At 43.1% G+C, this 135550-nt stretch overlaps 1 protein-coding gene and 1 long non-coding RNA gene across 3 annotated transcripts; one reads left to right on the plus strand and one right to left on the minus strand.

The window, feature by feature from the left end:
- Positions 1-12955: 12955 nt before the first annotated feature.
- Positions 12956-13524, minus strand: LOC124876997. The gene is made up of 2 exons (XR_007040425.1): positions 13112-13524; positions 12956-13013 (listed from the first exon to the last, which is right to left on the minus strand). It is a non-coding gene; the product is annotated as an uncharacterized LOC124876997 (long non-coding RNA).
- Positions 13525-25404: 11880 nt separating this feature from the next.
- Positions 25405-114089, plus strand: asxl1 (ASXL transcriptional regulator 1). Of its 2 annotated transcripts, none has more exons than XM_047363810.1 (12): positions 25405-25734; positions 55028-55110; positions 60731-60733; positions 69680-69797; positions 70103-70304; positions 81457-81617; positions 89474-89558; positions 98938-99104; positions 99654-99750; positions 109715-109820; positions 110090-111047; positions 111138-114089. In XM_047363810.1, the coding sequence occupies exons 1-12, from the start codon at positions 25678-25680 to the stop codon at positions 113700-113702; spliced, it is 4602 nt and encodes a 1533-aa protein (XP_047219766.1). In that variant the 5' UTR covers positions 25405-25677; the 3' UTR covers positions 113703-114089. The 2 variants fall into 2 exon arrangements, with proteins under 2 accessions (XP_047219766.1, XP_047219773.1); XM_047363817.1 differs by having other exon boundaries at positions 81499-81617.
- Positions 114090-135550: the final 21461 nt, after the last annotated feature.

Genomic DNA, 135550 nt, shown 5'->3' on the forward strand with positions numbered 1-135550 from the left:
CTTTTACAGTTTTCTTGGAGTTTATTCCAGATTAGGGGAGCATAAGAACTAAAAGCTGCTTCTCCATGTTTGGTTCTGGTTCTGGGTATGCAGAGTAGATTTGAGCCGGAAGACCTGAGAGGTCTGGGTGGTTGATACACTGACAACAAGTCTGTAATGTATTTTGGTGCTAAGCCATTCAGTGATTTATAGACTAACAGAAATATTTTAAAGTCTATTCTCTGAGCTACAGGGAGCCAGTGTAGGGACTTTAGAACCGGGGGGATGTCCTCCACTCTCTTAATTCTAGTGAGGACGCGGGCAGCAGCGTTCTGGATCAACTGCAGCTGTCTGATCAACTTTTTAGGCAGACCTGTGAAGACACCGTTGCAGTAATCAATTCTACTAAATATGAATGCATGAATTAGTTTTTCAAGGTCCTGCTGAGACATTAGTCCTTTAATCCTGGAGATGTTCTTTAGGTGATAGAAGGCCAACCTTGTTACTGTCTTTATGTGCTTCTGAAGGTTCAGGTCTGAGTCCATCACTACACCCAGGTTTCGAGCCTGACTGGTGGTATCTAGCTGTATTAACTGAAGCTGTGTGGTAACGTTTAAATGCTCTGCCTTTGATCCAAAGATTATTACTTCAGTTTTGTTTTAATTCAGCTGAAGAAAATGTTGGCCCATCCATGCATTGATTTCTTCTAAGCATTTACCAAGCGCTTGAATGGGTTCATAGTCACCTGGTGACATCGTAACGTATAGTTGTGTGTCGTCTACATAGTTATGATAACTTACGTTGTTGTTTATTAAAATCTGAGTTAGGGGGAGCATGTAGATATTGAATAGAAGGGGCCCTACGATGGACCCTTGGGGAACGCCACATATGATTTTTGTGGTCTCTGATGCAAAGTTACCTACTGACACAAAAAAGTCCCTGTCCTTCAAGTAGGATTTAAACCAATTGAGTGCTGTACCAGAAAGGCTGACCCAGTTTTCCAGGGCAACATCAGTTACAGACACCTTGGAAATGTTTAGACCCTTAGTGATGATCAAGTCCAAAATATGTCCCTTTTTGTGCGTTTGCTCTTTAACATGTTGAGTCAAACCAAAATTTCTAAGAGTGTTACATAGATCTATTGCACCTCTGTCTTCAGGATTGTCCATGTGAATGTTGAAGTCTCCCACAATAATTAAACAGTCATAATCAACACATATCACAGTTAGAAGCTCATCAAAATCACTGGAAAAGTTTGTTTTGGACTTAGGAGGCCTGTAAATATTCAAGAACATGGTTCGGACCGGCCTCTTTACCTGGAGAGCCAAATATTCAAAAGAGTCAAATTTGCCCAGAAATACTTTTTACACTCTTGTAGTTTGGAGGCGTCAACTCTATCAGAATGGGAGCTTCATTAAATTCATGTAACCATGTTTCTGTTAAAAACATAACATCAAGATCATGGTCAGTAATGAAGTCATTGATTAAAAATTATTTTCTTGACAGAGATCTGATGTTCAATAATGCCAGTTTATATGACTTAGTTGCTGATATTAACTGATATGTGTCTGGTTGTACCTGACAGTTTATGGCTTTTTTTATGGCTTTTTTTATTGTTTATTACTGTCTCTTATCCTTTTGTCAGGATCTGGGTTTGGGTTGGTGTTTGTGTTTGTGCTTGTTACAGTTGCTACAGTTGCTCATTCTCAGGTGGTGTTGGAGCTCTCATGTGTGCTGGGTGACAGGTGCGACTTATTCCACTGATTACTCTGATGGTGCATTCACACCGAACACGGATTCTGCGATAGGAGCGGCGGATTTACATGTTATCCCTATGTAGAGGCGCATTCAGGAGCGGAGCGAGAGCGATGGACGAGTTCAAAAATCTGAACTTTTTCCTAAATTTGCTTCGCGTCAACCAATCAGGGACTGGATGTGTCTGTGACGTAGGGTGAAAGACCGCAGCGGAGAAGAAGTGGTTGTCAGTGAAGATGGAGGACCAGATCATAGTGGCAGTGTGTGGCAAGCCAGAGTTGTATGACTCAATTAATTACTTTTACTGAGACAAGTACAGAAAGGACCTGGCCTTTTTATGGTTAGGCAAAAATATCTTATATTTAGGAGATGTGGACATTAAAAATCGACTGTTTCTTTACTGAGCTGAGATTTATCTACTCACCGAAGACAGATGGACAGGCGTTCAGCACCGGGGATATAGCGCCGGTAGTTGGTGTCCCGGAGGCCGATTCCTTTCCCAACGCGGGACAGCAGATCTTCGAACTGGGTCCTGGATAGATGGAAGTACCGCTGAAATTGACCGTCATCCAGACGCAGCTCCTGGAGTAGGTGGTGGTACTCTCCGAACTGTTCCCGTCCCTGAAGAATCTGGTGAACCCAGGGACGTTGACGACGGCAGCGTTTCTTGGCTCTCCACAGGTAAAACAGCGTAATTATCCGTGAAATCCATGTCCGCCATGTTCAGTTGAAACCAGCAAGCAGCAGAAATATTCGCGGAATCCGCGTTTGGTGTGAACGCACCATGAGAAGTACTTAAGCAGGAGGCTGCCAGCACTTCGATGCCAGAGTGTTTTGCCACCAGTGGTACAAGCTCGAGCCTAACACTAAGTTAATGCTTCGTACTTCAACCTTGTGTAACTTTGTTTTTGCTACTTTGCAGATTTTGAAACCCTAAGCTTTGGATCTATGTCACTGAGTTTGACTACATTTCTGGAAGTTATTCTGGATGATCAAGCCTGCCAACATTTTGTGGATTTCTATCCTATCATTTGTCTTCGTTTGGATTTTGCATCAAGCTGGCAGTTTTCCTGCTCCTGTCGTCTTTTGGACCAAGCCGTAAGCGTAACCTGTCCACCCTCCAACATAAACCTCCGCACACCAAACTCATTACTGTCCGCTCCGAGCTCACACCAAACAGCATCCAGGAGACCTTCTATGGACTCGCCCTCACTAAGCCTGGATCCTGAATTTCTCTACCCTTGGCGACCTGACCACAGTGTGTTTTTCGACCATTACGTTCCTGATTATCACCCTCAAAATAAACTACCTTTTTTTCATTCTGTTCTCCGGAGTGCTCTCTGTATGTGGGTCAGATCAATTGCTAACATAATGACACCTTTTGGCTTTGTTGTTTCTGTCACGTATAAGCACAGAGATTTTACAACTATCTCCTTTTAAGGGCCCAAGTTTTTCCTGGACATGCTCATTTCTGATAGAGTTACCACTGGGGCCCAGACCGTATCACAAAGTGATTTGACGGTCCTGATTAGGAGATAGATTAGGAGGTGGTGGGGCTCTGCGGTATTTGGAAGATGTTGGTCCAGTAGCAGGGCCTCGGCCATGGGGGGGTGTTGAATGGAGAAGATGTCAGAGCCATTTGGGTCCTGATTTTAAGAGCTCCTTTCATGTTATCAGAATCCAGTCAAGCAAAAAGCGGGCTCAGTGGGGAGATGGGAGAGTTCTGTGCGTTCTGGGTCGGGGTCTGGGGTGAGGGGGGTTTACCGGGGGTGTCGGTCTGGGTCTGGGTTTGGGGTGGACGGGGGTATAACGGGGGGGGGGTCCACCTCTCCTGTGGATTTCGACGGGGAAACCTTTGGTGATGACCTCTCTTTCTCAGCCAACTGGCTGGTTGTTTCTGCTGGAGCTGTTGGAGGCAGCGTCATCATTGTTGTTGATACTCCATGTTCTATGCTGAAGGTCGAAGCTGCTGGTGGACTATTTACTGAATAGAAGAGATTAGATGTGAGACGTCTGGCTCCTGGATTGTTCAAACCGAAACCATCAAGAGTTGTCTTTTTTCCCAAAAAATACAAAAGTTGTCGATGAAGTTCACTGGTGTGGTACCACATGTTTTTTTCAACCACTTATTAATCATCAAAAGTCTTGAAAATATCTCATCACCACAGAAAATCGGTGCAAAGGGTCCGCTGAGAAACACCTTGATATTAAGATCTCCAACAATATTCAGCAGACGAGTGAAATCCTCCTTCAGTCCTTCTGATTTTTTTCTTAGCCACGTCATCCATGGCTCCACAGTGTATAATAATGTTTTCTAGAGACGGGCGCTTTTCTGTGATTGCAAGAATATTCTCTGAGATATCGGACACCACGTTACTGGTACCGATCATAACTTCTGTGTTTTTCTTGTTGCAAACGTTTTTAATCCTATCCACAGCTGTGTTGCCCACTATTAGGGTTCTGGGTCCGGTGCGGCGCTTTTTCTCTGGCAGCTTAGGAGAAGATTGTTTAGAATGAAGGTTGTTCTCAAACCTTTTATTGTTCTCAGAAGATAATTTTCCTGGTTTTCATTCTGTAGTGGGGCAAATCTGTTTTGGAGGGGAATTCCATTATTTTCAGCTGTCTCACTCCTATCAGTTGTTGTGACAGCAGCTTGCTGTCAAAGTCTCCTTTTCCCAGGGGAATCGGGGTATTTCTCTGTAATTCTGGCCATTCTAATTTATTTAATTGCTGAGATCTTCTAGTGAGTCGTCCACCTTGATTTTTTGGGCATGCGCCTAAAACATGCCAAGGGGGTCTGCCGGTAGGTTTATTCTCAGTGATTTGATTGCCGGCTGAGCTGTTGAGCTGGCTGTCACTGTTTGTGATCACAGGCAGAGTTGAATCATTGCTGTACCCCATATTCACCTCCACATTCACTTCTAGTCGATGGATTTTCATCTCCAAAACAGTCAATTTCTGTCAGGGTTCTGTCACGGTTAACTTGATATTGGACCTCAGAATGCAGACGAGCAGGCAGCGTGATGGTAAGTGAAGAAAAGGTTTAATTACAAAAACTCACTCAGCAGGAGGCAGGAACAAAACAAACGGGCAGGCAAGACAGGCATGGCATGATCAAAAAAAAGACAAGACTTGGTTTTAGAACAAGACATGAGCATGAGAGTGAAAGATGTTTCCGCGAAGACTAACAGAACAGGTGTGAATATATGGCGTTAAAACCAGGTGGAGTAAGGAGACAGATTAACTTGAAGCAGGTGAACAGAATAAACTTAATTAACAGAACAAAACGTGACTGGAGCAAAACAAAGACTCTTGAACACAAACTAGAAAAACATGAAGCAAAAGCATAACCAGATCCAAAAACAAAACTTGACAAAACATGAACAAGACGACAAAACAAAAGCATGACCAGGAAAATAAACAGAAACATGATTCAAAACTTGAACAGTGAAAAACATAAGGAAAAACCCCAAAACCAAAAACCAATTCAATTATAAAAACTTCAAAATCCTTTAGAAAAAAATAAAATAAAAATAATAATAATCCTTGGGAGTCGCTGGTTAGAAGTAGTTTTAGTCCAATATTTCCGTAATTTTGGCAAACAGATAAAAAGTTAGGAGTAAAAGAATGCAAGCAAGCAGGGAGCGTAGGAGAAAAGCCTCTGAGAGGTAGAGAGGCGGAAGCAGAGATGTAGTATTATGGCTCCAGAGTGGAGTATTACGGCTAACGCTATAATACTCCACTTAATATAAATGAAAAAACGTTGTTAGAAACTGCTTTGGGAATATTCAAATGCAATGGACACAGAAACAGAAACAAGAGGGAAAAAAAGAAGGAAGAAACAGAGAGGTGGGCCAAAAGGTTAAAGGGAGAAAAAAAGAAAACATAGAAAGAAGGATAACAAGAATACCAGATAACCCTAGAAGATTGCTTCTACACTAGAAATTCATATATAACAACAACAATGTTACCAAAAAAGTGCATGGTACTAATGAATGCAAGATATATTTAGTGGCAACAGCAGCTCAATATAGAGCACACCTCTTGCCAATCTCTTTTTTTGTTTTCTCTCTCCACGAGACTGGATTCCCGCGCCCTAGCCGACCAACCAAGCACACCCGCCAACCGCCCCAGTGCAGGTACAAGACGCGACCCACTCCTGTGAGCTGGAGGAGGAAGCATCGGAGGAAGGCCACCACAGCACGCCAAAGACTGGGCACACCACTAACCCCATTCCATGTTGTTGCAGAGTGCATTTCAAAAATCATTGAAAGTGATAGCCTAAATATAGCCTTTAATACAATCAATTGGCTTTGCTCAAAACATTAACAAACCTATCCACCTTTGTCTTCATTCTCTGGACCTTGTGCTGACATATGGCATTGAGTATAAAGACATAACAATGTTTTCTCATTACCCTGTCCTGTTTGACCATTTTTTAATAACCTTTGAGTTTAATTTAACCGAGTACTCCACACCTGAAAGAAAATTTCATTATAATAGATCATTATCAGAAATAGCTGTAACAACCTTTAAAGAATCTGTTCCATTTTTAATTTCCTCATTATCACAGAAAAACACAGTGGAGGGCAATCATTTGTTTATTCCCCTTCACAAATTGATTCTCTTGTTGATAGTGTTACTTCATCATTGCGTGGTGCATTAGACAATGCACCCCTCTTGAAAAAGAAGGTAATTATTCATAAGAGGCTGGCTCCCTGGTTTAATTCAGAGTTGCGTACTTTAAAGCACAATGTTAGAAAATTGGAGAGAAAATGGCACTCTACACACCTAGAGGATTCCTACTTAATCTGGAAAAATATACTACCGTTGCATAAAAAGACAATTCGCCAAGCCAGAACAGCTTATTTCTCATCATTAATAGAAGAGAATAATAATAATCCTAGGTTTCTCTTTAGTACAGTTGCTAAACTTACACAGAGTCATGGCTCTGTTGAGCCATCCATTCCCTTAGCTTTCAGCAGTCATGACTTTATGGGATTCTTCTTAAATACAATTGATTCTATTAAAAATTTAATATTTGACATACTCCCGAAGATGATTACTTCATCTACAGCAAGTGAGACAATATTGGAAGTAACTGTAGAACCTGATCTGTGTTTGGACTGTTTTGATTCTGTGGAGCTTTCTGAGTTATCAGAAATATTAGCTTCATTTAAACTTTCAACTTGTATGTTAGACCCAATCCCGACCAAATTATTTAAGGAAGTGTTCCCTCTGATTACCAGCCCCACTTTAGATATGATTAATCTATCCTTAGTAAATGGATATGTACCACAAGCTTTTAAGGTAGCTGTAATTAAACCTTTACTTGAGAAACCTTTGCTTGATCAAAATAACTTAAAAAATATCCAATCTTCCATTCTTATCTAAAATTCTTGAGAAAATAGTTGCTAATCTGAGCCTTTACACAGCAATGACCTGTTTAAAGAGTTTCAGTCAGGCTTCAGATCTCATCATAGCACTGAAACAGCTCTGCTGAAAATCACTAATAATATTCTTATGGCCTCAGATAATGGACTTGTGTCTGTACTTGTTCTGTTACATCTCAGTGCTGTCTTTGATACAGTCAATCACAATATTCTCTTAGAAAGGCTGGAATATTCTGTAGGGATCAGGGGAACAGCGCTAGGCTGGTTTAAATCTTATTTGTCTGACAGATTCCAGTTTGTTCATGTAAATGATAAATAATCTTTTTGCTGGTGCTTTCTTCCTGTTAAAAGGGAGTTTTTCCTCTCCACTGTCGCTACATTAATGCTCAGTATGAGGGATTGCTGCAAAGTCAACACCAGTGACTGTCCACTGTCTCTACATGCTCATCTAGGAGGAGTGAATGCTGCAAGTCAATGACTCGATGCAATCTGCTGGGTTTCTTTAGATAGAAAAACTTTTTATCCAGTTTGAATAAATAACTGAATCTGACTGCACTGTTCAGTGGTTAGGATTAATTCGAATGTATATACCTGACTTTTGTGAAATGCCTTGAGACAACATATGTTGTGAATTGGCGCTATATAAATAAACTGAAAAAAAAAAACAGATGGGGAAGGAGGGGGCTGCTGGTGCAACCACCCCCTCGCAGGACAGAAGCCAGCACCCCTTGATGTTTACATGCAACTTATGAGAGGAGGGTGCACTAAGCCCTGATAACCAACACCCCAACAGAGTGCCCAGTCCCCGATCCCCCCCATTCAAACACTGGATCGCAGCTACAACCAGGCCAGCAGAGCACCAAACTCAGCCAGTGTGACACAGATACATGCACCCCTCCATAGACAAATGAACCAAAACCCCCAGCGCCAGCCAGCCGTGATGCACCGCCCCGTCCACTAGGTTTTTCATTCATTAATGATAATTCTGCTCTTTGTTTGCTGCTGGTTTACTAAATCTGTCGTGGATTGTGACAAAACTTATATTTTTGGAATGTGTAAGCTCTATGCTGTATGCAGATATGCTTTGTGTGTGTACAAGCTGCCAGGAGGGCAGCTGAGACCGAGATTTGCAGTGCTTTTTGTAGAGTTTGTTTACTTATTGATTCAGCTCCTTTTAACTGTGTTTGGTGTAGTGCTGTAGTAGTTTGGTCCAAAAATAATTAATATGAGCTTTTAGCCAAGAGTGTGACGCTCTGTAAGATAACACACGTCTATGTTTAATTAAGGGAATGTAGAGCAAAAAACTGAGAAAAAAAAAGTAAGATTCCTTCTGTTTCCAGGCGATGGGTAGCATGACGTTAAAAAAACACCAAAACAAATGTTTGTGTAATTAAAAAGGTCACAACAAGGTTTTACCAAAGACTTCAGGAAAACAAAACCTACTGACACTATACACATAAAACAGAGATGGGAAAGGGAAATAGGCATAGAAAAAGATGAAACTGATTGGAAAATTTGGTGTAGAATACAATGGACAACAACTTACTTCGCAGATTGGAGAGAATTTGCATGGAAAAATGTAAAACCAATTTTCATCACTCCAACACAGAAAGCTCACCAAAATATAGCGACAGGTTGTTGGAGACTACGGCTATTTCACAATATGTGTGCTTGTGAAACATCATCAGTGGTGTCCCAAGTACTGTTCCAATCCTATGTATGCATCGAAACAAGTACACCTAAAGTGCTGGGATGTGTTCTTGCTCCGCCCATTTAATCAAGAGTGCATTGATGCATCCTTCTGCAGATTTGGGGCAGCAAGGTATCCCAAAATACATTGTGCTACCAGCAGTGGTAAATAGAGAAGGTGAGTGCAGACATTTATTGTTTTATACCACTGTTAATTTGTCACAAAAGTTGTTTTAAGATGTTTTTATGCAGGAAAGTAGACCTTAAAATTTTATCTATGCAGTCAGTTTATTAATTTACTGAAATGTGGTCCAGAGTTTTTTTTGTTGAACCAGAGCTATGTTGACAGGCCGAGGTGGCTGCAGGCTCAGCTGGCAGTTGGAGTTTTCTGTTACCACTAACCATAACCTGATCTCTGCAAGTCACTCTGTCATTTTTGTTTTAATTTTTTTATTTTAAACAGGGCAAACCATAAACAAAAAACAAAACACAGAGGGAAGAGTGCCTTTAGCAATAATAATTCACATTCACTTCACAGTAAAAAAGGGTCTATATAAAGTCTGAACTTAAGAACTTGACATATTCAGTCCATTTCTACCATATTTTGTGGAAATTGTCCAGGTTGACTTTAAGGCAAAATGAGAGTCTCTCCATCATGTAGATTTCTTGAATGATGTTTATCCATTCTTCAATGGTTGGAGGATCTGATTTTTGCCACTTCCTTTTTATGGCTTTCTTACTCGCTACCAAGAGTATTCTGAGCAAGCACTTCTCTTTATCTCTTTTCTCCAATCCGTCTGATCAATATTCCGCAGGTAAACAATATCACAATTGCAGGATATTTCACAGCCAAATATGTTATTAATATGCTCACATTTTGTGACCTGTAAGGTCTTAGAACAGAGCAGTCCCAGAAAATATGGAAATGGTTGGTCCCTGTAGTGCCACAGTCTCCAGCATAAATCTCCAATGCCTTGATGTCTTTTTTAAATAGGTGAGATAAAAACCTGACCACTTTAGAGACTGTAGTAGACCATTGCTTTTGACATATAGTTTCCCAATTTTCATTTGAGATCTGCATATTACCCTTCACTTCCCATCTTCTCTCAACATATATAGTGTTGGCTTGTTTACTTTGTTGTATAGCTTTATATAACTTGGATATTAATTTGTTGTGTGAATAAGATTTGGTCAGTGTCAGAAAAACCTGCAAAAACCCTAGGTAATTTTTCTCCCATTCTGCTTTTATGTGGTGATCAAAATAGTGTCTAAACTGCAAGTATGTATAAAAATCATCCTGACCTAAACCAAATTTATTTCGCAGCAGTTCAAAACTCATGAATGACCCTCTGTGGATAAAAGAGTAGTATGCAGTCAGTCCCTTTGATACAGAACTTTTAAATCTTTTATCCAGGTTATTTAGTTTGAACTCTGAATCATAGGCACACCACTATAGGATTCTAGACATAGACAGTGTCATGTTTTCCTTTAGAAAGTCAATTTTGATGCCCTTCACCTAATCAATGTGAAACTGTCCCAAGTAACAGATAACATGATGGTCTAAGACAGTACTGACTGGCTTGGCTAGGGGGTGTGGCTGTGGCGGCATGGCAAATTCTGATGTCATGCCACAGCCATATGTTTGGCTCTAAATTACACATGCATGGTCCGATTCTGTCCAAAATAAATATGGTTGATCTTTGTCAGTCCCCAAACAGCTCTATTGGATTATATTGGAATTTGGATCTTCAGCACCCCCTAGGACATTTCAAGTGCTCTATCTCTGTCACACATCATCAGATCCACTTCAAATGTAGTATACATCATCAGGGATTAATGCTGAACATGTTGCCACAGTCAATTGATGACATAATTTTGGCCCCGCCCACTAATAAACAAGTGAGTGCGGCTTCCATCTGTAAGGTACGATTTACAACTGAATATGGTTGATCTTGGACAGCCCCAAAACAGCTGTATTGGATTATATTGGAATTTGGATCAACAGCGCTCCTAGGACATTTCAAGTGCTCTATCTCACTCTTACATCATCGGATCCACTTCAAATGTAGTATACATCATCAAATTCAGTTTATTTTCAAATTCTGTTTATTTATATAGTGCCAATTCACAACACATGTCTCAGGGCACTTCACAAAAGTCAGGTACATGCATTCGAATTAATCCTAACCATTGAACAGTGCAGTCAGATTCAGTTATTTATTCAAATTGGATAAAAAGTTTTTCTATCAAAGGAAACCCAGCAGATTGTATCGAGTCAGAGACTTGTAGCAGTCAATCCTCCTGGATGAGCATGTAGTGACCGTGGACAGTCACTGGCGTTGACTTTGAAGCAATCCCTCACACTGAGCATGCATGTAGCAACAGTGGAGAGGAAAAACTCCCTTTTAACAGGAAGAAACTTCCAGCAGAACCAGGCTCAGTGTGAGCAGCCATCTGCCAAGACTGGGGGTTTGAGAGAACAGAGCAGAGAGATAAAGAACACAGAAGCACTGATCCAGGAGTACTTTCTATGGGAAGGAAAAGTAAATGTTAATGGATGTAGCTCCTTTAGTCGTTTCATCTAGAAAGAAAGAACAGAAACTGAGCCAGTTTTCAAGGTTAGAGTCTGAAATAGAGCAAATATAATTAGTTACAGTAGAAGCTCAGTCAGTAGCCATGTCTAGGAGAGAGAAAGAGTTAAACACTAAAAGACAGGGCCATGTGGATCATCGGTAGAGGGTGAGCATTAAGTTGTTGCAAGCAGAAGCTTGGACGATGCCCCCCTCCAGAAAGATGTTACAGGTAAACACAGAGTCAGGCCAGGTGTAGCTTCTAGGAAGAGTTTAGGCTTTATCAAAAAGGAAAAGTTTTAAGCCTAGCCTTAAAAGTAGACAGGGTGTGTGCCTCACGGACTAAAACTGGGAGCTGGTTCACAAGGAGAGGAGCCTGATAACTAAAAGATCTGCCTCCCATTCTACTTCTAGAGACTCTAGGAACCACCAGTAAACTTGCAGTCTGAGAACAGAGTGCTCTGTTAGGAACATATGGAACAATCAGATCTCTGATGTTTGATGGAGCTAGATCATTAAGGGCTTTATATATTTATATGCTGTTATTTCAGCTTTTAACCTTGTTCTCTCTATTCTCTTCCTAGAAGCTACACCTGGCCTGGCTCTGTGTCTACCTGACACCTTTCTGGAGAGTTTCTGTTCTTTCTTTCTAGGTGAAACGACTAAAGGATCTACATCCATTAACATTTACTTTTCCTTCCCAAAGAAAGTACTCCTGGATCAGTGCTTCTGTGTTCTTTTTGTGTCTCTGCTCTGTTCTCTCTATTTAACAGGGATCCAATGAAGGGAAGCCAAAACAGGAGAAATATGATCTTTTTATTTTTCATCAGAACTCTTGCTGCAGTTGAATCAGCTGAAGGCTTTTAACTGCATTTTGCGGACATCCTGATACTAACAAATTACAATAGTCCAGCCTTGAAGTAACAAATAGTTTTTCAGCGTCACTCCTGGATAGGATAGGATATTTCTAATTTTGGCAATGTTCTGGAGGTGAAAGGAAATCTTAGAAACCTATTTAATATGGGATTTAAATGACATGTCCTGGTCAAAAACAACACCAAGGTTTTTTACTTTATTACTGGAGGTCAATTTAATGCCATCCAGGTTAAGTGAATGAATAGCAGTTTCTTTTCTTTTTTTTTTTTTTTTTTTTAAAGACTCCTGATTATGATGCTGCCTGATAATTTTACCTATTGGAAGCACATACATACATACACACACACACACATTAAAGAGAATTGGCCCAAGTACTGAACTCTGTGGTACTCTACAATTAACCCTGGAGTTTGAAGATGGTTTCTTATTTACATGAACAAACTGGAATCTGACAAACATTTAAACCGGCCTAGCGCTGTTCCCCTGATCCAAACAGCATATTCCAGCCTTTCTAAGAGAATATTGTGATCGACTGTATCAAATGCAGCACTGAGATATAACAGGACTAGAACAGACACAAGTCCATTATCTGAAGTCATAAGAATATTATTAGTGACTTTCAGCAGAATTGTTTCTGTCATTGTATTTGAAATAGCTCTGACCCACATACAGAGAACACTCAGGAGGAGGAAGTAAAATAAAGACTGTTTTATTGATGATGTAATCAGGAACTAAACGGACAAAAATCTCACTGTAGGGAGAGAAGTGAAGAGAATGGATGAGCACGGGTAACAGGAGGAAAAATGAAACTAAGAACAAATAATTAAAATGATTCTGAGATCAGCTTACTGAGTAATGGTGGTCAGGTTGCCAGGGGGAATGAGATTGAGGATCCAGGTCTTAAGCAGGGATATCTGTAGTTCACTTGGTGCTGTTCTGTGTGAGCTCGGAACAAAGGAACAAGTTCGATGTGCGGTGGCTTACGTTGGAGGGTGGACAGGGTACGCTTGTGGCTTGGCTCAGGAGATGAAGAGAGCAGGAAGCTGCCAGCTTGATGTGAATCCAAATGAAGGCAGAAGACAGGATAAGAATCCACAGAACGTAGACGGGCTGGATCATCCAGAATAACTTCCAGAAACATAGTCAGAAACTCAGTGACATAGATCCTAAGCTTAGGCTATCAAAATCTGCAGAGAAGCAAAAAACAACGTTAAACGAGGTCAAAGAATGAAGCATAAACTTAGAGGGTGGCTCGAGTTTGTACCACTGGTGGCAAAACACTCTTGCATTGAAATGCTGGCAGCCTCCTACTTAAGTACTCCTCATAGTAATCAGTGGAACAAGTCGCACCTGTCACCCAGCACACCTGAGAGCTCCAGCACCGTCTGAAACAGAGCACATGTAGCAACACCAAAACACAAACACAGCCCAGATACTGACAGTTTCAGTGCTATGACGAGCTCTGAAACCTGACTGAAATTCTTCAAAAAGGTCATTGCTGTGTAAATGCTCACGCATTTGATTAGCAACTATTTTCCCAAGAATTTTAGATAAGAACGGAAGATTGGATATAGGTCTGTAATTTTTCAAGTCATCTCGATCAAGCGAAGGTTTCTTAAGTAAAGGTTTAATTACAGCTACCTTAAAAGCTTGTGGTACATATCCATTTACTAAGGATAGATTAATCATATCTAAAAGGGGGCTAGTAATCAGAGGGAACACTTCCTTAAATAATTTGGTTGGGATTGGGTCTAACATACAAGTTGAAGGTTTAGATGAAGCTCATATTTCTGATGACTCAGGAAGCTCCACAGGATCAAAACAGTCCAAACACAAATCAGGTTCAGTTACTTCCAATGTTGTCTCACTTGCTGAGGATGAAATAAACATCTTCGGGAGTATGTCAAAGATTTTATTTTTAATACAATCAAATTTATTTAAGAAGAATACCATAAAGTCATGACTGCTGAGGGCTAAGGGAATGGATGGCTCAACAGAGCCATGACTCTGTGTAAGTTGAGCAACTGTACTAAAGAGAAACCTAGGATTATTTATGTTCTCTTCTATTAATGATGAGAAATAAGCTGTTCTAGCTTGGCGAAGTGTCTTTTTATACAACAGTAAAAATTTTTCCAGATTAAGTAGGAATCCTCTAGGTGTGTAGAGCGTCATTTCCATGGCTCTGTGTTCTCGCCTGTGTTCCCTGCTATATTGCCTGTTCAGTTATATTATTAAAATACCTTTCGACTCACCATGCGGCTCCCGTCCTCCTGTCTGTGCTTTGGTCCTGCTCCACCTCACATCAGATCTAATGGCCCAAATAGGGCTTTAACCAGTAGCGCTAAATCCCTCAGAGTAACCAGTGGGCGTGACACTGGTCTGTATCTACGTAGACCTTTTAAGAACTTTTTAATCCATGGGGGGTTAACACCAGAAGTTCCAAAGTGCAGACTCTAGTTTGGAGTGAAATCCCTGTCAAATGTGTGAATAAGTCTAACATACCACCAATTGCCACCCTTTGTTGTGTAAAAACATTCTTTAATAAGCTGTGTCCCTGCCAGCAACCCCTACCCTACCCCCCACGTGCAGGATAATCAGTGTTGCAGTCCAGCAAGTTTGACCTGCTCTTCTGTAAGTTTCACTGACCATAAAAGGCACATACTGTATCTTGATGCAGTATTCGTACTCGTACTCGTACGAGTACTCATACTCGTCGTCTTCCGCTTTATCCGGGACCGGGTCGCGGGGGCAGCAGACTCAGCAGAGACGCCCAGACGTCCCTCTCCCCAGACATCTCCTCCAGCTCCTCTGGGGGGAGCCCAAGGCGTTCCCAGGCCAGCCGAGAGACATAGTCCCTCCAGCGTGTCCTGGGCCGTCCCCTGGGCCTCCTCCTGGTGGGACGTGCCTGGAACACCTCCCGAGGAAGGCGTTCAGGAGGCATCCGGTATAGATGCCCGAGCCATCTCAACTGGCTCCTCTCGATGTGGAGGAGCAGCGGCTCTACTCCGAGACCCTCCTGGATGGCCAAGCTCCTCACCCTATCTCTAAGGGAGTGCCCGGTCACCCTACGGAGGTAGCTCATTTCCGCCACTTGTATCCGGGATCTCGTTCTTTCGGTCATGACCCAAAGTTCATGGCCATAGGTGACGTTAGGAACGTAGACCGACCGGTAAATCGAGAGCTTCGCTTTTCAGCTCAGCTCTCTCTTCACCACAACAGACAGCGCCCCCATTACTGTGGCAGCCGCACCGATCCGTCTGTCGATCTCCCACTCCATTCTTCCCTCACTCGTGAACCAGACCCCGAGATACTTAAACTCCTCCACTTGAGGCAGGAACTCCCCTCCAACCTGAAGAGGAAAAGCCACCCTGTTCCGGTCGAGAACCATGGCCTCGGACTTAGAGGAGCTGATCTTCATCCCACCCGCTTCACAGTTGGCTGCGAACCGCCCCAGTGCATGCTGTAGGTCTTGGCTAGAGGGGGCCAGCAGGACCACGTCATCTGCAAAAAGAAGAGACGAAATCCTCTGGTCCCCAAACCAGACCCCCTCCAGCCCTTGGCTGCGCCTAGAAATCCTGTCCATAAAAGTTATGAACAGGACCGGTGACAAACGGCAGCCCTGCTGGAGTTCAACATGCACCGGGAACAGGTCCAACTTAGTGCTGGCAATGCGAACCAAACTCCTGCTCCGCTTGTACAGAGATCGGATGGCCCCTAGTAAAGGGCCCCCGATTCCATACTCCTGGAGCACCCCTCACAGGGCATCACGAGGACACAGTTGAATACTTTCTCCAGGTCCACAAAACACATGTGAACCGGTTGGGCAAACTCCCATGAACCCTCGAGCACCCTGTAGAGGGTATAGAGCTGGTCCAGTGTTCCACGGCTGGGACGAAAACCACACTGTTCCTCCTGAAGCCGAGGTTCGACTATCGGTTGGACTCTCCTCTCCAATACCCTGGCGTAGGCCTTACCAGGGAGGCTGAGGAGTGTGATCCCCCTGTAGTTGGAACACACCCTCCGGTCCCCCTTCTTATAAAGGGGGACCACCACCACATTCTGCCAGTCCAGAGGCACTGTCCCCGACCGCCACGCAATGTTGAAGAGGCGTGTCAACCATGACAGCCCTACAACATCCAGACACTTGAGGTACTCAGGGCGGATCTCATCCACCCCCGAAGCCTTGCCACCGCGGAGCTTTTTAACCACCTCGGTGACTTCAGCCTGGGTGATGAAAGAATCCAACCCCGAGTCCCCAGCCTCTGTTTCCACCACGGAATGCGTGATGGCAGGATTGAGGAGATCCTCGAAGTACTCCTTCCACCGCCCGATAATGTCCTCAGTCGAGGTCAGCAGTCTCCCGCCCCCACTATAAACAGTGTTGGCAAGGGCACTGCTTCCCCCTCCTGAGGCGCCGGACGGTTTGCCAGAATCGCTTCAAGGCCAACCGGTAGTCCTTCTCCATGGCCTCACCGAACTCTTCCCAGGCCCGAGTTTTTGCCTCTGCCACAGCCCGGGCCGCAGCACGCTTGGCCTCACGGTACCCGTCAGCCGCCTCAGGAGTCCCACAAGCCAACCACAGCCGATAGGACTCCTTCTTCAACTTAACAGCATCCCTTACTGCCGGTGTCCACCACCGGGTTCTGGGATTGCCGCCACGACAGGCACCGCAGACCTTACGGCCGCAGGTATGGGCAGCAGCATCGACAATAGATGCAGAGAATCAGAATCAGAATCAGAATCAGAAAAGCTTTATTGCCAAGTACGTTTTTGGACATACAAGGAATTTGTTTTGGCGTAGTCGGTGCAATACAGTACAAATTAAACAGTATAAACATATCTACAATATAATATAAATATATGTGCACAGTTTTAAGTGAGTGAGAGTAAATATAGAGCAGTATAAGATGCAAGAGCAATACAACAGTGCAGGTGATCATTGTGCAAGTAAAGCAGTGCAAGTAAAGCAGGAGTCCAAGCTGAGCGTTAATGTAACACATAGAGTTACAAGTTACAAGTGTCCTGTCAGCAAAAAAAGGGGGGGTGTGGGGGAAAGGGACAGTGTCAGGGTGGTTTCCGGGCTTTGTTAACCAGGCTGGTGGCAGTTGGGAAAAAACTGTTCTTGTGGCGTGAGGTTTTGGTCCGGATGGACCGCAGCCTCCTGACAGAGGGGAGAGTCTCAAAGAGTCTGTGACCGGGGTGGGAGGGATCAGCCAGAATCTTCCCTGCCCGCTTCAGGGTCCTGGAGGTGTACAGTTCCTGGAGCGACAGTAGACTGCAGCCAATCACCTTCTCAGCAGACCGAATGACACGCTGCAGCCTGCCCTTATCCTTGGCTGTAGCAGCGGCGTACCAGATGGTGATGGAGGAGGTGAGGATGGACTCAATGATGGCTGTGTAGAAGTGCACCATCATAGTCTTTGGCAGGTTGAATTTCTTCAGCTGCCGCAGGAAGAACATCCTCTGCTGGGCTTTCTTGATGAGGGAGCTGATGTTTGGCTCCCACTTGAGATCCTGGGAGATGATGGTTCCCAGGAAGCGGAAAGATTCCACAGTGTCAATTGTGGAGTCACAGAGGGTGATGGGGGCAGGTGGGGCTGGGTTCTGCCTGAAGTTCACAACCATCTCCACTGTCTTTAGAGCGTTGAGCTCAAGGTTGTTCTGGCTGCACCAGTCCAACAGATGGTCCACCTCCCATCTGTACGCAGACTCATCACCATCAGAGATGAGTCCGATCAGGGTGGTGTCGTCCGCAAACTTCAGAAGCTTGACAGACTGGTGACTGGAGGTGCAGCTGTTGGTGTACAGGGAGAAGAGCAGAGGAGAGAGAACACAGCCTTGGGGGGAACCGGTGCTGATGGTCAGGGAGTCAGAGACGTGCTTCCCCAGCCTCACGCGCTGCTTCCTGTCAGACAGGAAGTCAGTGATCCACCTGCAGGTGGAGTCGGGCACACTCAGCTGGGAGAGCTTCTCCTGTAGCAGAACTGGGACGATGGTGTTGAAGGCAGAGCTGAAATCCACAAACAGGATCCTGGCGTAGGTTCCTGTGGAGTCCAGGTGCCGGAGGATGAAGTGAAGGGCTAGGTTGACTGCATCATCTACAGACCTGTTGGCTCTGTAGGCAAACTGCAGGGGGTCAAGGAGGGGGTCGGTGATGTCTTTTATGTGTGAGAGCACAAGGCGCTCAAAGGACTTCATCACCACAGAGGTCAGGGCGACGGGTCTGAAGTCATTAAGCCCTGTGGTCCTTGGCTTCTTGGGAACAGGGACGATGGTGGAGGACTTGAAGCAGGCTGGCACATGACATGTCTCCAGTGAGGTGTTAAAAATGTCTGTGAAGACTGGAGACAGCTGATCAGCGCAGTGCTTCAGGCTGGCTGGTGAGACAGAATCCGGACCAGCAGCTTTCCGGGGGTTCTGTCTCCTGAAGAGTTTGTTGACGTCCCTCTCCTGGATGGAAAGAGCCGTCCTCGGCGTGGGTAGGGGGCTGGTGGGGGGGAACTTCAGGGTGGGGGTTGGAGGTGCCAAGGCCCCTCTTGAGGTTGGAGAGATGGGGGTGGTGGATTGTGGCTGCAGCTGTTGGGGGGCGTCGTGGGAGATGGTTGCAGGACTGTCCCTTTGTCTTTCAAAGCGGCAGTAGAACTCGTTCAGGTCGTTGGCGAGGCGTCGGTCGTTGATGGAGTGGGGGGCTTTCGGCTTGTAGTTGGTGATTTGCTTGAGCCCTTTCCAGACAGACGCAGAGTCGTTGGCTGAGAACTGGTTTTGGAGCTTCTCAGAGTACAGTCGTTTGGCCTCTTTCACTGCCTTGCCAAACTTGTACTTTGCCTCTCTGTATATGTCTTTGTCCCCACTCCTGAAGGCCTTTTCCTTATCCAGTCTTAACCTTCTGAGTTTAGCTGTGAACCAGGGTTTGTCGTTGTTGTAACTCACCCTGGTGTATGATGGTACACAGCTGTCCTCACAGAAGCTGATGTTGGAAGTCACAGCCTCTGTGTACTCGTCCAGACTGTTGGTAGTAGTCCTGAACACATCCCAGTCTGTACAGCCTAAACACGCCTGGAGATTCTCCACAGCCTCACTGCTCCACTTCCTTGTCGTCCTCACAACAGGTTTGCAGAGCTTTAGTTTCTGCCTGTATGCAGGAATCAGGTGGACCATGATGTGGTCGGATTGGCCCAGTGCAGCACGTGGGACGGCGTGATAAGCGTCTCTGATGGTGGTGTAACAGTGATCTAGAATGTTGTCCTCTCTGGTCGGACATTTTATAAACTGTCTGTATTTGGGGAGTTCGTGGGTGAGATTACCTTTGTTAAAGTCGCCAACGACGATAACTAAGGAGTCCGGGTTGGTCCGCTCCACACTCAGTATCTGGTCGGCGAGCATGCGCTGTGCGACCTGCACGTTAGCTTGCGGCGGGATGTAAACACCGACCAGGATGAACGAAGCGAACTCACGGGGGGAATAGAAAGGCTTACAGTTTAAGATGAAGGCTTCCAGGTCTGGAGAACAGTGCTGCTGAATCACTGTCACGTTGTTGCACCAACCACTGTTGGAGACATAGAGTCCACTCGGACTCTATGTCTCCAACATCCCCCGGGATCTGGTCGAAGCTCTCCCGGAGGTGGGAGTTGAATACATCCCTGGCCGAGGGCTCCGCCAGGCGTTCCCAGCAGAACCTCACTATGCGCTTGGGCCTGCCGAGTCTGTCCGGCTTTCTCCTCCTCCAGCGGATCCAACTCACCACCAGGTGATGATCAGTGGACAGCTCAGCCCCTCTCTTCACCCGAGTGTCCAAAACATGCGGCCGAAGGTCTGATGATACGACAACAAAGTCGATCATCGACCTCCTGCCTAGGGTGTCCTGGTGCAAAGTGCACTGATGGAAACCCTTATGTTTGAACATGGTGTTCGTTATGGACAATCCGTGACTAGCACAGAAGTCCAATAACAAAACACCACTCGGATTCAGATCGGGGAGGCCATTCCTCCCGATCACGCCTCTCCAGGTGTCACTGTCGTTCCCCACGTGGGCGTTGAAGTCCCCCAGCAGAATAATGGAGTCCCTGGGAGGGGCACTATCCAGCACCCCCGACAGGGACGCCAAGAAGGCAGGGTACTCTGCACTACCACTCGGCCCGTAGGCTGAAATGATAGTCAGAGACCTCTCCCCAACCCGAAGGCGCAGGGATACAACCCTCTCATCCACTGGGGTAAACCCCAACACGAGACGGCTGAGCTGGGGGCAACAAGCAAACCCACACCAGCCCGCCGCCTCTCCCCGTGGGCCACTCCAGAGTAGAACAGAGTCCAACCCCTCTCAAGGAGATGGGTTCCAGAGCCCACGCTGTGCGTGGAGGCGAGCCCAACTATTTCTAGTCGATATCTCTCGACCTCCCGCACAAGCTCAGGCTCCTTCCCCCCCAGCGAGGTGACATTCCACGTCCCTAGAGCCAGCCTAAGCATCCGGGGATCGGGCCGTTGAGGTCTCCACCTTCGTCCGCCACCCAATCCTCTTTGCACCGGTCCCTCACGGTTCCCCCTGCAGGTGGTGGGCCCACTGGGGGATGGCCTCGCGTCTCTCGTTCGGGCTTGGCCCGGCCGGGTCCCGCGAGGAGCAACCCGGCCACCAGGCGCTCTCCGACGAGTCCCGACCCCAGGCCTGGCTCCAGGGTGGGACCCCGGCTCCGCCGTACCGGGCGACGTCACGTGCCTCGATATTGTGTTCTTCATGAGGGGTTCTTGAACCATTCTTTGTCTGACCCATCACCTAGAACCTGTTTGCCATGGGAGACCCTACCAGGGGCATTTAGGCCCCAGACAACATAGCCTCTAGGATCATTTGAGCACTCAAACCCCTCCACCACGTTAAGGTGACGGTTCAAGGAGGGGGCCATCAGGAGTATGTGACTTAATAAGTAGTTTCTTTCACATACTCCATCAGGAGTATGTGACTTAATAAGTAGTTTCTTTTTCAAACAATCTGGTCCAAAGATGACATCTTCTGTCTTGTCTGAATGTAAAAGCAGACAATTCAACTAATCTTGGTTTTTATGTCTTTAACACATGCCTGTAGTCTACATAACTGATTGGATTCATCAGGATTTAGGTAAATAAGTAGAAGCATATACTGGTCCTTCTCAAAATATTAGCATATTGTGATAAAGTTAAATATTTTCCATAATGTCATGATGAAAATTTAACATTCATATATTTTAGATTCATTGCACACTAACTGAAATATTTCAGGTCTTTTATTGTCTTAATACGGATGATTTTGGCATACAGCTCATGAAAACCCAAAATTCCTATCTCACAAAATTAGCATATTATTAAAAGGGTCTCTAAACGAGCTATGAACCTAATCATCTGAATCAACGAGTTAACTCTAAACACCTGCAAAAGATTCCTGGGGCCTTTAAAACTCCCAGCCTGGTTCATCACTCAAAACCCCAATCATGGGTAAGACTGCCGACCTGACTGCTGTCCAGAAGGCCACTATTGACACCCTCAAGCAAGAGGGTAAGACACAGAAAGACATTTCTGAACGAATAGGCTGTTCCCAGAGTGCTGTATCAAGGCACCTCAGTGGGAAGTCTGTGGGAAGGAAAAAGTGTGGCAGAAAACGCTGCACAACGAGAAGAGGTGACCGGACCCTGAGGAAGATTGTGGAGAAGGACCAATTCCAGACTTTGAGGGACCTGCGGAAGCAGTGGACTGAGTCTGGAGTAGAAACATCCAGAGCCACCGTGCACAGGCGTGTGCAGGAAATGGGCTACAGGTGCCGCATTCCCCAGGTCAAGCCACTTTTGAACCAGAAACAGCAGCAGAAGCGCCTGACCTGGGCTACAGAGAAGCAGCACTGGACTGTTGCTCAGTGGTCCAAAGTACTTTTTTCGGATGAAAGCAAATTCTGCATGTCATTCAGAAATCAAGGTGCCAGAGTCTGGAGGAAGACTGGGGAGAAGGAAATGCCAAAATGCCAGAAGTCCAGTGTCAAGTACCCACAGTCAGTGATGGTCCGGGGTGCCGTGTCAGCTGCTGGTGTTGGTCCACTGTGTTTTATCAAGGGCAGGGTCAATGCAGCTAGCTATCAGGAGATTTTGGAGCACTTCATGCTTCCATCTGCTGAAAAGCTTTATGGAGATGAAGATTTCATTTTTCAGCACGACCTGGCACCTGCTCACAGTGCCAAAACCACTGGTAAATGGTTTACTGACCATGGTATCACTGTGCTCAATTGGCCTGCCAACTCTCCTGACCTGAACCCCATAGAGAATCTGTGGGATATTGTGAAGAGAACGTTGAGAGACTCAAGACCCAACACTCTGGATGAGCTAAAGGCCGCTATCGAAGCATCCTGGGCCTCCATAAGACCTCAGCAGTGCCACAGGCTGATTGCCTCCATGCCACGCCGCATTGAAGCAGTCATTTCTGCCAAAGGATTCCCGACCAAGTATTGAGTGCATAACTGTACATGATTATTTGAAGGTTGACGTTTTTTGTATTAAAAACACTTTTATTTTATTGGTCAGATTAAATATGCTAATTTTGTGACATAGGAATTTTGGGTTTTCATGAGCTGTATGCCAAAATCATCCGTATTAAGACCATAAAAGACCTGAAATATTTCAGTTAGTATGCAATGAATCTAAAATATATGAATGTTAAATTTTCATCATGACATTATGGAAAATAATGAACTTCATCACAATATGCTAATATTTTGAGAAGGACCTGTATAGAGTAAAAATACAACTGGCCCAAGTGGTATTAGAGGGCTGTGTGAATGTTTAACATTTACATAGACAAACTGGAATCTGTTTGACAAATCCCATTTTAAACAAGTCTAGAATTATAAATAGATAATTCTTTCTTTTCCTAAAATTCATCCTTAAAGGGGACATATCATGCATAATCAACTTATAGGCCCTTAGATACATTTTGTTGTTTACTTGGAGTCTGTATGCAGAAAAGTTGATTTAGTCTCTCCATGTACTGCATAGATATCTTGCTATTCTGCTTGGGTCATATTTTTTAATCTGTTCAGTTTTCTCTATTCTTTATTACATTTTTTGGTTTTTTTGCTATTACATAACAGTATTTGCTGCGGAAGTCATGGATTTCCGGCTAACCAATTCGCATATCCACCATTTTCATTTCTTACTGTGATTTTGTAGTCCAAGCTCAAGTATCCTGAAGCTGCAAGTAGATAAGTCTAAATGTTCAGTTGCTGGGTGTTTTAACCCACACAATTGATTACACAGTCCCTCAGCATCAGAACCTCTTCGAAGTGCATGGTTAAATTTTATCATTCGTGGAAATGTACCTGCATCAGTGGGGAAATTCCGAAAAATTGCCGAAAAACTTAATCTGATTAAGGAGTTAGTTCCTTCTGTTAATGGAAACGGCGGACGCAGCAAAGCAGTAAGCTGCAAATAATGCTGAAATGTCAACAAAGTTTATTTTAAAAATAAATTTATTTTGTTTTGATATGATGTGCTGGCCATTGTTTTGGTAATAGCATTGTGCCTTCACCTTCAGCTTATGTTAGTGCTGTGTGCTTGGTTTTGCATTGTAAGGCTGGATGGACAAGTCTTCTGTTGCTGACATCTGTTAATTAATTTGGGAACGAAAGGCTTCTACGCCGCTAGGTATATGTATCTCTGTTATCAAATTACAAACATGGCCAAACGGGGTGGAGTGTAATACGCTGTAACATTGAGAGGGGTGGGGCATGAAGTGCCTCAATAGCATTTAAAGAGACCACACCAAAACGACTTGCTCTCAGACGGAGCTTAGAACAGGGGTAAAAGAGATATCATACTTTTTTTTTACATATCATGCTTTTAAATTCTTCCTTTTCACACTTAAATTATTCAGCTGTGGTCTATTTAAAGTGGAACTGTAATGCTTTGGTCTGAACTCCTTGTTATTGCAGCTCCAGAGTCCCCTCTTCCCCCTGTTCTGAGATTTGAGACCAACTGGTTTAGGTGAAGTCTCTACATAATAGGGAAACTTAATAGGGAATACAGACAACTGAATGAATTGAAAAATATGACCCCAACAGAATATAAAGATATCTACACAGCACCTGGAGAGACTAAATTCAACTTTTCTTCATACAGACTAGAAGTACACAACAAAATTAAATGTCCCCTGTAAAACTTTAAGTATCAATTCAAAGGACCAATAAGTCAGAGACCTTAGAAAGAGGGATTCTTGCAAAGCTCTTGTTTTATAGATTGGGAAATACAAACAAAATGTCTCTTCCCTTAGTTATAGAATAGAACGTTTTTAAACAGGAAAAGATTAAAAGACATCAGAACTAGCTCAGAATAATTGCTGTTTTTTGTAGGCTTCTGTTCTGCAGAACATGCCAATTCACATATATCCAACATCACATTAGTACACTCAGAAAAACAACACAGACATACCAATTTACATTGTGAGAGAGACCGCATTACACGGCAGCCACATATTAGTGATTCCAGGAAAAAGTATCCAGCAGATGGTGCACGTGATAGATGTCTAACAGTGGATTACACTAAAAGCATAAATCGTAAGCACTTTATTGTATTAATGCCACTGGCTTTATGGTGAAGCTCATAATTAAAAAAGTGATTAGTAAATAGTATTTTCTTGTAAAGGCAGGGAATAAGGGATGATTTTTTTATACTCAAAATCACTTGAAACCTACGGTGTTTAGGTTAATGTATTTACCAATCCAAACACTTTCAGAGGCATCCTTTTTATCAGCATAGGTATGTTGAAATACTAATTGATGAATAATAAAATGTGTGAGATGTAAGGAAAACAACGCTGTATTCACTATTAGGGAAAAATATTCGTATGTATCATACATATATGCATGTTTCATAATTATTTAATATGCGATACTCGTCGTAACAATAAGTATTCTTGGTGTCCTAAAATTTTTCCTAAATTTGTTTAGGGGAAAAAAATCCTATATTTGTTTTTTATTTTGCATCTAAATGTTTTAATTTAATTTTGTTTTAAATCTTTTGCTTTGGAATGTTATTAAAGTATAACGTAGAACAGAGACCCAGCATATCTCTAAGGCTCTCTTAGTGCAACAGATGATGAAACGGCCTATTTCCTGGCGGAAGGAGGGACGGGTTCTGTTGCATTCCTGCGGAGTATTTGACCTCTGAACCTGGTTTGTCCTGCAAAACTACGGCTGCTAACCCTGCGTTCACTCTGCCTCGGCATGAAAATGTGTTTTTATTGCTGATTTAAACCGGGTAATAGACACGCAAGCAACCACTACAAGCACAATTGTATTGTCTTGGGTTGAAAAGAGACTATTCTTCGATTATATTTAGCTGCTGCTGAACAGTCCAGCTGCGATCTCATTGAGGTTAAGTAGCCACCCAGCAGAGACGAGCCTTAAAGAAATGAAGGACAAACAAAAGAGAAAGAAGGAGCGGACCTGGGCTGAAGCAGCTCGCATGGTAAGAAATAACAACTAATCTTTATGTGACTCACCAATGGTTTAGAGAGATGATTTCAATCCAAACACTTTGCTGTCTGTGGACATTCCACTCACGACCATATCCTAGCTCCTGATGTTTAGTTAGCCAGCTAGTAGCAGCTAGCTGTTTAATAATGTTAATGGAAGAATGAATCCAGCCAGGAAATAGTTTGTGTTTAGTCTGAACGCTACTCCATATGTACGTTTTAAAGTGAAACGTGTCTCGTATAATGAATTCAAAGTGACGCAATGAAGCACCTATGGCTTGCTAGCATATTAGCCACTTGGTATTGAGGTCTTTGTTTGCTAGGCAGCTGGTTAGCTAGCTAGTTAGCCAGTAGATCGACGCTTTTGAGCATCGAAACGGCCTCCGTAAGCTAATATAGGACAGGCTGGGACACAACGCTACCCAAATAGCCATGTAACCTATATGCATGTGAAGCCAGTGTTTTGTTGTTATTTTAGAAGTACATGTATGGTGGCCAAGCTACCTTACCATTAACAAGTTTAACGTCTTCAAATATTATGAGAATTTACTATTACAGTTAAGAATGCATCAGTTTTGAATAACGTAACCTCCATTAAAAAGCAACACGTAATTCAGAAAAAGTCAAGTAATTTCACAAGAGGTGCATAAACAGCTGTAATTTATTTTTTTATTTTTTTTAGTTTAAACTCATGCCACAAACGTAGTACAAAGACAGTGGATTTCTGGTCAGGTTAAGGCCCAGCCCCAGAATCAGACTACGATTAATTATTAGTAATATAGAAATATTCACACTCTCGTTGGGTTATATTTAAAGTCACAGATGTAACACATATACTTATAGAGGGTTTTTCTAAGCAATGAGCAATGATATCTCTTCAGATACATGTAAACATACAAGTGGGCTTTTTATGGTCTACAAATCACTTGTCAGAAAATTGTCATGTAATTATTTGATGACAGACTAAAATTCATACTTCATTAATAAGCTGCCTCTTGCACAATCAGCATAGGATGGGCAGTATTGTGTTGTGTATGTTATACTGGGAAAGAATAATTGCTCGTCCTATGATACTAATGATAAACTCAGATTTTTGTGTACCCCAGAAAGTGATGGAATGGTTGGGATTGTTACTTTAGAACGGGGTGTACAAAGTCAGTCCTCGAGGGCTGGTGTCCTGCATGTTTTAGATGTGCTTCAGCACAACTGATTGCCATTGATGGCTGAATAATAGCGTTTTGCTGAACTGCAATCACCTGAATCAAGTGTGTTAAAACGGGAAACTTCTAAAACATGCAGGACACCGGCCATCGATGATTGACACCCCTGCTTTAGAGGTTCAAACCAATTTCTCCCATTGTCAGTTCCAAGACAACTTAGTTCACACTGCTGGTCTGCTCCAGGGACTGATAAGTGAGCTAATTCCTACTTTCAGTTGGCCCGGTTTGCTTTCATATAGACATTTCTGGACTGGACCAAAAAAAGTAATGCAGTTGCGACAAATAGTTTCGAGGGCAGTTTTGCCTTGATTGAAAAGAAAAAAAGCAGGAAGAACGTCTGCTTCACCGAGGTTTTTTTGCTACTTTGGTTTTCAAATGTAGATGTGCCCCTGCACCTCCTCCGTACTCCACCCTTTTGTCTTCCGATTCAAGCTCTTACTTTGTTTTTCCTCTACTTCTTTTACTCAAATGTGCTGCTCTTACGTTGAATCCACTCTTCCTGCTTATGGTACACTAGCCTGGCATGCATTTACACTGCAAGCAAACCGCACCATGGTCTGGATAAACCATGCAGAGGCTGGCAGTAGTCCCCGTGCCAGGGTATGGTTCTCTAGTCTGTTTCAGGGTCCTGGATGAGTTCACTTCAGCGTGATCCGCCCCAGAAACCAGATACTGGTGTGGTACAAAGCGTTCCAAAGGTTTGGTGTGAAAGCACTGTGAAATACTGCATCTATGTTTCCATGCTAAACATGGCTGTAAATTCACTTTCTCATTTTAGATAAAGTTTGACGCCTGTGAGACAAGGTGGAGAGATTTTACGGTTCATGTTCTTAATTTATAATTTAATTTATTGTAATGCAACAAGCTCTCTGAGCAAAGTGTTGGAATCCTTTGGAGTCACAAAATTAGGTAAAGTTTGTTTTACTAAGTGCTATCCAGTTGCTGTCATTAGGTCTGGTGAAGTGTAAACTGTGACAATAAGTATCAACTTGTGCGTTTTAGGCTTGAACCCCTGAATCTAGGTTTTTGATTTTTATTTATTTTTTATAAAACATTGAAGTAGCTTTTTAGTTGTTTCCCTGTTGTGTGCTGAAGGAGTCAACAAACAAAGACTACTCTTTGCTAACATGGTCGACAGTATTGTTATAAAAACATTAAAGAAGCTTCCTTCTCTTTAAATAATTTGTATTGCAGTATTTTAAGAAACCAGTAAAAAAAAAAAAAACAGTGGCAGGATAGATAATACTGTGGCTAGCTAACTTGTAGTAAATGAGTTGGCACCTGCTTTGTAGCTCCTTAATAATTCTTAACTAAAAGACTGCTTCGGTGTCTCATGTGTTTGGTGTGGATTTAATAATCTCTTGTTCAAAATAAATTTGACCGATCAAACCTGAACTGGATAATTTTACGCCATTTACACCCAACAGTAGGGGTGTAAATATACACCCTGATCACAAGATGACCCAGTACACACTAGAGGCTGAAATTTTTTCGGGAATCCCACAGGTCACGGGATTCCCATGGGAATCCCGTGGGATGGGAGATAGCATTAGTAAAGATCATTGTGATTGGGACGGTACAGGATAAAAAATGAATGGGAGCAGATGGGAGCGGGAGCTAACCAATAGGAGGGAAAACAAACTAGGATCAATTGTCTTCGGAAATGTAAAACTGAGACTTTGTTATAAACATTAAGAAAAAAAACTTGGATCGACGTCGTCATTGTGTAGTTTTTTTCCAAGAAGCCTATACTATAATGCGAGTCAAACGAACTACATGACCCACAAGCCAACAGTGGTTCTGATCGATGCTTTCCACCTGCGTTCAGAACACATCAATGGAGGGAGCAAACGCAAGTGGAGAACTGGGCATGCTAAAATTGGATTTTCAACGTAAAGTCAGAAGTAAGAACTTATCTATTAAACTGACAGAGCTGACAGGAAAGTCGCAAATATTACCGCAGTTCAGGAGAGTTGAATGTAGAGGTGTTAACACGCAGTATGCTGCTTGTAAAACGTGTTTAGTTGTAATCAAGTACACCAGTGATTAAGGCACACTTGTAAGGCAAATTCATTTTTTTCCAAATGTTTATTTTTGGAAAAGTTATAGTCTGTAAATAATATTTAAATCCTTCTCTACTATACTGTCTCTAAATGTTTTCACTTTTTATTCTTGGTTATTCCTTATTGTTTCTATTATTTATTTATCCTTCCTAATATTACCTTACTAGAGGTTCACCTTTAATATCTTTCCTTTTTCTCGATTTTTCTGCATTTTTCTGTGCTAAAGATGCTCTTAGGATCACTAAAAGTCCTCCTCACTACTCTTGACTAGGGTTGCACCATATTGGAAAAACAGACATTGCGATTTTTTTCAACACCTGCGATATAAAAAAAATACAGAGATTTTCAACAGATGACTTTAATTATACCTTAAGTTATGCTGCCATCCTGTTGACGATTAAACTACACTGAACTTACCTTTTTTTGTTCATGTTACAAGTACAGGGGTTGGACAATGAAAGTGAAACACCTGTCATTTTAGTGTGGGAGGTTTCAGGGCTAAATTGGACCAACCTGGTTGCCAGTCTTCATTGATTGCACAATGCACCAGTAAGAGCAGAGGGTGAAGGTTCAATTAGCAGGGTAAGAGCACAGTTTTGCTCAAAATATTGAAATGCACACAGCATTATGGGTGACATACCAGAGTACAAAAGAGGACAAATTGTTGGTGCACATCTTGATGGCGCATCTGTGACCAAGACAGCAAGTCTTTGTGATGTATCAAGAGCCTTAGTATCCAGGGTAATGTCAGCATACCACCAAGAAGGATGGACCACATCCAACAGGATTAACTGTGGACGCAAGAGGAAGCTGTCTGAAAGGGATGTTCGGGTGCTAACCTGGATTGTATCCAAAAAACATAAAACCACGGCTGCCCAAATCACGGCAGAATTAAATCTGCACCTCAACTCTCCTGTTTCCACCAGAACTGTCCGTCGGGAGCTCCACAGGGTCAATATACACGGTCGGGCTGCTATAGCCAAACCTTTGGTCAATCATGCCAATGCCAAATGTCGGTTTCAGTGGTGCAAGGAGTGCAAATCTCAGGCTGTGGACAATGTGAAACATGTATTGTTCTCTGATGAGTCCACCTTTACTGTTTTCCCCACATCCGGGAGAGTTGCGGTGTGGAGAAGCCCCAAAGAAGCGTACCACCCAGACTGTTGCATGCCCAGAGTGAAGCATGGGGGTGGATCAGTGATGGTTTGGGCTGCCATATTATGGCATTCCCTTGGCCCAATATTTGTGCTAGATGGGCACGTCACTGCCAAGGACTACCGAACCATTCTTGAGGAACATGTGCATCCAATGGTTCAAACTTTATATCCTGAAGGCGGTGCCGTGTATTAGGATGACAATGCACCAATACACACAGCAAGACAGGTGAAAGATTGGTTTGATAAACATGAAAGTGAAGTTGAACATCTCTCCTGGCCTGCACAGTCAGCAAAGCTAAATATTATTGAGCCACTTTGGGGTGTTTTGGAGGAGGGAGTCAGGAAACGTTTTCCTCCACCAGTATCACGTAGGGACCTGGCCACTATCCTGCAAGAAGAATGGCTTAAAATCCCTCTGAACACTGTGCAGGACTTGTATATGTCATTCCCAAGACAAATTGACTGTGTATTGGCCGCAAAAGGAGGCCCTACACCATACTAATAAATTATTATGGTCTAAAACCAGGTGTTTCAGTTTCATTGTCCAACCCCTCTATGTGGGTCCTTCAACGTGGGTTGCTAAGTTTGGGAGCTCACGCTGGCTGATAGTACAGTGACTTGGTGCACAGATGAGTGAGTAAAAGAAGATTGCTTCTTCAAAAATATGTAAAGTGGACTATGAAAATCACACATTTAAAGATGAATGGACAGCAGCATACGGTCTCTTACAGCACAACAGACGAGTGTTCACTGTGAGTACGGTGGATTTTGGGAAATGATCAATGAGTGCATGGAAGGTGTGGCAGAAACACTTTAAGATGGAAAAGAAGGACAACAACTTAAGGAAAAGGTTAAGCAAATTGCCATGCCTGTCACAAGCACAAGGAGTTGCACAGACCCTGCTCGACTGAGCCAATCAAAGTGTGTTTAATATTGGTACCTAAATTGGATTGCTCTTTAATGTTCAGTAGATGATTGATTTCATGAGCATACGAATAATTGAAATGTTAAAAAAGATTAAAGAAGATATTTATGTCTCGTGATTTAAAATGTTTGGAACCCAGAGTGTTTGGATGAGGGAGGGAGTAGACCTCCTGCTATTTTCAATAGGGATCCCTGCTTAAAATTATTGCAGCAACACAGGTGTCTTTGAAACACAGGAAAGAGAAACATTTTTAGCAAATCTGTTTTCCTGTTTTCTTTTTTTAAAAAGTACCAAGCATTTTAATAATTCTGAACATTTCAATTACACATGTCCAACTGTAAAATTAATTTAGTTAAATATACCGTATTTTCCCGACTATAAGCCGCTTCTTTTTTCCCATGCTTTGAACCATACACCAGGGGGTGCTTTAGCAGAAAGTGAAAAAACAAGACAGGTGGGAAGTCAAAATTGGAAATCAAAGAAGAAGAAAGTGCTAATTTTCATTTGAAAATTAGCACTTACCTACCTGCTGCTTGCATGTGAAATTTTCATTTCACATGCAAGCAGCAGGTAGGACGGAGATGTTTTTTTTCATACCCGTACCTACTCATCATGGAAACCACACGAAGATGTTCATATGATGCCGCATTTAAGTTGAATTCAATTCAATTAAAAAATACTTCATTAATCCCAAAGGGAAATTAAATGTTGTAGCTCATTATGAAGGTTTCTTCAAAGAGCCGTTGTAGATGCTGATGGCTGTGGGCAGGAAGGATCTCCTGTAGCGCTCCGTCTTACAGGAGATCTGAAGAAGCCTCTGATTGAAGACACTGATGTTGTAGGACAGTCTCATGAAGAGGATGCTCAGGGTTCTCCATAATATTCTTCATTTTATGAAGAAACCGTCTTTCCACAATGATCTCCAGAGGAGTCCCCAGAACAGAGCCAGCCTTTTTTATCAGCTTGTTGAGCTTTTTTAAGTCCTGGCTCTGATGCTGCTTCCCCAGCAGATGATGACAGAAGAGATCACACTCTCCACAACAGACTTATAGAAGATATGCAGCATCTTGCTGCAAACACCAAAGGACCTAAGCTTCCTCAAGAAGTACAGTCTGCTCTGTCCCTTCTTGTAGATGTCTTCACAGTTGCATCTCCACTCTAGTCTGTTGTCCAGGTGAACACCGAGGTATTTATACCCCTCCACCACCTCCACCTCTTCTCCCATGATGGAAATAGTTTTTGACTTATTCCTGTTTCTCTTAAAATCTACAATCATCTCCTTTGTTTTAGTCACGTTCAAATGAGATGATTGTTTCCACACCATGCCACAAAGCGGTCCACCACCTTCCTGTACTCAGCTTCTTGTCCATCTCTGATCCAACCCACGACTGCAGAATCATCCGAGTATTTCTGCAGATGACAGGAGTCTGTCTTGTACTGGAAGTCTGAGGTGTACAGAGTGAAAAGGAATGGTGAGAGTACAGTCCCCTGTGGTGCTCCTGTGCTGCTGACTACCTGGTTAGACTCACAACCCTTCAGTCTCACAAACTGTGGTCTGTTTGTCAGGTAGTCTTTGATCCAGGAGATTGTTGAGGCCTCCACCGGAGTCTTCTGGAGTTTCTGACAAAGCAAATCAGGTTGGATTGTATTAAATGCACTGGAGAAATCAAAGAACATGATCCTCACAGTGCTGCTGGCTTTGTCCAGATGACAGTGGGTTTGATGAAGCAGATGTATCATGGCATCTTCAACTCCAACTCCACAGCGATAAGCAAACTGAAGGGGGTCCTGATGGTTTACTGTTTGCTTACTCAGGTGGGCCAACAGGAGTCTCTCTAGGACCTTCATGATGTGGGATGTCAGGGCAATAGGTCTATAGTCATTGAGGACTGATGGGTGAGTTTTCTTTGGTACCGGAACAAGACAGGAGGTCTTGCACAACACCGGGATCTTCTTCTGGGCCAGGCTAAGGTTGAAGAGGTGCTGCAGAATCCCACAGAGCTGCTCTGCACAGGACCTCAGGACTCTACGGCTGACATGATCTGGACCTGCAGCCTTATTCCTATTCAGTCTCTCCAGTTGTCTCTTCACCTGACTTCTTGAGACACACAGGTGGAAGGAGGAAGCAAAGGAAGTATCATCATCTTCTGATATGGTTGAAGGCAAACATGTAGAAGCAGAAGGGTGTAGGGCTGAGGTGGAAGATAAAAAATGTGAGGTGTTACTGGACAGCTGTGGGTCAAAGGAGGATGGGATGTCTGTTTGCCTGTGAGCAGGAGAGGACGATGCGAAGCTTGTTTCTGAACTGAACCTATTGAAGAATGTGTTCAGTTCATTGGCTCTGTCCAGACCTTCATCGGTCTGATCATCCTTCTGCTTGAAGCCTGTGATCTTCTTCATCCCTATCCACACATCTGATATTGCTTGCTCTCCAGCTTCTTCTTGTACACCTCCTTGCTGTCTCTTATCTTGACTTTAAGTTGCTTCTGTAAACTCCTCAATAATTCTCTGTCTCCCTCTCTGAAGGCTCCTTTTTTCTTGTTAAGCAGGTCCTTCAGGTCACTGGTGATCCAAGGTTTGTTATTGGGGAAGCATCTCACGGTTCTGGTGGGGATGATGTTATCCACACAGAAGTTTATATAGTCGGTTACACACTCAGTCGTGGCATTCATGTCCTCTCCATGTGGCGGGCACAGTGCGTCCCAGTCTGTAGCCTCAAAGCAACCTTGCAGAGCTTTTTCAGCTTCCTGTGACCAGTTTCTCACAGTCCTCTTTATTACAGGTTGCCTCTGACCAAGGGGCTTATATTTCGAGCAGAAAAAAACAAGATTGTGATCTGATTTGCCTAGAGGAGGTCTTGCTGTAGAGATGTATGAGTCCTTGACATTTGCATAAAACAAATCCAATGTTTTTTTGTTTTGTCTGGTAGAGCAGCTGACAAACTGTTGAAACGTTGGAAGTGTAGCAGAGAGTGAAGCATGGTTTAAATCACCAGAAATTGCCACAAAAGCATTGGGGTTTTGTGTCTTAGCTTAGCAACAACTGAGCTGATGGAATCACATGCAGTGTCGGCAACAGCGGAAGGTGGAACGTAAACTGTTGCCAAAATAACACTGGTGAACTCTCTGAGTAAATAATATGGATGAAAACTTACTGCCAACAGTTCAATATCTGGACTGCAGAGATGACACTTCACAGTTACATGTCCTGGATTACACCATCTGTTGTTCACAAGTACTGCCAGTCCACCTCCTTTACATTTGCCGCTCCTCTTTAAATCTCTGTCTGCTCGTATGGTTAAAAAGCCCGGCAGAGAGACGCTGGAGTCGGGGATATGATCCTGCAGCCATGTCTCAGTAAAACACATAATACTGCATGCCCGGTACTCTGGCTGGGTCCTTTGTAGGGCTTGGAGTTCATCCAACTTGTTTCCCAACAATCTCACATTGCCCATCATAATCGACGGAAGAGATGGTTTGAACTTCCTCCTTCTCTCTTTTCTCTTAGCTCCTGCTCTGCACCCACGGCGTCTCCTTTTCAATTCATCGGGGATTTGGGGTTGTAGTTGAAGTATTATTTGAGCTTTTGAGATATTAATCAGCTGCTCCCGGTTGTAAGAAACAACCCCGTTGCCATGGCAATGCATCATAACAAATGTCCAAAAATAGAAAGTATTAAGAAAAATCCTCCAAGCTGCACAGCATCCGACACCGGAGTGGACAGTCATCCAAAAAAAATCAACTGTATCCACCACAAGAGGAATAGTTCCCAAAAAAGAATAAATCAGAATCAAAAGTAACAGAGCTACTCCAACCTGCTGCCACCTTGAGCGCCGCAATTCTAGAATAGGGATTGATTGAAGGCTATCGATCTGGCAGTACAGGAAGGAAATAGAGCTGATGCACGTAAGCTTGGCGTGAATGAATCCATGGTTCGGCGCCGGAGAATCACTTCAGTTATGTTCAGTTAAACTATGTAATTAGTTCAGTTGATATCGGCGGCTTATACAGGTCCTTCTCAAAATATTAGCATATTGTGATAAAGTTCATTATTTTCCATAATGTCATGATGAAAATTTAACATTCATATGTTTTAGATTCATTGCACACTAACTGAAATATTTCAGGTCTTTTATTGTTTTAATACGGATGATTTTGGCATACAGCTCATGAAAACCCAAAATTCCTATCTCACAAAATTAGCATATTTCATCCGACCAATAAAAGAAAAGTGTATTTAATACAAAAAACGTCAACCTTCAAATAATCATGTACAGTTATGCACTCAATACTTGATCAGGAATCCTTTTGCAGAAATGACTGCTTCAATGCGGCGTGGCATGGAGGCAATCAGCCTGTGGCACTGCTGAGGTCTTATGGAGGCCCAGGATGCTTCGATAGCAGCCTTTAGCTCATCCAGAGTGTTGGGTCTTGAGTCTCTCAACGTTCTCTTCACAATATCCCACAGATTCTCTATGAGGTTCAGGTCAGGAGAGTTGGCAGGCCAATTGAGCACAGTGATACCGTGGTCAGTAAACCATTTACCGGTGGTTTTGGCACTGTGAGAAGGTGCCAGGTCGTGCTGAAAAATGAAATCTTCATCTCCATAAAGCTTTTCAGCAGATGGAAGCATGAAGTGCTCCAAAATCTCCTGATAGCTAGCTGCATTGACCCTGCCCTTGATAAAACACAGTGGACCAACACCAGCAGCTGACACGGCACCCCAGACCATCACTGACTGTGGGTACTTGACACTGGACTTCTGGCATTTTGGCATTTCCTTCTCCCCAGTCTTCCTCCAGACTCTGGCACCTTGATTTCCGAATGACATGCAGAATTTGCTTTCATCCGAAAAAAGTACTTTGGACCACTGAGCAACAGTCCAGTGCTGCTTCTCTGTAGCCCAGGTCAGGCGCTTCTACCGCTGTTTCTGGTTCAAAAGTGGCTTGACCTGGGGAATGCGGCACCTGTAGCCCATTTCCTGAACACGCCTGTGCACGGTGGCTCTGGATGTTTCTACTCCAGACTCAGTCCACTGCTTCCGCAGGTCCCCCAAGGTCTGGAATCGGCCCTTCTCCACAATCTTCCTCAGGGTCCGGTCACCTCTTCTCGTTGTGCAGCGTTTTCTGCCACACTTTTTCCTTCCCACAGACTTCCCACTGAGGTGCCTTGATACAGCACTCTGGGAACAGCCTATTCGTTCAGAAATGTCTTTCTGTGTCTTACCCTCTTGCTTGAGGGTGTCAATAGTGGCCTTCTGGACAGCAGTCAGGTCGGCAGTCTTACCCATGATTGGGGTTTTGAGTGATGAACCAGGCTGGGAGTTTTAAAGGCCTCAGGAATCTTTTGCAGGTGTTTAGAGTTAACTCGTTGATTCAGATGATTAGGTTCATAGCTCGTTTAGAGACCCTTTTAATGATATGCTAATTTTGTGAGATAGGAATTTTGGGTTTTCATGAGCTGTATGCCACAATCATCCGTATTAAGACAATAAAAGACCTGAAATATTTGAGTTAGTGTGCAATGAATCTAAAATATATGAATGTTAAAGTTTCATCATGACATTATGGAAAATAATGAACTTTATCACAATATGCTAATATTTTGAGAAGGACCTGTATATGTACATTTCCATAAATAAATAAAAACTTTGTGCGGCTTATATTGAGGTGCGCTCTATAGTTGGGAAAATACGATAATTAACATCACGTGTGTGTGCGTGTGCAAAGTTCACTCAAGTTTTTTTGCCACTTTTACTGAAAAATCTTTCTGAGAGTGAGCTTGTTACAGGAATGCAGAGAGACTTGCGATGAAGCGTGGCAAGACGTGGAACGTTCACTTGGTGTATTTTCCACCAAGTAAGTGAATCTTCCTTTCTGTCTATGGAAGGTGTTAGCAGGTAGTTGTTAAACTCTGCTTCCACAGCATCTTTGAGGGGTAGTAAGAAATTACCCTGTTCTGCACCTCTGCTCCCTTTTTCTTTAAAGAAATTGCCCATGGACCTTTTAGCCTAGCTTTCTTTCCCTGGTGTGTGACAGCCACGTTGGAATCTACCTCATAGCTGAGGTGTGGTGTCTCTGTGGTCTCAATCTTCTCTGATGTCATTCTGGTATTGACTTTGGACTAGTTGTCTACTTTGACAAAATTCTTCTCGAGTCTGGGGTCCAAACAAGATGCTGTATCAAGCAGCTCTTTAGTATCCTCATATTTCAGTTCAACATCTTACCCTTCACAGTCTTTGTTAGGTCTGTGTCTTCCTCTTGCACAGCCAGGACTGAGTTGTTTAAGAGGTGAAGAACAGGCTTCACATTGGAAACACTTCCATAGTCTTCTCCTGAAAGTGCATCAGTAAAAAGTCCAGCAGTGGGGCCAGTGACCTGCTGATTTATTCCAGGACATCTATATCTTGCCAAGGTGGAATTAAATGGCACATCTTGGCACATCTTGGCACATCTTGGCCTTCTGCTGCTAAAGTTTCCTATTGATCATCCCTTGTCTAGAGCCCCATCTTGTCTGACATTCTGATATGAGGGAATGAGTTGGTAGATTGAGGTCCTTCTGGACTTTTTCAAGAGCACTTCTGGCCTTCCAGCTGAGAGAGAAGTGACCAACCAGCATCTTGCAAACACCCACAGCACGCTCCATACTTCAGTCAAGTTTGACTATATTTTCTATGGTGTAATAAAACAGTACACAATCATTTCACATATATTTTCAATAATATTTTCTTTTTTTTTCAGGGCGGTGTTAGTTTTGTGCAATGCTCAGTTAAGTTACAGTTAAGTCACTGGTTTTGAAGACAAATAGACTAATCTATGCTAGGAAAAGGAAAAGTAGCTGACACAACCTAGCTAAGGTTGTGTCCTGTGGGCAGCCTAACAGAACAGACACCTTGGTTGTCCTAGTGGCTGTTTGTTGGGTTTCTGTTCAAATGTAAGCAGTGAGGTGAACTATAACAAGGATACTGCAAGGACTCTTTTCAGAAACAGACAGGGTATAATTAGGAGGATTTGAATGTTGTCTGGACACATGAGGAGGTGTTTAGCCCTTTAAGCCCAACCTCATACTGGTGCCGGTATGAGCAAAGTCATGTCCATTTTTCACCGTCTGTAAAAGTACGTAAAACAGTCATTTTTTTCACCCCCTAAATACCTCGGAGGAGGAGGTTTTAATGTTGATAAAACAAGTCGTCAAATTTGTTTTTCACAAAGAATTTTGGTTTTACATCACTGATCACAAATATACAGTGCTCAAATGATCCTAGAGGCTATGTTGTCTGGGGCCTAAATGCCCCTGGTAGGGTCTCCCATGGCAAAGAGGTTCTAGGTGATGGGTCAGACAAAGAATGGTTCAAGAACCCCTCATGAAGAACACAATATCGAGGCACGTGACGTCGCCCGGTACGGCGGAGCCGGGGTCCCACCCTGGAGCCAGGCCTGGGGTCGGGACTCGTCGGAGAGCGCCTGGTGGCCGGGTTGCTCCTCGCGGGACCCGGCCGGGCCAAGCCCGAACGAGAGACGCGAGGCCATCCCCCAGTGGGCCCACCACCTGCAGGGGGAACCGTGAGGGACCGGTGCAAAGAGGATTGGGTGGCGGACGAAGGTGGAGACCTGAACGGCCCAATCCCCGGATGCTTAGGTTGGCTCTAGGGACGTGGAATGTCACCTCGCTGGGGGGGAAGGAGCCTGAGCTGGTGCGGGAGGTCGAGAGATATCTACTAGAAATAGTCGGGCTCGCCTCCACGCACAGCGTGGGCTCTGGAACCCATCTCCTTGAGAGGGGTTGGACTCTGTTCTACTCTGGTGTGGCCCACGGGGAGAGGCGGCGGGCTGGTGTGGGTTTGCTTGTTGCCCCCCAGCTCAGCCGTCTCGTGTTGGGGTTTACCCCAGTGGATGAGAGGGTTGTATCCCTGCGCCTTCGGGTTGGGGAGAGGTCTCTGACTATCATCTCAGCCTACGGGCCGAGTGGTATTGCGGAGTACCTGGCCTTCTTGGCGTCCCTGTTGGGGGTGCTGGATAGTGCCTCTCCTGGGGACTCCATTATTCTGCTGGGGGACTTCAACGCCCACGTGAGAAATGACAGTGACACCTGGAGAGGCGTGATTGGGAGGAATGGCCTCCCCGATCTGAATCCGAGCAGTGTTTTGTTATTGGACTTCTGTGCTAGTCACGGATTGTCCATAATGAACACCATATTCCAACATAAGGGTGTCCATCAGTGCACTTGGCAGCAGGATACCCTAGGCAGGAGGTCAATGATCGACTTTGTTGTCGTATCATCAGACCTTCGGCCGCATGTTTTGGACACTCGGGTGAAGAGAGGGGCTGAGCTGTCCACTGATCACCACCTGGTGGTGAGTTGGATCCGCTGGGGGAGGAGAAAGCCGGACAGACTTGGCAGGCCCAAGCGCATAGTGAGGGTCTGCTGGGAACGTCTGGCAGAGCACTCGGCCAGGGATATATTCAACTCTAACCTCCGGGAGAGCTTTGACCAGATTCCGAGGGATGTTGGAGACATAGAGTCCGAGTGGACCATGTTCTCCACATCTATTGTCGATGCTGCTGCCCGTAGCTGCGGCCGTAACGTCTGCGGTGCCTGTCGCGGCGGCAATCCTCGAATCCGTGGTGGACAGCGGCAGTAAGGGACGCTGTCACGCTGAAGAAGGAGTCCTATCGGCTGTGGTTGGCTTGTGGGACTCCTGAGGCGGCTGACGGCAAAAACTCGGACCTGGGAGGAGTTCGGTGAGGCAATGGAGAAGGACTACCGGTTGTCCCCGAAGCGATTCTGGCAAACCGTCCGGCGCCTCAGGAGGGGGAAGCAGTGCTTCGAGGATGTCCTCAATCCTGCAATCACGCATTCCCTGGTGGAAACGAAGGCTTGGGACTCGGGGTTGGACTCTTTCATCACCCAGGCAGAAGTCACCGAGGTGGTTAAAAAGCTCTGCGGTGGCAAGGCTTCGGGGTTGGATGAGATCCACCCTGAGTACCTCAAGTCTTTGGATGTTGTGGGGCTGCCATGGTTGACACGCCTCTTCAACATTGCGTGGCGGACGGGGACAGTGCCTTTGGAATGGCAGACTGGGGTGGTGGTGAGAGGAGAGTCAGGCCGATAGTTAAACCCCGGCTTCAGGAGGAGCAGTGTGGTTTTCGTCCCGGCCGTGGAACACTGGACCAGCTCTATACCCTCTACAGGGTACTCGAGGGTTCATGGGAGTTTGCCCAACCGGTCCACATGTGTTTTGTGGACCTGGAGAAAGCATTCGACTGTGTCCCTCGTGATGCCCTGTGGGGGGTGCTCCAGGAGTATGGAATCGTTTGCTCTTTACTAGGGGCCATCCGGTCTCTGTACAAGCGGAGCAGGAGTTTGGTTCGCATTGGCGGCACTAAGTCGGACCTGTTCCCGGTGCATGTTGGACTCCGGCAGGGCTGCCCTTTGTCACCGGTCCTGTTCATAACTTTTATGGACAGGATTTCTAGGCGCAGCCAAGGGCCGGAGGGGGTCTGGTCTGGGGACCAGAGGATTTCGTCTCTTCTTTTTGCAGATGACGTGGTCCTGCTGGCCCCATCTAGCCAAGACCTACAGCATGCAGTGGGGCTGTTCACAGCCGAGTGCGAAGCCGCTGGGATGAAGACCAGCTCCTCTAAGTCCGAGGCCATGGTTCTCGACCGGAAAAGGGTGGCTTGTCCTCTTCAGGTTGGAGGGGAGTTCCTGCCTCAAGTGGAAGAGTTTAAGTATCTTGGGGTCTTGTTCACGAGTGAGGGAAGAATGGAGCGGGAGATCGACAGACGGATCGGTGCGGCTGCCACAGTAATGGGGGCGCTGTGCCGGTCCGTTGTGGTGAAGAGAGAGCTGAGCCGAAAAGCGAAGCTCTCGATTTACCGGTCGGTCTACGTTCCTACACTCACCTATAGCCATGAACTTTGGGTCATGACCGATAGAACGAGATCCCGGATACAAGCGGCCGAAATGAGCTTCCTCCGTAGGGTGGCCGGGCACTCCCTTATAGATAGGTTGAGGAGCTCGGCCGTCCGGGAGGGGCTCGGAGTAGAGCCGCTGCTCCTCCACATCGAGAGGAGCCAGTTGAGGTGGTTCGGGCATCTGTACTTCCTCGGGAGGTGTTCCAATCACGTCCCACCGGGAGGAGGCCCAGGGGACGGCCCAGGACACGCTGGAGGGACTACGTCTCTCGGCTGGCCTGGGAATTCCTTGGGCTCCCCCCGGAGGAGTTGGAAGAGGTGCCTGGGGAGAGGGACGTCTGGGCGTCTCTGCTGAGTCTGCTGCCCCCGCGACCCGGTCCCGGATAAAGCGGAAGACGACGAGTACGAGTACCTTAGTCAAGCATTCCCTCTGGTTGAGCACACCTAGTTTTCAAGTTTTCACACCAATTTTCCAATTCCAGGCTAACACCCTGCCTGTTGCTACGGCACCAAAGAATATGTCAGTAGCCAACAGAGATGATGGAGACAGAGAAGGAGTCCTTGTAGGGCTTGTTTTTCTTTGAGGACTCCTTAAAACACATGATAGGTACCATTCATTCGACGTCATATAATTTGTAAATTTTTAATTAAAAACTTTAGAGTGGCTTTTGACTGTGCTGTCTAAACATCATTTTAGTGTTCAGTCCAATTTTCCTTTCATTTTCTTATCTATCATTTTACCATTCATTTTTTTATCTTTTTTATCTTATTTTAATTAATTTGTCAGTCAGTCAGTCAGTCATTTTCTACCGCTTATTCCATAGTGGGTCGTGGGGGAGCTGGTGCCTATCTCCAGCAGTCTATGGGCGAGAGGCAGGGTACACCCTGGACAGATCGCCAGTCCATCACAGGGCAACACACAAACAACCATGCACACACTCATTCATACACCTACGGTCAATTTAGAGTGACCAATTAACCTAACAGGCATGTCTTTGGACTGTGGGAGGAAGCCGGAGTACCCGGTGAGAACCCACGCATGCACGGGGAGAACATGCAAACTCCATGCAGAAAGACCCCCGGCCGGGAATCGAACCCAGGACCTTCTTGCTGCAAGGCAACAGTGCTACAAAATGCGCCACCGTGCCACCATTAATTAATTTGTATTCTCTTTAATTATTTGTTTCTTTAATTACGTTTATGCCACTGTAATGTACTTTTCCTATTATGCCTCTTTCTCTTTTTTTTATGTACAGCACTTTGAATTGTCTTGCTACTGAAATGTGCTATGTAAATTTGCCTTGCCTTTATGAACCTAGATGGTTTGGTGGAATCCGGTGTATGCCAGGTGTTAGTGGATGCAGACCCTTTGCACATCAGACGCCTGGTCTGGATTCTGCCAAATTGGAGGAATAAGCCCTTCGTTTAAGGGATAGATCCATCCCATAACATATACTTTCGTGATACAGTTTTGTTTACACACTTGGGCAGCATCATGATGTGTATGTGGAGGCCCACCCTTGACCTAGATTTGCCTGCGTTGGGTTTGGACTCCATTAGTGATGAGCATTTTTTTTTTTGTATACAGAATGATCTGCAACATGTGAAGATGTCCACAACCATTTCTTTAAGAGCTAGTTGTACAAAATATATTTTTTTATAACCATTATTTGTCAAATGTAGGTCCCTTCCAAAGTGCGTACAGGAATGCAACATGTTATGAACTTAACTATACAGTCCCCTCTCCCTCCCTCCTGTAAATCCCCTTCTGCTACTAAGTGGTATCATAAATAAGTATGTGGAAAAAAATAGCTATAAAGCAAAGACATATACCGATACATATTCACACGTATACATACATAAGAACTGATTCAATTAAGCAAAAATTAGACAACTTCAACTGTAAGTTCAGTTGTTGACCCTTAAATGTACAAAGTAAAGTTAGCAGCTGCCTGCTCCTCAGTTGTCAAAGCAAGGCTGTTATGCTGTAGTCTCTTAAGATGAACAGCTGTTTGAGGGGGGCATATATTTGCGGCTGACCGAGTGGCACAGACTGGTGGGCCCAGCCATGTTCTGCTAGAGCTCAGGAGGTACCCTTGTGCGATCCGCACAAGGGTACCTCCTGAGCTGGTATCCCATCAAAATAATTAAGTAGTGGTCTGCAATGAGTATAAAACTTGTCAGATGAACCACTAAATGAAAATATTATTTCCTACAGTTTCAGAAGGCTAAGAACATCATGTAGCCATACTTTTATCAGTAGAGGTTGAGAAGACTTCCACAATAAAAGGATTCTCATTCGAGCAATGAGGGAGTTAAAGGCAATTACATTATTTTGGATGGCTGTGGTACGGGTGTCATCTGGAGATTTGCCAAAAATACCAGTATGAGGGGTTGGAATTAGAATAATGCTTAAAATGCCTAATGAGATTTTTTTGAAGAACATATGCCAGAATTCAGACAACTTGGGGCACGTCCAGAACATGTTGGTGAGGTTACTTGGAGTCTGCAACCATCTACCACAATTGTTTTCTAATTTGTCTGGATAAAGCCCTGAAAGTTTTTCTTTACTATAGTGTAGTCTGTGGAGGACTTTAAACTGTATTAGTAAGTCTAGAAAACCTGGTTGACGAGTTACCAGCCTGTACGTCTCCTTTCCAGAATGTCTCAGAGATACTAATTTGACGTTTTGACTCCCAGCTCATCTGAACTTTGTGAAAACTAGATTCACTGGCTAAAGAGAATAACTTGTATAAATATGTGAAATGGCCCTATGACAGAGTTTTGGCTTTAAGAGCTAGATCAATCCCGCTTGGTGTTGGTATTTCTGAGAATGATGTAGTATGCTGCAGATTATTCCATCTTTGTAGATCAGACTTGACTGTCCTAGTTAAGGAGGTAATGTTTTGGTCACACATTGCCTTTAAGGATTGTGTGATTGAAATATCAAGGTATTTGAATCCTGTGTTAACTAATTTAGAGGGTAGTAAATGGTGTTATGTCTATGGCAATTTGGTTGATTGGAAAATATTCACTTTTAGAAATGTTTAGTTTATATTCAGTTAAATGACCAAATGAATTTAGGTCTGTCAAAATTGGTGTGATGCTTACCAATAGTTCACTCACATATTAAAGTAAATCATCTGTATATAGAGAAACTTGATTTCTCCTGCCCCCTCTATCAGTCCCCCCAAATCCCTCCTCTATCTGGGCATTTGAAAGTGGTTCGATTGCTAGCGCAAATAAGGTTTTTCGGCAGAAAAAGATTATTATATGGAAGATAATCTGGAGTAGGACAGATTCTAAATGTGAGCTAGAGTTTATGCGTGTATTTTGACATCTACTCGTACAATTGATACTTGTTGATAAGATCAAGGAAATGGAATCTTGCATGAGTATAGGTGGCAGGGTATCTTGTCTAAATTTGTGGTTGAACATTTCAAGTAGTGGTGGGGCCAACTGATCAAAAAATATTTTATAGAACTCAGCCGGGTATCAGTCAGGACACTGTTCACTGACTGGATTGATGCCTTACAATTCTGGAAGAGTAAGAAGATGCCTTGACGTTGAACCTCACTCACACCCGACTGTAGTGCTCATTTTGTGTCAGTTAAATAAATAATATTTGTCTACATGTATTGTAATAATATTCTGGAAAGTAGTCTGCCAAGACCATGCTGATCTGTTAATTCTGAGCTGGGTGGCAGCACTCAGCACTTAGCGCTGTGACCTACTTAAGTAAGCTGCGCTTTCACGCTTTGACCAGCTATTCAAATGAATCCCCTGGAGAAACATTATGTCAGCGTTTAGGTTTTTGATGTGTGTCATAACTTTTGTGCGTTTGATGGCTGCGTTTAGCTCACCAGAGTTTGATGAAACAATTCTCACAATTCGCCTGCCAGCACCAACACCCTTGGTTGTACTAGCCGTTGTCCAGCATCCAGCCACAAAATTGTCTGATCAGTCTTGAGACACAAGCAGTGTTGACTGGATAGAGACCTCTGGGCAGAAACAACAGAATATAAAGTAAAGACACACATAACAGTCCCCAAAATGATCAAAATCAATGTCAGTGTTATTCTTCCTCCCCTCTCCCTTATCTCAATTATCAAAACCAATCCCAAATATCCTTTCTGCATCATCTTTGACCTTCTTCTCTACTCGTCTCAGCTCTTCAGCTCTAATGTACCAGTTGGAAATCCCACAACGAGTCTAAACACATTAATAACACCTCTTGAACAGTATTTACAAATATCAGTTAGAACACCAACAGTGAATCAGAAACAATTATTTGGACAAAATAAAAGCCAACACGGGGTAAATTAAATTGCAGGCTTTTTAATTTACCCCGTATTAAACCTTAAATGAACCACAATGCCAGGACTCCTTCCATTGTACTAGTAGCCATAACCATGAGTTGACTTGACACCCTTTTAACTTAAGAAATAATAAAAATATTAAATAATACACTACACTACTTAATCTTAGTTTTGACTTCAAACTAAGATTAAGTAGGGTGTAACATATGTAATCAACTGCAATGTCTGCATGGGATTGAACATGGTTCTTTTATCCAGCTGCATTAGCACAAAGGCTAGCCCAGCATAGCAGTTGAATGGCAAAGTTAAGCCCCAGTTCCACCGTCTCTAGCCAGTCCCGATCAAAACAAAGTAAAGCTTCTTCCAGGGGATTGTTAACATTTGACTGCGAAGGTGGTGGCTTTCTCAAGGGACAGAAATCTCTTCTTCATTCCCCTCTCCAGAGGAATCTGCAAAATGTGCTGGGAAAAGAAGCTCTGAACGGAGGCCAAACTTAAAGATCAGCCATCACTGCGCATTATATAGCCCGTTCTTCTGCAACTACTGGTGTATAATCCTCAAAGATCTGGATTGGTGATCCTCGGTATTGAAGTTTCCCTCGTCTTTTACCTGCTTTCAGAATTATCTGCGCTTTTGTCTGGTAGCGATAGAGATGTATTATTACCGGTCTGGTCCGTGCACCAGGTTGTGGTGAGGGTTCTATGCGCTCTGCCCAACTTCAAAACCTGGTCACCGAGAACTTCAGCCAGCAGTTTTCAGGATCAGTGGTTTAAGCTACTAGCTTAGGAATTGCAGTCTGATAATACAGCACTCTCCACCAATGCTTGGAGGAGAGGAGAATCTCATGTTGAGCTTGAAGCTCAACATGAGATTCCAATGAATCGATTTGCTGACCATGCTCTATCTTTGTCTGTATTTTGTCGAGTCTTGATTCCAGAGCAGCAAATAATGTCTTCAAGTCGGCTGCGATGCTAGCTCTGTGGTCTTCTTGCATATTAGCTATGTCGGCCAGTGCTCCGCTGCTGTTGTCAGAGAGGTGTCTGCTTTGGTGGAGTTAGATGTTTTTATTGTTTTTGGCATTTTTCTGACGTATTCAAGGTTGAAATATTAGTTTTTCCACTCTAGGTTGATTGGGGTTTTAAATAAAAAGACGAGTTTCGGAGTAATTGGTGCAGGACATTGCGACAATACTACTTTCCCATGCTCCCCAGAACTGGAAGTTGATGATCACTCTTCTTTACCTGGTACAGAATATTTTTCTGTATTTTGTTTTAATGTATTTGTCTGACGTACTTATAGACACACCTCTTTAGTGTCACTTGGAAGACTGGGACAGTGACCTCAATCTTTAAGAAACAGTTTCAGAAAGTGTGCTCTAACGTATTGCAGGACCAGCTTCTCTGGGAAAATGTACTGCAGGTTGTTGGAAAAAAGCCTCCAAACGATTGTCAAAGCTCAAATTGGCAAAGAGCAGTGTGCCTTTGGTCCTGGGGGTGGAACAGTAGACCAAGGCCTGTATTCAGTCCTCTCAGAGAGCTCCTATCTTACCCTAAAAATTTTTGCTAGCTTAAGAGTGATTCACTTCGCTACTGAGGGCGACTCTGAGCTAGGAGACGACAGAAATTCCTATCTAGGTGAGAAGGTGTGACGCTGTCTTCTAAGAGCTGTGATTGGTTGTTGAAAGAAACAACTACAACAAAAAGTGCTCCTAGTAATCAATGGAGAGAAATGAACTGATTTATAGAATTTAGACTGGATTCAGAAATGTATAAATCATGATGATAAAACTTAGGAAAATGAACTAATTGTCATTTAGCATCTACATGTTTGAACATAGCTTATTTACATGCTTATCATTAGTTTGATTTGCTTATTATGTTTACTTGCCATGCTGGTCGTTTTCATAATGCATTTATTATATATTAATTAATTTCATATTAATATTAATATTAAAATTCAGCATTTTACTGTGATCTCCTTGTATAATGAGGTTTAGGTTGGTAAAATGACCAAAACAAAACGGAGAAAAGAAGATGGAGAAAACAGAACTGAACAGAGGAGCAGAGCCTGCTGGTGGAGGATAATAGAGAAGTGTTGAAAGGTAGATTTGGTCCTGGGATCACGGTGCGACCAAACAGGCTTTCCCAAGCAGATCAGTGCATCCTTCCCTCTGCTTTGATGCACCAGCCTGGAATGCGAGCAGCGCTGGTACCTGCTGCGTTCAGAAGCTACAGAGAAGATTGCAGCACACCAGACTTCTCCACAGACGGGAGGCGTTGTACAGGACCATTAAAGCTAAGGCTACTGACATCATGTACAATTCTAGAATTGCGCCGCTCAAGGTGGCAGCAGGTTGGAGTAGCTCTGTTACTTTTGATTCTGATTTATTCTTTTTTGGGAACTATTCCTCTTGTGGTGGATACAGTTGATTTTTTTTTTTGGACGACTGTCCTCCCCGGTGTCAGATGCTGTGCAGCTTGGAAGATTTATTCTAATGCTTTCTATTTTTGGACATTTGTTATGCTGCATTGCCATGGCAACAGGGTTGTTTCTTACAACCGGGAGCAGCTGATTAATATCTCAAAAGCTCAAATACTTCAACTACAACCCCATATCCCTGATGAGTTGAAAAGGAGACGCCGTGGATGCAGAGCAAGAGCTAAGAGAAGAGGGAGAAGGAGGAAGTTCAAACCATCTCTTCCGTCGATTATGATGGGCAATGTGAGATCGTTGGGAAACAAGTTGGATGAACTCCAAGCCCTACAAAGGACCCAGCCAGAGTACCGGGCATGCAGTATTGTGTGTTTTACTGAGACATGGCTGCAGGATCATATCCCCGACTCCAGCGTCTCTCTGCCGGGCTTTTTAACCATACGAGCAGACAGAGATTTAAAGAGGAGCGGCAAATGTAAAGGAGATGGACTGGCAGTACTTGTGAACAACAGATGGTGTAATCCAGGACATGTAACTGTGAAGTGTCATCTCTGCAGTCCAGATATTGAACTGTTGGCAGTAAGTTTTCGTCCATATTATTTACCCAGAGAGTTCACCAGTGTTATTTTGGCAACAGTTTATGTTCCACCTTCCGCTGTTGCCGACACTGCATGTGATGCCATCAGCTCAGTTGTTGCTAAGCTACAGACACATAACCCCAATGCTTTTGTGGCAATTTCTGGTGATTTTAACCATGCTTCACTCTCTGCTACACTTACAATGTTTCAACAATTTGTCAGCTGCTCTACCAGAGAAAACAAAACATTGGATTTGTTTTATGCAAATGTCAAGGACTCATACATCTCTACAGCAAGACCTCCTCTAGGCAAATCAGATCACAATCTTGTTTTTCTCTGCTCAAAATATAAGCCCCTTGTTCAGAGGCAACCTGTAATAAAGAGGACTGTGAGAAAATGGTCACAGGAAGCTGAAGAAGCTCTGCAAGGTAAATGCAGAGGACAAATTTTGTTGTAATGTACATGTGCAATGACCAATAAAGATGATTATTGAAGGGCTGTGCAGAGCAGCTCTGTGGCATTCTGCAGCACCTCTTCAACCTTAGCCTGGCCCAGAAGAAGGTTCCGGTGTTGTGGAAGACCTCCTGTCTTGTTCCGGTACCAAAGAAAACCCATCAGTCCTCAATGAGTATAGATCTGTTGCCCTGACATCCCACATCATGAAGGTCCTAGAGAGACTCCTGTTGGCCCACCTGAGTAAGCAAACAGTAAACCATCAGGACCCCCTTCAGTTTGCTTATCGCTTTGGAGTTGAAGATGCCATCATCCACCTGCTTCAACAAACCCAGTGTCATCTGGACAAAGCCTTCTATGTATATAGTGCTTAGATTATTGTACTGTATCTTGTCTAGAGTTTGCATTTATGTTTATATATTTTTTCCAAGTTTTGCCAAATGTATTTTTTGAAAGCATTTTGCAGTCTGTGAATATTTAAAGAATTATGTACTATATTGTTTGTAATTTTGTTAATTTCTCATTCATGGTAATTATTGTTTCTATTATTTATTTATCCTTCATAATATTACCTTACTAGTGGTGCATCTTTAATCTGTCCTGCTGATGAAACTATTTAATTTCACCCTATGGGGATGTAAAGGTTTATCGCTATATTAATAATTGTATGATTGTTATAGAAGTGTATGTACTCAACAATTAAAGGAGTGGATCTCTGCGCGGTCTTTCTGGTAGCGTTTTATTAATTCACAGTTGTTCATTGTTCAGAGAATATCTCTTCTTTCTCTCTGTCTTTCTGCTATCTTCTCTGCTTAAAACACCCTTGGGATCACTAAAGGTCCTCCTCACTACTCTTAACATTTGTTCACTTCAGGAGCTCTTTTAAGCACCAAGGTGCTTTGTGAATAACTCTTATCTTACTGAAGGAAAATACTAAGAAAAATCATATTCTAAGATTTTTTTTGGAATGATGTCACAAGGAGCTACTTTTAGTATTAGGAATCTTAGTGAATATGGGCCCAGATCTTTACCCTTATCGAATCGCTGAGGGCGTGATGCTTTTTGTAGATATGAAGAGAATCCTTAAGATCATTATCTTCACTGCATTTTGTGGCTAGGACTGCGAAAATATGTGGTGCGGGGTTGCTTTTAAGGACTATTTGCTCATTATGTGAACAACATCAGAACTGTGCCTTTATCCTAGATGCCAAGAGAACCATGTTTCCAGTTCGGGTTGGAGTCTACCAGGGTTGGCTCCTGTCTCTGTTCCTGTCTGTGTTGTTTATAAGCAAGATTTTATGGTTTAGAAGAGAAGGACATCTGTGTTGATAACATTTGTTTTGCAAATATTTGGTTCTGTTCAGGTTTGAAATGCAGAACCTCTAAGTCTGAAGCCATGGTTTGAGAAATAGGAGGACCAGTTCTTTTCTGGTCACTTTCTGCCTCAAGCGGAGGGGTTCATGTCAGTTTTTCTCATGAGTGGATGATACGACAGAGTGAGCGACTGAAATGGATTGGGGCCTTGTCTGCTGTAATGTGCGCACAGCTTGTGTATGTCGTAAAGAAAGTGCTGCCTTCTTCGTGACATACACAGTAAGTCAGTGAGACCCCTGATTTACTGGCCTATGTTGAACCCTCGTTTACGATGATAAAATATGGATCATTACTGAAACAATGAGATTCCACATACAAGGGACTGAAATTAGCTTATTGGTTAGTGTGGCTGGACTCAGCCGCACTATCCATGGATGGAAACCTTAACAATGTGTCCCGGCTATAGTGCTTACAGTAATGACAAATAAAGGATGGCAAATAAATAGGTGCAGACAGTAGCATAATCACTTATCAAGAGATTGGAAAACAAATGGTAGCCAAAGATTCACTGATAGCAACTTGCTCTAAAGGAGCAACAACATCTACCAGTCTGCTTACTTACTTGGACAATGAAACTGAAACACCTGGTTTTAGACCACAATAATTTATTAGAATGGTGTAGGACCTCCTTTTGCAGCCAATACAGTGTCAATTTGTCTTGGGAATGACATATACAAGTCCTGCACAGTGGTCAGAGGGATTTTAAGCCATTCTTCTTGCAGGATAGTGTCCGGGTCACTACGTGATACTGGTGGCGGAAAACGTTTCCTGACTCGCTCCTCCAAAGCACCCCAAAGTGGCTCAATAATATTTAGATCTGGTGACTGTGCAGGCCATGGGAGATGTTCAACTTCACTTTCATGTTCATCAAACCAATCTTTCACCAGTCTTGCTGTGTGTATTGGTGCATTGTCATCCTGATACACGGCATTGCCTTCAGGATACAATGTTTGAACCATTGGATGCACATGGTCCTCAAGAATGGTTCGGTAGTCCTTGGCAGTGACGCGCCCATCTAGCACAAATATTGGGCCAAGGGAATGCCATGAAATGGCAGCCCAAACCATCACTGATCCACCTCCATGCTTCACTCTGGGCATGCAACAGTCTGGGTGGTACACTTCTTTGGGGTTTCTCCACACCGCAACTCTCCCGGATGTGGGGAAAACAGTAAAGGTGGACTCATCAGATAACAATACATGTTTCACATTGTCCACAGCCCAAGATTTGCGCTCCTTGCACCATTGAAACTGACATTTGGCATCGGCATGAGTGACCAAAGGTCTGGCTATAGCAGCCCGGCAGTGTATATTGACCCTGTGTATCTCCCGACGGACAGTTCTGGTGGAAACAGGAGAGTTGAGGTGCACATTTAATTCTCCTGTGATTTGGGCAGCCGTGGTTTTATGTTTTTTGGATACAATCTGGGTTAGCACCCGAACATCCCTTTCAGACAGCTTCCTCTTGCATCCACAGTTAATCCTGTTGGATGTGGTTCGTCCTTCTTGGTGGTATTCTGACATTACCCTGGATACCGTGGCTCTTGATACATCACAAAGACTTGCTGTCTTGGTCACAGATGCGCCAGCAGGACGTGCACCAACAATTTGTCCTCTTTTGAACTCTGGTATGTCTATGGGGTAAGAACGCTGTCAAAAATAATGTGTATGTAAAGACGGAAATGTGTGCATATTAGTCAATAGTTGTGCATAAGTAAAATCCAAAAGAGGTATTGTATATTTTCTCTGTAGTTATATAATGATGTACAGTAGGTGGCAGTATGCACCTCTGAATTTGTTGCGAACCGACAGCAGAAGAAGAGAAGAAGAAGCAGAACTAGCGCCAAGATGACGGACTAAGAGCATATATTAATGACATTAAGACATATATAAACTTTTTAACTTTGTACCGTGGTTTATTGGTCCGTTTATTTGGCGGTAGTTCTGCTGCTTCTTCTTCTCTTCTTCTGCTAGCGTTTTGCAACAAATTCAGAGGTGCATGCTGCCATCTACTGTACATCATTGTATAACTCCACCCACTATATTCTGAGCCTGAGATCACGTGACACCAAGTCGCTGATGTAAATTCGTATTCTCAAAGAAAAGAAATTGTATTCACAAACTGTTATAACATATTGTATTCATAAAGAATAAACCACAACTGTAAACTTGAACTTTGTGTTTGTAATTTCTTGAAGCTGTAACATTTTATTTTGTATTCTTATAGAGAAAATATACAATCCCTCTTTTGGATTTAACTTATGCACAACTATTGACTAATATGCACACATTTCCGTCTTTACATACACATTGTTTTTGACAGCGTTCTTACCCCATATACAGGTCCTTCTCAAAATATTAGCATATTGTGATAAAGTTCATTATTTTCCATAATGTAATGATGAAAATTTAACATTCATATATTTTAGATTCATTGCACACTGAAATATTTCAGGTCTTTTATTGTCTTAATACGGATGATTTTGGCATACAGCTCATGAAAACCCAAAATTCCTATCTCACAAAATTAGCATATCATTAAAAGGGTCTCTAAACGAGCTATGAACCTAATCATCTGAATCAACGAGATAACTCTAAACACCTGCAAAAGATTCCTGAGGCCTTTAAAACTCCCAGCCTGGTTCATCACTCAAAACCCCAATCATGGGTAAGACTGCCGACCTGACTGCTGTCCAGAAGGCCACTATTGACACCCTCAAGCAAGAGGGTAAGAGACAGAAAGAAATTTCTGAACGAATAGGCTGTTCCCAGAGTGCTGTATCAAGGCACCTCAGTGGGAAGTCTGTGGGAAGGAAAAAGTGTGGCAGAAAACGCTGCACAACGAGAAGAGGTGACCGGACCCTGAGGAAGATTGTGGAGAAGGGCCGATTCCAGAACTTGGGGGACCTGCGGAAGCAGTGGACTGAGACTGGAGTAGAAACATCCAGAGCCACCATGCACAGGCGTGTGCAGGAAATGGGCTACAGGTGCCGCATTCCCCAGGTCACGCCACTTTTGAACCAGAAACAGCGGCAGAAGCACCTGACCTGGGCTACAGAGAAGCAGCACTGGACTGTTGCTCAGTGGTCCAAAGTACCTTTTTCGGATGAAAGCAAATTCTGCATGTCATTCGGAAATCAAGGTGTCAGAGTCTGGAGGAAGACTGGGGAGAAGGAAATGCCAAAATGCCAGAAGTCCAGGTTCAAGTACCCACAGTCAGTGATGGTCTGGGGTGCCGTGTCAGCTGCTGGTGTTGGTCCACTGTGTTTTATCAAGGGCAGGGTCAATGCAGCTAGCTATCAGGAGATTTTGAAGCACTTCATGCTTCCATCTGCTGAAAAGCTTTATGGAGATGAAGATTTCATTTTTCAGCACGACCTGGCACCTTCTCACAGTGCCAAAACCACCGGTAAATGGTTTACTGACCACGGTATCACTGTGCTCAATTGGCCTGCCAACTCTCCTGACCTGAACCCCATAGAGAATCTGTGGGATATTGTGAAGAGAACGTTGAGAGACTCAAGACCCAACACTCTGGATGAGCTAAAGGCCGCTATCGAAGCATCCTGGGCCTCCATAAGACCTCAGCAGTGCCACAGGCTGATTGCCTCCATGCCACGCCGCATTGAAGCAGTCATTTCTGCAAAAGGATTCCTGACCAAGTATTGAGTGCATAACTGTACATGATTATTTGAAGGTTGACGTTTTTTGTATTAAAAACACTTTTCTTTTATTAGTTGGATGAAATATGCTAATTTTGTGAGATAGGAATTTTGGGTTTTTATGAGCTGTATGCCACAATCATCCGTATTAAGACAATAAAAGACCTGAAATATTTCAGTTAGTGTGCAATTCATCTAAAATATATGAATGTTAAATTTTCATCATGACATTATGGAAAATAATGAACTTTATCACAATATGCTAATATTTTGAGAAGGACCTGTATGTCACCCATAATGTTGTGTGCATTTCAATATTTTGAGCAAAACTGTGCTCTTACACTGCTAATTGAACCTTCACACTCTGCTCTTACTGGTGCAATGTGCAATCAATGAAGACTGGCTACCAGGCTGGTCCAATTTAGCCATGAAACCTCCCACACTAAAATGACAGGTGTTTCAGTTTCATTGTCCAACCCCTGTAGTTAACAAGTGATAGCATGGTAGTCTGTTAGCTTGTTAGCAAATTCATCTGACCTAGTTTTTTCGACATGGCTTAGCAATATGTTATTATCCAATAACTGGATTTCTTGCTACTATGAAAAAAACTTGATGCTTTCTACCTCATTGTTAAAATGAGAACTACAATATTACTAACAACAATGTGGATATATTGCAAACCTTTGGTACTAAATTGCATTTAAAAATGTTCAGAATCCTTTCAGTTGTTTGGGTTATGTCTCAAAGAACTTTGTAAAGTTCTTGAGACGGCATGCGTTGTGAATTGACGGTATATAGATAAAATTGAACTGAATTGACTCAATTACAAATGTATGGCATATGCACCATGAAACAGTAGCTAGTTGTTTATTTTAAGGTGTTTGTCAACATTATATGTTACTTCTTCTCTGGATTGATCTGTTCTTTTAGTTACCATACTAAAAAAATTAGATGAAGGAATTTGCTTGCTGTAGCTTTATCAAAACAACCTTATCTGAACTATGCCTAAGACCCATTTTGTATATATGTTTCTGTATGTGTTAAATCATTCATAGAGGTCTTGTAGAGTTGTATTTCATGATATTGCTCTGGAACGTACAAAGTTTTTAAATTGTTATTTATGTGAAGCTCTTATTTTACGAGTTTTCCTGGTTCAGTTTGTGTTGTTCAAAAACCATATCTTCCAGGTGCTGGAGAACTTCTCTGATGCACCAATGACTCCGAAACAAATCCTCCATGTCATCCAGAGCAAGGGGCTGAAAGAAATGAGGTCAGACACACACACACACACACACACACACACACACACAGTCAGATTTGGTGACTGCAAGCTAGATTAACTTGAGAATATACCAATAATGCCTTTATACTAGGGTTGTCCTATCCACAGTAAAGGGAACAGAGTTGGCTTCCTCAAATAATGTGCTACGTTTGGGCAAGTGCGAAAGCCCATCCAAACTCTGGTGCTGATCAAACAAGGGAACTCTTCTCCACCTGAAAACATATTTCTTGTTTCACTTGAAAGTAAAACTTGGCACAGTTTGCTTACAGTGGGATATCAAACACTAGCAAAGGGACTAGTGCCCCTTTTCCATTTACTGTTCCAGCAATGCATTGCTCAACTCTGCTCTACCTTTGCTCTGCTCAGCACAAAATCTATTGTGTTTTTATTGTATCATCTGCTGTGCAAAGTAAAATAAACACTCTCCGTCACACATCATGTCATCTTAAAACAGTAAGTTTGCGGAGTCCATAAAACCGTCCCATCAACAACTCGCTAGACAATAGCCAAAAATGCTGTCCATGATTTCGAACCCATGCCATGGCTTTCTGTTTGACCTGCTCTGGCCATTTTAGTTCATGTTTGTGTGCACAAACATGGGCAATTAAGTTGATTCTGATTATAATAAAATTTGTTGTGCTTTTCCCAGCACTACAGTTTGTGCTAAATTCTATGGTTTACTATTCTCTCCACTACCTGAGTGAGCCCTTTCTCATGCAGCTGACACATGACATCCTAAGCTCATGGCCAATCAGTGAACAGCAGTCTTAAGATTTATTAGCAAGGTTGGATCCTTAAACAAAATATTCATCCATTCCTTCTAGTAAAAACAGAAGTTTTAGATATCCAGAATAACATTCTTTCTATCCACAGTGAACATTTGAGCTATCTCAAACATCATTCTTATGCTAACATATGATCTCAAATTTTTTTTATTCTTGCATATTGGGTATGTACAGGGGTTGGACAATGAAACTGAAACACCTGGTTTTAGACCACAATAATTTCTTAGTATGTTGAAGGGCCTCCTTTGGCAGCCAATACAGTGTCAATTCGTCTTGGGAATGACATATACAAGTCCTGCACAGTGTTCAGAGGGATTTTAAGCCATTCTTCTTGCAGGATAGTGGCCAGGTCACTACGTGATACTGGTGGAGGACAACGCTTCCTGACTCGCTCCTCCAAAACATCCCAAAGGGGCTCAATAATATTTAGATCTGGTGACTGTGCAGGCCATGGGAGATGTTCATCTTCACTTTCATGTTCATCAAACCAATCTTTCACCAGTCTTGCTGTACAGGTGCTTCTCAAAATATTAGCATATTGTGATAAAGTTCATTATTTTCCATAATGTCATGATGAAAATTTAACATTCATGTATTTTAGATTCATTGCACACTAACTGAAATATTTTAGGTCTTTTATTGTCTTAATACGGATGATTTTGGCATACAGCTCATGAAAACCCAAAATTCCTATCTCACAAAATTAGCATATTTCATCCGACCAATAAAAGAAAAGTGTTTTTAATACAAAAAACGTCAACCTTCAAATAATCATGTACAGTTATGCACTCAATACTTGGTCGGGAATCCTTTGGCAGAAATGACTGCTTCAATGCGGCGTGGCATAGAGGCAATCAGCCTGTGGCACTGCTGAGGTCTTATGGAGGCCCAGAATGCTTCGATAGCAGCCTTTAGCTCATCCAGAGTGTTGGGTCTTGAGTCTCTCAACGTTCTCTTCACAATATCCCACAGATTCTCTATGGGGTTCAGGTCAGGAGAGTTGGCAGGCCAATTGAGCACAGTGATACCATGGTCAGTAAACCATTTACCAGTGGTTTTGGCACTGCGAGCAGGTGCCAGGTCGTGCTGAAAAATGAAATCTTCATCTCCATAAAGCTTTTCAGCAGATGGAAGCATGAAGTGCTCCAAAATCTCCTGATAGCTAGCTGCATTGACCCTGCCCTTGATAAAACACAGTGGACCAACACCAGCAGCTGACACGGCACCCCAGACCATCACTGACTGTGGGTACTTGACACTGGACTTCTGGCATTTTGGCATTTCCTTCTCCCCAGTCTTCCTCCAGACTCTGGCACCTTGATTTCCGAATGACATGCAGAATAGAATTTGCTTTCATCCGAAAAAAGTACTTTGGACCACTGAGCAACAGTCCAGTGCTGCTTCTCTGTAGCCCAGGTCTGGGCAATGCGGCACCTGTAGCCCATTTCCTGCACACGCCTGTGCACGGTGGCTCTGGATGTTTCTACTCCAGACTCAGTCCACTGCTTCCGCAGGTCCCCCAAGGTCTGGAATCGGCCCTTCTCCACAATCTTCCTCAGGGTCCGGTCACCTCTTCTCGTTGTGCAGCGTTTTCTGCCACACTTTTTCCTTCCCACAGACTTCCCACTGAGGTGCCTTGATACAGCACTCTGGGAACAGCCTATTCGTTCAGAAATTTCTTTCTGTGTCTTACCCTCTTGCTTGAGGGTGTCAATAGTGGCCTTCTGGACAACAGTCAGGTCGGCAGTCTTACCCATGATTGGAGTTTTGAGTGATGAACCAGGCTGGGAGTTTTAAAGGCCTCAGGAATCTTTTGCAGGTGTTTAGAGTTAACTCATTGATTCAGATGATTAGGTTCATAGCTCATTTAGAGACCCTTTTAATGATATGCTAATTTTGTGAGATAGGAATTTTGGGTTTTCATGAGCTGTATGCCAAAATCATGTGTATTAAGACAATAAAAGACCTGAAATATTTCAGTTAGTGTGCAATGAATCTAAAATATATGAATGTTAAATTTTCATCATGACATTATGGAAAATAATGAACTTTATCACAATATGCTAATATTTTGAGAAGGACCTGTATGTATTGGTGCATTGTCATCCTGATACACGGCATTGCCTTCAGGATACAATGTTTGAACCATTGGATGCACATGGTCCTCAAGAATGGTTCGGTAGTCCTTGGCAGTGACGCGCCCATCTAGCACAAGTATTGGGCCAAGGGAATGCCATGATATGGCAGCCCAAACCATCACTGATCCACTCCCATGCTTCACTCTGGGCATGCAACGGTCTGGGTGGTACGCTTCTTTGGGGCTTCTCCACACCGTAACTCTCCCGGATGTGGGGAAAACAGTAAAGGTGGACTCATCAGAGAACAATACATGCTTCACATTGTCCACAGCCCAAGATTTGCGGTCCTTGCACCATTGAAACCGACGTTTGGCATTGGCATGAGTGACCAAAGGTTTGGCTATAGCAGCCCAGCCGTGTATATTGACCATGTGGAGCTCCCGACGGACAGTTCTGGTGGAAACAGGAGATTTGAGGAGTACATTTAATTCTGCCGTGATTTGGGCAGCCGGGGTTTTATGTTTTTTGGATACAATCTGGGTTAGCACCCGAACATCCCTTTCAGACAGCTTCCTCTTGCGTCCACAGTTAATCCTTTTGGATGTGGTTCGTCCTTCTTGGTGGTATGCTGACATTACCCTGGATACCGTGGCTCTTGATACATCACAAAGACTTGCTGTCTCAGTCACAGATGCGCCAGCAAGACGTGCACCAACAATTTGTCCTCTTTTGAACTCTGGTATGTCACCCATAATGTTGTGTGCATTTCAATATTTTGAGCAAAACTATGCTCTTACCCTGCTAATTGAACCTTCACACTCCGCTCTTACTGGTGCAATGTCCAATCAATGAAGACTGTCTACCAGGCTTGTCCAATTTAGCCATGAAACCTTTCACACTAAAATGACAGGTGTTTCAGTTTCATTGTCCAACCCCTGTAGCTATATCCACAAATGCATTCTTCCCATTTGAAATAAACATTGTCAATAACTGAAACAGAATTTATTCAAAAAAAACTCTGTTTTCACATATCTAAAATTCAAATGAACATTAGATATAGACATATTTTAAGTTAAATGTTTAGTCCAGGCTATTTGATTTTAAAAGTGCTGTTTGAAGTGAACCAAACTAAATGAATGTCTGATAAAAAAATTTTCCTCACATTTCCCGGCCAATCAAAGCGTATCCCATGGACAATTTTTCAGATTGAGACAGTGGATTTGTCTGTAACTGTTTAAGTTATTGTAAACAAAACAATGTACAGTGCCACCTTGGCTTTTTACCTGTTCTGTTACATTTTAACCTGTAATTTTGTAATCCTATTTTATGTGATGGATCTGTGAAAAATAATCTAAATTGGTAAAATAAAAAAAATAAAAAATAAAAAAATAAAAAACAAATATATATATATATATCAAAAAGAATAATAAAAAAAGGCTTATGTTTATGTATCCAGTCCCTTTGCTATGAAGCCCCTATAAAATTGTGGTGCAACCAACTACCTTCAAAAGTTTCATAATTAGTGAAATGAAGTCCACCTGTGTGCAATGTGGTGATTTGTCAGCATACACACCTTTTCTTAAATGCCCCAGAGGCTACAACACCACTAAGCAAGAGGCATCACACCATGAAGACTAAGGAACTCTCCAGACAAGTCAGGGACAAAGTTGTTGAGAAGTACAAGTCAGGGTGGGGTTGTAAAAAGTATTCAAATACTTGAAGTTCCCCCAGAACACAATCAAATCCTTCATCTTCACATGGAAAACACATGGTACCACAACAGACCTGTCAAGAGAGGGCTGCCCACCAGATCTCACAGACCAAGCAAGGAGGACATTAATCTGGGGGGCAGCACAGAGACCAAAGGTCATCCTGAAGGAGTTGCAGAGTTCCACAGCAGAGACTGGAGTATCTGTCCATAGGACCACAATAAGCTGTATGCTCAGTAGAGCTGGACTTTATGGAAGAATGGCCAGAAAAAAAAAACATTAAACATTAAAAAAATCGTCTGAAATGGGGGAAAATAGGAATTTCCTCACTGATGTGGGGACATTTCCATGAAAAATAAAATTTAAAGAGGTTCTGATGCCGGGGGATGGTGTAATGAATTGTGTGGGTTAATACACCACACAACCGAACCAAACTCATCTTCTTTCATAGTAGGCATACTTGAGCTTGGACTATAAAAATCACAGCGAGAAATAAATATGGTGGATATGCAAAATTGATCAGCCAGAAGTTCATGACTGTATTTAGCTGTTCCGCAGAAAATACTGTGATTTAACAGTTGGAAAAACGTAACAAATAATAGAAAAACTAAACGGAAATATGACCCAAACAGAATGTAAAAATATCTCCTCCTGGAGACACTAAATTCAACTTTTCTGCACTTCTACAGATTCCAAGTACACAACAAAATGTGTTTAAAGGCTAAAAAAGTTAATTTGGCATGATATGTCCCCTTTAAAGCCATAGTAAAAGGTCATTCAGAAAAACGGCATATTCGTATTTCCTAGTATTGCTTTGCTACAATTCTGAAAATAACAATGGTTTACCGACTGGAGAACCAGCCTATGACATGTCTAACTTTTTCAGGTTTATTTGACTTTTGACAGTAACTCCTTTCCTAATGATAACTGTAGTATTTTGAAAGTTAAATTCACATATATGAAAATGTAATTGTTTTAATAACTGGCTTTGTTTCTGTCTCCATGAACGTCTTGGATTGCTGCCAACTATTAACAGAAGGTATGGTAAATGACTTTTGTTTTTGTTGTGTAGTGTTTTTCATGTAAAAACTATCATTTCCTTCCTCTTTTTCCTTTTCCTATTTTTAAACACCAAAGGATTTAGATAACTTGCTAAACAAGTATAAAATCCACATATTTGTATGGTTGTAACAATATAAATGTTGAGCGTTTGACCTATACACCATAATAGAATTGAATATTTTCTATATCGAGTAAAACATGATGCGATTTTTTGCCGAAGTCAACATGATGAAATTAGAACTGCGGATGTTCATGTTCCCACTACAAATATTGTTTGTGTGTCAGCATTTTGGGAAAACGGGACGAAACAAATTAACTCTGACAGGTGAAAGTCAATTATTTTATAATTACTATTCAAACTTTGAAGTTGCGATCTGATTTAAAGCTTAATATTCGCAGATCAACATTAATATGCTGGTGAGACCTAAACTTATTTTGTTGTTTACAAATGCTTTACCACATAACCCGAGGTAATGCTGGATTTTTTTTTGTGAAATGGCAAAAATTACCATTTCAATGTGTTTGAAAGCTGTGTATTAGACACTTTTAAACACAATAGCCCCTTTTCCACGGAAGGTCCAAAGATGCGTCGTGTTGCTCAAAACATATCTGAAACATTACGCATTAAGGTAAAAGTTATATTAATCACCTACATTACTGTCACTCAAATGCAACATATGTCCGCTCCGAAAAAAGCATGTGCAAGAACTACATTGGTTGGAGCAAGACAGACGAGAATGGAACCGAAAATTGGAGTTGTTCCGTAATTTGTCGAAGAACGATGGAGAGCGGGTCCGTCAATGGTGACGTTCAGAGTAGTCATGGAGAATGTGGAACCGTTCTCATTAATTGACGTAACAATATTGCTCCGTCGGTCGGAATGGAACAGAGCAGGAATGGAGAATGTGGAATTCGATTGCCTTCCTCAATGAACAACTGTAGCAGCTTTGCAGGCATGAAGGAGCTGGCGGTGTTGGCCTTTCAAAATAAAGTAAATTTTAAGGTTTCATGATATTTAAATTTCAGACTCTCTGATTATGGTTAGTATAAGTGCGTAAATAAAAATTAACAACGTGCATATATATATATATATATATATATATATATATATATATATATATATATATATATATGTATATATATATATATATATATATACAGGTCCTTCTCAAAATATTAGCATATTGTGATAAAGTTCATTATTTTCCATAATGTAATGATGAAAATTTAACATTCATATATTTTAGATTCATTGCACACTAAGTGAAATATTTCAGGTATTTTATTGTCTTAATACGGATGATTTTGGCATACAGCTCATGAAAACCCAAAATCCCTATCTCACAAAATTAGCATATCATTAAAAGGGTCTCTAAATGAACTATGAACCTAATCATCTGAATCAACGAGTTAACTCTAAACACCTGCAAAAGATTCCTGAGGCCTTTAAAACTCCCAGCCTGGTTCATCACTTAAAACCCCAATCATGGGTAAGACTGCCGACCTGACTGCTGTCCAGAAGGCCACTATTGACACAGAAAGAAATTTCTGAATGAATAGGCTGTTCCCAGAGTGCTGTATCAAGGCACCTCAGTGGGAAGTCTGTGGGAAGGAAAAAGTGTGGCAGAAAACGCTGCACAACGAGAAGAGGTGACCGGACCCTGAGGAAGACTGTGGAGAAGGGCCGATTCCAGACCTTGGGGGACCTGTTGAAGCAGTGGACTGAGTCCTGAGTAGAAACATCCAGAGCCACCGTGCACAGGCGTGTTCAGGAAATGGGCTACAGGTGCCGCATTCCCCAGGTCAAGCCACTTTTGAACCAGAAACCGCGGCAGAAGCGCCTGACCTGGGCTACAGAGAAGCAGCACTGGACTGTTGCTCAGTGGTCCAAAGTACTTTTTTCGGATGAAAGCAAATTCTGCATGTCATTCGGAAATCAAGGTGCCAGAGTCTGGAGGAAGACTGGGGAGAAGGAAATGCCAGAAGTCCAGTGTCCAGTGTCAAGTACCCACAGTCAGTGATGGTCTGGGGTGCCGTGTCAGCTGCTGGTGTTGGTCCACTGTGTTTTATCAAGGGCAGGGTCAATGCAGCTAGCTATCAGGAGATTTTGGAGCACTTCAAGCTTCCATCTGCTGAAAAGCTTTATGGAGATGAAGATTTCATTTTTCAGCACGACCTGGCACCTGCTCACAGTGCCAAAACCACTGGTAAATAGTTTACTGTCCATAGTATCATTGTGCTCAATTGGCCTGCCAACTCTCCTGACCTGAACCCCATAGAGAATCTGTGGGATATTGTGAAGAGAACGTTGAGAGACTCAAGACCCAACACTCTGGATGAGCTAAAGGCCGCTATCGAAGCATCCTGGGCCTCCATAAGACCTCAGCAGTGCCACAGGCTGATTGCCTCCATGCCACGCCGCATTGAAGCAGTCATTTCTGCAAAAGGATTCCCGACCAAGTATTGAGTGCATAACTGTACATGATTATTTGAAGGTTGACGTTTTTTGTATTAAAAACACTTTTCTTTTATTGGTCGGATGAAATATGCTAATTTTGTGAGATAGGAATTTTGGGTTTTCATGAGCTGTATGCCACAATCATCCTTATTAAGACAATAAAAGACCTGAAATATTTCAGTTAGTGTGCAATGAATCTAAAATATATGAATGTTAAATTTTCATCATGACATTATGGAAAATAATTAACTTTATCACAATATGCTAATATTTTGAGAAGGACCTGTCTATGTATATATATATATGTCTATGTGTATATATATATTTTTTGGTCTGTACTGTATATATATATATATATATATATACAGTACAGACCAAAAGTTTAGACACACCTTCTAATTCAAAAAGTTGTCTTTATTTTCATGACTATGAATATTGTAGCTTCACAATGAAGGCATTACAACTATGAATTAACACATGTGGAATTATATACTGAACCAAAAAGTGTGAAACAACTGAAAATATGTCTTATATTCTAGGTTCTTCAAAGTAGCCACCTTTTGCTTTGATTACTGCTCCTCACACTCTTGGCATTCTGTTGATGAGCTTCAAGAGGTAGTCACCTGAAATGGTTTTCCAACAGGCCCTTTTGCCTGCGCTCTGCGGTTCAGCTCACCCCAAACCATCTCGATTGGGTTCAGGTCCGGTGACCGTGGAGGCCAGGTCATCTGGCGCAGCACCCCATCACTCTCCTTCTTGGTCAAACAGCCCTTACACAGCCTGGAGGTGTGTTTGGGGTCATTCTCCTGTTGAAAAATAAATGATGGTCCAACTAAACGCAAACCGGATGGAATAGCATGCCACTGCAAGATGCTGTGGTAGCCATGCTGGTTCAGTATGCCTTCGGTTTTGAATAAATCCCCAACAGTGTCACCAGCAAAGCACCCCCACACCATCACACCTCCTCCTCCATGCTTCACGGTGGGAACCAAGGATGTAGAGTCCATCCGTTCACCTCTTCTGCGCCGCACAAAGACACGGTGGTTGGAACCAAAGATCTCAAACTTGGACGCATCAGACCAAAGCAGAGATTTCCACTGGTCTAATGTTCATTCCTTGTGTTCTTTAGCCCAAACAAGTCTCTTCTGCTTGTTGCCTGTCCTCAACAGTGGTTTCCTAGCAGCTATTTTACCATGAAGGCATGATTCACACAGTCTCCTCTTAACAGTTGTTGTAGAGATGTGTCTGCTGCTAGAACTCTGTGTGGCATTAACCTGTTCTGTAATCTGAGCTGCTGTTAACCTGCGATTTCTGAGGCTGGTGACTCGGATGAACTTATCGTCCGCAGCAGAAGTGACTCATGGTCTTCCTTTCCTGGGGTGGTCCTCATGTGAGCCAGTTTCTTTGTAGCGCTTGATGGTTTTTGCAACTGCACTTGGGAACACTTTCAACGTTTTCCCAATTGTTCGGAATGACTGACCTTCATTTCTTAAAGTAATGATGGCCACTCGTTTTTTCTTTACTTAGCTGCTTTTTTCTTGCCATAATACAAATTCTAACAGTCTATTCAGTATGACTATCAGCTGTTTACTGTATCCACCTCCTGCACAACTCAACTGATGGTCAAAATCCCACTTATTATACCTGACAGGGCACACCTGTGAAATGAAAACCATTTCAGGTGACTACCTCTTGAAGCTTATCAACAGAATGCCAAGAGTGTGCATAGCAGTAATTAAAGCAAAAGGTGGCTACTTTGAAAAACTTAGAATATAAGACATATTCCACGTGATAATTCATAGTTTTGATGCCTTCAGTGTGAAGCTACAATATTCATAGTCATGAAAATAAAGACAACTCTTTGATTGAGAAGGTGTGTCCAAACTTTTGGTCTGTACTGTATGTGTGTATGTATGTATTTAAAAAAACAAAACAAAAATTTTTTTATTATAATGGTCTGGTGGCTTTAATTGATCTTGGCGGTGTGCCGAGATCAATTATATGTAGCGGAAACCATGGAAAGGTTTAGTTGGAGGGTGTGGCTGTGGCAAAATACGACGTCACACAGTGGACATGCGTTTGGCTTTATTTTCCACATTTCTCTTGTGGGCTATACCAAAATACATATACCAGTTCACCCAATCAACATGAAACTCTCCCCAGTTACTGATAACATGATAGTTTTAGTGGGTCTTTAGTTCTGAAGGGTTTGACTAGACTCTGTGGGCGTGGCGAATTATTGTATCTCGCCATTTGCAAACGTTTAACTGTAAATTACACATGCAAGGACCTATTTACTCCAAGTTAAATATGGTTGATCTTTGTCCAGCCCCAAACAGCTGTATTAGATTACATTGGAATATGAATCAACGGCAACCCCTTCGATATTTCTAAGGCTTTTATACCATCGGATCTACACCAAAGTTTGTATGCATCATCGTGGATGAGTGCCGAACACGTTGGCATGGTCAATTGATGACATCTCTTTAGCCCCGCCCATGGACTATCAAAGGACAGGTTTCTTATCTGATTAACCTTCCATTACAGTCTCCAGAAGTTTCAAACTTTCTCTAATAAGGCATAATAATTTTAGATGAGATTTTCAAACTTTTCAGGAAATCGTTAATCCTTTGCCATTAAACAGGAGATGAGCGCAAGGTCTGATTCATGCTGAGCAGAACTCATCTTGACTATAGATCGTATGAAAGCTTTCTCACAATACCGCCTGGTGGCGGGGTGCAGAATTGGGAGTTGGGCTTGACGGTAGCATGGGAGCGGCAATGTCAGGCTCCTGCAGTGGCAACACAGGCCGAGCGGCGGTAAGGTGGGAAGGCAGTCCAGTGCTGCATATCTACAACACAGAAAAAAAATGTCTAGTTAAAATTTGATTTATTAGAATGAAAAATAGATAATCAGCTGGCAAGTACAGGGAAGTGATACCTGGACTGGTCCCCTTGTCTTTAGACAAGCTTCTGCTGTATAGTTGGGGAGTTAATCCTTCACCTTTTAATTTGAGGTTATCTTCCAATGAGGCAAGATTGTGCTAGGCACTTCAGACTAATGATTATTGTTAAGACTATGTATCTCCTCAATTTCGGAATTGGCCCACAGCTCACATCTTCACACCAAGTTTCTTGCCAAACGTTTTGGGCCCATTCCAGCCTTGAGTACAACCACTGTATCTAGTTCCTAAGATTCTCGATGCTTTTAGTTTTGCCCATGGTGGTTAGAGATTAAAATGGAACAAACGATTGTGCATGTGTATCTTATACTCATAACAAGTTGAAGAGTATCAGGAGCTGTCAATCTTTTATTTAATGCATTTTTCTTGGATTTCTAGTTTTACTTTAAAGGCAAATATTGTAACAATGTTTTTTTACTTTGAAGAAATATATAAATATATATATCTTCAAAGTAAAAAAACATATATATATATATATATATATATATATACTCTGCTCAAAAAAATAAAGGGAACACTTAAACAACACAATATAACTCGAAGTAAATCAAGCTTCTGGGAAATCAAACTGTCCACTTTGGAAGCAACACTGATTGACAATCAATTTCACATGCTGTTGTGCAAATGGAATAGGCAACAGAGGGAAATCTTTGGCTATTAGCAAGACACACTCAATAAAGGAATGGTTCTGCAGGTGGGGACCACAGAGCACTTCTCAGTACCTATGCTTTCTGGCTGATGTTTTGGTCACTTTTAAATGTTGGTGGTACTTTCACATTTGTGGTAGCATGAGATGGACTCTACAACCCACACAAGTGGCTCAGGTAGTGCAGCTCATCCAGGATGGCACATCAATGTGATCTATGGCAAGGTTTGCTGTGTCTGTCTGCGTAGTGTCCAGGGCCTTGAGGCGCTACCAGGAGACCGAGATGAGATCCTCAGAGCCCTTGTAAGACCATATGCTGGTGCGATTGGCTATGGGTTCCTCCTAATGTGAGACAATGCTAGACCTCATGTGGCTGGAGTGTGTCAGCAGTTCCTGCAAGAGGAAGACATTGAAGCTATGGACTGGCCCGCCCGTTCCCCAGACCTGAATCCGATTGAGCACATCTCGGACATCGTTTCTCGCTCCATCCGCCAACGTCCCGTTGCACCACAGACTGTCCAGGAGTTGGTGGATGCTTTAGTCCAGGTCTGGGAGGAGATCCCTCAGGAGACCATCCGCCGTCTCATCAGGAGCATGCCCAGGCGTTGTAGGGAGGTCATACAGGCACTTGGAGGCCACACACAATACTGAGCCTCATTTTTACTTGTTTTAAGAACATTACATCAAAGAATCCAGGCCTCTATTGGTTAACAAAATCACACAAAAATCATCAATGGAAATAAAATTTATTGTCAGCACATTCAACTTTTTACAGAACAAAGTACTGAATGACAATATTTCATTCAGGATGTGTTATTTGAGTGTTCCCTTTATTTTTTTGATCAGTGTATATACAGGTCCTTCTCAAAAAATTAGCATATTGTGATAAAGTTCATTATTTTCCATAATGTCATGATGAAAATTTAACATTCATATATTTTAGATTCATTGCACACTCACTGAAATATTTCAGGTCTTTTATTGTCTTAATACTGATGATTTTGGCATACAGCTCATGAAAACCCAAAATTCCTATCTCACAAAATTAGCATATTTCATCCGACCAATAAAAGAAAAGTGTTTTTAATACAAAAAACGTCAACCTTCAAATAATCATGTACAGTTATGCACTCAATACTTGGTTGGGAATCCTTTTGCAGAAATGACTGCTTCAATGCAGCGTGGCATGGAGGCAATCAGCCTGTGGCACTGCTGAGGTCTTAAGGAGGCGCACGATGCTTCAATAGCGGCCTTTAGCTCATCCAGAGTGTTGGGTCTTGAGTCTCTCAACGTTCTCTTCACAATATCCCACAGATTCTTTATGGGGTTCAGGTCAGGAGAGTTGGCAGGCCAATTGAGCTCAGTGATACCATGGTCAGTAAACCATTTACCAGTGGTTTTGGCACTGTGAGCAGGTGCCAGGTCATGCTGAAAAATGAAATCTTCATCTCCATAAAGCTTTTCAGCAGATGGAAGCATGAAGTGCTCCAAAATCTCCTGATAGCTAGCTGCATTGACCCTGCCCTTGATAAAACACAGTGGACCAACACCAGCAGCTGACACTGCAGCCCAGACCATCACTGACTGTGGGTACTTGACACTGGACTTCTGGCATTTTGGCATTTCCTTCTCCCCAGTCTTCCTCCAGACTCTGGCACCTTGATTTCCGAATGACATGCAGAATTTGCTTTCATTCGAAAAAAGTACTTTGGACCACTGAGCAACAGTCCAGTGCTGCTTCTCTGTAGCCCAGGTCAGGCGCTTACGCCGCTGTTTCTGGTTCAAAAGTGGCTTGACCTGGAGAATGCGGCACCTGTAGCCCATTTCCTGCACACGCCTGTGCACAGTGGCTCTGGATGTTTCTACTCCAGACTCAGTCCACTGCTTCCGCAGGTCCCCCAAGGTCTGGAATTGGCCCTTCTCCACGATCTTCCTCAGGGTCCGGTCACCTCTTCTCGTTATGCAGCGTTTTCTGCCACACTTTTTCCTTCCCACAGACTTCCTACTGAGGTGCCTTGATACAGCACTCTGGGAACACCCTATTGGTTCAGAAATTTCTTTCTGTGTCTTACCCTCTTGCTTGAGGGTGTCAATAGTGGCCTTCTGGACAGCAGTCAGGTCGGCAGTCTTACCCATGATTGGGGTTTTGAGTGATGAACCTGGCTGGGAGTTTTAAAGGCCTCAGGAATCTTTTGCAGGTGTTTAGAGTTAACTCGTTGATTCAGATGATTAGGTTCATAGCTGGTTTAGAGACCCTTTTAATGATATGTTAATTTTGTGAGATAGGAATTTTGGGTTTTCCTGAGCTGTATGCCAAAATCATCCGTATTAAGACAATAAAAGACCTGAAATATTTCAGTTAGTGTGCAATGAATCTAAAATATATGAATGTTAAATTTTCATCATGACATTATGGAAAATAATGAACTTTATCACAATATGCTAATTTTTTGAGAAGCACCTGTATATTTTTTGTCTATATAGAGTTTAGGGAAAACCCTTTCATTGGTAAAAGCAAAATTAAAAAATATTCCCTATGTTCAAGTTTATGTTGCACTCTACTCTCTAGTTAAACACCAAAAGCCAAACGAGGTTTTTCCGATGAAATGTGGAAATCTCTTTTTATAAAATTTAGGCTTTGCTTGCTAAAATGACTTGATATATTCTGTAATGCTAAAGGTATAGACATAAGCCTATCCTGCCATCTCATTGGAAAGGCAAGAGTCGATTGGGATGTCTGCAATGAGCATTACATGTTGTTGTTGTTTTTGAAAGACTACCATGTAAAATGTTTTTGTAAAATGTGGGAAGTATTGAAGGTATTGAGCCATCGACGTGTGTGTGGATGTGTTTACAGTGGCACAGCTCCTCTGGCCTGCCTGGTCACCATGCTGCACTCTCAAGTGAGGGGAGACAGGGTCAAAAACAGCATCTTCTTTAAACTTCCTGGACGAATGAGCCTGTTTACTCTGAAGGTACTTAATCTGATATTCTTTTTTACTGAATTAAAATCATGTGGAAAAGCAAATATTTTTGTATCAAGTAACTCCAACTAATAGCCTTACATAGCAGTATTGCATTGGTTTACCATCTGCCACTATGGTAAACCAATGCACGTTTTATTTTACGATCTTAGTTAGTTATCATTGATGTAACAAGCATGGGATCAGTGGCTACAGCTGTCTTACCTGACCCAAAAGGCCCTTTGAAGTTGATAAGCTTTGTAACATTGGTTTTTTAAGTAGTACCAGCTCACCTTGATGCTATTTTCTTTCTGTAGAAAAATGCCCTCCAGTGGACAAAACCAACATCAGAATCAGAAGCTCCATCGGAGCCAGTTGGAAATGCTGCACACCCAACTTCAAGCAGCAGCACCACAGTTCCAGGATCTGCTGTTGCCCTTGTTGACTCCAGCGAAACCATTGAACACGAAAGCTATGACTCCTCAGAGACTATTGTAGCCGGAATCATAGACAATGATGGTAACTCAATAATACACACTTATCTTTAATTCAGGCTTTCTACTGGTTCTTAAAAAGTCTTAATATTAATATTTATATTAGTGGGAAACAATGCTTTAGTAGCAGATATTAAGTCTGCAGTTTTACCAAAGACCATTACTTTGGACATGTTATGTACAGCCAAATGTCTGTGTGTCTATGTGAGGTAACATTGGTTGTGCTTGGTGGCTGTGTCGAGCCACCAGATCAGCTGTTAATCGTCAGCACGATGTAGTTCTGCCAAGAACAGTGTAAACTTTTGGATTTTACATCAGCTATTCAGCCATGTTCCTGTCGTAGTTTGAAAATGATCCCGATAGAACTTGCAATTGACTGATTCCCCGTATCAGTTGATGAGGCAGATTGATAGTCTATACATCTGACTAGCTTGTTAACGTCCATCACCTTCAAAGACAAACAGCTTATTTTATAGCTCACAGTGAAACGGCATCCTTCTACCACAGGTAAGGGAACTATTACTATCAATAACATAATAAAACGTCACTTAAAAAAAATCTAAAGTAACCATTTAAGACTTAAACTGGTGTACTTGTATATTACCTCTTCCGTTGAGTATTTTATTCTAATGTATTTAGAGAAGTGACATCGAAGAATTTTTATTTTATCAGCTCCTTTGTCACTAAACATGGATTAGCTTGAAAACAGGGATTTCAAAACTAGTTTAATACTAGTTGTATATAACCACTGGTGGCATGTGAATTACTCATTAAACATTACCTCAATTAATGAAAGTTTTAGTAGCATACACCGTTTCATCTTTAAATGTTGATGGATTCAGTCTATGAGTTTATTTGTTTGAGCAGTTTCTTCAGGACTCTGTGTGTTAATCATGATAAATGGACCCTGTCAAATGATGGGCTATGACGGGCTCAATGTGTATAAAAGGGCATTGAAGTTGGGTAACCTATAGATGTAAAAACAGTTGAGACGCATGCCAAAGCAGAAAATAATCAACTTGAGTTGCCTTAGCTACATTAAACTTATTTATAAACTTTTATTAAATAACCAAATTAAGTAACTTCTTATAATTCTCAACACGTGTGTATATATATATATATATATATATATATATGTGTACATGTGTGTGTATATATGTGCACATTTAATTCTCCTGTGATTTGGGCAGCCGTGGTTTTATGTTTTTTGGATACAATCCGGGTTAGCACCCGAACATCCCTTTCAGACAGCTTCCTTTTGCGTCCACAGTTAATCCTGTTGGATGTGGTTCGTCCTTCTTGGTGGTATTCTGACATTACCCTGGATACCGTGGCTCTTGATACATCACAAAGACTTGCTGTCTTGGTCACAGATGCGCCAGCAAGACGTGCACCAACAATTTGTCCTCTTTTGAACTCTGGTATGTCACCCATAATGTTGTGTGCATTTCAATATTTTGAGCAAAACTGTGCTCTTACCCTGCTAATTGAACCTTCACACTCTGCTCTTACTGGTGCAATGTGCAATCAATGTAGACTGGCTACCAGGCTGGTCCAATTTAGCCATGAAACCTCCCACACTAAAATGACAGGTGTTTCAGTTTCATTGTCCAACCCCTGTATATATATATATGTATATATATATGTGTGTGTATATATATATATGTATATATATGTATATATATATATGTATATATATATATATGTATGTATGTATGTGTATATATATATATATATATACAGGTCCTTCTCAAAATATTAGCATATTGTGATAAAGTTCATTATTTTCCATAATGTCATGATGGAAATTTAACATTCATAAATTTTAGATTCATTGCACACTAAGTGAAATATTTCAGGTCTTTTATTGTCTTAATACGGATGATTTTGGCATACAGCTCATGAAAACCCAAAATTCCTATCTCACAAAATTAGCATATCATTAAAAGGGTCTCTAAACGAGCTATGAACCTAATCATCTGAATCAACGAGTTAACTCTAAACACCTGCAAAAGATTCCTGAGGCATTTAAAACTCCCAGCCTGGTTCATCACTCAAAACCCCAATCATGGGTAAGACTGCCGACCTGACTGCTGTCCAGAAGGCCACTATTGACACCCTCAAGCAAGAGGGTAAGACACAGAAAGAAATTTCTGAACGAATAGACTGTTCCCAGAGTGCTGTATCAAGGCACCTCAGTGGGAAGTCTATGGGACGGAAAAAGTGTGGCAGAAAACGCTGCACAACGAGAAGAGGTGACCAGACCCTGAGGAAGATTGTGGAGAAGGGCCGATTCCAGACCTTGGGGGACCTGTGGAAGCAGTGGACTGAGTCTGGAGTAGAAACATCCAGAGCCACCGTGCACAGGCGTGTGCAGGAAATGGGCTACAGGTGCCGCATTCCCCATGTCAAGCCAGTTTTGAACCAGAAACAGCGGCAGAAGCGCCTGACCTGGGCTACAGAGAAGCAGCACTGGACTGTTGCTCAGTGGTCCAAAGTACTTTATTCGGATGAAAGCAAATTCTGCATGTCATTTGGAAATCAAGGTGCCAGAGTCTGGAGGAAGACTGGGGAGAAGGAAATGCCAAAATGCCAGAAGTCCAGTGTCAAGTACCCACAGTCAGTGATGGTCTGGGCTGCCGTGTCAGCTGCTGGTGTTGGTCCACTGTGTTTTATCAAGGGCAGGGTCAATGCAGCTAGCTATCAGGAGATTTTGGAGCACTTCATGCTTCCATCTGCTGAAAAGCTTTATGGAGATGAAGATTTCATTTTTCAGCACGACCTGGCACCTGCTCACAGTGCCAAAACCACTGGTAAATGGTTTACTGACCATGGTATCACTGTGCTCAATTGGCCTGCCAACTCTCCTGACCTGAACCCCATAGAGAATCTGTGGGATATTGTGAAGAGAACGTTGAGAGACTCAAGACCCAACACTCTGGATGAGCTAAAGTCTGCCATCGAAGCATACTGGGCCTCCATAAGACCTCAGCAGTGCCACAGGCTGATTGCCTCTATGCCACGCCGCATTGAAGCAGTCATTTCTGCCAAAGGATTCCCGACCAAGTATTGAGTGCATAACTGTACATGATTATTTGAAGGTTGACGTTTTTTGTATTAAAAACACTTTTCTTTTATTGGTCGGATGAAATATGCCAATTTTGTGAGATAGGAATTTTGGGTTTTCATGAGCTGTATGCCACAATCATCCGTATTAAGACAATAAAAGACCTGAAATATTTCAGTTAGTGTGCAATTAATCTAAAATATATGAATGTTAAATTTTCATCATGACATTATGGAAAATAATGAACTTTATCACAATATGCTAATATTTTGAGAAGGACCTGTGTGTGTGTATATATATATATATATATATATTTATATATAATATATATATGGTAGCCTGGTAGCCAGTCTTCAGTGATTGCACATTGCACCATTAAGAGCAGTGTGTGAAGGTTCAATTAGCAGGGTAAGAACACAGTTTTACTCAAAATATTGAAATGCACACAACATTATAGGTGACAGAATTCAAAAGAGGACAAATTGTTGGTGCACGTCTTGCTGGTGCATCTGTGACTGAGACAGCAAGTCTTTGTGATGTATCAAGAGCCATGGTATCCAGGGTAATGTCAGCATACCACCAAGAAGGACGAACCACCTCCAACAGGATTAACTATGGACGCAAGAGGAAGCTGTCTGAAAGGGATGTTAGGGTGCTAATCCGGATTGTATCCAAAAAACATAAAACCACGGCTGCCCAAATCACGGCAGAATTAAATGTGCACCTCAACCCTCCTGTTTCCACCAGAACTGTCCGTCGGGAGCTCCACAGGGTCAATATACATGGCCGGGCTGCTACAGCCAAACCTTTGGTCACTCATGCCAATGTCAAACGTCGGTTTCAATGGTGCAAGGAGCGCAAATCTTGGGCTGTGGACAATGTGTATTGTTCTCCGATGAGTCCACCTTTACTGTTTTCCCCACATCCGGGAGAGTTACGGTGTGGAGAAGCCCCAAAGAAGCGTACCACCCAGACTGTTGCATGCCCAGAGTGAAGCATGGGGGTGGATCAGTGATGGTTTGGGCTGCCATATCATGGCATTCCCTTGGCCCAATACTTGTGCTAGATGGGCGTGTCACTGTCAAGGACTACCGAATTATTCTTGAGGAACATGTGCATCCAATGGTTCAAACATTATATCCTGAAGGCGGTGCTATGTATCAGGATGACAATGCACCAATACACACAGCAAAACTGGTGAAAGATTGGTTTGATGAACATGAAAGTGAAGTTGAACATCTCCCTTGGCTTGCACAGTCACCAGATCTAAATATTATTGGGGTGTTTTGGAGGAGCGAGTCAGGAAACGTTTTCCTCCACCAGTATCACGTAGGGACCTGGCCACTATCCTGCAAGAAGAATGGCTTAAAATCCCTCTGACCACTGTGCAGGACTTGTATATGTCATTCCCAAGATGAATTGACGCTGTATTGGCCGCAAAAGCAGGCCCTACACCATTCTAATAAATTATTGTGATCTAAAACCAGGTGTTTCAGTTTCATTGTCCAACCCTTGTATGTAAATATATATATATATATGAATATTGTAGCTTCACACTAAAGGCATCAAAACCATGAACACATGTGGAATTATATACTTAACAAAAATGTGTGAAACAACTGAAAATATGTCTTATATTCTAGGTTCTTCAAAGTAGCCACTTTTTGCTTCACATTGGCATTCTGTTGATGAGCTTCAAGAGGTAGTCACCTGAAATTGTTTTCACTACACAGGTGTGCCCTGTCAGGTTTAATAAGTGGGATTTCAAGCCTTATAAATGGTGTTGGGACCATCAGTTGTGTTGTGTAGGAGGTGGATACAGTACACAGCTGATAGTCATACTGAATAGACTGTTAGAATTTGTATTATGGCAAGTAAAAAGCTAAGTAAAGAAAAAACGAGTGGCCATCATTACTTTAAGAAATGAAGGTCAGTCAGTCCGAACTATTGGGAAAACTTTGAAAGTGTCCCCAAGTGCAGTTGCAAAAACCATCAAGCGCTACAAAGAAACTGGCTCACATGAGGACCGCCCCAGGAAAGGAAGACCATGAGTCACCTCTGCTGCGGACGATACGTTCATCCGAGTCACCAGCCTCAGAAATCGCAGGTTAACAGCAGCTCAGATTATAGAACAGGTCAATGCCACACAGAGTTCTAGCAGCAGACACATCTCTAGAACAACTGTTAAGAGGAGACTGTGTGAATCATGCCTTCATGGTAAAATAGCTGCTAGGAAACCACTGCTGAGGACAGGCAACAAGCAGAAGAGACTTGTTTGGGCTAAAGAACACAAGGAATGAACATTAGACCAGTGGAAATCTGTGCTTTGGTCTGATGAGTCCAAGTTTGAGATCTTTGGTTCCAACCGCTGTGTCTTTGTGCGGTGCAGAAGAGGTGAACGGATGGACTCTACATCCTTGGTTCCCACCGTGAAGCATGGAGGAGGAAGTGTAATGGTGTGGGGTGCTTTGCTGGTGACACTGTTGGGGATTTATTCAACATTGAAGGCATACTGAACCAGCATGGCTACCACAGCATCTTGCAGCGGCATGCTATTCCATCCGGTTTGCGTTTAGTTGGACTATCATTTATTTTTCAACAGGAGAATGACCCCAAACACACCTCCAGGCTGTGTAAGGGCTGTTTGACCAAGAAGGAGAGTGATGGGTTGCTGCACCAGATGACCTGGCCTCCACAGTCACCGGACCTGAACCCAATCGAGATGGTTTTGGGTGAACTGGACCGCAGAGTGAAGTCAAAAGGGCCAACAAGTGCATCTCTGGGAACTCCTTCAAGACCGTTGGAAAACCATTTCAGGTGACTACCGCTTGATGCTCATCAACAGAATGCCAAGAGTGTGCGGAGCAGTAATCAAAGCAAAAGGTGGCTACTTTGAAGAACCTAGAATATAAGACATATTTTCAGTTGTTTCACACTTTTTTGTTCAGTACATAATTCCACATGTGTTAATTCATAGTTTTGATGCCTTCAGCGTGAAGCTACAATATTCATAGTCATGAAAATAAAGAAAACTCTTTGAATGAGAAGGTGTGTCCAAACGTTTGGTCTGTACTGTGTGTATATATATATATATATATATATATATATATATATATATATATATATATATATATATATACACACACACACCCAAAATTGATGTCAGTGCTTAGCGACACAGTTTAAAAATCGGGGGTTTTGAAATTCAAACAAGTTTATTCAGTAGTCAAATCAAGCTTTCATCACCTTTGTCTTTTAGCTAACGTTAAGCCTTTTATGACCCGTGCTGATTTTGTGAAGGCTATACATGCTTTTATCAGCTAATTAATAAAGAACTAATTAATGGAACGCTCTATATTGAGGTATCTACAGGCTTATTTGGTTCAAAATGCCTCCAGAAGCAAGCCCATTACCCCCATCTTATCCTACTCCCACTGGGTGCATGTCCATTTTAGAATAGATTTCACACTTTTACCCAAACACTTGAACCAGTTCCCTCTGGGTCTATACTGAATCACTGACCTTGGCCTCTTAAATTCAAATTTAGGAACTTTTTATTCAGGAAGGCTTTTAGTGCTCAGTATCACTTTGGCATTTTTTCCCCCAGATTTTTAACTTTATTTATTCTTTCAACATTTATCATTTTATTTCTTCTAGCTGTTTATTTATGATTTCTGTGATTTTATTATCAAGCAGTTAGACTGTCTAGTTTGCTGTTTTTGCTCTACACACACGCACACACTACTCTCAAAAAGGATGAACCTAAAATACCTTCATTTTGGAATGCCCTTATCCAACAATATTTCAGTTTTTGCCCACCTTGCTGTTCTTAAACATGGAGCTTAACAGCAAAATTCACAACAGGTGTTTCAACTATGAATTGACCAAAGAAATCTCCTGGCACAATCAGAATTGGTATTTAAACAGTCCTCATCATGCTGTTCACATTTTGACATCATGTGACCAAGACAACATGTAAGTCTCAACGGGGTTTGAAAAAGGAAGTTCATAGACGAAAATGACTACTGGGCTTACAGTAAGACATGGTGTCATCAGCAGGTTGCAACAGAGATATAGAAGGACTGGAAGAATCACAGAAAGGCATAGAAGTTGACATTCTTTGGCCACATCCCACACTGATGACTGCTTAATTGTGAAAAGTGCCCTATGGAGCTTAATACCACTCAAATCCAGGCACATTTAAGTAACCGAGAGACACCCAAGTGTCATGTCTGCATGAGCATCAGCATTGTCTGTGAGCTAGACAACATGCAAGGTTACCTGACTACATCACCAGGTCCAGGAATTATCTTGAATGGGTCACAGAGCATTTAAAGTGGACAAGGGACCAGTGGGCCTAGGGTATGTTCTCTGTTGAGTCAAATTCTCTTTGAGCACAAATGATGGGCGCCAATGATATTGGAGAGTGCTATGCATCAACACGGTACGGTTAAGGTTTGTGCGCCCTTCCAGACCTGAATCCCATAGAATACTTATGGGATCAGCTGAGTCGCCATCTAGAGGCTTGTAACTCTGTAGCCCAGAACCCTAATGACCTGATGGCCGCTCTTCAAGAAGAGTGGGATGCCATACTTCAGCAGATAATCAGTCAACTTGTGAACACAGCATGAGATGTTCTTGTCAAGCTGTAACTGATGCTCAAGGGCACATAACAAGTTAATGAGATGTTAGCTTTTGTTTTAATAAGTTGTTTGAGATGATGACATGACCATTGTATGCTTCTACTTAAACATTTGACTTACTATTTGGGTTTTCCATGAATTTCACCTGAAAGCCAAATATTTCTAACTTTTTGTGAGTAGTGTATGTGTATCAGAATCAGAATCAGCTTTATTGCCAAGTTCGTACATACAAACAAGGAATTTGCCTCCGGTACACTTTGCTCTTTTGTTCTGTTTTTGCATTACAGAATATACAAATTTACAATTTACAATGTACAATATACAATGTACAATGCAATATTCTGCATTACAGAATATACACATTTACAATGTACAATATACGCATATCTAATAAAAAAGGTGCATTTGCAACATCTGTATGCTGTTGTTCTGTACTCTATTGAATGTTCATCAGAGAAACATCCTGGGGGAAGAAACTGTCACTGTGGCGGCTGGTTTTAGTAAACAGTGTTCTGTAGCGGCGGCTTGAAGGTAAAACTCTAAACAGTTTATGTGCAGGGTGTGTGAGGTCGGCAGAGATTTTGGCAGCTCTTTTCTTGACCCTAGACCTGTATAAGTCCTGGATGGAGGCAAGGTCAGCCCTGATTATTCTCTCTGCAGTCCTGATTATTCGTTGCAGTCTGGACCTGTCCTGTTTTGTGGATGAGCCAAATCACACTGAGATGGATGAAGACAGGACAGACTGAATGATGGCAGTGTAGAAGATGACCAACAGCTCCTGTGGAAGGTTGAACTTCTTGAGTTGCCTCAGGAAGTACAATCTCTGCTGGGCCTTCTTTCGAACAGTGTCTGTGTGAAGACCATCTCAGGTCCTCAGAGATGGTGGTTCCTAAGAACCTGAAGTGGTCCACGGCCGATACATTGTTGTTGAGGATGGTGAGGGGGGTGTATGGGGGTGGTGTTCTCCGAAAGTCCACCACCATTTCCACAGTCTTGAATGGGTTCAGTTCAAGGTAGTTCTGACCGCACCAGTGTACCAGCCGATCCACCTGCTGTCTGTATGCAGACTCGTCACCGTCCTGGATCAGTCCAATGACAGTGGTGTCGTCTGCAAACTTAAGGAGTTTCACGGACGAGTCCGATGAGGTGCAGTCATTTGTGTACAGAGAGAAGAGGAGTGGGGATAGAACACACCCTGGGGGGCATCTTCTCCCGATCCAGTACTTATTGATCTGGATCGGGAGAAGATGCTCCCCAGTCTCACCTGCTGCTGTCGGTCCATCAGGAAGCTGTTGATCCACTGACAGGTGGAGGCTGGGACGTTGAGCTGTGTGAGCTTCTGGTGGAGGATGTCTGATATAATAGTGTTGAAGGCCGATCTGAAGTCTACAAACAGGATCCTGGCGTACGTCCCTAGACGGTCGAGGTGTTTTAGGATGAAGTGTAGACATAAGTTAACAGCATCATCTGCCGACTTGTTTGCTCGGTAAGCAAATTGCAGGGGGTCCAGCAGGGGTCCTGTGATGTCTTTCAGGTGCTTCAACACCAGCTGCTCAAAGGACTTCATGATCACAGACGTCAGGGCTACAGGCCTGTAGTCATTTAATCCTACGATGGTGGGTTTCTTGTGAACCGGGATGATGGTGGATCGTTTGAGGCAGGAGGAGACCTCACATTTCTCCAGTGACTTGTTGAAGATCCTTGTGAAGATCGGAGCGAGTTGATGTGCGCAGGCTTTCAGGCATGATGGGGAGACGTTATCAGGTGCTCCAGCTTTCTTTGTTTTCATGCGCTGAAAGAGCCTGTTTACCTCTTCCTCGGAGATCTTTAGTGCAGGCAGAGGATCTGATGGTGGGGGGTTGGTTGCTTTATGGCAGGAATTTGTTCCTGAATGGGATGTAGAGGGGATGATTTGAGGTGTGAATGGCTTCTTGTCATGTCTGCAGTAGAAGCCATTCAGACGGTTAGCCAGGCGAGGACTCCAAGCGAGTAAACCATGGCTTGTTGTTCCCAAAGGTGCAGAATGTCTTCGTCTGCACACACATGTCCTCACAGAAACTGATGTATGATGTCACCACATCAGTTAGTTGGTTTAAGTCAGTGGCTGAGGTTTCAAAAACAGTCCAGTCTGTGCATTCAAAGCAGGCCTGTAGCATCTGCTTTGATTTCTCAGTCCACTTCTTAATAGTGTGAACCTTGGGTTTGGAAGCTCTTAGTCTCTGTCTGTAGGTTGGGATGAGGTGGATTAGATAATGATCCGAAAAACCCAGAGCAGCCCTGGTAACAGCATGATATGAGACTTTAAAGCTGTGTAACAATGGTCCAGTGTGTTTTTGTCTCTGGTGGGACACTTAATATGCTGTCTGTATTTGGGGAGTTCATTGGGGAGGTTTGCTTTGTTAAAATCTCCCCGTATTATGATGAAAGAGTCCATGTATTTTTTTCTCCAGGTCTGTAATCAGCTCAGCAAGATGTTTTTCCGTGGCAGAAGTGCAGCCATACGGTGGAAAATATGAGCCGATTATTATAAACGAGGAAAACTCTCTCGGTGAATAAAACGGCTTACAGATTATGGAAAATGACTCCAGATCCGGGCTACATGTTTTTCCAGCACTTTTATGTCTCTGCACCAACCTTCATTTATATAAAAGCAGATTCCGCCTCCTCGCTTCTTCCCCGATAGCTCCGCGCTGCGATCCGCTCTGAGCAGCTGGAAGTCCGGCAACAGCATTGCACGGTCCGGGATGTTTTCACTCAGCCATGTCTCGGTGAAGCAGAGAACCGCTGCGAAGTCCTCTTTTACGGAGCTTTATCAGCGCGCCAGCACGCTTTCCCCTCCGCCGCTTCCGGCGCAGGATCCCATATAGAGCCGCAGCTCCGCTTGCCAGGAGCTCAGTGAACCTCGGATCGATGAAAGATGGTGAAAAAAAACCCAAGAGAGGACTCTGATGTTGAGAAGTTCCTCTCTACTGAATGAGACCACAGGATTGTGGCCCGACACCACAGAACTGTGGCTCGAAAAACATAAAAACACACAAAATACATAAACAAAGAGAGAGCGAAGCTCCGAGGCTGCCATCGTCGGCGCCATGCACACGATATGCCCATGTATATATGTATTTATGTATATGTATGGGATTTGAACAAGGAAATGTATGGGGCTATAAGACTGTAGAACATCATCACACAGGTCTTCACACTGCCTTTCATACTTTGGGTCTAACTAGAAAAATGCTTTCCACTTGCCCAGGACTTGATGCTTTATATGTTTAACAGTAATATAAATGAGGATAAATGTCACTTATTGCTAATAACATTCAAATTGCCTAAAATTCCTTGATGTGTCAGTCACTTTATAGTACTGTATCATTTTGCTAATGTTGGTTGGTTTTTTGTGGTTTGGAAAGTACCACAGGTAGTGTTTATATTACTGCTTGCTTAATTGTATTTTTGTTTCTGGCTTTTAGCGTCATTGGATGATAATTCATCCAGTGCCTCCTGCTCCACAGAACTGCAGACTCCCAGCACCCACCCTCAGACACGCCTCAGCAGGGCAACTGGACAGCAGGGACGTACAGATGTTCAGCAAAGCCAACATGCTCAGACCAGACTAAGTCGTTCAAGACAGGTGAGCACGCTGCACAAAGTCATCAACTGTAATTTGTTTTTTTGTAATTTAGTTCCAGACCACACATTGGTCAAGTATTATTTTTGTTCAGGATATAAAACAAAACAAAACAAAAATTATATATATTAACTTTAGAATTAATAGAAATCTAACCAGTGCAATTCCATATATAGAAATATATCTTTAACAGGACTGACCTGGCCAAGAAGGCAAAGGCAGTTACATTTCTAAAAACAATAAAGAAATACAATTTACCTTGAAAAAATTGGTCATATAAAACTTTTACACACAAACACGGTAGACTGCAGTCATTTTAGCAAAGCTTCAAACTCATTCAGTGTCACCAGAGCTTTAAGTTGAACATCAGTTTTTAGTTGATTCCAAGTATTGGGAATTGAAAAAGGGAATTATTTCTTGCCTTGTTTAGTTTGAACTTTGGCAACAACAAACTATAGAACATCTATTATTCGGAGATTGTGGCATCCATTTTTCTTTTTTTAAAAGACAAGACAGGTAAGATGGGTGACGTCTAAAATGGTTTTGTAAACCAATAAATACTGATGACTTAGACAACTGGCAAACAGGGATATTCAGTTTACTTTAGCACAGAGTGTACATTGATGAGTAAGGGGACCAGAGTTGTTAATGAATCTCAGTTGGAATTTCCTGTCCGAGAATACTGTGTAGATGTTAAATAATAATGGGCCCAGTAGAGAACCTTGTGAGACACCCTTTTTAACATGTAAAAATGCTGAAGAAGAACCTTTTTGTCTGGACATCTTGGGGTTCTGCTGGTAACATAATTTGCAAACCAACCACCTGCTTGCTGAGAAAACCCAATATCTTAAACATGTGGGATTAAAATTTTATGATCAACAGTATCAAATGCCTTTGTAAATTTAAAACATGACAAACAACACTGCTTCAATGATATCAATAACGACCTGAATGGCAGCTGTAACAGTACCGTGATTGTTGGGAAACCTGATTGAAATGGTAACAAAATAGTTTATCTTACCTGTTCACTTACCAGTGATTCAAGTACAGTGCCTTGCGAAAGTACTCGGGCCCCCTTGAAGTTTTCAACCTCTTGCCACATTTCAGGCTTCAAACATAAAGATATAAAATTCAATTTTTTTGTGAAGAATCAACAAGTGGGACACAATTGTGAAGTGGAATGAAATTTATTGGATGTGTCAAACGTTTTTAACAAATAAAAAAGTGAAAAGTGGGGGGTGGGGGGTGCAATATTATTCGGCCCCTTTACTTTCAGTGCAGCAAACTCACTCCAGAAGTTCAGTGAGGATCTCTGAAGGGTCCAATGTTGTCCCAAATGACTGATGATGATAAATAGAATCCACCTGTGTGTAATCAAGTCTCCGTATAAATGCACCTGTTCTGTGATAGTCTCAGGGTTCTGTTCAAAGCGCAGAGAGCATCATGAAGACCAAGGAACACACCAGGCAGGTCTGAGATACTCTTGTGGAGAAGTTTAAAGCCAGATTTGGATACAAAAAGATTTCCCAAGCTTTAAACAACCCAGGGAGCACTGTGCAAACAATCATATTGATATTGAAGGAGTATCACACCACTGCAAATCTACCAAGACCCGGCCGTCCCTCTAAACTTTCATCTCGAACAAGGAGAAGACTGATCAGAGATGCAGCCAAGAGGCCCATGATCACTCTGGATGAACTGCAGAGATCTACAGCTGAGGTGGGAGAGTCTGTCCATAGGACAACAATTAGTTGTACACTGCACAAATCTGGCCTTTATGGGAGAGTGGCAAGAAGAAAGCCATTTCTCAAAGATATCCTTAAAAAGTCTCGTTTAAAGTTTGCCACAAGCCACCTGGGAGACACATCAAACATGTGGAAGAAGGTGCTGTCGTCAGATGAATCCAAAATTTAACTGTTTGGCCACAATGCAAAAAGATATGTTTGGCGTAAAAGCAACACAGCTCATCACCCTGAACACACCATCCCCACTGTCAAACATGGTGGTGGCAGCATCATGTTTTGGGCCTGCTTTTCGTCAGGGACAGGGAACATGGTCAAAATTGATGGGAAGATGATTGGGGACCAAATACAGGACCATTCTGGAAGAAAACCTGTTTGAGTCTGCAAGAGACCTGAGACTGGGACAGAGATTTATCTTCCAACAAGACAATGATCCAAAACATAAAGCCAAATCTACAATGGAATGGTTCACACATAAACGTATCCAAGTGTTTTAATGGCCAAGTCAAAGTCCAGAACTGAATCCCATCGAGAATCTTTGGAAAGAGCTGAAGACTGCTGTTCTCGAACGCTCTCCATCCAAACTCACTGAGCTCGAGCTGTTTTGCAAGGAGGAATCGGCAAGAATTTCAGTCTCTCGATGTGCAAAACTGATAGATATACAGGTCCTTCTCAAAAAATTAGCATATTGTGATAAAGTTAATTATTTTCCATAATGTCATGATGAAAATTTAACATTCATATATTTTAGATTCATTGCACACTAACTGAAATATTTCAGGTCTTTTATTGTCTTAATACAGATGATTTTGGCATACAGCTCATGAAAACCCAAAATTCCTGTCTCACAAAATTAGCATATCATTAAAAGGGTCTCTAAACGAGCTATGAACCTAATCATCTGAATCAACAAGTTAACTCTAAACACCTGCAAAAGATTCCTGAGGCCTTTAAAACTCCCAGCCTGGTTCATCACTCAAAACCCCAATCATGGGTAAAACTGCCCACCTGACTGCTGTCCAGAAGGCCACTATTGACACCCTCAAGCAAGAGGGTAAGACACAGAAAGAAATTTCTGAACGAATAGGCTGTTCCCAGAGTGCTGTATCAAGGCACCACAGTGGGAAGTCTGTGGGAAGGAAAAAGTGTGGCAGAAAACACTGCACAACGAGAAGAGGTGACCGGACCCTGAGGAAGATTGTGGAGAAGGGCCGATTCCAGACCTTGGGGGACCTGCGGAAGCAGTGGACTGAGTCTGGAGTAGAAACATCCAGAGCCACCGTGCACAGGCGTGTGCAGGAAATGGGCTACAGGTGCCGCATTCCCCAGACCTGGGCTACAGAGAAGCATCCCTGGACTGTTGCTCAGTGGTCCAAAGTACTTTTTTCAGATGAAAGCAAATTCTGCATGTCATTCGGAAATCAATGTGCCAGAGTCTGGAGGAAGACTGGGGAGAAGGAAATGCCAAAATGCCAGAAGTCCAGTGTCAAGTACCCACAGTCAGTGATGGTCTGGGGTGCCGTGTCAGCTGCTGGTGTTGGTCCACTGTGTTTTATCAAGGGCAGGATCAATGCAGCTAGCTATCAGGAGATTTTGGAGCACTTCATGCTTCCATCTGCTGAAAAGCTTTATGGAGATGAAGATTTCGTTTTTCAGCACGACCAGGCACCTGCTCACAGTGCCAAAACCACTGGTAAATGGTTTACTGACCATGGTATCACTGTGCTCAATTGGCCTGCCAACTCTCCTGACCTGAACCCCATAGAGAATCTGTGGGATATTGTGAAGAGAACGTTGAGAGACTCAAGACCCAACACTCTGGATGAGCTAAAGGCCGCTATCGAAGCATCCTGGGCCTCCATAAGACCTCAGCAGTGCCACAGGCTGATTGCCTCCATGCCACGCCGCATTGAAGCAGTCATTTCTGCCAAAGGATTCCCGACCAAGTATTGAGTGCATAACTGTACATGATTATTTGAAGGTTGACGTTGTTTGTATTAAAAACACTTTTCTTTTATTGGTCGGATGAAATATGCTAATTTTGTGAGATAGGAATTTTGGGTTTTCATGAGCTGTATGCCAAAATCATCCGTATTAAGACAATAAAAGACCTGAAATATTTCAGTTAGTGTGCAATGAATCTAAAATATATGAATGTTAAATTTTCATCATGACATTATGGAAAATAATGAACTTTATCACAATATGCAAATTTTTTGAGAAGGATCTGTACCCCAAGCGACTTACAGCTGTAATTGCAGCAAAGGGATTGCGCTACAAAGTATTAACGCAAGTGGGCCGAATAATATTGCACGCCCCACTTTTCAGTTTTTTATTTGTTAAAAAGTTTGACACATACAATAAATTTCATTCCACTTCACTTCACATTCCACTTGTGTCCCAGTTGTTGTTGATTCTAAACAAAAAATTATAATTTTATATCTTTATGTTCGAAGCCTGAAATGAGGCAAGAGGTTGACCAGTTCAAGGGGGCCGAGTACTTTCGCAAGGCACTGTATCTTTGCCAGAACAGAGTGTTCAGGAACAGAAAAAGGCTCCAGAGTTACCTTTAGCAGCAAATGAACTCAGTTAAAAGTATGCTTATTGACAAAGCTCCAGGACCTGTTGGCTGCCCTGCAAGATTTTACAAAATGTTCTGACCACTGCTGGCCGCCACCTTCCAAAGGGTGGTCACAGAAGTTCAGGAAACCTCAATACTCTCTCCAAATATGAATTGTGCTACCATAAATCTTGTCCTCAAGCTGGCTAAAGATCTAATACTAGCTACTGTCCAATATCCATTATAAATCCAGATCCTAAAATTATTTGCAAGATGTTGGCCACAAGGCTCGAAAAGATTACATGTCAGGCTGGGTTAATTAAAAATTGGTATGCAATAAATAATATAAATAGACTCATCAATCTGGTAGACTATTGTAACATCCAAAATAAAAGTGGCTTGCATTAGACCATGAGACGACAAGTTAATTGGAAATTTCTAGTTGCCTTACACTAATTTGGATTTGTCCTTCATGTTTTAGATGCTTCCCTGCTCTAGCACACTTGATATTCATCTATGGCTGTTTAACAGGTTATTGCTGAACTCCAATTACCTGAATCAGGTGTGTTAAAGCAGGGAAACATCTAAAACACACAGGGCACCACCCCTTGAGGATCCACTTTGGAAACCCCTGGTCTAGAGAGAGGTACCAGACAGGGCTGTCCATTCTCCCCATCACTGTTTGCTATATTCATTGAACCACTGGCGGCTGCATTTCATCAAAGAGAAACCAGTTATGGAATTCAAACAGCTAATAGAATCCACACAATTTGTTTATATGCTGATAATGTGTTGATCTTTCTGGAAAATGCAAACCATTCTCTAGGAGAGATAATAACCCTAATAAATATGTTTAATAAATATGTTCACAACAATTTCTGATTTCTCTAGTAACTGGAACAAATCAAAGGCCCCTCCTATCTCCTCAGATATTCATTTCTCCAACCATCACTTTACAGATTGGAATATTGATTACCTGGGCATCAATATTCTCAACAGCTTGAAGGACCGGTCAGTTTTTCTTTCTTCAAAAAAAAAAGTACTTTATTAAAACAGAGTACAGGACATAAAGTGAAGAACAAAACTTGTGCTTTAAAAAGTTACAACAACAAAAAAAACATAACAGGTTAAACCTTAAAGGTACAAATATGTAAGTTGCAGTAAGACAGTTTACTTTAACTTTTTTGTATCAAGATAGCATGTTGAGATTTAGTCCAAAAGTTCTGAGCAGGAATCTAAGACATGGTTACAGTAATAAACAGATCTTAGAGCCTGAATATGTTTATTCATCACTACATGTCTTATCACATTTTAAAAACAGCCAAACATTTTCCCACATTTTTTTGAAAAGAGAATATTTACCCTTAATCAAACAAGTAAGTTTCTCTAGAGCTAATTTAGATAGCCAGGTTTTCAAATAGGATCTAACCATAGATTTCCAGGATCTTGCTATAATTAATTTTCCTATTAACAAGCAATAAATTGTTAAGTTTTGACTAATCTCACTTAAATTACATGCTAAAGGCAAGATCCCTAAAATACATACAGGGGTTGGACAATGAAACTGAAACACCTGGTTTTAGACCATAATAATTTATTAGTATGGTGTAGGGCCTCCTTTTGCAGCCAATACACAGTCAATTCATCTTGGGAATGACATATAGAAGTCCTGCACAGTGGTCGGAGGGATTTTAAGCCATTCTTCTTGCAGGATAGTGGCAAGGTCACTACGTGATATTGGTGGAGTAAAACGTTTCCTGACTCCCTCCTCCAAAACACCCCAAAGTGGCTCAATAATATTTAGATTTGGTGACTGTGCAGGCCATGGGAGATGTTCAACTTCACTTTCATGTTCATCAAACCAATCTTTCACCAGTCTTGCTGTGTGTATTGGTGCATTGTCATCCTGATACACGGCACCACCTTCAGGATACAATGTTTGAACCATTGGATGCACATGGTCCTCAAGAATGGTTCGGTAGTCCGTGGCAGTGACGCGCCCATCTAGCACAAGTATTGGGCCAAGGGAATGCCATGATATGGCGGCCCAAACCATCACTGATCCACCCTCATGCTTCACTCTGGGCATGCAACAGTCTGGGTGGTACGCTTCATAAGGGGCCGCACATTTTGCCTGCACATATGCAGGCAGGCCAGTCTAGTACCCACATTCTTTTATGACAAAGGCACACTGTTGTAACATGTACAGAATGTTTCTTGGCATCTGAAGCCATTGACCATAGCTATGACTGGAGGGGGAGGCATGAGGCATGCAAGCAGGACTCATGGCAACACACTAGCAGTCAAAGCCAGTGGCTATAGAATAGCTAGTATCTGCTAGTAACTGCTACTGAGATTCAAACAGTAAAAATTGCTTGATAGACCAAGGTCATCTCGGAAGAATTGGTTCAGTCTTTGGTATTTATGTATACAGATAAGTTTAGCAGATTATTTTCCTCCCTTTTTAAACTCCTGAAACAGGCCTGGACAAAAATGATGGTACCCCTGAAAATTATGTGACCAAAGGGACATGTTAAATCAAGGTGTGTCCATTAATTAGCATCACAGGTGTCTACATTCTTGTAATCAGTCAGTGGGCCTATGTATAGGGCTACAGGTAGTCACTGTGCTGTTTGGTGACATGGTGTGTACCACACTCAACATGGACCAGAGGAAGCAAAGGAAAGAGTTGTTTCAGGAGATCAGAAATAAAATTATAGACAAGCATGTAGAAGGTAAAGGTTATAATACCATCTCCAAGCAGCTTCATGTTCCTGTGACTACAGTTGCACATATTCAGAAATTTAAGATCCATGGGACTGTAGCCAACCTCCCTGGACGTGGCTGCAGGAGGACAATTGATGACAAAATAAAGAGCTGTACTTACTGAGCCCAGAAATCTTCTAAAGAGATTAAAGGTGACCTTCAAGCTCAAGGAACATCAGTGTCAGATTGCACCATCCGAGGTTGTTTGAGGCAAAGTGGACTTAATGGGAGACGACCAAGGAGAACACCATTATTGAAAACAAATTATAAAAAAACCAGACTGGAATTTGCCAAACTACATGTTGACAAGCCCCAGAGCTTCTGGGAGAATGTCCTATGGACAGATGAGACAAAAATGGAACTTTTTGGCAAGGCACATCAGCTCTATGTTTGCAAACAGAAAAATTAAGTATTTGAAGAAAAGAATGCTGTCCCTACTGTGAATCATGGAAGAGGCTCTGTTATGTTCTGGGGCTGCTTTGCTGCATCTGGCACAGGGTGTCTTTAATAACACAAAGCCCCCAATCTTAACGACTCTCAATGGCAGCAGAACGTTTGCTGTAATAGTGGGAATGACCTTTGTAATTAGCTTCACCCTTTCTCAGTTGGGGAGTAACTTTAGCACCACCAGCCTGATAGGCTTAAGGTTTATGGTGTTAAACTTTTAGAACTTAGAGAAAGGGGCTGGAAAATCTGCATACAAATATTGTCAAAATGCTCACTTGCCTAAAATATATGTACAAGGTGTAGAAGAAGCACTGACATAATCTCTTTTTCCCTATTTTCTTCAGTCAGGAAGACAAAGGAAGAAAGCTGTCATGATGCCTCGTGTTGTCCTCACTCCACTTAAAGTCAATGGAGAGCATGTGTCCACAGGTAAAGATTTGAGAAGTGTAAACTGTGTAATGAAATTCTTGCTTGGCATGTTTTCTTTTACATAATAAATAACATAACTTGAAAAAATTATTTTTTTATATGAAACATATTGTAGAGTGCCTGATGACTTGCCTTCAGTCTGAATATGGAGAAGGACACCGGTTTGGATCAGTGTTATTTAGGAGAAATTGTCAAGCTTGTGATTATTGGGTTTGCACTTCTGTCGCTAATTCCATGAAGTATTTTACTGGAATTATAAGTTTTCTTTTTTTTTTTTACAACGAAAAACACCTCATTACACCCACATATACGTAACCTGTTGCTTGATACAGTTTCACATTTACACTAATGAAAGTTAGGACATTTCTTTGAACTTGTGCCAGTAAATGCTGGGCTGTATGTGTCATCAGTCTCCAGTGATAAATGACTGTGATAAACAGTCTCATGCAAAACAAATCTGATTATAATGGAGCAAGCACATCACTGGCATATCATCAAGTTGAAGATTAGATTAAATGCTTTCAACAAAAAATCAAAAAACATAATTTCTCCAGCATATTGACTTGAATTCAAAAAGTTGTTAAAAAAAATCCACAATTTGCCAAAAGATATTCACAGAAAACTTACTTTATGCCAAAAACAAGCCTGCATTTCTTAATGCACCCATTTTCAAGACTTTTTTTTTCCAACATAAAATAATTGTCAATATTGATTAGAATATATATTTATCAATTTATGGTACACAAGTGGTGGTCCAAATTGAACACTATTTATTGGGGCTCATTGGCATAGTCAACTTAAGAAGTGTGCAAAATTTAACTGAGTTTGTCCAAACAGAATTGTAGATACAGCTGCTAGCCTTAGTAGCAAACTTCATAAATAGTTGACACACACTATGAAATAGTACGAACCTTTAGGGTGTATGCAAAGATGGACCCAAGCAGCTTAGGCAACAGTTTGACTTATCGTCGGATTAAAAATAATAACAAAGCGGTACAAAAAAAAACAAAAAACTGGTAGCAGCCGATGCTGTACATGGCTTGTTTGCTCACTTCCACTGGCTTGAAACCTTACTATTAATGAAAAAACACGTACTCGTCGTCTTCCGCTTCTCCGGGACCGGGTCGCGGGGGTAACACACTCAGCAGACACACCCAGACGTCTCTCTCCCCAGATACCTCCACCAGCTCCTTAGGGGGGAGCCCAAGGCGTTCCCAGGCCGGCCGAGAGACATAGTTCCTCCAGCGTGTCCCGGGCCGTCCCCTGGGCCTCTTCCCGGTGGGACGTGCCTGAAACACCTCCCGTGGAAGCCGTGAAGGAGGCATCCGGTATAGATGCCCGAGCCACCTCAATTGGCTCCTCTCGATGTGAAGGAGCAGCGGCTCTACTCCGAGCCCCTCCCGGATGGCCGAGCTCCTCACCCTATCTCTAAGGGAGTCCCCGGCCACCCTATGGAGGAAGCTCATTTCAGCCCCTTGTATCCGGGATCTCGTTCTTTTGGTCATGACCCAAAGTTCATGGCCATAGGTGAGGGTAGGAACGTAGACCGACCGGTAAATTGAGAGCTTCGGTTTTCGGCTCAGCTCTCTCTTCACCACAACGGACCGGCACAGTGCCCCCATTACTGCGGCAGCTGCACCGATCCGTCTGTCGATCTCCCGCTCCATTCTTCCCTCACTTGTGAACAAGACCCCACGAGATACTTGAATTCCTCCACTTGAGGCAGGAACTCCCCTCCAACCTGAAGAGGACAAGCCACCCTTTTCCGGTTGAGTACCATGGCCTCTGACTTGAAGGAGCTGATCTTCAACCCAGCCGCTTCACACTCGGCTGCGAACCGCCGCAACGCATGCTGTAGGTCGTGGCTAGAGGGGGCCAGCAGGACCACGTCATCTGCAAAAAGAAGAGACGAAATCCACTGGTCCCCAAACCAGACCCCCTCCGGCCCTTGGCCGCGTCTAGAAATCCTGTCCATAAAAGTTATGAACAGGACCGGTGATAAAGGGCAGCCCTGCTGGAGTCCAACATGCACTGGGAATAGGTCCGACTTAGTGCCGGCAATGCGGACTAAACTCCTGCTCCGCTCGTACAGGGACCAAATGGCCCCTAATAAAGGGACCCCGATTCCATACTCCTGGAGCACCCCCCACAGGGCATCACGAGGGACACAGTCGAATGCCTTCTCCAGGTCCACAAAACACATGTGAACCGGTTGGGCAAACTCCCATGAACCCTCGAGCACCTTGTAGAGGGTATAGAGCTGGTCCAGTGTTCCACGGCCAGGACGAAAATCACACTGCTCCTCCTGAAGCCGAGGTTTGACTATCGGCCGGACTCTCTTCTCCAATACCCTGGCATAGGCCTTAATAGGGAGGCCAGTCTGCCAGTGCAGAGACACTGTCCCCAACTGCCACGCAATGCTGGAGAGGCATGTCAAACATGACAGCCCCACAACATCCAGAGATTTGAGGTACTGAGGGTGGATCTCATCCACCCCCGAAGCCTTGCCACCGCGGAACTTTTTAACCACCTCGGTGACTTCGGCATGCGTGATGAAAGAGTCCAACCCCGAATCCCCAGCCTCTGTTTCCACCAGTGAATGCGTGATGGCAGGATTGAGGAGATCCTCGAAGTACTCCTTCCACCGCCCGATAATGTCCTCAGTCGAGGTCAGCAGCCTCCCACCCCCACTATAAACAGTGTTGGTGAAGCACTGCTTCCCTCTCCTGAGGCGCTGGACGGTTTGCCAGAATCGCTTTGAGGCTATTGGAAATATGAATCTGAGAATATTATTTAATATTTAATATTAATATTTTAATATTAATATTTTACCAAATAATATTCCGGTCTGTTAAGGATTGTCCTGTGAATACCAGCCCCATTAAGGCAATGGTATTAGGACAGAATAGAAAGGTGTGAGACGAGCTCTGGCATTATTGAACAGCATAAACTCTGCACACATATGGAATGACACACACAATTTCTTAAAATACAAGAATTTATTAACAAAAATAAGTCAACTCAAAGTCAAACATACTTCAATCAACAAACTCTTTACTATGCTAAAACAATCCAACTAAACTACCAAGTAGAATTAAAGAATAATGAAGACTAATGGGCTATGTACAATATAAACAAGTTGATTAAAGATGATTAGAAATCATGACCAAAAAGAGTGATGCAACATTACCATGCAATGTTTATGTTTGAGAACCAAGGATTATCTTGAAGAATCTGGAAGTGAAGTCAAGTTAGTTTTGGAACTAACTTAGAAAATAATCAGCAACCACCCTTCACAATGCAAGATTAGATTAAATATTATTTTAATAAAATAATGTTTTAAATAATGATCTGCTGAATAAAACCAACCTCCTGGATGGCTAATTCTCAACGGTGTCTAATTAACTGCCTTTATGTATTAAAATAATATTTGAAGAAATGTTATTGAGTATTTTGGAAAAGAGCCAAATCTCTGGAGAAATTGGGCTTAATGGTGTTTACTTAGTTATCAACTCTAGCAAATGATGTTCAAGGACTATTATTCACTAGCTTGAAAACTAACAACATTTCTGTTGACTAGCCTTAATGCTAGCACTCGTGTTCTTACCGGCTGGCCGTTGGGCTAACAAAGAAGCTAGCTAAAATGCTAAGCTAGAAGATAGCTTAGCACCAGAATCAACACATACCTTTAAAATACCAGGGTTAAAATGCATAAGCGCGGACGGCGCGTTATGAGCAATGTTCTGGTTAAAACCACCCTTTTAATAAGGTTTATCTTAGCTTTAAAACATAAAAAGAACACGGAACCGGCTCGTGCCGTAGCTAGCCTACTAGCGCTAAAGATCGCCAGGTTCCACAAAACAAACTTCATAGAATGAAAACGTTCAGATTATTTCATCCTAATTGTTAATCTGCCCAAACCCAACCTCTGAACCTGTTGAGGGAATGTTGTCCAAGGGCGAAGTTTGAAGAAGATATCCGTAGTGAACAAAGAGTTAGCTTCCCGCTAACTTCCTCAGTTTCTTCCGATCAGAAGGTGCGTTCGTTCGGTGAACAAAGGTTAGCTTCCCGCTAACCTCCAGCTGTGGATGAAGAACGAACGTTTTCCGCTGCGGTCTCTGCCGTCTTCGGAGATTCTCTCGAACAGTTTTGCTTCTGTGGGGCCTCGAAGAGAAAATGTAAGCAACTCTTACACCTTAATTTCCCCGTTCATGAATGAAAATACCGGATACACAGACAGTATTTTATTCTACTTAACTTTGCATATGATGGGTGATCGGTCCTTGGATCCAGTTCAATTTATGTCTTTTTACCAGCAAAAGACATTCGCGCGCTGGGACTCTCCTGAACCGTCCTCCTCGGAGGCCGTGTGGAAAGAGAAAGACTTGTGGAAAGGTGGGGGCTTATATGCGGGCAGTCCTCTGCTACCCCCCTTTCCCTTCGGAATTGTGCTTTTATTTGGGTAATGGTGCCACAGGAAGTCCGCAATTATCCCCTTTTCTGGCTGTGCCGGAAGAAGGTTAATGCACTTTATTTTGAAAAGTTCCAGAAAAGTATGTACCGGAGTTTTGGTGTCGAAATCCATGGTTGTATGGTCCCAACAAGGCCAACTGGTAGTCCTTCTCCATGGCCTCACCGAACTTCTCTCAGGCCCGAGTTTTTGCCTCTGCCACAGCCCGGGCCGCAGCACGCTTGGTCTCACAGTACCCGTCAGCCGCCTCAGGAGTCCCACAAGCCAACCACAGCCGATAGGACTCCTTCTTCAGCTTGACAGCATCCCTTACTGCCGGTGTCCACAACCCGGTTCTGGGATTGCCGCTGCGACAGGCACCGCAGACCTTACGGCCACAGCTACGGGCAGCAGCATCGACAATAGATGTGGAGAACATGGTCCACTCGGACTCTATGTCTCCAACATCCCCCGGAATCTGGTCAAAGCTCTCCTGGAGGTGGGAGTTGAATACATCCCTGGCCGAGGGCTCTGCCAGGCGTTCCTAGCAGACCCTCACTATGCACTTGGGCCTGCCAAGTCTGTAAGGCTTTCTCCTCCTCCAGTGGATCCAACTCACCACCAGGTGCTGATCAGTGGACAGCTCAACCCCTCTCTTCACCCATGTGGCCGAAGGTCTGATGATACGACAACAAAGTCGATCATTGACCTCCAGCCTAGGGTGTCCTGGTGCCAAGTGCACTGATGGACACCCTTATATTTGCACATGGTGTTCATTATGGACAATCCGTGACTAGCACAGAAGTCCAATAACAAAACACCACTTGGATTCAGAACGGGGAGGCCATTCCTCCCGATCACGCCTCTCCAGGTGTCACTGTCTTTTCCCACGTGGCCGTTGAAGTCCCCCAGCAGAATAATGGAGTCCCCAGGAGGGGCACTATCCAGCACCCCTGACAGGGACACCACCAATGAAATTTCTGTACATTTAAAATTGGCACCAGTTTTTAGAATGAAACGTTCGTACTCTAACTTGGGTTCTATCTCAAATTGTAAATAAACATGATCACAGGAGTCCCCCACACACTCAAATTAGAACCTACTACCTTCCCCGCTGGGATTGTTTGCTCCCTCGCACAGGGCTGGAACCCTTATAACCCATATCTTCTTGCATATAAAGCTCTGAAGACGTTTCGGTCTTTTGTTGGTTATTGTTCTATGAATACCTGGCTATCTATTTGGATGTGTCAAAATTTAGGTCTGCTGGCTGAATGACCAGATGAGGCTGAGGACAAATTAGCAATGAGGCTAAATAAAAAAAGATACTTTACAGATATATGTCGGTTTGTGCGTGTGTAAAAGTTGGCTAACTAGCAAGCAAGATGGTGGACGAAGCGAGAGGAGGACACGTACAGGGGTTGGACAATGAAACTGAAACACTTGGTTTTAGACCACAATAATTTATTAGTATAGTGTAAGGCCTCCTTTTGCGGCCAATACAGCGTCAATTCGTCTTGGGAATGACATATACAAGTCCTGTACAGTGGTCAGAGGGATTCTAAGCCATTCTTCTTGCAGGATAGTGGCCAGATCACTACTTGATACTGGTGGAGGAAAACGTTTCCTGACTCGCTCCTCCAAAACACCCCAAAGTGGCTCAAAAATATTTAGATCTGGTGACTGTGCAGGCCATGGGAGATGTTCAACTTTACTTTCATGTTCATCAAACCAATCTTTCACCAGTCTTGTTGTGAGTATTGGTGCATTGTCATCCTGATACACGGCACCGCCATCAGGATATAATGTTTGAACCATTGGATGCTCATGGTCCTCAAGAATGGTTCGGTAGTCCTTGGCAGTGACGCGCCCATCTAGCACAAGTATTGGGCCAAGGGAATGCCATGATATGGCAGCCCAAACCATCACTGATCCTCCCCCATGCTTCACTCTGGACATGCAACAGTCTGGGTGGTACGCTTCTTTGGGGCTTCTCCACACCGTAACTCTCCCGGATGTGGGGAAAACAGTAAAGGTGGACTCATCAGAGAACAATACATGTTTCAAATTTTCCACAGCCCAAGATTTGCGCTCCTTGCACCATTGAAACCGACGTTTGGCATTGGCATGTGTGACCAAAGGTCTGGCTATAGCAGCCCGGCCATGTATATTGACCCTGTGGAGCTCCCGACGGACAGTTCTGGTGGAAACAGGAGAGTTGAGGTGCACATTTAATTCTGCCGTGATTTGGGCAGCCGTGGTTTTATGTTTTTTGGATACAATCTGGGTTAGCACCCGAACATCCCTTTCAGACAGCTTCCTCTTGCGTCCACAGTTAATACTGTTGGATGTGGTTCGTCCTTCTTGGTGGTATGCTGACATTACCCTGGATACCGTGGCTCTTGATACATCACAAAGACTTGCTGTCTTGGTCACAGATGCGCCAGCAAGACGTGCACCAACAATTTGTCCTCTTTTGAACTCTGGTATGTCACCCATAATGTTATGTGCATTTCAATATTTTGAGCAAAACTGTGCTCTTACCCTGCTCTTACACTCTGCTTTTACTGGTACAATGTGCAATCAATGAAGACTGACTACCAGGCTGGTCCAATTTAGCCATGAAACCTCCCACACTAAAATGACAGGTGTTTCAGTTTCATTGTCCAACCCCTGTATGTGTGTGTATATATGTGTATATATATTGTATGTGTATATTCATGAATGACTTAAAATTCTAAGAAAAATCTTGGAATTCAAGAAACTCAAGAAAGAGTTTTCTTAGATTTCAAGAAATCTTAGAATTCAAGAAACTCAAGAAAGGGTTTTCTTAGGATGACATCACTAGGAACTACTTTTACTCTTAAGAATCTTTGTGAATACGGGCCCAGGTCTGTAACTTACTGGGTTTCTGGTTTTTACTAAGTGTACTCTTTGCTACTGTTGCCTGTAACTGTGTGTAATCTGTTTTTCATTTCCCATAGAAAGTACTTCTGTCTGTTTTTTGTCCTTAACCCCCCAGCAACCAGCTGCTGATCTTGGTGTCTTCCTGTTGGGAATTGTTCCTTTCCACGGTTGCCACATGCTGGCTCAGGTTAAGGGATTGCTGCAAAGTCAATACAGGTCCTTCTCAAAATATTAGCATATTGTGATAAAGTTCATTATTTTCCATAATGTCATGATGAAAATTTAACATTCATATATTTTAGATTCATTGCACACTAACAGAAATATTTCAGGTCTTTTATTGTCTTAATACGGATGATTTTGGCATACAGCTCATGAAAACCCAAAATTCCTATCTCACAAAATTAGCATATGATTAAAAGGGTCTCTAAACGAGCTATGAACCTAATCATCTGAATCAACGAGTTAACTCTAAACACCTGCAAAAGATTCCTGAGGCCTTTAAAACTCCCAGCCTGGTTCATCACTCAAAACCCCAATCATGGGTAAAACTGCCCACCTGACTGCTGTCCAGAAGGCCACTATTGACACCATCAAGCAAGAGGGTAAGACACAGAAAGAAATTTCTGAACGAATAGGCTGTTCCCAGAGTGCTGTATCAAGGCACCTCAGTGGGAAGTCTGTGGGAAGGAAAAAGTGTGGCAGAAAACGCTGCACAACGAGAAGAGGTGACCGGACCCTGAAGAAGATTGTGGAGAAGGGCCGATTCCAGACCTTGGGGAACCTGCGGAAGCAGTGGACTGAGTCTGGAGTACAAACATCCAGAGCCACCGTGCACAGGCGTGTGCAGGAAATGGGCTACAGGTGCCGCATTCCCCAGGTCAAGCCACTTTTGAACCAGAAACAGCGGCAGAAGCGCCTGACCTGGGCTACAGAGAAGCAGCACTGGACTGTTGCTCAGTGGTCCAAAGTACTTTTTTCGGATGAAAGCAAATTCTGCATGTCATTCAGAAATCAAGGTGCCAGGGTCTGGAGGAAGACTGGGGAGAAGGAAATGTCAAAATGCCAGAAGTCCAGTGTCAAGTACCCACAGTCAGTGATGGTCTGGGGTGCCGTGTCAGCTGCTGGTGTTGGTCCACTGTGTTTTATCAAGGGCAAGGTCAATGCAGCTAGCTATCAGGAGATTTTGGGGCACTTCATGCTTCCATCTGCTGAAAAGTTTTATGGAGATGAAGATTTCATTTTTCAGCACGACCTGGCACCTGCTCACAGTGCCAAAACCACTGGTAAATGGTTTACTGACCATGGTATCACTGTGCTCAATTGGCCTGCCAACTCTCCTGACCTGAACTCCATAGAGAATCTGTGGGATATTGTGAAGAGAACGTTGAGAGACTCAAGACCCAACACTCTGGATGAGCTAAAGGCCGCTATCGAAGCATCCTGGGCCTCCATAAGACCTCAGCAGTGCCACAGGCTGATTGCCTCCATGCCACGCCGCATTGAAGCAGTCATTTCTGCCAAAGGATTCCCAACCAAGTATTGAGTGCATAACTGTACATGATTATTTGAAAGTTGACGTTTTTTGTATTAAAAATACTTTTCTTTTATTGGTCGGATGAAATATGCTAATTTTGTGAGATAAGAATTTTGGGTTTTCATGAGCTGTATGCCAAAATCATCCGTATTAAGACAATAAAAGACCTGAAATATTTCAGTTAGTGTGCAATGAATCTAAAATATATGAATGTTAAATTTTCATCATGATATTATGGAAAATAATGAACTTTATCACAATATGCTAATATTTTGAGAAGGACCTGTATATTCTGCTGGACTTCTCTAGATAACCTTCTACCCATTTTTATTATGTGACTTTTATTTTACTTAAATTGGACGTTACGTAGATGTTGAATGTGACTATGATGCTTGAGTGTATTAATTTGGAGCAATATAACTGGATATGCATTGCAGTTGAATGTCTTCCAAGTTCAACTCAATATTTCTTTACTCACTTTGTGTTAGGTCCCATGAAAAGGAGTCGTGGAGGTGTAGATATTGACTTTGAAACGCCTGGTTCCATTCTGGTCAACACCAACATTAGAGCCCTCATCAATGTGCGGACCTTCTCAGCCTTTCCCTTGCATTCACAGCAGCAGCTCCTGCAGCTGTTGCCTGAGGTGGATCGACAAGTAGGTTTTTTATTTTGGTTTATTGTTGAGTTCTATTATTCATGAGGCTCAGCGCATTTAGACAAAATGGAGACCTCTCTCTGTCCTATTTAGGTTTAATCAAAATGTGGGAATGATTACCTTTCCCAGTAATGGGTACTTATTGTTTAACTTCAACTTGTACACTGTCACAATGTGAATATTTCAGACTTCATACCATTACTGAGGACAATAATCAATACAATTTTCAATACTGAGACAAAAAAGATGTTGAATTAAGGTTTTTAATAAATGGTTCCAGACTAATTTTATATAAATTGGCATGCAACAACAATTGAACAATTGAATTGTCACAACTACCTTACTTATAATTAAAATATATTTATATATATATAAGATTCCATTTTATGCTGATTCACAAAATTCAGTTTTTGTTTTCATTGAAGAATCTCACTGTATTTTCCAACACTACTGCTCACATTTCACTCCTTTTAATAATGTATTCCTTGTAGCAAAACAGCCCTTAAATTGAGTATTGCTATATCCTTTTGTTAACCTATCTGTTTTTAGATTGGACCTGATGGTATGGCTCGACTGAGTACTTCAGCTCTTAACAATGAGTTCTTCACCCATGCCTCTCAGAGTTGGAAAGAAAGGCTTGCTGAAGGTAACTTAATTAAATGGGGAACACTTTAACAAACACTTCACCAGTAACTTTTAATGACACCTGATTTTAAAGTATTTGCTTCGCTATCAGAAACAGGTCAATGATGGTAAGGTAAACACAAAAAAATGAAGGAAATATTTAAAAAAATAAATTTTCGTATATTGTTTACAATCTGAAAGTTGGAATTGAGTAACTAGAAAGCAACATTGAGGTCAACATGAGTCTGCCAAGCACCCAGTAGTGTTCATCTTGGTGGCTCTGACAGCTCATAGTTGCACTTTGACAGAAATGGCATACTGTGTTCAGGCTTGTAGCTTATAGTAGTTATATTTATTTCCTTTGGAAATTGAGAAAGCTCCTCAAAGTGTGATGCCAAGTCTGAGGTTCTCCACCAGAAAAGGGTGGCTTGTCCTCTTCAGGTTGGAGGGAGTTCCTGCCTCAAGTGGAGGAGTTCAAGCATCTTGGGGTCTTGTTCACGTGTGAGGGGAGAATGGAGCGGGAGATCGACAGATTGATTGGTGCAGCTGCCGCAGTAATGGGGATGCTGTGGTGAAGAGAGAGCTGAGCTGAAAAGCGAAGCTCTCGATTTACAGGTCGGTCTACGTTCCTACCCTCACCTATGGGCATGAACTTTGGGTCATGACCAAAAGAACGAGATCCCGGATACAAGCGTCTGAAATTAGCCACCTCCTCAGGGTGGCTGGGTACTCCCTTAGAGATAGGGTGAGGAGCTTGGCCATCCTAGAGGAGCTCGGAGTAGAGCCGCTGCTCCTCCACATCGAGGGGAGCCAGTTGAGGTGGCTCATGCATCTATACCAGATGCCTCCTGGACGCCTCTCTCAAAAGGTGTTTCAGGCACGTCCCACCGGCAGGAGGCCCATGGGACGACCCAGGACACGTTGGAGGGACTTTGTCTCTCAGCTGGCCTGGGAAAGCCTTGGGCTTCTCCCCTAAGGAGCTGGAGGTGGTTTCTGGAGAGGGGGAAGTCCGTATGTCTCTACTGACTCTGCTGCCCCCACAACCCGGTCCCGGATGAAGTGGAAGACGATGAGTATGAGTAATAGAAAATTCGGACAATTACTCAAATGTGACAATCAATCTTGGCAGCGGTGTCATCTGTGCACTCCAGTAATTTTTCCAGTCAAACCCAGGCTGTTGGATAAACAAGGCTACTAGCTGAAAGATGTGTTCAGCTTTGGTTCTGTGTATGCAATGACTGATGGAACAGAAAGTCAATCAGAGCTATATCTATTGTTTAATGTAGCTTGATGGAAAATAGTGACTGTGTCTAATGTGGTCTATCCTTCTTGACTCTGTGTGGCATGGCACTAAGTTTAGCTGTTTGGCAGCAGTCTCTTCACACACAATGCAAGTCATCTTTGTAGCTGTTCATACATATTTCAAACTAACAGTTTTCACACACAGCACAATCAGTACAGACACACACACAAAAAGTAAAAATGCATGTAAATAATTACAGATCATAAATTAGAAGGTTGGTACTGGGAAGTACTTCAAACATTTCTATTACTTGAAAACAATTTTTGATTAAACAATGAAAGGAAGCTAGGAATTTGCAAGAAAAAAAAACTGAATAAAATAGAAATACAGTGGTGTGAAAGTGTTTGCCTCCTTCCTAATTTATCCTTTTTTCGCATGTTTGTCACATTTAAGTGCTTCAGACCATCAAACAAATTTAAATATTAGTCAAAGACAACACAAGTAAACACAAAATGTAGTTTGTACATAAAGGTTTTTATTATTAAGGGAGAAATTTAATCAAAACTCACATAGCTCTAAAAAAGTGGCCGATTAACCAAAATTACCTCAAGCGCGCAGCGACGACTTGTCCAAGAGGCTACAGAAGACAACACAACAACGTCCAATGAACTGCAGTTATTACTTGCCTCAGTTAAGGTTAGTGTTAATAACTTCACCATAAGAAAGAGACTGGGCAAAAATTGCCTGCATGGCAGAGCTTCAAGACAAAAACCACTGCTGAGCAAAAAGAACATTTAGGCTCGTCCTAGTTTTTTTCAGAAAACATCTTGATGATCTCCAAAACCTTTGGGAAAATACCCTGTGGACTGACGAGACAAAAATCTAACTTTTTGGAAGGTGTGTGTCCCATTACACCTGGTGTAAAACACTGCGTTTCAGAAATTCAATTCAGTTCAATTCAGTTTATTTATATAATGCCAATTCACAACACATGTTGTCTCAAGGTACTTCACAAAGTCAGGTACATACATTAAAATTATTCCTAACCATTGAACAGTGCAGTCAGATTCAGTTATTTATTCAAATTGGATAAAAAGTTTTTCTATCTAAGGATACCCAGCAGATTGCATCCAGTCAGAGACTTGCAGCATTCACTCCTCCTGGATGAGCATGTAGCGACAGTGGACAGTCACTGGCATTGACTTTGCAGCAATCCCTCATACTGAGCATGCATGTAGCGACAGTGGAGAGGAAAAACTCCCTTTTAACAGGAAGAAACCTCCAGCAGAACAAGGCTCAGTGTGAGCGGCCATCTGCCAAGATTGACTGGGGGTTTGAGAGAACAGAGCAGAGACACAAAAAGAACACAGAAGCACTGATCCAGGAGTACTTTCTATGGGAAGGAAAAGTAAATGTTAATGGATGTAGCTCCTTTAGTTGTTTCATCTAGAAAGAAAGAGCAGATAAACTCCGAACCAGTTTTCAAGGTCAGAGTCTGAAAGAAAGCACATAGTTAGTCACAGTAGAAGCTCAGTCAATAGCTATGTCTAGGAGAGAGAGATGGTTAAACACTGAAAGACAGGGCCAGGCCATGTGGATCATTGGTAGAGGGTGAGCATTAAGTTGTTGCCATCTGAAGCTTGGATGATGCCCCCCTCCAGGAATGTGTCACAGGTAGACACAGAGTCAGGCCAGGTGTAGCATCTAGGAAGAGAAAAGAGAGAGAACATAAAGTTAGAAGCTGAAATAACAGCAAATAATGCAAAATTGGAGAGTAGTGTGAGAATGTAGCGAAGAGGGTGAAAGTGGTCATTATGTCCTCCAGCAGCCTAAGCCTATAGCAGCATAACTACAGAGATAGCTCAGGATAACCTAAGCCACTCTAACTATAAGCTTTATCAAAAAGGAAAGTTTTAAGCCTAAAAAGTAGACAGGGTGTCTGCCTCACGGACAGAAAAAGAAACATCATACCAACAATAAAATATGGTGGTGGTAGTGTGATGATCTGGGACTGTTTTGTTGCTTCAGGACCTGGAAGAGTTTCTGTGATAAATGGAACCATGAATTCTGCTGTCTCCCAAAAAGTCCTGATGGAGAATGTCCGGCTTTCTAAGTTAAGCTGAAATTAACTTGGGTTCTCCAGCAGGACAATGATCCAAAACACACCAGCATGTCCACCCCATGGCCGAAGAAAAATGAAATGAAGACTTTGGAGTGGCCTAGTCAAAGTCCTGATCTGAATCATATTGAGATGCAGTGGCATGACCTTAACAAGGTTGTTCGTGCACAAAAACCCTCAAATTGCCCAACCAGTTATTAGGTTTACGGGTCAATCACTTTTTCACACAGGGCCATGTAGGTTTTGGTGTTTTTGTCTATTAATTATAAAAACCTTCATTAAAAACTGCATTTTGTGTTTACCTGTTTTGTCTTTGACTAATATTTAAATTCTTTTGAGGATCCAAAATGCTTCATTGTGACAAACATGCAAAAAAAAAATTTAAACAGGAAGGGGGCAAACACTCTTTCGCACCTACTGTATGTATGCTTAATTATCCCACAGTGGGAAAATTATTTGTACCAGCAGTACAGGGACAGTCAAGTCAAAGCATGCAGATACATGCGAAGGTCAAAAAAAACAAAATGTAAGAATAAGAGACTATACAGTACGTGCAAATTTACAACATGAGAAAAACTGTACTGTACAGTTATTAAAGGTAACATGCTCAGATTAAAAGAAATGTGCAATTGAGTAGGGTAATTAAACCATTTACAGATTATTTATAAGAAATGAAAAAAACTATCCAAATAACACATGCAAACTGGATTGCGTGCACAAAGCCCATCTACAAACCAGGTGCAATTCGAATTGCGTGTATAAAATGAGCGGAACAGCCAGCGCAAATTTTTCAGCATGTTTACCTTCATGAATATTCCAAACATATGCTAATAACCCAAGCGCGCTATATATAGTTTACAGGAGGAGGACATGCACCTATAATTCCTTATCACCCACAACACAATTTATTGAACTTGAAACAGATTGTTGATGCAGTTTCCGCATCTATATTTAGCATGTTTGAATGGCAGGTGCAAACAGCCACGCAAAAATGTCTGAGGTCACTGTGGCAAGTCAGAAATAAAAATAGATAAGATATCAACTATCCAGCAATACCACTTTGAAGATGCAGCATTATAAATCCAGCACACCGATTCAGTTTTCAATTCAGTTTATTTATATAGCGCCAATTCACAACACATGTCGTCTCAAGGCACTTCACAAAGTCAGGTACATACATTTCAATTAACACCATGACTGAATGGGACAGCAACGTTAAGTCTGGATGCACTAGAGGAGCGTTTGTGCAGCCAGAAAGATGGCGATTATAGATGTCTGTTGCATGTTTGCAGCAGGACTGCAAAAAATCTTAAGACCAAAATGACAAATACCATGACTGAGAGACCGGAAAATGGGACATTGAAGGAAAACTAATAAAAAAAATTGAAAAAACTGTTCTATGTGCGCCTGAAATGCACACTCCTATCTTGTGTGCAAGATATTTTTACTTTCTCCCTCAATGTTCCTTCACTGGCTCTGTATGAAGCACAATTACTTGTACTTGTCGTCTTCCGCTTCATCCAGGACCGGGTCGCAGGTGCAGCACATTCAGCAGAGACACACAGACGTCCCTCTCCCCAGACACCTCCTCCAGCTCCTCCGGGGGGAGCCCAAGGCATTCCCAGGCCAGCCGAGAGACATTGTCCCTCCAGCGTTTCCTGGGCCGTCCCATGGGCCTCCTCCCGGTGGGACGTGCTTGGAACACCTCCCGAGGAAGGCGTTCAGGAGGCATCTGGTATAGATGCCCGAGCCACCTCAACTAGCTCCTCTCGATGTGGAGGAGCAGCGGCTCTACTCCGAGCTCCTCCAGGATGGCCGGGCTCCTCACCTTATCTCTAAGGGAGTGCCCAGCCACCCTGAGGTGTATTTAATTTCAGCCGCTTGTATCCAGGATCTTGTTGTTTAGGTCATGACCCAAAATGCATGCCCATAAGTGAGGGCATTGAGAGCTTCGCTTTTCGGCTCAGCTCTCTCTTCACCACAACGGACCGGCACAGTGCAACCATTCTTGCGGCAGCTACACCGATCCGTCTGTCAATCTCCCACTCCATGCTTCCCTCACTAGTGAACAAGACTCTGAGATACTTGAACTCCTCCACTTGAGGCAGAAACTCCCCTCCAACCTGAAGAGGACAAGCCAACCTTTTCCAGTCAAGAACCTCGGACTTGGATGAGCTGATCCTGATCCCAGGCGCTTCACACTCGGCTGCGAACCATTCAAGATGGCACCGACGATGACCGCCTCGGAGCTTCGCTCTCTCTTTGTTTGTGTATTTTGCGTGTTTTTATGTTTTTTGAGCCATAGTACTGTGGTATCCGGCCACAATTCTGTGGTCTCATTCAGTAGAGTGGAACTTCTCAACATCAGAGAGTCCTCTCTTCGGATTTTTTCACCATCTTTCATCGATCCGAGCTTCACTGAGCTTCTGGCGAGCGGAGCCGCAGAACTCGACGGGATACTGCACCAAAAGCGTCAGAGGGGAAAGCGTGCCGGTGCACTGGTAAAGCTCCGCAAAAGAGGACTTCGCACACCACTGCCTTCAGTTCATCTGGCAAATGTCTGCTCTCTAAGCAACAAGATGGACAAGCTGCTTCTCCTTACCAGTAAAAACTCGGACCTCCGAGGATCAGCGGTTCTCTGCTTCACTGAGACATGGCTGAGTGAAAACATCCCGGACTGCACATTGCTGTTGCCGGGTTTACAGCTGTTCAGAGCGTATCCCAGTGTGGAGCTGTCGAGGAAGAGGCAAGGAGGCGGAATCTGTTTTTATATAAATGAAGGTTGGTGCAGAGACATAAAATTGCTGGGGAAAACATGTAGTCCTGATCTGGAGGCATTTTATATAAACTGTAAACAGTTTTATTCGCCGAAGACGTTTTCCTCATTTATAATAATTGGCTCATATATTCCACCACATGGCAGCACTTCTGCCGCTGAAAAACATCTCGCTGAGCTGATTACAGACGTGGAGAAAAAAACACATGGACTCTTTCATCATAATACTGGGATATTTTAACAGCGCAAACCTCTCCAATGAACTCACCAAATACAGACAGCATATTAAGTGTCCCACCAGAGACACTGTGAGGACATGTACACCAGGATCCTTTTTGTAGACTTTAGCTCAGCCTTCAACATCATCATACCAGACATACTCCACCAGAAGCTCACCCAGCTCAACATCCCAGCCTCCACCTGTCAGTGGATCAACAGCTTCCTGACGGACCGACAGCAGCAGGTGAGACTGGGCAGCATCCCAGAACCAGAACAATAAGCACTGGTGCCCCCAAGGGGTGTGTTCTATCCCCACTCCTCTTCTCCCTGTACACAAATGACTGCACCTCAGCGGACTTGTCCTTGAAACTCCTGAAGTTTGCAGATGACACCACTGTCTTTGGTCTGATCCAGGAGGGTGATGAGTTTGCAGACAGGAGGTGGATCGGCTGATACACTGGTGTAGTCAGAACTACCTGAAACTCAACCCACTCAAGACTGTGGAAATGGTGGTGGACTTTTGGAGAACACCAGCTATATACACGCCCTCACCATCCTCAACAACACCGTGTTGGCTGTGGACCACTTCAGGTTCTTAGGAACCACTATCTCTGAGGATCTGAGATGGTCTTCACACATAGCCACTGTTCGAAAGAAGGCCCAGCAGAGACTGTACTTCCTGAGGCAACTCAAGAAGTACAAACTTCCACAGGAGCTCCTGGTCATCTTCTACACTGCCATCATTCAGTCTGTCCTGTCTTCCTCCATCTCGGTGTGGTTTGGCTCATCCACAAAACAGGACAGGTCCAGACTGCAACGAATAATCAGGACTGCAGAGAGAATAATCAGGGCTGACCTTCCCTCCATCCAGGACTTATACAGGTCTAGGGTCAGAAAAAGAGCTGCAAAAATCTCTGCAGACCCCACACACTCTGCACATAAACTGTTTAGAGTTTTACCTTCAGTCCGCCGCTACAGAGCACTGTTTACTAATACCAGCCGCCACAGAGACAGTTTCTTCCCCTCTGTTGAACACTTAATAGAGTACCAAACAACAGCATACAGATGTTGCAAATGCACCTGTATATTTGTATATTGTATATTTGTATACTCTTTAATGCAAAAAACAAAATCCAGAGAGCAAAGTGTACCGGAGTCAAATTCCTTGTTTGTATGTACGAACTTGGTAACAAAGCTGATTCTGATTCTGAACCGCCCCAGCAAATGCTGTAGGCCTTGGTTAGAGGGGGCCAGCAGGACCAAGTCATCTGCAAAAAGAAGAAACTAAATCCACTGGTCCCAAAACCAGACCCCCTCCGGCCCTTGGCTGCGCCTAGAAATCCTGTCCATAAAAGTTATGAACAGGACTGGTGACAAAGGACAGCCCTGCCTGAGTCCAACATTCACCGGGAACAGGTCCTAGTTAGTGCCGGCAATGCGGACCAAACTCCTGCTCCGCTTGTACAGAGACCGGATGTCCCCTAATAAAGGGCCCCCAATTCCATACTCCTGGAGCACCCCCCACAGGGCACCACGAGGGACACAGTCGAATGCCTTCTCCAGGTCCACAACACACATGAGGACCGGTTGGGTAAACTCCCACGAACCCTCGAGTAGGGTAGAGTGTCGAGTGCATAGAGCTGGTCCAGTGTTCCACGGCTGGGACGAAAACCACACTGCTCCTCCTGAAGCCGAGGTTCAACTATCGACCACACTCTCCTCTCCAGTACCTTGGTGTGTGCCTTACCAGGGAGGCTGAGGAGGGTAATCCCCCTATAGTTGGGACATACCCTCTCGTCCCCCTTCTTATGAAGGGGGAACACCACCCCAGTCTGCCAGTCCACAGGCACTGTCCCTGACCGCCAGGCAATGTTGTAGAGGCCTGTCAACCATGGCAGGCCCACAACATCCAGAGACTTGAGGTACTCAGGGCGGATCTCAACCACCCCCGAAGCCCTGCCACTGGAAGAGCTTTTAACCACCTCAGTAAATTCTGCCTGGGTGATGAAAGAGTCCAACCCAGAGTTGGTCTTACAGTACCCGTCAGCCGCCTCAGAAGTCCCACAAGCTAACCACAGCCGGTGGGACTCCTTCTTCAGCTTGATAGCATCCCTTACTGCCAGTGTCCACCACCAGGTTTGAGGATTGTCGCCGCAACAGGCACCGCAGACCTTGCGGGCAGCAACATCGACAATAGATGCGGAGAACATGGTCCACTCGCACTCTGTCTCCAACCTCCCCCGGAATCTGGTCAAAGTTCTCACGGAGGTGGAAGTTGAATACATCCCTGGCCGAGGGCTCCGCCAGACGTTCCCAGCAGTGCCTCACTATGCGCTTGGGCCTGCCAAGTCTGTCCAGCTTTCTCCTCTTCCTGCGGATCCAACTCACCACCAGGTGGTGATCAGTGGACAGCTCAGCCCATCTTCACCCTAGTGTCGAAAATATGCAGGGGCATTTAATCCCCAGACAACATAGCCTCTTGGATCATTCGAGCACTCAAACCCCTCCACCACGTTAAGTTGGCGGTTCAAGGAGGGGGATTCAGCACTGCATTTATTTGATTCAGCACAATTATGCTGAATCAAATAAATTTGTTATTTTTGGCCTATCTTGGTTTGCATTGGGTCAAGCAAGTCATATCCCTTGATACCAACAATGTGCTCGTCACAGAATATAGGCCGGGGGCAGGGGTGGTTGAGTGGGGTTGAGGTTGACAAAGTCAGCTTTTTCAGGTTAAATGATTGATTGATATTTAATCTTTTCCTCTTCTTCTTCAACTCCATGGCTTCCAATGTGATTTTTTTATGGCCACTCTGCTCTCCTAAACTGTCCATGATGACAGCCGAACCCATATGTTTTTTGGGAACTGTGATGGATATAAAATTTTACAGCTGCTGGGAGGAATGCTCCTTTGTGCACCTAGGATGCTGCTCTTCTGCAGCAGCTTCATGCATGGTGGGAGACATGGTCCAAGAGTGATATTTTTGCTGAAGTCCTTCTGTCTTGCGTCAGCTGCACTGGGTCAAAGGCATCCTAGGACAGAGCTGGCCTTTCTTTTTAGCTTATCTAACCGCTTCCTTTCAGCTGTAGATAAGCTGCTCCTCCAATATATTACACCACAGAAGATGACAGCCATCTTCTGTCACCAGTGTCAAAAAAGGTCTTAAAGAGCACCCCCTCCAAAAGATATCAGTCACTTTAGCAGGTGGAGTCTGCTGTGACCCTTGCTGTGAAGAGCGTCATTGTTGGGATTAAAGTACAGTTTATTTTTCAAGGTGAACACCCAGGTACTTATTCGAGTCCACTATCCTAATGTCAGTTCCCTCGATGTTCACCAGTGTCAGTGTGGTGGGTCTGCGCCTGCAGTAATCCACCACAAGCTCTACGTTTTCCCAGCGTTGATCACGAGGTGGTTCTGCTAGGACCAGTCTAAAAGTCCTGTGTCAACTGTGTGTACATCTGAGTCTTCCTCACCTGTGATGAGGGTGACTATGGCAGCTTCATCACAGGAGTCAATCATGAGTAAACACAGAGCATGGGAGTCAACAGAGAACCATGATATGTACAATTTATATAACTGTTATAAGGGTACTTTAAAACCTTTAATTGTGTTTGACTTGTTTTTTTAGGTGAATTCACCCATGAAATGCAGGTCCGTTTCCGGCAAGAAAAGGAGAAAGAGAAGAAGGTAGAAGCATGGAAAGAGAAGTTTTTTGAAGAATACCATGGGCAAAAGTAAGACCATGTTGCTTTTATTAAAATGCAAATTAGTATTAAAAAATGACAAATTTGCCATATGTTGTTCCATATGTGTTTTTTTAATTTGTGTTTATCATCCTTCCACAAAATTCTGAAATAATGTATGTTTTTAGCATGACTCACATCTGGTCAAATGTTGGCATCATAGCTTGTGGTTGCCTGCTGCTCACCTTGTTGCTACCTTAACAATGTCCTACTTGGTGACAAATACACAATTTGTTAAAACATATCTTGTCCACTTTTAGGTCTGGCCTAACACAAGACGAGTCCCTAAAACTTACCATGAGTGAAGCCAGTGAAGTTGCAGGCGCTGTGCTGGAAAGTGATGCTGATGTGGTCTCAGCTGGCATCCCCAAAAGACGCAGTGTGGGTCGGCGTAGGAGAGATGGCAGGATTAGGAGACGCACACGGGCTGACTTGCGTCGCAGGGCCCGCCGGACGCTTTGCAAGGCAGCTCCAGCTCTGCAATCAAAAGATACTAGTGCTGACACTAGTGCGGTATTGGACATAGCAGCAGTCACTATTGACTCTCCCATATCCAACAACACAGTTATTCAAGGAGAGGTAGTGCTTCATGTTGACTGTGGTGTGGAACTCCCAGTTGAGAGTACTGTGACAGAGCCAAAGGCCTCTCCTGCTCCGGAGCCAATAACATTGGCAGTTCCTACTCCTCTTCGAAGTCCCAGTCTCAGCACAGCTTCCACCAGTGCAAATGAAGAGCCTGAAGTTACTCCCTCTTTGCTACCCACGGAGGTTGCACCTATCCTGGCTTCCACCACCTCTCCATCTTCATCCAGTTCTTCCTCCTCACCTGCCTCCTCACCTGCCTCATCGCCCTCTTCTCCTGAACAACAGGGAGCTTTTGCCACAGGGCTGGACTCTTCATCCTCTTCAGGATCTTCTAGTGCAACAGTTCCTGCTGATCCGTTAGATGATACGGCCTCTGTGGTCACCTCCATCACAGGAGGGAATGTCACAAGCAGTCGTGAGAGCAGTCCGTCAGCTAGCCCAGCTACCACCCCTATGCTCATCACCCAGCTTAAGGAACAGAAAAGAAAGCAGGATGAGGTTGAGGCTTTCTCCAGCTTTCCCGAAAAAAGGACACGTCTTAATGACCGTCGGTCCTTTCGTACCACAATTGACAGTGTCTGTTCAGAGAAGCCACAGCCGACAACCGAAGAACCCAAAGTGCCACCTATTCGGGTAAGAATTGATTGCAAAGCTAAGACATTTTTTTTAATAAACAAAAATACAAATTCCTTTATTGATTTGCTATTTTGTCTTTTTTTCTAGATTCAACTTTCCAGAATCAAACCTCCGTGGGTCAAAGGGCACCCCACCTACCAGATCTGTCCCCGAATTGTGCCCCCGACCGAATGTTCGCGGAGGTCGGGGACGGGCGGGGCGCGAACTCTGGCAGACATCAAGGCCCGCGCCCAGCAAGCCCGTGCCCAACGCGAGGCTGCTGTTGCAGCCTCTGGCGAGGGGTCAGGGGCGACCGGTGTCCGGCTGTGGGCTTCTGCTGGGTTATCGGATAGCAGCAATGAACGAAGAACACGAGAGCATCCAGGACCAATTGAGCCCGGAGGAGGTGGAGGAAGAGGAGGTAATGGGATTGAAGAGCAGGAATTTTCTTCAGAACCTAATTCGTCTGGAACACAACTACAGCTTCTCGATGTAGAAGCTACATCCCACCCATCCCCTTCAATGTCAAATACATCAGCTTCCATGTCCCCACAAGTTGTAAGTCCTCATCGACACAGACTGAGTATAACAACTAAGGTTCAAGCAGAAATGGAGGAAACGTCAGCCAATCCCCTGAGCTCCTCTAATGGGTTAACAGATGGGGATATTACAGTTCCCCCAGAGCCTGACACTAAATTCATGTCATCATCCTCAATGTCAGCCAAGGATAGCCTGATGCCTGAGTCTACTGCTGCCTTTTCAGAAATGGCAGATCCAGGTGAAAAACTTGCCCTGACCCAAACTTCAATCCCAGACTCCTTTCCCAGGTTTGGGGCTCATGGTGTGGATGTTATTCAAACACTGGGTAGCTCTTATCAGATCAAGGGGCAAGAAAAGGGAAAGAAGGTAGGACTGGGTGGTGTTATCCATCACAGTTCACACCATTTCGACCCACAAGAAGAATTTTCTCAAACAGCCAAATGGTCAGCAACTGTGTCTTCTCCAAAACGGGTAGAGATTATTAATGTTTTCAGTCAGAAGGATGACGAAGAGGGTATACACAGTGATTCAACAGAAACTGCTTCAGACTGTGAAAACGAGAGCCAAGAGGATGAGCAGCAACAATACCCTGACCCCAGCTGGACCTCCCAGCTGAGCACCCAACAAAATGGCCAGTTGGTCATTCCTTCTCAAAACCAGCAACCAGTCATCCATGGCCACTTGTCTGGCCATAAAGGTCAGACTGTCATTCAACCTTGCTTCCCTAAAGGTCTTCCTCAACTGAAAGACAACCATTTTCAAGAGCACCACTCTCTTAGTCCTTGTCCACATGGACAAAAAGAAAACAATATTGCTGTCAAAGTGGAAATTGGAGAAGACTGTCAAAGCTCTAAGGAAAGCTCTACTGAAGGGGAGTTTTGTGGATCTTTAAAGTCTCCTGTCACTCAGCCAAATGGTTCAGCTACTTCCAAGAGACTGACAAACTCAGCCAGGCCTGTGTCCTCTGTGGAGGCCAACAACCCTTTAGTCACACAGTTATTACAAGGCAGTCTGCCTCTTGAGAAAGTTCTACCACCACACTCTGCCAATAGGCTGGCCTTTAGCATATTGCCGGGCCAACCACCAAGACCATCAGAATCAAGGAACCTTGAAACTGGCCATAGGTCTGAATTTTCAAGCCAGTGTCTCACTCCAGACTTGACTCCTAACCTTAGCAAGTCACCCACAGGCAATCCAATCTCTTGTCTGATAGGTGCCCCAGATGTATCTCAGCACCCGTGCCCACTGGCTGCTGGGGGTGTCCCCGTCATTACCTCTCTGCCCCCTTCTTCCACTTATTTTTCATCCAAAAGCAAGTCAGAAGGTGTCTCTCTTGCTGCTGTAGAATCTAGAGTTATTAAAGAGTATTGTAGCCATCAACTTTCACAGAGAGACACTCCAGACTTGGGCCAACAAGTCGAATGTCAAATTATGTCCAATGGCCTCTCTTCCCCTGCTGAAACCTATTGCACTGAAGGGAAGGCCAATACTAAATTCAACATGCAGCTTCCACAGTCTCAGCAATCCCACTCTCATCAAAGAAAGCTGTCTCCTGCACCTGCTGTGAAAAATGAAATTGGTCCACAACCTTCATGCCAGGCTGTTGCCAAGTCTGCATCTACTGTACCTGGTGTGACTAAAAAGGAGCCAGCGAACTCCATGGATGAGTATTTGAGTGGAGGGGCGATGGAGGGACTTCTCAACATGGAGATGACTTTGACAAGGATATCAAAAAAAGAGCACAGCAAAGTTTCCTGTTCTTCCAGCTCTTCCTCTCTTTCTCCTTTACCATCCTCCTCGTCATCCTCCCTTCCCTTCCAACTATATGGAAAGATGCCTAAACAAGGTGGAAGTAGTGGAGTAGTAAGTTACACAGCTAATGTGTCAATGATGGATAATGGTGGATTTTCCCGGAGTATGGCTGATGGTGTACACCAGTTGCGCCCCCGCTTGGCCTCCAGCCATACCACACTCAGCATCCAGGCATTTACAGACAGCACAGCTGAGGAAGTGGCACTTAAGTGCTCATGTCGCCTGAAAGCTATGATCATGTGCCAAGGCTGTGGTGCCTTTTGCCATGATGATTGCATTGGACCTTCCAAACTCTGTGTTTCGTGCTTGGTGGTCAGATAGTGTGTACTAGTCTCTGTGCACTGTAAACTTTCATTCAGTAATGTACCAGCAGCATTATCGGGCAGCTTCAGAGTGTGCAGAAGCCTAATAAGGCTAGAGAACACAGGCCAGTTGTGACTGGCAAAATATGTTGTGTAAAAAGTTTTTGTTGTCGCAGATTTTGTGTTTTTTCTTTTTTTCTAGCTGTATTGATTGCTATTATTGTTGTGAATCCGGAGCATGCTTAACTGTAAATTTAGCTATTTACCTCATCTTGTCTTGCTCCCCTTTGCATCATTTGGAGGTCACTGTTGTTTTGATTTCTCATTTGCTCTGCAAATAGGGACTGACTGTATGCCTAAAGAATTATTTTTTTATCCATTAAAATAAATAAATGAAATTGCGCCATTTTTGCCTCGTGTTATCGTAACCTGCAACTAGGTTCTGAGTCAAATACAATGGATGCATAAAGGAATAGTTGTGGTGATGGGGTTCACAGACCTTATTAATTTATTAAATGTAAAAGGATAAAATAGATACAAACTACAAGAATTTGGAGTAGAATTGAAAATGTAACTTAATTTTGCCATCAGTAATACTATTCTAAGATGTTAGTATGATTAAAAAAGAACTTTGATCACAGGGGCTGATGGATTTGGTAATGTTCTTAGAAATTTTACGGATAAAACCACAGTTTTAAATTTGGTAATGTAAAACAAAATGGGATTTACTTCTCCAATAATCCTTGATTAAAAACTTTAATGACACATTTATTTCATGGGAATTGTGTAGGTCAGACTTTTTTTTGTTTTTATTAAAATGCTGTTCCAAATTTGAAGATTTCATCTTCGATTCACTAAACCTTAACTGAAACTCTTAAAAATAGTTAGTGCAATGTAAATGCTCTCATAGTTGATTAGCAGGAATTTTGTTTAGACTTATTTCAAGAACTTTAGAAAAGAAGGGTAAGTATTGATCAGGACATCTAGGTCACAAGCAAAAATCTTGAGTTTATATACCTTAAACCTTTTATATGTATCCATTCAGTAAGGATTAGTTAATCATCTAAAATGGGGGTGGTAAGAACTAAACAAAAACTAACCCTGAACATGTGCTCGCAAAGATGTAAACACTACTCTTACTTTTTAAGTATGGCCTATTGTATTGAGACCTCTACCTTACCCACAAACACACACCCCTTTTAGCCTGTTTTAAATTTTCTTTAAAAGGGACATGTGCAAAATCCATGTTTTTAGCTCTTAAATACATTTTGTTGTACCTGGAGTCTGTAGGAGTGCAGAAAAAGTGAATTTTTATTTTTTCAGGTGCTGCATAGATACCTTTATATTTTGTTTGGGTAATATTTTCCAGTCTGTTCAGTTTTCTCTATTCTTTATTATGTTTTTGAACTGTTATGTCACATTATTGGCTGCACAACTGCTAAATAAGGTCATGGACTTCCAGCTAATCCATTTCGCAAAACCATCTCGCTGCAGTTTTGTAGTCCAAGCTCAAATAGTCCGTGAAGCTACAATAACATGGAATTCAGAATAAGGCATTGCAGTTCCACTTTATATAGACCACAACTTAATTAAGTGTGAAAAGGAAGGATTTAAATACATGGTATGTTCCTTTTATGTTGTGCTCATTATGTGCTATTAGTGGAGAACAATCAAGTCCAGGTTTGAAGAGTCTTATTACTGCAGCTTTGGAACTGGATCAGTTCTAATGTGGTCCAGATGCAAAAAAAAAAAACACTAATCTGGCCCTTTATTAAACTATCACAAATCCCAAACTGGGTTTTAAACATTCTGCTATTAGTGTAGAATAATCTAGTCCAAGTTTGGAGTGTCTACGAGTAGGAGCAGATTAAAGATGCTTGAGGTAATGAAAAATTAAGTGGAATTGTCCATAAACCTTTACCTAATCAGAAGCTGTAATCTGAAGCCAATTTCAGCTTTGTGACCAGCCTAGGCCAGCTAATCACTATCTAATGCTAATGCCAGCCTATCTGTTCTAATGGACAGCAGAGAAAGTAGGTAATCCAGTAGGTGACCAGCCTCTCAAAAGCTAAGGCAAGTGCGTGCTCATTAGCCAGTGCTAGCTTATCATTAACCAGATCAGTAGCTGGCTTCGGAAAAGGATATTGCTTCCTGCAGCAAGGAAGAAGTCACTGCTTGGTGTATATTGTCGGTTCCAATTGCTCAACAACTTAACACAGAGATGCTGACATCCATTATTGCTTGTTTAAACCGTGTGCTGCTCTGTGATGTCTACTTTATCCTATGCATGTGGGTTGCTATGGGGTCATGAATCACTCAGACTGAAGTCTTATGGCAGTCAGATTTTATGAGAAAAAAAATTTAATTTCAGCAAAACATTGGTATTGTGCATCAAGATCTGCTGTATAGACTAAGAGTAAGATGTCTCATGAATTTATGTGAGGTTGTTTTGGGGCATTAGAACATGTTGCACCATGAGGGGCCTTCCTCTGGTGAATTCTTAATTTCTTTTCTGAACGTTCCCTAAAATTGAGGAATTTTAACCGTTTACCTTTCAGAGAGAGAGATAATTTAAATGTTTTTAAATCATCTCTTGAAGCTGTACACTCTACTGAAAATCACTCTAGGGCACACTGAAGGTCACGGATTGAAGACACAAACAAAATCACATCTATTGAAAACAAAGATTATACCCTGGTTTCCAAACCAGTCAACCTCTCATGATCACACATGTTCCCCTTTTCCACTCAGCTTGCTTTGTGAGAGTTTCCAGTACAGATTTTGCCGTAATGGTACCTACTTTTTTGGTCCTTGTTCCTCACCAGGTTATTTATTTATTGATGGTCCAGTGAACCAGCATGTTCAGGAGGATGTAGCAGGCAGAGAGTAGTTGCCTGTAATCAGACTGCCTTTATCGGATCAAGGGAGGAAGATCCCACTGAATCTGCGAAGCACAAATATCCAATATCCAACCTAAAAACGTTACCACAGTCAGGTTTTGTGCTTTAAAGTCCTTGTCTTCATTATTGCCAAAGCTGGGACAAAAATGTCTTCATAAAGCCCAAATTGTAACTTCTTCAGGCAAACTTTGGAGCAATACCAGTCCAGACAGCGGTGTTTCACCTCTCCTCCTGCCACACCTTTCTCACATAACCCCTGAGCCTTATTTTATAAGTTCTGGGTGGGCTGTGGTCCAGATAATTATCCCAGTGGATCATTTTAAATATGAAAAAGCATATATAATAAACCAACCAGAATTTAGTTTTTATCTTTTTATAATTTGTTTTTTTTTTATCATTAATGTCACGGAGTAATGTTAATAGCTGCTCAGCGCACTTCACTCATGTCTGAAGGCATGGCTTCAGCTGACATGCCTCCAGCTCTGTCAGTGGGTCAATGGAAACACAACTGGTACCGTACTGAGTGGACCCGAGCCGCACTGCCTAAAACGAGCCAGTGGAAAAGGGGCAATTGACATCCTGTCGATGGATAACACAAACAGGATCAGTGGCAAGGGGCAACCCGGGCGGAGTCCAAACCACACAGGGAGCAAGCTTGTGAAGAGAATGAGGACACGGCTCCTGCGTTGGTTGTGCAAGGACCAAATACCCCATACTCCCAAACTGCCTCAAGGGGCATGATCACATGGCTTCTCGAGAGCAATAATTAGAGAGAGTAATAAATAATAATTTCTGTATTTCTGAAATATTTATGAAAAGGGATTTTGTTCGACAGAACAACCAGTAAGGGGAAATGAACTTAATAAAACGTCATAAAATCAATGCTGATATTGCTTTTTACAGAAAATATTAACCAAAATAAATATAACAGCCAGTAACTTAAAAAAAAAATGAGAAAACATACTAATAAATAAAGACACACCTTTCAGGACACTCGAAGTCAAGCCACTGTTGTGCAGTTATTTGATTATGAATTTTTATAAAAAAAATATAATTGAAATCTTGCTTCATATTTTGTCATTCCTAATCAATCATTCACAATGAAAAAATTTTTTTGAAGTACACTGCTACTAGCACTTATTAAAAAATTATAATTAAGTCAATCATTTTTAACTAAAATCACCCAAAACATTTCTATATTCAATCTTTTTGTGGAATTGAGATTGTTCTGTCACTAGTAACTGTTAATAATTATAATTAATAATTGGAGTTGATTATTATTAACCAAACCATTAACCAAAAGAGTGAAAGGAACACTAGCCTTATGACAGCAAATCTTCCCTGCAGTAATTTCAGTGCTGCAATGGAAACTGGAAGGTGTAGTAAGAGTCCGTTCCTGCGGCAAGATGGAGATAGTCCCAACATCCCCCCAACTTCGAAGAGAGTCTCTTATGGGCACAGGTATTTATTTGTCATTTTCAGAGCATCCAGGATAATCCTTGTATCTCCAGAACGGAGAATGCAGAACGGATGTACATTCAGTTTTTAATAAACAAGGTTCTAAACATAACTGAATGCATTAACTGTAATGGTGATTTCTAAGATTAATGACCAGTGGTGGTGTTCGTAGAGCGTATACTGGTTAAGTGTCTGTTTGACCCCCCAAATCATTGATCAGGGCAGGTGATGCTTTACGTTTTCTTTAACAAGCAGATTCAGGTATACAGGCACGGGTGTTTGTGGTTCTACAAAAACAAATACATAAATAAAACCCAAATTATAATTTACTGTATACAAAATTTCTCATATCAGTAGATTACTTAGAATATTGCGGCCACAAGCTGTATTTTTAGTCTAGCTAATTGGTCTAAAAGTCTTTGTGTACTGTTGCACCCAGTGTGACCTCGTGTCCTATATTGAGATTCACAGCCAGGACAAACTCTCTTTTGCATCACTTTATCCAAGAAACAGGCACATGTTGTATTTGGACAGGATTTAATGTGAAAAAGTGTGAAACTGAAACCATGCAGAACACAAAAAACCACTCAGTATACAAATCATATGTTCACCTAAATAAAATAATCATTTCCCTTTGTGTAAAAGATGCAGTAAAGAGTTAACTTAAATTTAGCAGTGACATAACATGAGCTGAGATTGGACTCCTAATCAAATGTTTCAACTCACTTCAAATATCATATAGGTAATATCTAACAATCACACAGACTTGAAAACTTACTCATATTGCCACTCAAAGGGATAGAGAGGTGTGGATGGGTTCGAATTGGTAGAGACCCACCATTATCTGCTTGACTCATTTGAAAACAACACTTCCTGTTATAGTCAGTCAGTCATTTTCTACCGCTTATTCCATAGTGGGTCACGGGGTAGCTGGTGCCTATCTCCAGCAGTCTATGGGCGAGAGGCGGGGTACACCCCTCCTTGAACCATCACCTTAACGTGGTGGAGGGGTTTGAGTGCTCAAATGATCCTAGAGGCTATGTTGTCTGGGGCCTAAATGCCCCTGGTAGGGTCTCCCATGGCAAACAGGCTCTAGGTGATGGGTCAGACAAAGAGTGGTTCAAGAATCCCTCATGAAGAAAAAAATATCGAGGCACGTGACGTCGCCCGGTACGGCGGAGCCGGGGTCCCACCCTGGAGCCAGGCCTGGGGTCGGGACTCGTCGGAGAGCGCCTGGTGGCTGGGTTGCTCCTCGCGGGACCTGGCCGGGCCAAGCCTAAACGAGAGACGCGAGGCCATCCCCCAGTGGGCCCACCACCTGCAGGGGGAACCGTGAGGGACCGGTGCAAAGAGGATTGGGTGGCGGACGAAGGTGGAGACCTCAGCGGCCCGATCCCCGGATGCTTAGGCTGGCTCTAGGGACGTGGAATGTCACCTCGCTGGGGGGGAAGGAGCCTGAGCTTGTGCGGGAGGTCGAGAGATATCAACTAGAAATAGTCGGGCTTGCCTCCACGCACAGCGTGGGCTCTGGAACCCATCTCCTTGAGAGGGGTTGGACTCTGTTCTACTCTGGAGTGGCCCACGGGGAGAGGTGGTGGGCTGGTGTGGGTTTGTTTGTTGCTCACCAGCTCTGCCGTCTCGTGTTGGGGTTTACCCCAGTGGATGAAAGGGTCGTATCCCTGCGCCTTCGGGTTGGGGAGAGGTCTCTGACTATCATTTCAGCCTACGGGCCGAGTGGCAGTGCAGAGTACCCGGCCTTCTTGGCGTCTCTGTCGGGGGTGCTGGATAGTGCCCCTCCCGGGGACTCCATTATTCTGCTGGGGGACTTCAATGCCCACGTGGGGAACGACAGTGACACCTGGAGAGGCGTGATCGGGAGGAATGGCCTCCCTGATCTGAATCCGAGTGGTGTTTTGTTATTGGACTTCTGTGCTAGTCACGGTTTGTCCATAACAAACACCATGTTCAAACATAAGGGTGTCCATCAGTGGACTTGGCACCAGGACACCCTAGGCAGGAGGTCGATGATCGACTTTGTTGTCGTATCATCAGATCTTCGGCCGCATGTTTTGGACACTCGGGTGAAGAGAGGGGCTGAGCTGTCCACTGATCATCACCTGGTGGTGAGTTGGATCCGCTGGAGGAGGAGAAAGCCAGTCAGACTTGGCAGGCCCAAGCGCATAGTGAGGGTCTGCTGGGAACGTCTGGCGGAGCCCTCGGCCAGGGATGTATTCAACTCCCACCTCCGGGAGAGCTTCGACCGGATCCCGGGGGATGTTGGAGACATAGAGTCCGAGTGGACCATGTTCTCCGCATCTATTGTCGATGCTGCTGCCCGTAGCTGTGGCCGTAAGGTCTGCGGTGCCTGTCGCAGCGGCAATCCCAGAACCCGGTGGTGGACACCGGCAGTAAGGGATGCTGTTAAGCTGAAGAAGGAGTCCTATCGGCTGTGGTTGGCTTGTGGGACTCCTGAGGCGTCTGACGGGTACCGTGAGGCCAAGCGTGCTGCGGCCCGGGCTGTGGCAGAGGCAAAAACACGGGCCTGGGAGGAGTTTGGTGAGGCCATGGAGAAGGACTACCGGTTGGCCTCGAAGCAATTCTGGCAAACCGTCCGTCGCCTCGGGAGGGGAAAGCAGTGCTTCGCCAACACTGTTTATAGTGGGGGCGGGGGACTGCTGACCTCGACTGAGGACATTATCGGGCGGTGGAAGGAGTACTTCGAGGATCTCCTCAATCCTGCAATCACGCATTCCGTGGTGGAAACAGAGGCTGGGGACTCGGGGTCGGACTCTTTAATCACCCAGGCTGAAGTCACCGAGGTGGTTAAAAAGCTCCGCGGTGGCAGGGCTTCGGGGGTGAATGAGATCCGCCCTGAGTACCTCAAGTCTCTGGATGTTCTAGGGCTGTCATGGTTGACACGTCTCTTCAACATTGCATGGCGGTCGGGGACAGTGCCTCTGGACTGGCAGACTGGGGTGGTGGTCCCCCTTCATAAGAAGGGGGACCGGAGGGTGTGTTCCAACTACAGGGGGATCACACTCCTCAGCCTCCCTGGTAAGGCCTACGCCAGGGTATTGGAGAGGAGAGTCCGACCGATAGTCGAACCTCGGCTTCAGGAGGAGCAGTGTGGTTTTCGTCCCGGCCGTGGAACACTGGACCAGCTCCATACCCTCTACAGGGTGCTCGAGGGTTCATGGGAGTTTGCCCAACCGGTTCACATGTGTTTTGTGGACTTGGAGAAGGCATTCAACTGTGTCCCTCGTGATGCCCTGTGGGGGGTGCTCCAGGAGTATGGAATCGGGGGCCCTTTACTAGGGGCCATTCGGTCCCTGTACGAGCGGAGCAGGAGTTTGGTCCGCATTGCCGGCACTAAGTCGGACCTGTTCCCGGTGCATGTTGGACTCCGGCAGGGCTGCCCTTTGTCACCGGTCCTGTTCATAACTTTTATGGACAGGATTTCTAGACGCAGCCAAGGGCCGTAGGGGGTCGGGTTTGGGGACCAGTGGAGTTCGTCTCTTCTTTTTGCGGATGACGTGGTCCTGCTGGCCCCCTCTAGCCAAGACCTACAGCATGCGCTGTGGCGGTTTGCAGCCGAGTGTGAAGTGGCTGGGATGAGGATCAGCTCCTCCAAGTCCGAGGCCATGGTACTCGACCGGAAAAGGGTGGCTTGTCCTCTTCAGGTTGGAGGGAAGTTCCTGCCTCAAGTGGAGGAGTTTAAGTATCTCGGGGTCTTGTTCACGAGTGAGGGAAGAATGGAGCGGGAGATCGACAGACGGATCGGTGCGGCTGCCACAGTAATGGGGGCGCTGTGCCGGTCCGTTGTGGTGAAGAGAGAGCTGAGCCGAAAAGCAAAGCTCTCAATTTACTGGTCGGTGTACGTTCCTTCCCTCACTTATGGCCATGAACTTTGGGTCATGACCGAAAGAACGAGATCCCGGATACAAGCGGCTGAAATGAGCTTCCTCCGTAGGGTGGCCGGGCACTCCCTTAGAGATAGGGTGAGGAGCTCAGCCATCCGGGAGGGGCTCGGAGTAGAGCCGCTGCTCCTCCACATCGAGAGGAGCCAGTTGAGGTGGCTCGGACATCTATACCGGATGCCTCCTGGACGCCTTCCTTGGGAGGTGTTCCAGGCACGTCCCACCGGGAGGAGGCCCAGGGGACGGCCCAGGACACGCTGGAGGGACTATGTCTCTCGGCTGGCCTGGGAACGCCTTGGGCTCCCCCTGGAGGAACTGGAGGAGGTGTCTGGAGAGAGGGACGTCTGGGCGTCTCTGTTGAGTCTGCTGCCCCCGCGACCCGGTCCTGGATAAAGCGGAAGACGACGAGTACGAGTACGAGTACTTCCTGTTATATTGGTTCTAATAACTAATTGGCTCAACATAGTAAACCTGTGCCCCCCATAGGCCTGGAGAAATAACAACACAAACAGCTTCAGTACACTTTGTAGCCTAAACTTTATTTGGTAACAAAGGAAATATGCTGTTTTGTGATTACTTCAGTCCTGTGTTTTTATTCACTTGATGATGTGGACATCAAGTTAGGAAAAGGCAAGTAAATATAATAAAAATCATGAACTCAAGGTAAAAACGTAGCTTTGTTAGCCATATCTTCTTAGGGTGTACTCACACTTGCCACTTTTGGTCCGCTTTAAACAAACCAGAGTTTGTTTCCCCCCTTGGTCCAGACCTTTTGTGCAGGTGTGAATACACCTAAAAAGCTAACAGATAAAGTCCAGAACAACAAACCTAATTAACAAATTATTCTTATAGAACACTTTTCACAGCTCACCACTCTTATTATTCTTACTGCTTTGCTCTAACATCTGTTCTAAGTCCCAAGGGGTTTTTGTCAAGTTTGTGGTCAAAATAACATGCCCAAACCTAGTTCAGTTTTTCTTAACATGTACAAACTCTATTTAAATAATCTTGGTATCAAATTAAAGATAGCACTTTGGAACACAGAGAAAAATGAAGATTTTCTCCCCCGCCCGTTTTTCCGAATTGTACATTATATAAACCTTTTAGAAATATCATGACTAAGGCTACAAACTTAAACGCTAAATCCACTTGTGGACATTACCTGTGCAAAGATTCATGCAGCTGAGACAAACTAAAGCAAAGTTACAGAGCTTTTAGTAAAGACATACCTAGGCGTTTTGCCCATTGGCACATGTTGGCACCATTTACAAAAAATCGTGTTTTTACTTGCAAAACGTAATAAAAATGTTTTTACATGTGAATGGACTGAACTTATATAGCACGTTTCCAGTCATACAGACCACTAAAAGTGCTTTACACTAGAGCCACATTCACCCAATTGCACTCACACATTCATACGCAGATTGGTAGGCAACTTGAGGTTAAGTGCCTTGCCCTGGGGCACATCAACATATGGCAGCAGGAAGCTGGAATCGAACCCACAACCTTCTGATTCCAAGACAACTACTCTTCCTACTGAGTCATAGTCACCTCTAAAATGGTTTGTCTCAACATTTTAGTTTTTTAAATTACCGACATTTATTTTCCATTTTTAGTAATACACTAAGAAACTGCTGTCTTTTGCTCCAACTGCATCACATTCACTGACAGACAGCTTTACGCAGAGCAATAACTTGAGTTTGGTTGGTCCGAATTGCACAAACAACCCCTCTAATCTGTAGAGCCAGTAGAATCAGATTAAACCAAGCAGGTTGATGTCAGTCCAACCAATCACCAGTTGTAAAAAGAGGAAGACCTGTGACGCTGAGACCAAAGACAGTTTTAACTGTGTTTGGTGTTCGTAGAAATGGTTTGTATCAGCGGTTAGCCAAGAGTTTGACGTTTTAGAGGATACCATACATGTCTATGTTTCTGGGGTAGACAAGGCAAGTTTATTTATATAGCACATTTCAGTAGCAAGACAATTCAAAGTACTGTACATGAACAAAAGAGAAAGAGACATGATAGGAAAAGTACATTACAGTGGCATAAAAGTAATTAAATAATTAATGAACACAAATAATTAAAGAGAATAAAAAATATTAATTAAAATGATAAGATGATAATAAAAAAGATAAAAAAAATTAAATTAATTATATAAATAATTTGTTATCTTGATTTCAAGCAATTTAGGGTTTCAGCATTTTTGTATGTTGGCTTTTCTGTGTATATTGGTAGATGGGATGGGAAAGAATTAACTGGGAATTATTAAGATTTTTGTTAATTAAGGTAGGTTGTATATGATATTGGGGTGGATTTATGAACGGGGCATTTGGTTGGAACCACTAAGAGCTGGTAGTGTTTAGATAGACCAAATATGTGGAAATTGTTTCTCATCTTTGCGAAGAAAACAAGTGATAGAAGGTAGTTTTTCAAGATGGTCAAAGGATAAATGTATGCTGCTTTAGAGATGTTCAAACATTCCTTTTCATTAAATGGGGCTAATGTTTTCTAAATCATAATTTACAAGAAGGTTTGCACTTGTTATAACTCCAATATGCAGCTTGTTGGGTTCAGTAGGGCAGACGGGAATTTATTTTTCTTCTAACTTTGATTGTTTTAATTATGCCACTATGTGGCCTATTTTAATAATAGCAGTAGGTGCTAATTAATTACAACTTGACTGGGGGGTTAACTGGTATTAAGTGGTGAGGTGCCTTTGTATGACACCTCATCGGGTGGGGGTTAGGAATAACCCTTCTTATTATTACTTATAGATGAGCTTTCACACACACACACACACACTCACACACACCATAATGATGCAGTATAAATGCTAATGGTTTCACTTTTGTGTGGGAATATGAATAAGACTCATAACTGACACATTATAATGATCAATGGCTTACAGTTTGAAATAAAGTTTAGTACATTGGGTTTGATTTGGAACACTCTGTAACTGGGTTGATTAGAATCCGGCTGCCACACTTAGATTGAGGATTGGACACCTGCTATTACACACTCTATCAGATAGACACCACAATGGTGGCATATAGTCTTCTGATAAACACTGAGGAAGTGTACATCCCTTGCATGGGAGTACCAGATATAAAAGTACATGTGACCTTTTTTTGGGGCTACTTCATCACTTTGATCACTGAGCAGATGCAGGACGGGAGCCTCAGTGCTGATCTCTGTAACCATTCCTCTGCCTTATTTAGATTGAAAGTGTTAAAAAGTATAGTACAGTTTGAGAGTCATTCCTTTAAGACAAAGTGTTGTAGACAGTGGTGTTGCTTCTGTGAAAAAAACTTCAGGAAAGCCCAGAGGGGTCTAACCGCCAACAGAATGCGGTAGCTCGGACATGGAAGGCCCTCTGTCTTGTTCAAGTACCAAAGAAAACACCAATCAGTTCTCAATGACTATAGACCTGTTGCCCTGACATCCCACATCATTAAAGTCCTAGAGAGGCTCCTGTTGGCCCACCTAAGTAAGCAAACTATCAGGACCCCTTTCAGTTTGCTTATTGCTGTGGAGTTGGAGTAAAAGATGCCATCATACACCTTCTTCAACAAACCCACTGTCATCTGGACAAAGCCAGCAACACTGTGAGGATCATGTTCTTTGATTTCTCCAGTGCATTTAACACAATTCAACCTGATTTGCTTAGTCAGCAACTCCAGAAGATTCTGGTGGAGACATCAACAATCTCCTGGATCAAAGACTACCTGACAAATAGACCACCGACTGGAGTTCTGTGTCTAACCAGGTGGTCAGGAGCACAGGAGCACCTCAGGGGACTGTACTCTCATCATTCCTTTTCACTCTGTACACCTCAGACTTCCAGTACAAGACAGACTCCGGTCATCTGCAGAAATACTCGGAGGACTCTGCAGTCGTGGCGTCTATCAGAGATGGACGAAGCTGAAGAAGCTGAGTAGGGGGAACTGGTGGACCACTTTGTGGCATGGTGCGGAAACAATCGTCTCATCTTGAACGTGAATTAAACAAAGGAGATGACTGTAGATTTTAAGAGAAACAGGAATAGGTCAAAAACTATTTCCATCATGGGAGAAGAAGTGGAGGTGGTGGAGGAGTATAAATACCTCGGTGTTCACCTGGACAACAGACTGGAGTGGAGATGCAACTGTGAAGCCGTCTACAAGAAGGGACAGAGCAGACTGTACTTCTTGAGGAAGCCTCGTTCCTTCAGTGTGTCCAGCAAGATGCTTCATATCTTCTATAAATCTGTTGTGGAGAGTATGATCTCTTCTGTCATCATATGCTGGGGTAGCAGCACCAGAGCCAGGGACTTAAAAAAGCTCAACAAGCAAATAAAGAAGGCTGGCTCTGTTCTGAGGACTCCTCTGGAACCTCTGGAGATTATTGTGGAAAGAAGGATTCTTCATAAAATGAAGAACGTTATGGAGAACGCTGAGCATAGTTTTCATGAGACTGTCCTACAACAACAGTGTCTTCAGTCAGAGTCTTCTTCAGATCTGCTGTAAGACAGACCGCTACAGGAGATCCTTCCTGCCCACAGCCATCAGCATCTACAACGGCCCTTTGAAGAAACCTTCATAATGAGCTATAACACCATTTAATTTCCCTTTGGGATGAATAAAGTATTTTTTAATTGAATTTGAATAGATAAGTTAACTACATCACTTACTTTATGGGATTCTTTTCATTAAATAAAATTGATTCTATTAAAAATAAAATCATTGACATACTCCCGAAGATGATTACTTCATCCTCAGCAAATGAGACAACTTTGGAAGTAACAGTACAATCTGATCTGTGTTTTGACTGCTTTGATACTGTGGAGCTTCCTGAGTTATCAAAAATATTAGCTTTATCTAAACCTTCAACTTGTATGTTAGACCCAATCCCAACCAAATTATTTAAGGAAGTGTTCCCTCTGACTATCAGCCCCATTTTAGATATGATTAATCCAACCTTAGTAAATGGATATTTACCACAGGCTTTTAAGCTAGCTGTAATTCAACCTTTACTTAACAAACCTTTGGTTGATCAAGATGATTTAATAAATTACAGACCTATATCCAATCTTCTATTCTTATCTAAAATTCTCGAGAAAATAGTTGCTAATCAAATGTGTGAGCATTTACACAGCAATGACCTGTTCGAAGAGTTTCAGTCAGGTTTCAGAGCTCATCATAGCACTGAAACAGCTCTGCTGAAAGTCACCAATGATATAATGGACTTGTGTCTGTACTTGTTCTGTTAGATCTCAGTGCTGCATAGGTGAATTGGGTCCACCAGCTCAGTTCTTATGCTGAGCTGTGTAACAAACTCAGAGCTTTTAAACTTGGAAGGGCCTCATCTGTAAAAACAATTTTTGATTGAAATATGATTACTTCTACAGTTTTAAAGAAAATAAAGGTTCACACGATGTAAGAAAATTAGAGATGGAGGCATACTGTGATGATTCACCTGTGTTAAGTTTGTGAGTTTCAAGTTCCCTTTTCTGTTTCTCTACACTTCCCTGTTTGTTTTTTAGTTGCAGTTATTCTAGTTCATTCATTGTAGATTAGGTTTGTGGTTCATTCTTGTGTCTTGTTACGTTTAGATATTTCTGTTACTTCCCTTTACTTCTCTGTGTTCCTGCTCATCTCTGTTAATTAGCCTTCCTCCTTCACTAGCTCTGCATTCTCCCCGTCACAGCTGCTCCACATCTGATAAGCAATTCTGGTTCATTTGTCATTTCTCCTTCCTTTTTCTGTTTATAAGCTGTTTGGTTTTTGTTGTTCTTCTCTGGATTCTGTTGTTTGCCTGTTTGTTCTATTCCCGTTCCATCTCATCACCCATGCTCCATGTCCTATTTTCTGAAACAGCAATTTTGTTTTAAAATAGTTCAACTCACCATGCGGCTCCCACGCTTCTGTCTACAAGTTGGTCCTACAAAACACCCCCACTTTCCTAACGCATACACGTACAGCAATGGTCTTCTAGGACTACACGTAGCTCTCAGAAAAAAGGAATTCAGACCAATAGAAATCTTCTGGGGGAAGGTTTTCCCTCTCTTTGTTCAAAATATTGACTAAGCTCTGCTATCACGACTTGACACTACAGGAAGTGTCCCATTTATTTCACTGTCAATACTTAACCAAAATTATAAATTTGATTTTATGCAACTCTGAGTTTCTTTTTACTAATTTATGGAAATCAACAGCATTCATTCTCAAGTCAGCAAACTTTGAAACAGTTTTATAGGTCATACACCAACAAATTGTTTGTTATGAATTTCCTTTTTTATATTCAATAATTACACTAACCAGGATCTGAGCCAATAACTTAACACTGAAAAGCACCAAATATTATTTGTAGCATTATTGAGAAGAAGTTTCCTTCACATCAAGGCATGTGGTTTATAGTACATTTCACTAGGTAACAGATTGGATGTTGGAACTTTATTAATCCACTTCTATCACAAGAAAATGCTAGGTTAAAAATGACCGAGGCGCGGCGCCGATGGTGTAGGGGTTAAGCGTGCGACAATGTACAGAGGCTAATGTCCTCAAGGCGGCCGTCCTGGGTTCGAGTCCTGGACCCGGTGACATTTACCGTATATCTCCCCCTCTCTCTACCTGCTTTCCTGTCTACCTACTGTCAAAAATAAAGGCTGCTAGTGCTGAAAAAATAACCCAGCAGTTTTTAGTGTGTATAGTTCATCAGATATTTATAGCATTAAAAGTTGTAGTTATCTATGTTAATGTATCTCTGCGGTAAATGGGCACCAGAAATGATTTTAAAGGTTTTTCCTTTTATAGTCCTACAAGTCAACCAAGGGACACTGTTGATTCACCATTGAAACTATGAGTCAAATGGTGCATAAATTAATGCTTGAAAAGAGGTTAGTACCGAGGATAGTACCGAGTTGCAAAACAAAACTGTAATTCACTTAAGAATTTAGAAACCTTGGTGATTGGAAACCATCTCTGCCCTTGTTAGCTGATAAGGTGTAAGACTCTTTCTTGCATGAATGAAAAGAAGTTTGCTCTCGCTCTGCCTGGAATGCTGTAGCAGAAAATTTTATTTCTAGCTAATGTGTCATGACTGTCTTGAATTTATGGGTTATCTTTTATTATGCTTATGAACTTCTCTGTTCCCATTCTTAAGGTTATCTGCTAGACTGCACCTGTAACAGAATAGACAAACAAGAGTCAGTCTAGCTAGAGTCCATTAGTTAGTTCTGTGGGTTTTTGTAAATATTTAGGTTTGCTCCCTTCCTTTGTAAAAGCATTGCACTGACTGTGTAAGGGAGAGCAAAACGGATTAGAAATTTAGCGAAAGAGAACTAAGGAGCAAAAGAGAACCAAGGATCACTCTAGCATAAGATGAACAGGCTGAGGTCTCGTTCTCCGCCTCCTCCTCTGTCTCCCTCTCCTCCTCTCCCCGCTCCTCGTCGGCGTCCCCCAGTCGTCCTCATCCTTCTCCCTCTTCTTCCTTCTCCCTCTTCTTCTCGTATACGACTTCTTTCACTCCTGTTCATCGGCGTCCCCTCGGTCGTCCTCCCGGTTGTCCTCGCCTTGTCCTTCTCCCTCTCCTTCTCCTACACCCCCTTGTACTTCTCTTCATTGTTCCGGTCGTCCTCATCGTGCTCCTGCTCATCTTTCCCCTTCTTCTCCTCCTCCTCATCATCCTCCTGCTGCTGTTGCTGCTACACCTCGTCGTACTGGTCGTCATCGTCCGCATCCGCATTCTTCTCCTATTCTGTCTCCTCGCACTCCTGTTCGTCGTGGTCCCGGCCCTCCTCCTGGTCATCCTCACGCTCATCCTTCTCCCTCTTCTCCCTCTTCTTGTCCTCCTGATCGTCCCGATCGTCCTGACCGTCCTCCTGCTCAACTTTCCCCTCCTTCTCATTCTCCTATTTCTGCTACTGCTGCTGCTGCCACTACAGCTCGTGGTACCGCTGGTCCTCGTCCGTATTCCCACCCTTCTCTTACTCCCTCTCTCCTTAGACTCCCGTTCATCGTGGTCCTGGTCGTCCTTGCCTTCATCGTGCCCATCCTTCTTCCTCTTCTTCCCCACCTCCACCTTCTCCTGTTACCCCTCGTCGTTGTGGTGGTCCCAGCCGTCCTCGCAGTGCTCATGCTGTCCCGCTGACTACAAAGACGAAGGCTTCGGCAGAGGACATGGAGAAGAACGAAGGGCTCACACAGATGGGCAAGAGGACGAGGAGAAGGACAATCACGAGAACAATGATAGAGATGATGACCATGATGATTGTGGCGGCAGCGGTAGTGGTGGCAGTGGTGACTGCAATGATCACAAAGACGATGAGGAAGACTAGGAGGAGGAGGTCCACGATGAGAGGGAAGACTATGGCAGTGGATGAAGTTGGGACTGCGATGATGATGTTGACGATGGCGACCGCAATGATCGCAAAATTGAGGACGTAGGAGAACGGGGAAGTGACTCAACGTGATTAGCCAAGGAACAGGGAGAGGAAGGAGAGGAGGAGGAGGAGGAAGGAGGAGACAACATACCAGTCAAAGAAGAAGTAGAAGAAGAAGAACAGCAACTGTCAGAAGAGGAAGAAGACGAAGAAGCAGAAGAAGGAGAACAAAAAGAAGATGAACCAGACATAGTACATGAACAAGACATAGAAGAAGAAGATGAAGAAGGAGAAGAACAAGAACAAGAACGAAAAGTACAAGGAAAAGAACAAGAACAAGATGAAAGCCAAGATACAGAGGAGACTGTTACACCGGTTTACCTTTCTAGAAATGGCAAAATACAATGGTATCATCACCTGTGCTTGCAGCAGGGAGAGGATACCTCGGAGTCACGCGTGCTCTGCTGTCGCGGCTCAAGCCGACCAGGTTCCCGATCCCCTCGTGCCAAGGCTGCACCACACAGCATACAGCCTACCGAGCCTTGGCATGCGCGGGCGTCTGACATACACTTGAAAGACTTTAATTACAGGTTCTGAGTTGTACTGATTTCTCTTAGCTTTATATGAATTTCATGAAAAGTTATTGTTTCTCTCATACCTCTGACTCACTGAGGGGTTCACTGAGGGGCAGATGCATGACACTGTTAGCAGCAGCTAAATGTGCAAACCTAATCTTGCAAATGCCACCATTTCTAAAAGACGAGAAGATAGATCTGCTCTACTGAGCAAATATAACTCCTACACTGTTGCAGAGGAATTCAGCCAGACAACATAACTAATCGTTTGTGTTGGAATAATTGTATATAGTTTTTATCTTTTATTGTTAGATAAATGTACATACATTATTCAGTTTTCATTCTACATTACTCATTTACTATCTAGATGTGCTGTTTATATTACTGATTGAGAATGGTTGTTATCTCCTTATATGCATAGAGGAATATGATGTTGCAACATGAGCACAGGATGTGAGAACAGTCTGTTTTCACATTAAGATAAACTCCCTCAGCAGTTGAAACCTCATATAACTAGGGCGTACCTTTTCTAATAAAAGCATGAAGAGCGGAGACTGTCTTCAGAGTGTGTTTGGAGGATTGTAACTGAGACAGTCTCCGGGACACTCTCATTGCAAGTTAAAACAAACTAACTTCTCTGTGTCTTTCTTTGTGCAGATGTTGTAATGAGTGTTGGGGTTTAAACCTAACATTTAAATGGTCCTTTCGAGCCGGATTCCAAGATACCTGACGATCCCAGCGGGTGAGAGAGATCCAGGTAAAACTCCGTGGCCACGGTAAAAAGACCTTTTCCGGGACTGGTTCTCCCTGGCAAGCTGGAATCCAAGAGTTGACGGAACTCCAAAGACGCAGAGAAGTGTGAGTAAATCTTATGATTAAAAAGAGGGATGAATGACAAAAGAATAAAATAGTAAAACCCTGACAATTCTAGACACTATCAGGTACAAGAGAAGAATACAGTTAAATTCCGCAGGAGGGTAGACTCCCTTAGTTGAAATAGACTAATTAAATTCTACGTTAAGGACGGCGGAGTCCTCTGTTAGGAAACTAATAAAAGGAGCGAGTGAGTATGAGAGTGGAAAAATAGCCACCACTAGGTGACTGTTTTTCAAATAAATTAAACAAGGAACAAATGGTGAGCCGTTGCGGATGCATGTAGGCAAGAAAATTCCACCTTAACGGGTTGAAGTGAATTTTACCGCAACAGGTTAGTTGATCACCATCTTGTTTAAAAAGTATTTCCAGTATTTAGAACACACCAGGTGTTAAAACCATACTGGAACTAAAAGTCGCCTAAAAATGGGTAAGGGACAAAGTAAAGAAAAACAAAAGTTACTTGATAATTTATCATGCAAAGATTGGAAAGTAGTAGAAAAGGAAGAACCAACAGCTGTGGAACCATTATGTTACTGGGTAAAACATTATAACTTTAATGGAAAGTTATCCACGGCTGCCTTAAAAGACTTACAAGGTAAAATAGCTAACAAATGTAAACAAAATGAAAAACAAATGAAAAGAGAAGGTTATGCACAGACAACGGTATGGTGTAAAATAGCAAAACAACGAGAGGAAGGTAAAAGAGTGGCGCGACAAAGAAGGGAAGAAAAGAAAAAAAGAGGAAAAAGAAAAACAGGCAGGTAAAGAAAAAGAAAAAAAATTTTACCGAAAGGAAGATGATGAATATTCAGGTCCTTATGCAGCCTTACAGCAACAATTAGCCCAACAAGATGAAGAGGCGGCTGGGGAAGATGAAATAACTGAGCCTACGGCTCCCCCTGCCGCCCCATTTCCCGAAAAACCACCTACATATACATCAAAAGATATAGGAAGTAAGCATAAATTACGGAAACACGGCGCAGTAGGAAGCTGGTCAACAACCCTATCTGGGGACATTAATAGTGTGTTAAGCCCTCCCAGGGAACCTCAAAAGTTACTAAGTTTTGAGGAAGAGGGACTTGAAGTACAGACTTTCCCTCTGATAGAACTTCCAAATCCACGATCAGGACAGGATGATCCGGCTGTAATAAGGGTATATCGAACATGGACACAAGATGATATTAAAAAGGCAGTAGAGGGCATTCCCCACCCTAGAGAAGATGTTGAGGAATGTTTGAAACAAATGGAAGACCTCAGACGTTCTTATCACCTGAACGGAGCAGAAGTACAACAGGTGTGGATGTGCAAGTTAGGCCCTGACTGGTTTCATGTTAAAGGAACTTATACGCCTACTCAAGCAGATGGTACCAACCGAGTTGCTGACAGTAATGATCTGACAGAACATGTGAACCTCCTATTGGAAAGAATTAAAGCTAAATATAAAAAGAGAGCAAATTACACTGAAATAGGAAGGTGCCGACAGAAACCAGATGAACCATTTGCTGAATATAGAGCAAAAATGGGAACGGTGTTCAAGGTTCACAGTGGTCTAGAACCAAGTGAAGATGCAAACAGTGCCTTCCAACAACAGTTAAAAAATGCACTCCATTCAGGTTCGTCACCTGAAATACATGGCTGCGTAAACCGCCATTACATAGGAATGAGTGGAGGCTCATTACAGGATTACATCAACCATGCCCTGCATGCAGAAAAAGTTATAAAAAGTAAAAAGACCAAACAAAAAGACACAGTGTTCTACCACGAGGAAGAGACAGCCTGTATTGATAATGCAGTTTATTATCAACAAACACGAGGCAGGGGGCGTGGTAGAGGTCGAGGAAGAGGTAGAGGCAGAGGACATTTTGGAGCACAAAATCCAAGAGCATGCTGGTCCTGTGGAAAAGAGGGACATATGGCTAGAGACTGCCAAAGTAGCTCTGCCCAACAAAACTATAGTGCGTGACTAGCACCAGAGCCGCAGGGGAAACTGAGCAGACAACCCCTTGGTGAAATGACAAAAAGGGTACTTTTGACTGAGGAGGGAGAAAATATATTAAATCTGGAAGAACTGTTCTATGTAGAAAAAATTAGACCAGAAATAACATTGATAGTACAAGGCACACCTATCACGTTCCTTTGTGATTCTGGAGCATGTAGAACCACCCTCAGAGAGCCACTACCACATGCAAAGCCTAGTGGAAATTATGCTGTGGTCAGAGCAGCCCAAGGAGTGACAAAAAGGGTTACTGAGACTGAACCCATATGGCTCAGAGACCCGGAAGGAAAAACATGACAACTTTCGGTACTGATATTGCCAGAATCAATCAATGATCGCCTTACAACTAATCATATTGCCAACTCCTGATAGATTAAAAATAGCTAGGGAAAGGCCTGAAAATGTATATGTAATGCAGGGAGTGGGAAGCCCAAACTATTACTATACATTGGACATCCCAAATAAAGCACCAACGTCCACGGGGTCATTTCTCGTAGATGAAGGAAAACATTCCATACAAAACCCTCAGGATGTAATGTCACCTGATGACCTACATGTTACAATGTGGTACACAAACAAACCAGACACCAAATACAAAAGCGAATTTGACAAAATCACTCCAGTAAAAATAACAGTGTCATATGTGTACTCAGACGTGACGGCAAATGCCGCAGCTGCAGTAATACTGCCAGATACAGTCAAAAGGTTGTTTAGACAATACTCAGAACCTCATATCTCACTGTGTAAAGAGACAACTGAAGAGTGGAAAAACTTGGGCCAATTAATAAACAGTGGTGAAAGAGCAAGAGATTGGGTTGCAACAGGTGTAAACACCTGGTACAGTCAATCAACCCTGATGACAAAAAAGGCATTGTTTTGGACAGTGACTGTCCAATCCGGAGTGCATCTAGACAAAAAGGAAAAGTGACATATCTTCTTTACTAAGGAACAAGAGGAACTGTTGAAGCTGGTTCCTGAAAAACTATGGTCTCAAGGGCCAACAGATGTTGGCCTAGTCAAAACAGCGCTTCCTGTTGTAATAAGACCCAAAACAGAATACAGACCTAGAGTGAAACAATACCCGCTAAAACCTGATGCAATGATAGGAATTGAACCAGTTATTACAGATTTGAAAAAGGCAGGAGTGTTGATTGAATGTGCTGAGTCACCCTATACACTCCTATATTCCCTGTAAAAAAGGCACCTCCATCTGTAGGGTGGAGGATGGTTCAGGATTTACAAGCAGTTAATAACGCAGTCATTCAAAGATCGCCGTGTGTAGCAGATCCACACACACTGTTGAATTCTCTTAACCCAAAAGCTAAGTTTTTCACTGTAGTGGACATAAGCAATGCATTTTTCTCTGTGCCACTGCATAAAGACAGCCAGTACTGGTTTGCTTTCACATTTAAAGGAAAAAGGTACACCTACACAAGGTTACCTCAGGGATATTGTGAGAGTCCAACAATCTACTCTCAAGTTTTGACCTCCAGTCTGTCCACCTTCGAGCCTCCACAAAACACTCAACTATCTATAAAATGCAATAATTAAAAGTACATTAAAAGTACACGTGATTTAAGAAAAATGGACAAAGAAGGTTATGATGATGTAGATTATTGGTTGAAAGTAACTAAAAAGAGAGAGACGTGATGGAGGAGATAAGAATGGATGTTTTTGTGGAAAGTAGAAAAAGTCAGAGGGCTAAGAAGTAATTTTTGATGGACTTGCAAAGTAGAACAGCAGGACAAAAGAAAGGGAGTAAAAAGAGTAGATGGAGTTTTTG

The sequence above is a fragment of the Girardinichthys multiradiatus genome, chromosome 1, assembly GCF_021462225.1.
Source record: "Girardinichthys multiradiatus isolate DD_20200921_A chromosome 1, DD_fGirMul_XY1, whole genome shotgun sequence".
Taxonomy (NCBI): Eukaryota; Metazoa; Chordata; class Actinopteri; order Cyprinodontiformes; family Goodeidae; genus Girardinichthys; species Girardinichthys multiradiatus.

What these genes read in the sequence shown, in the direction of transcription:
- asxl1 (XM_047363810.1), top strand. Translation starts at nt 25,678, where the DNA reads ATGAAGGACAAACAAAAGAGAAAGAAGGAGCGGACCTGGGCTGAAGCA. An exon ending in TGCCTGAGGTGGATCGACAA is followed by an intron (nt 99,105 to 99,653) that starts GTAGGTTTTTTA and finishes ATCTGTTTTTAG; the next exon opens with ATTGGACCTGATGGTATGGC. An exon ending in CCAAAGTGCCACCTATTCGG is followed by an intron (nt 111,048 to 111,137) that starts GTAAGAATTGAT and finishes CTTTTTTTCTAG; the next exon opens with ATTCAACTTTCCAGAATCAA.